The sequence below is a fragment of the Arachis ipaensis genome, chromosome B1, assembly GCF_059453495.1.
Source record: "Arachis ipaensis isolate K30076 ecotype BB chromosome B1, ASM5945349v1, whole genome shotgun sequence".
Classification (NCBI taxonomy): domain Eukaryota; kingdom Viridiplantae; phylum Streptophyta; class Magnoliopsida; order Fabales; family Fabaceae; genus Arachis; species Arachis ipaensis.
In genome coordinates this window covers 17068832-17213010 of record NC_142436.1, presented here as the reverse complement: position 1 = coordinate 17213010, position 144179 = coordinate 17068832, and the positions used below count along the sequence as shown (strand labels likewise).

The following is a 144179-nucleotide window of genomic DNA, read 5'->3' as shown; positions in this document are numbered from 1 at the left end:
TAAACAAGTCAATTAGAATGCCACAACCCACCGAACTGAAAATCCTTCATGCACAGAACCAAAATCAAAAAGGCTACCGAACCGAAAAACCTTCATGTGGTAAATAAATGATGATCAGCTTTCAATCAACAAAAATACTATTATAGTAGTATGGCTTATCATAGTGAAAGAGTTGTCTCTAATTTAAATTGTCCTAAAACAAACTCAATCAATACATCAATAACTACAAGCATGTGTATATTAAACAAGTCAATTAGAATGCCACAACCCACCAAACCGAAAATCTCTCATGCACAGAAACGAAATCAAAAAGGCTACCAAAAACCGAAAAATATTCATGTGGTCAATAAATGATGATCAACTTTCAATCAACAAAAATACTATTACAGTAGTATGGCTTATCAAAGTGAAAGAGTTGTCTTTAATGTAAATTGTCCTAAACAAAACTCATTCAATACATCAACAACCACAAGTATGTGTATGTTAAACAAGTCAATTAGAATGCCACAACCCACCGAACCGAAACTCCCTCATGCACAGAACAAAAAAAAATGGCTACCGAACCGAAAAATGAACATGTGGCTTATAAATAATGATCAGCTTTCAATCAACAAAAATACTATTACAGTAGTATGGCATATCAAAGTCAAAGATTTGTCTCTGATGTAAATTGCCCTAAACAAAACTCATTCAATACATCAACAACTACAAGCATGTGTATATTAAACAAGTCAATTAGAATGCCACAACCCACCGAACCGAAAATTCCTCATGCACAAAAACGAAATCAAAAAGGCTACCGAACCGAAAAATGTTCATGTGGTCAATAAATGATGATCAGCTTTCAATCAACAAAAATACTATTACAGTAGTATGGCTTACCAAAGTCAAAGAGTTGTCTCTAATTTAAATTGTCCTAAATAAAACACATTCAATACATCAACAACCATAAGCATGTGTATGTTAAACAAGTCAATTAGAATGCCACAACCCACCGAACTGAAAATCCTTCATGCACAGAACCAAAATCAAAAAGGCTACCGAACCGAAAAATCTTCATGTGGTAAATAAATGATTATCAGCTTTCAATCAACAAAAATTCTATTATAGTAGTATGGCTTATCAAAGTGAAAGAGTTGTCTCTAATTTAAATTGTCCTAAAACTAACTCATTCAATACATCAATAACTACAAGCATTTGTATGTTAAACAAGTCAATTAGAATGCCACAACCCACCGAACCGAAAATATCTCATGCACAGAAAAGAAATCAAAAAGGATACCAAACCGAAAAATGTTCATGTGGTCAATAAATGATGATCAGCTTTCAATCAACAAAAATACTATTACAGTAGTATGGCTTATCAAAGTGAAAGAGTTGTCTCTAATGTAAATTGTCCTAAACAAAACTCATTCAATACATCAACAACCACAAGTATGTGTATGTTAAACATGTCAATTAGAATAACACAACCCACCAAACCGAAACTCCCTCATGCACAGAACCGAAAAAAAAATGGCTACCGAACCGAAAAATGATCATGTGGCTAATAAATAATCATCAGCTTTCAATCAACAAAAATACTATTACAGTAGTATGGCTTATCAAAGTCAAAGAGTTGCATCTAATGTAAATTGTCCTAAACAAAACTCATTCAATACATCAACAACTCCAAGCATGTGTGTATTAAACAAGTCAATTAGAATGCCACAACCCACCGAACCGAAAATTCCTCATGCACAAAAACGAAATCAAAAAGGCTATCGAACCGAAAAATGTTCACGTGGTCAATAAATGATGATCAGCTTTCAATCAACAAAAATACGAATACAGTAGTATGGCTTACCAAAGTCAAAGAGTTGTCTCTAATTTAAATTGTCCTAAATAAAACACATTAAATACATCAACAACCATAAGCATGTGTATGTTAAACAAGTCAATTAGAATGCCACAACCCGCCGAACCGAAAATCTCTCATACACAGAACCGAAATAAAAAATGCTTCCGAACCGAAAAATGTTCATGTGGTTAATAAATGATGATCAGCTTTCAATAAACAAAAATACTATTACAGTAGTATGGCTTATCAAAGTGAAAGAGTTGTCTATAATGTAATTTGTCCTAAACAAAACTCATTCAATAAATCAACAACCACAAGTATGTGTATGTTAAATAAGTCAATTAGAATGGCACAACCCACCGAACCGAAAATCCTTCATGCACAGAACCTAAATAAAAAAGGCTACCGAACCGAAAAATCTTCATGTAGTAAATAAATGATTATCAGCTTTCAATCAACAAAAATACTATTACAGTAGTATGGCTTATCAAAGTGAAAGAGTTGTTTCTAATGTAACTTGTCCTAAACAAAACTCATTCAATACATCAACAACCACAAGCATGTGTATGTTAAACAAAGTCATATAGAATGCCACAACCCACGGAACCGAAACTCCCTCATGCACAGAACCGAAATAAAAAAGGCTACCGAACCGAAAAATGTTCATGTGGTTAATAAATGATGATCAGCTTTCAATCTACAAAAATACTATTACAGTAGTATGGCTTATCATAGTGAAAGAGTTGTCTCTAATATAAATTATCCTAAACAAAACTCATTCAATACATCAACAACCACAAACATGTGTATGTTAAACAAGTCAATTAGAATGCCACAATCCACCGAACCGAAAATCCTTCATGCACAGAACTAAAATAAAAAAGGCTACCGAACCGAAAAATCTTCATGTGGAAAATAAATGATTATCAGCTTTCAATCAACAAAAATACTATTACAGTAGAATGGTTTATCAAAGTGAAAGAGTTGTTTCTAATGTAACTTGTCCTAAACAAAACCCATTCAATATATCAACAACCACAAGCATGTGTATGTTAAACAAATCAGTTATAATGCCACAACCCACAGAACCGAAGTACAGAACCGAAATCAAAAAGGCTACCGAACCGAAAAATGTTCATGTGGTTAATAAATGACAATCAGCTTTCAATCAATAAAAATACTATTAGAGTAGTATCGCTTATCAAACTGAAAGAGTTGTCTCGAATGTAAATTGTCCGAAACAAAACTCGTTCAATACATCAACAACTAGAAGCATGTGTATGTTAAACAAGTCAATTAGAATGCCACAACCCACCGAACCAAAAATTCTTCATGCACAGAACTAAAATAAAAAAGGCTACCGAACCGAAAAATCTTCATGTGGTAAATAAATGATTATCAGCTTTCAATCAACAAAAATACTATTATAGTAGAATGGCTTATCAAAGTGAAAGAGTTGTTTCTAATGTAACTTGTCCTAAACAAAACATATTCAATACATCAACAACCACAAGCATGTGTATGTTAAACAAATCAGTTAGAATGCCACAACCCACAGAACCGAAGTACAGAACCGAAATCAAAAAGGCTACCTAACCGAAAAATGTTCATGTGGTTAATAAATGACGATCAGCTTTCAATCAATAAAAATACTATTAGAGTAGTATCGCTTATCAAACTGAAAGAGTTGTCTCTAATGTAAATTGTCCTAAACAAAACTCTTTCAATACATCAACAACTACAAGCATGTGTATGTTAAACAAGTCAATTAGAATGTCATAACCCACCAAACCAAAAATTCCTCATGCACAGAACCAAAATAGAAAAGGCTATCGAATCGAAAAATCTTCATGTGGTAAATAAATGATTATCAGCTTTCAATCAACAAAAATACTATTACAGTAGTATGGCTTATCAAAGCGAAAGAGTTGTTTCTAATGTAACTTGTCCTAAACAAAACTCATTCAATACATCAACAACCACAAGCATGTGTATGTTAAAAAAATGAATTAGAATGCCACATCCCACTGAACCGAAACTCCCTCATGCACATAACCGATATAAAAAAGGCTACCGAACCGAAAAATGTTCATGTGGTTAATAAATGATGATCATCTTTCAATCAACAAAAATACTATTACAGTAGTATGGCTTATCAAAGTGAAAGAGTTGTCTCTAATGTAAATTGTCCTAAACAAAACTCATTCAATACATCAACAACTATAAGCATGTGTATGTTAAACAAGTCAATTAGAATGCCACAACCCACCGAACCAAAAATCCCTCATGCATAGAACCGAAATCAAAAAGTCTACCGAACCAAAAAATATTCATGTGGTTAATAAATGATGATCAACTTTCAATCAACAAAAATACTATTACAGTAGTGTAGCTTATCAAAGTGAAAGAGTTGTCTCTAATGTGAATTTTTTTAAACAAAACTCATTCAATACATCAACAACCACAACCAAATGTATGTTAAACAAGTCAATTAGAATGCCACAACCCACCGAACCAAAAATCCCTCATGCACAGAACCAAAATCAAAAAGGCTACCGATCCAAAAAATTTTCATGTGGTAAATAAATGAATATCAGCTTTTAATCAACAAAAATACTATTACAGTAATATGACTTATCAAAGTGAAAGAGTTTTCTCTAATATGAATTTTTTTAAAGAAAACTCATTCAATACACCAACAACCACAACCATGTGTATGTTAAACAAGTCAATTAGAATAACACAACCCACCGAACCGAAAATTCCTCATGCACACAACCAAAATAAAAAAGGCTACCGAACCAAAAAATCTTTATGTGGTAAATAAATGAATATCAGCTTTCAATCAACAAAAATACTATTACAGTAGTATGGCTTATCAAAGTGAAAGAGTTGTCTCTAATGTGAATTTTTTTTAAACAAAACTCATTCAATACATCAACAACCCACCGAACTAAAAATCCTTCATGCACAGAACCAAAATCACAGAGGCCACCGAACCGAAAAACGTTAATGTGGTTAATAAATCATTATCAATTTTCAATCAACAAGAATAGTGTTCTTCAATGGATAATAAGTACTGAAGATAGTAATAGAGCTCTAATTAAATTATCCAAACCAATAAGAACAAGCAACTATATCTTAAAGCCCTAGTTATACTATAACAATCATTCACAATAGTTCAATCCATTAAACGAAGCAAATCAAACCAGTAAAACTGAAATGAAACTAGGCGAAACGCGACATTGTAAGATTTTAAATGAACAGTAGCTTTCTCATACCTTTTGTAATCTTTGTTGCTGTTTTCGTTTGTTTCTGGTTGTTGCTTGCGAAATCTTCTTCCAATTCGTTTGCAGTAGTTGTTTTCGCAAAGAATGTGATTGAAGTTTGAGTGATGTTGAGAGAGATTCGAAGAGAGTGAGTTTTTTGGGGTATTGGTTTCGTGTTGAAGATGTAACGTTCGTTCATAATGAAGCGCAAATGGAAAAACAAGGCGTTTTTTGTGAGGCGTGTGTTACTCACTCTGCATTTAATGCGTTTGAAACAATTTGGGCTTGGACTATATAGTTATATGGTTATATGGATGTGTAGCAGCCCTGTATTAATTACTATCATAAAATAAGGCATAGGATTCGACGGTCCCAGAATGTTTGGACCATTAAATGGTTCGGTAACAAAATATATTTTTTTAAATTTTTTAATAATTAATAAATAGTCTTTATTTAATGTTAACTACAATTTAATCTTTTATATATTATTTAATTATTAAATTTATTCTCTATTTAATAAATTATTATTTTATTATTTCTCTATCATATTTATTAACAATTAGAAATAAAAAATAACAACGAAATAGATTTTTCATTAATAGTGACTTTCATAAATATTTTGACAATACGAATCAACAAGTTTTTTGGTCTTTCATCCGTTACATCTGTTAAATAGAAAATTAATTTAATAAAATAATAATTTATAAAATAGAAGATAAATATAATAATTAAAAAAATATATAAAAAATTAAGTTATAGTTAAAATTAAATAAAGACAATTATTGACTTGAGGTCCACCTGAGATAGGTGGAAGAATAAGTCCTTGCCATAAATCCTAGTAAAGCAAGTAAGTAAATCTAAGTGGCACTTTATGTGATGATGTGAAGTTGTACGTATTGATCACCATATTGAATTCTTCCGTGGCTTACTTTTACTTGACGACATATTTTTAAAATCCCAAAAAATAAATTCAGTGAATATATTTTGAATTGTAGGGTCATATTAGGGGTGGCAATGTGACAGGTAGAGGCAAATTTTTACTCTACTCGACCAATTCCACTTTATGATAATTCGCATAGAATCCATTTCACTCTTATTTACAGGTAGTAAAAGATTGAATCCTAAGATGCCTCTGCGGGCTTCTATAATTATTAAAATTTAACTAATAAAATTAAATTTTAAAATTTATATAACCATTATCACATATATAATATAAATTAAATTAAAATTAAATATGATACTATATTAATTATTTTACAAATTATTTTACATATATTACATATATCTATTGAAGGTTGTGGTAGGCTTAGAGAAGGGGGTTGAATCTATGCCTTTCTTTTAATTTGCTGTTATGACCCTTTTAAACAAACTTTCAATTCTGATTCTGTTTGAACTCAGCAGCAGAAATTTATGAGACAATTTATTTTTGTCTCATGAATATCAGAAAACAGAACAGAGCAGAGAAGAGAAAAGCTAACACCAACATGTATCCTAGTTCGGTTGCCTTGTGCTATGCAACCTACATCCAGTCTCCTCCACAACAGTGGAGGAATTTTCACTATAGTTAACAGTATTACATACACCAATTCCACAGGATTAACACAATCCTTTCACACTCAAGTTCTAACCTAACTTGACATTGGTTATGCTAATACCTAACTATTCACTCTTAGTGCTAACCCAACTAAGAAAGTGATACCTCACAGGTACAAGGTACAAGACACAAGCATACCTAAAGAAATCTGAAAATAACTCTAGGCTTTTCTCTCAAGTGTTTCTCTCAGTCTTTTTTCACTCATGGCTTTTTCTTAAGCTTTCTCACAATGCCTTTTCTCACAAAAAATTACAGAAAGATAAACATTGAAAAGTACATTACAATAAGGAAAACATGAAGGAGATTGATTTCATCAGCAGCCTCTTTGCTATGTGCAAAACCAAATTTGCAAACCTCAGATACAATTTTTCAGTATTGGCCGAATGCTTCTTTGAAAGAAAGCATTATCCAAGTAAAGGAACTTCTTTGCAGAACACTTATTCTCTCTCTCTGGTTTTCTCTCCTTGCTTCTGAATGAGTAGTAAGTCTTCTTTTATCTCCTTGCATGTTGCTGGGTTCTTCTTCCAAGGTCAACACCTTGAGCCTTGAGCTTCACCAACCCACAGATTCACTTTTTCTCAACAAACCTTAGAGTAGAAACTTTGCTTCTGACTTCTTCATCTTGACCGAAAGCCATAAAGCAGCAACCACAAGAGTCTTCTAATGGTCAACCGAATCTGAGCCATTGAGAAGCTACTTGGTCCCCAAGAATAACTCGTGACCGTAGATACACAGCAGAGAAGAACAGAAAACAACTTTCCTTTGTATCCCATTTCAGACTGAGCAGAGAGTTGGGAAGAAGAGAAGAAGATCTGATGCATGCAAGAGGAAATAGGTCACCTTTAACCTAAACTTGATTTGGTTTAAACTTGGTGATTTAACATCTGCCTTTTAAGATTAATCTTTCTCTTTCTTGCTTCTTTGTCAATTTGCTTAGTGAAGAAGCTCTCTTTTTCTCTTTCTCACTTTTCTGAGTTTCTGACCAAGGTTCAGAAGTGAACGTTACTTTTGGTAAGGCAAAAGAGAGGGATTTGCTTGCTGAAATAAAATCGGGCTTGGATCTGGTAGTGATATGCTTGGCCCGTTTTGATTTCTTCAGCTTTGATTCCTTGGGCTTCGTTTATATTATTGACCCATCACTTCTTGTTTTATTCTCCATTCCATTTGGGCTGTTATTCAAATTTTGGCCTGCAACATTTTATAAATAATTAGTAATATGCAATTAAAATTAATCAACACTAATTATTTATTTTGCCCAAAAATAATGTTGTCATCACTAATTAATTTGGTTAATTTCTTAACTCAACAATCTCCCCCTTGATGACAAACATATTTAAACAAAAATTAAAAGAGTTAAAATTTGGTAAAGTTGGAAAACTTCCCTTTGATTGATGTTTCTTGCTTTAGTGTTGCTCCTCCTTTCTTTTTTAAGAGTAGCTCCCCCTTGATTTATGCTTTCCTTTTCGTTCATGTTGTACATTGTACTTAAAGAGAACACAATAAAGAGCTACACAATTATTTTGTCTAAGGGATATAGAACAAACAACACCACAGAATCAGCCCAACACATCATGAAAGCAAGTTCTAATACAACAGCCAAACAAGGTCACAAACCAAAACAATACTAGTGGCTGCAGTAATACCAATGAACTTCATCATTCAAGGCAGTCAAAAATAACATTTCCTAACCTAATAGCTATTACTCCCCCTTTTGTCATTAAGGGCGGAAAATAAGCAAGATCAACAACAACATCATTATAAATCCTGCAAGAAAAGGTTAGATCACAGTTCAAGGTTCTAACTAAACTGACAAAAGTGCAGCAGTATTAAGAGTTATTACAGTTATCCAAGATAAAAATAGTTTAGTAGTAGCAATAGAAACATAATTCATGAGACAAAAAGAGAGCAGCAGCAACAGTTTTCATGAGACGATTTCTAGGCATCAGAACCATTCCCCTCCGAATCAGCTTCCTCTTCAACATCAGTGGCAGGGTCCTCATCCTTTTGAAGGTTATCAATGAAGGTCATGAACACAGCCACTCTATCCCTTGATTTCCTCAGGAAGTTCTCATGCTTGCTAGCTAGCTTCCTTTGCTCTTTGCTCATAGCAATCATGTGATTTGATTGGAAAATAAACTCCTGAACAACATCTTTGACCACATTCAGTAGAGCAGATTTCTTTCCAGTAGAGATGGAAGTACCCTCAGTGGAGAGATAAGGAGATTCCTCAGGAACAAAGTCATCATCTTCATCATCTAAGACCACCTTTTCAGATCGAGTAGGTCCTTTGGGCTGTTTCACTGAACCACCCCCTTTCAGGTATGAATGTCTATTTTGATATTCCTCATTGGTCAAGTCAACACTAAAATACTCAAATATGCAAGTTAGAAACATGCCATAAGGAAGTGCTTTGTCTTTTTCACTCCTAACAGAGTCAAACATATATCTAACCATCAAGTATGCAAATGAAATTTTAGTTTTGGTGAGAAGGGCATATAAAACAAGAGTATCAGTGTAGGAAACCCTTTGATATGAGCCACTTTGAGGAAGAATAATGTGGTTGACCATTCGGTGCAACTGAGCACGCTCATACCTAGGGCTTTGTGAGTAGGTGTAATGCCATCAATTAAAGAAACATGTTCACAAATGTAAGCCAATGCATCATGATAAGAAATTCCAACACCTTCATCCCACTTAACCGAAGTGTAAGCAAAAGGCCCAACATCAGTATACTTCAAAGCATCATTGATAGTTTCATTGTTTAAAACTACGTCTCGGCCCTTTACATATGAGTGAGCAGTGCCTTCATGATAAGTCATGTTTGCATAAAATTCTTTGACCAATAAGGGATAAACAAGCTTTTTGATGTCAAAAAGATGATTCCAGTCCAGAAAAATCAAGTTATCAACAAATGGAAAACCTTTTCTTTTCAAAGATGGAAAATCAGCAAGAAAAGATGGACACAGGGTACGATACTGGATAACTCCCTCATAAAAGTCATTATTCATGGCAGATTTAAATCTATAGGGGTTATAGTTCAAATGAGAGGTCAAAAAATGAGCTTTGTGATCAAAAGGTCCAATGTCTGGTTCTTTAACATTTTTTAGAGGGACTCGAGTGTTACCTCGTTGAGAGCGCACAGGAACCGACCTGGATTTGGGTTGTGTTGGTTTGGGAACAGGTTCCTCAGTCGTCGGACATTTGCCTTTGGAGGAGCTAGGCTTTGCAGAACCAGGTTTTGAGGAGCCTGGCTTGGAAGGTGTGGCCTTCGGTGGTGGCGTCGGTTTGGCAGGGGCAGGGTACCTTGGTGTGGTCTTGGTTCGTGCCATGAGAGTAGTGCGAGGAGGAGAGGTAGGAGGAGAGGGTGAAGGTGTGAAGGTTCGGTCTTGGGAGCGAGTGGAAGGCTTGGAGGGAAGCTTATACACCTTTTCACGAGGAGGCTTGTGCGCTATGGTTTTCTTCCTCATTTGGTGGTTTTTAGTTTAAGAAGAAAAAGAGTAATGAGGATAGTGGTGAAAACCGAAGGGTTTGAGAAGGAGTTATGGAGGGAAGAGAGGGAGTGTTAGTAACCGTACCCAAAAGTAGATTTCCAAAACCATGCAACTGCATCACCTTTTGAAATGACTTGAAAAGACATGACATCATAAAAGAAAGATTTGATTTGATTAAAGAAATTAAAATTTTGTTTTAAATTTTGAAAACAAAAAAAAATCAAATCATACTGAAAATTCTTAAAAAAACATTAAATGAAAATCCATAAAAAATTAAGCACACAGCCCAACAAAAATTTCAACCAAACAAAAATTTGTAACATTCATATTTGGGCCATGGGGTGATTGGATTTAAGGAAACACATAGGACTACCCAGATCTGACTTGAGGTTGGCCCAGATCAATTTTTCACTTGCAACAAGTCCAGACTGCGCTGATTGAAGGGAACATTCATCATCTGCCCAGAATTGTGTCATACCTGTTTATGAGACAAAATGCTCCAGCAAACACATCAACAATTGTTAAACAAAGAATCATAACTCAAAATACCTAGACTAGTCCTAAGCATGCAGAATCTGTCCTCAGCTAGTGGTTTTGTGAAAATATCTGCTAATTGCTCCTCTGATTTGACAAATTGAATGCTAATATCCCCTTTTTGGACATGTTCTCTTATTGAGTGAAATCTTACTTCAATATATTTAGTCCTAGAGTGCAAAACTGGATTTTTAGAAATATTAATGGCACTCATATTATCACACATCAAGGGAATATTTTCAACATTTAATTTATAATCGGCAAGCTGTGTTTTTAACCATAAAAGCTGAGAACAACAAGAAAAAGCAGCAATATACTCAGCCTCTGCAGTGGATAATGCCACTGTTGGTTGCTTTTTACTTGACCAAACATTCAATGACTTTCCAAGGAAGCAACATAGGCCTGAAGTACTCCTTCTATCAACTCTATCACCAGCAAAATCTGCATCACAATAACCAACTGCAGAAAAATCATCAATCTTAGGATACCAAAGACCAAAATTGGATGTGCCATGAACATATCTAATGATCCTTTTAACTGCAGAAAGATGTGACTCTTTAGGTTTGGATTGGAACCTAGAACACAATCCAACACTTTGCACAATATCGGGTCTAGAGGAAGTTAAGTACATAAGAGAACCAATAATTCCTCTATACCTAGTCTCATCAACATCTTTCTCAGTTTCTCCCTTATCTAATTTTGAATTAGGATGCATGGGAGTTCCCATGGGTTTGGCATTTTTCATACCAAATTTCTTAACTAGTTTCTTGGCATACTTCTCTTGGTGAATGAAAAATACCTTTTTCAGTTTGTTTAATTTGCAGCCCAAGGAAAAAATTAAGTTCACCCATCATACTCATGTCAAATTCATTTGTCATGAGTTTTCCAAATTCAGAACAAATGGATTCATTGGCTGATCCAAAAATAATGTCATCAACATATATTTGAACTAGAATGAAGGAATCATTAGAATTCTTGATAAATAGAGTTGTGTCAGTGGTGCCTCTTTGAAAACCATTTTTCAAAAGAAAAGAGCTAAGTCTCTCATACCAAGCTCTAGGAGCTTGTCTTAAACCATAGAGAGCTTTAGATAATTTGAAAACATGATTAGAATGCTCTTTATTTTCAAAACCAGGAGGCTGCTCCACATACACTTCTCTATCTATTACACCATTCAAAAATGCACATTTCACATCCATTTGATATAATTTAAAACCACAAAATACAGCATAAGCTAAGAGAAGTCTTATGGCTTCCATTCGGGCAACAGGGGCAAAGGATTCATCAAAGTCTATTCCTTCTTCTTGGTCATATCCTTATGCCACTAGCCTTGCCTTGTTTCTTGCAATGCTACCATCTTCTCCCAACTTGTTCCGAAATATCCACTTGGTACCGATCACTTTCTTTCCACTTGGCCTTGGAACCAAAGTCCACACTTGATTCTTTTCAAACTCAAGAAGCTCATCCTCCATAGCTTTAACCCAAGAGGGTTTACTAAGGGCTTCCTTGACGTTTTGAGGTTCTATTTGCGAAAGAAGGGCAATGTTTGATCCTTCATTTGCCTTTCTAGTGGAAGACCGTGTTTGCACTCCATGAGAAACATCCCCAATGAAAAATTCCTTAGGATAATTCTTCAAGAATCTCTATCCACGAGGTCTGGTAGATTTGGAGGCAGATTCAGATACCAAGAAATTCTGGGTGCTGCTGGCTTCAGAATTTCCTTCAGATTCATGAGACAAAATGGAATTGTCTCTTGAATTTTTAGCAATTGCAATTTCTGGTACAGCTTGACCAGAATTTTCTTTGTCATGATTCTGAGTAGTTTCATCTTCCTTTTGAGCTGGATTTCCTGCATCACAATCTTCCAAAATGCTTTGTACCAAGTTAGTATCACAAAATGTAACATGTATGGACTCCTCAATAATCCTAGCATCTTGATGATAAACCCTATAGGCTTTACTAGTTGTGGAATATCCTACAAACAAACACTCATACGCCTTTGGATCAAACTTACCCAAATTTTCTTTGTTGTTTAAGACAAAACATTTGCATCCAAAGATGTGTAAGTAATCTAAGTTTGGTGGATAACCTTTCCAAAGTTCATAAGGGGTTTTCTTCAAAAATTTCCTTATGTTCAAAATGTGGCAAGCCGTGTTAACCGCTTCAGCCCAAAGGAATTTTGGAACATTACTTTCACAAAGCATAGCTCTTGTCATCTCTTGTAAGCTTCTATTTCTTCTTTCCACAACACCATTTTGTTGTGGTGTTCTTGGACAAAAGAAGTTGTGAGATATTCCAAATTCCTCACAAAAGGATTCAAATAAATTATTTTCAAATTCAGTTCTATGATCACTTCTTATAGAAGAGATTTTTAAATCCTTTTCATTTTAAATTTTCTTGCAAAAAGGTTCAAAGGCCGAAAAGGCTTCATTTTTGTGTGCAAGAAATAAACCCAACCAAACCTAGTATAGTCATCCACAATTACTAAACCATAATGTTTACCACCTAGGCTTTGAGTTCTTATTGGACCAAATAAATCAATGTGTAGCAACTCAAGTGGTCTTTTAGTAGAGATGTCTTCCTTTGGTTTAAAAGAACTTTTTGTTTGTTTTCCCATTTGGCAAGCATCACAAGTGATGTCTTTGTCAAACTTTATCAAAGGAAAACCTCTTACTAATTCTTTCTTTACAAGTTTGTTTATTTGAAACATACTTGCATGGCCTAATCTCTTGTGCCATAACCACTTTTCAAATTATTTAGAGTGAAGACAAGCTACATTTTGATCCTTTAGTTCATCAAGAGTAAGTCCATACATATTATTAAAATGCTTGGTAACAAACATCACTTCATTTGTCTTTTCATTAACAACACAACATTCAAATCTTTTGAAAGTCACTAAATATCCTAGATCACACAACTGACTTATACTCAAAAGATTGTGCTTCAAACCACATACCAAAAGTACATCATCAATGAAAGTAGATTGCTCATTGCCTACTTTTCCAACAGCAATAATTTTACCTTTACCATCATCTCCAAAGGTCACAAAACCTCCATCATACTTTTTTAGTTTGATGAAGTAAGTTGACCTTCCAGTCATGTACCTTGAACATCCACTATCCATGTACCACATGTCCTTTTTGTTCTTGGATGCTAGGCAAATCTGTATAAAGAGTTTCAAGTAGCTTTAGGTATCCAAATTAATTTGGATCCTTTGAAGTTAATCCGTCTTGGTTGCCCAAGTGCATTGAAGTCACAAACAACATTATAGACTTTGTTTCCTACAACTCTCTTTTCAATGAAGCATTGTGCATATGAGTGACCAAATTTCTTGCAATTAACACAATGATTTTCTGATGTGTGTCGCTGAAATTGAGGTGAGTTATATTGCTTGAAATGATTAAATGGTTAAAATTTTCTGGTCTTTAGAGGAGAAGCATTTCTTTTGAAAAACTGATTTTTATTTAAGTTATTCCTCTTTGCAAAAGTATTTTCACCAGAAATTCTTTGAACATTTGGATTTTTCGAATATGAGGTTTTGTTGTAAAATGATGGTTTCTTGAAAACAACCTCATTTTTTGAAATGTATCCCAAACCTGGCCTGTTTGAACTTGGTTCGGTTCTTGGTGAAGGTTCAGTTTCACTTGTGTACACTTCATCAAATTTTTCTTCAAAAGTTAAAACATATCCAATACCCGATTTGTTTGGTATGGATTTGGTATTTGATGAAGAAGCCACAAATTTTATAGAGAAAGTATTGGAAACTGCATCTTCCTTGGCTATGTAGCCTAAACCAGATTTTTCAAACAATGGTCTTTGACTTGCAAGTAATTTGTCCAAGTTATTGGAACCTTGAGAAAATTTTGCTAAGTCACCATTCAATCTTTTAATCATATCATTTAATCTTTCATTTTCAGCAATTAACTCATGAGAAGGATCCACAATGTGCTTTCCTTTTAATTTTTCAAGTTCAGATTTTAAAATTCTGTTTTCTTCAATGATGTCTAAAGCACATTCAGTTTCCTTCACTTTTTCTTTTAAAATTCAGCTCTTAACACATCTCTTTCAGATCTACATTCATTGTACTTGTCAAGCAGTTTTGAGGTGTTTAAAGTAAGATTATCAATAATAGCATGTAAATCCTCAATGGTCAAATCATAGTAATTTACCTCATCAAGATTGTTGTTTCCAGCCATGAAGCAGTCTTTGTCATCTCCTTCAGATTCTTCTTCTTCATTTGAGTCGTTCTCAAGATCCTCCCAAGCTGCCATGAGTACTCTCTTCCTTTCCTTCTTTCCTTTGTCCTCCTTTTTGAGCTTTGGACAGTTTAGCTTGAAGTGTCCAACCTCCTTGCAGTGATGGCACGTCACCTTGCTCAAGTCGATCTTGTGCTCCTTTGAACTTGAACCTTTGTATTTGCCCTTGTTCTTCATCATCCTTCTAAATCTCCTAGCAAAAAACAAAAGCTCATCATCTGAAATACCATCACTAGACTCACTCTCTTTCGGTTCTATTTGTGACTTAAGGGCTATTTCCTTTTTCTTTGAGTCTGTGTTTGTGTGTGTGGCTTCATAGGCGAGGAGTTTTCCTCTCAGCTCATCATAGGTTATGGGACTTATGTTGTTGCTCTCGGTTAGGACAGTGGCAGTGTTTTTCCATTCTTTTGTGAGGCTTCTAAGGAGTTTTCTCACCAAGGTTTGTTTTGCATAGTTTGTACCTATAGACTCAAGGTTGTTGATTATGATTGAGAATCTCTCAAACGCTTCATCAATGCTTTCTCCATCCTTCATGCTAAACATCTCGTACTCTTTTCGCAGCATATCAATCCTCGTTTCTTTGACTTGTTTAGTGCCTTCGTGTGTAACCTGGAGTTTTTTCTAGATTTCTTTGGCTGTCTTGCATCTAGACACCTTCCGATACTCTTCAAAGCTGATAGTACAGTGAAGAAGGTTGATTGCTTTAGCATTCAGCTCTATCTTCTTCTTATCATCTTCATTCCATTCAGCTTCTTCTTTTGGAGTCACCACTCCATCAGCACTTGTTTTTGTTGGGATCTTGGGACCGCTAACAACAATCTTCCATATGTTGTAGTCAATGGATTGGATGAAGATCCTTATCCTTTCTTTCCAGTAGGAATAGTTCTTCCCGTTGAAGAAAGGTGGCTAGTTGTTTGACTGGCCTTCAGTGAGGGTGTAGGCAACTGTGATTGTGCCTAAGTTGTTCGCCATTGGATCTTTGCTCCAAGCAGTTAAGCCTGATTCTTGAGACCTTAGCTCCTGATACCAATTGAAGGTTGTGGTAGGCTTAGAGAAGAGGGTTGAATCTATGCTTTTCTTTTAATTTGCTGTTATGACCCTTTTAAACAAACTTTCAATTCTGATTCTGTTTGAACTCAGCAGCGGAAATTTATGAGACAATTTATTTTTGTCTCATGAATATCAAAAAACAGAATAGAGCAGAGAAGAGAAAAGCTAACACCAGCATATATCCTGATTCGGTTGCCTTGTGCTATGCAACCTACATCCAGTCTCCTCCACAACAGTGGAGGAATTTCCACTATAGTTAACAGTATTACATACACCAATTCCACAGGATTAACACAATCCTTTCACACTCAAGTTCTAACCTAACTTGACATTGGCTATGCTAATACCTAACTATTCACTCTTAGTGCTAACCCAACTAAGAAAGGGATACCTCACATGTACAAGATACAAGACACAAGCATACCTAAAGAAATCTGAAAATAACTCTAGGTTTTTCTCTCAAGTGTTTCTCTCAGTCTTTTTTCACTCATGGCTTTTTCTTAAGCTTTCTCACAATGCCTTTTCTCACAAAAAATTACAGAAAGATAAACATTGAAAAGTACATTACAATCAGGAAAACATGAAGGAGATTGACTTCATCAGCAGCCTCTTTGCTATGTGCAAAACTAGATTCGCAAACCTCAGATACAGTTCTTCAGTATTGGCCGAATGCTTCTTTGAAAGAAAGCATTATCCAAGTAGAGGAACTTCTTTGCAGAACACTATTCTCTCTCTCTGGTTTTCTCTCCTTGCTTCTGAATGAGCAGTAAGTCTTCTTTTATCTCCTTGCATGTTGCTGGGTTCTTCTTCCAAGGTCAACACCTTGAGCCTTGAGCTTCACCAACCCACAGATTCACTTTTTCTCAACAAACCTTAGAGTATAAACTTTGCTTCTGACTTCTTCATCTTGACCGAAAGCCATAAAGCAGCAACCACAAGAGTCTTCCAATGGTCAACCGAATCTGAGCCATTGAGAAGCTACTTGGTCCCCAAGAATAACTCGTGACCGTAGATACACAGCAGAGAAGAACAGAAAATAACTTTCCTTTGTATCCCATTTCAGACTGAGCAAAGAGTTGGGAAGAAGAGAAGAAGATCTGATGCATGCAAGAGAAAATGGGTTACCTTTAACCTAAGCTTGATTTGGTTTGAACTTGGTGATTTGACATCTGCCTTTCAAGCTTAATCTTTCTCTTTCTTGCTTCTTTGTCAATTTGCTTAGTGAAGAAGCTCTCTTTTTCTCTTTCTCACTTTTCTGAGTTTCTGACCAAGGTTCAGAAGTGAACGTTGCTTTTGGTGAGGCAAAAGAGAGGGATTTGCTTGCTGAAATAAAATCGGGCTTGGATCGGGTAGTGATATACTTGGCCCGTTTTGATTTCTTCAGCTTTGACTCCTTGGGCTTCATTTATATTATTGACCCATCACTTCTTGTTTTATTCTCCATTCCATTTGGGCTGTTATTCAAATTTTGGTCTGCAACATTTTATAAATAATTAGTAATATGCAATTAAAATTAATCAACACTAATTATTTATTTTGCCCAAAAATAATGTTTGTCATCACTAATTAATTTGGTTAATTTTTTAACTCAACATCTATCTATCTATTTTATTATTATAAAGATGGATAGCAATACAGTAACTACTAGTCTACTACCATAAAACAAGGCATAGGATTCGACGGTCCCAAAATGTTTGGACCATTAAATAGTCCAGTAACAAAATATGTTTTTTTTTATTTTTTAATAATTAATAAATAGTCCTTATTTAATTTTAATTATAATTTAATCTTTAATATATTATTTAATTATTAAATTTATTTTCTATTTTATAAATTATTATTTTATTATTCATTTATCATATTTATTAACAATTAGAAATAAAAATAATAACGAAATAAATTTTTTATTAACGGTGACTTTCATAAATATTTTGATAATGCGAATCAACGAATTTTTTTATCCTTATACTGTTACATCTGTAAAATAGAAAATAAATTTAATAAAATAATAATTTATAAAACAAAAGGTAAATGTAATAATTAAATAATATATAAAAAATTAAATTGTAGTTAAAATTAAATAAGGATAATTATTGACTTGAGATCCACCTAAGATAGGTGACAGAATAAGCCCTTGCCAGAAATCCTAGTAAAGCAAGTAGGTAAATCTAAGTGGCACTTTATGTGATAATGTGAAGTTGTATGTATTGATCACCACATTGAATTCTTCTGTGGCTTGCTTTTATTTGATGACATGTTTTCAAAATCCCAAAAAATAAATTCAGTAAATATGTTTTGAATTGTAGGGTCATACTAGGGATGGCAATGTGGTAGGGGCAAATTTTTGTCCTATTCACTCAGTTTCACCTTATGATAATTCGCATAGAATCAATTTCACTCTTATTCATAGGTAGTTAAAAGTTGAACCTTAATATGTTTTTGTGGACTTCTATAATTATTAAAATTTAATTAATAAAATTAAATTTTAAAATTTATATAACAATTATCACATATATAACATAAATTAAATTAAAAATTAAATATGATACAATATTATTAATTATTTTACTAATTATTTTACATATATTACATATATCTATCTATTTATTTATTATTATAAAGATGGATAGCAACACAGTAACTACTAGTCTACAACCATAAAACAAGGCACATGATTCGATGGTCCTAGAATGTTTGGACCATTAAATGGTCCAATAACAAAATATATTTTTTAATTTTTTTAATAATTACTAAATAGTGTTTATTTAATTTTAACTACAATTTAATCTTTTATATATTATTTAATTATTAAATTTATTCTCAATTTTATAAATTATTTTATTATCCATCTATCATATTTATTAACAATTAGAAATAAAAACAACAACGAAATAGATTTTTTATTAACAGTAACAATACGAATGAACGAGTTTTTTGGTCCTTGATTCATTATATTTGTAAAATAGAACGTAAATTTAAAAAAATAATAATTTATAAAATAAAAGGTAAATGTAATAATTAAATAATATATAAAAAAATTAAGTTATAATTAAAATTAAATAAAGACTATTTAATAATTATTAAAAAAACTTAAAAAATATATTTTTTTTGGACTATTTAATAATCCAAACGTTTTCGAATCGTCAAATTTTATGCCTTATTTTATGATAATAGACTAATAATTATTGTATTTCTATTCATCTTTATAATAATAAATAAATAAATATATGTAATATATATAAAATAATTAATAAAATAATTAATAATATCGTATCATATTTAATTATCAAAAACAAATGTGTCTCGGAAATTCTATTATTTAGGAGCTTGGAAACTTTGACGTGTGTTGCGGGAAAATGTCTTTGATAGAAAAAGTATCTTCTAAACTTTGATGAACTATATAAAAATATTCCAAATGAATGGCTGAAAATGAAATCGCATCTGTATTAAACTTTTAGAAATATCAACTTTGACTTAAAATTAAATGTATTTGCAGATCAGTCTCAATATGATTTAGTTTGACCAATTCTATAATGACCAATTTTTTTTAAACAAATTGCTGAATAATTTTTTTTTTAATTTTGTCACATGGGCCACACCTACAATTCACCCAAACAAAAAGTTTAAGTTCAATTAGGTAGCTGTTTGGTAGAGAGACAGAGACTGAAAGACTGAGACTGAGAGACAGAGACTAAGAGACAGAGACTGAAATAAATTTCAGTATTCTGTTTGGTACAAAGTGAGAGACAGAAATTGAAACAAGAATAAAACTCTAATTTAATTTGCACAAAGGATAAAATTGGAATTAATTAATTGAAATGAGGGTATTTTAGGTATAAAATGTTATTAAATTTTCAGTTTCTGTCTCTAAAATTTCAGTCTCCTGTGTCCCTACTTTTTGGAGGTACTGAAATACTGAAATTTTAGGAACAGAGACAGAAATTTTAGTACCAATCTCTGAACCAACAAACATGATACTGTGTCTCAGTCTCTCAGTCTCTGTCTCAGTATCTCAAAACAAACGCTACCTTACTACTCATTATCCAATAACATCACCCATACCCTCTGTAACTTCATCTTCTACCTTCTCATATGCATAAGTTTTGGAAAAACTAAGATAAAAAAAATCTAAAAAAGATATAAGTACATACTATAAAATATTCGTTAATTATTTTTCAATAAATTAATTTAAATGCAAATAAAACATGAATCATGTATCAGACAATAGTTCACAACACAAAAAATAAATAATAATAATAATAATAATAATAATAATAATAATAATAATAATAATAATAATAACAACAACAACAACAGTCGAAGGTAAACAAAATTCTGCCATTGAAATCCTGGGTTGAGTCAAGTTTCCAACCCGAATGGAAATTAGGATCAAAGATTGGTGGATTGCATGGTTTCAATGCTCAAATCGAAGGTAAACCTGCCGGAGAATTCTCCTCCCATGGCCGAGTTGTTGATGAACGAATACGCTAAGTCAATTCAGTTGATGTTTGAAAACTCGCTTTGTTTCATGGTAGGGTTCATGGTAGCCAACTTCGCAATCCTCGAAGCTGCATTTGAGAACAAAACGGAGCTGAAGAGGTCATGCATGGTTGATTTCGATATAGGCCACGGGAAACAGTACGCGAGCCTTCTACTCGCGCTCTCTATGCGTGGGAGAACCCCGTCGGCCATGGTAAGGATCGTGGCGGTGGCGGACACCGACGGCCAAGAAGAGAAATTAAAATATGTGGGCGAAATGCTAGCAAAACAGGCAGAGAGGTTTAGGATCCTATTCGAGCTCAAAATCATTCAGGTCACTTAGCGATTCTCCGAGTTGATCCGCGAATTGCTTGGATGCGACGTAGATGAGTTTCTAGCTGTGAATTTCGCTTTCAATTTGAACCGAATTCTGGATGAGAGCGTGTCTACGGAGAATCCATGCGACGAGCTCTTGAGCAGCGTGAAAGTTACTCTCGCCGCACGTGGTTACAATGATCGAACAGAAAATAAACGCGAACACGGTGCCGTTTCTGGCGCGCCTGAAAAAAATCTCGCGTTATCTTTCATTATTTGTGAACCGAACTCTATATTTTTCATTAATTTCTTTTATTACCTGTTCCATTAAGATTGGAAGATACTTTTTCCACTGAAGAAAGTTCCGTGTTGTAGAAGAGGATTGAATTCTTTGGTTCTTTCAAAAGGGAAAAATGCTTTTATCCACTGGATTATCATAGGAAGAGAGATGCGGCCATTCCAATGTCCTTTTGTTCACAAAGTAAAATTTTGGTTTTTTTTTTTTTTTTTTTTTGTGTTCAATTCAAATCTATTATATCTATTATATTATATAAAAATTGGGTTTTTATATTTAGGGTCTGTTTGGAAAACTCTAGAAATAACTTTTTTTAACTTTTGACTTATGAAAAGTAGTAGTATTAATGTCTGGTGTAATTTTCAAAACCAAATTGCAACTTTCTAAGAAGCTATTTAGGAGCTTATAGAGAAGTTAAAAAAAATAACTTCTCTCATAATACTTCTACTTTTCATCACATTTCTATAAAATAAGCACTTTTAGAGTTAAAAAATCCAAATACAAAATAACTTATTTATAAGTTACTTTTAACATAGTCATTTATTGTTTAAGTTATTTTATCAAAAGGAGCTTAATTAAGTTGGTTACCCAAATTAGGCCTAATGATGGAGTTGACGTGACATGCTTCTGAGAGTATTTTCCGATTTATTTCTTTTAACTCATTAAATACAAGTTACTACGGTGAATTAATTATAGCAACTAATTAATTTGATTATATATTTAAATATCACACAATTTATTATAATTTATATCAAACAATTAATTGTTAAAGTGTTTCTCAATTTATTTCTTTTAATTCATTAAATATAATTTATTATAGTAAATTAATTATATAAACTAATTGATTTGACTAGATATTTAAATATCACACAATTTATTATAATTTATATCAATTAATTAATTATAATTCATTATATCGATTATTTTAATTTATTAATTTATAAGGTGCATATTAAAATAGATAATTTGTTATTTATTCTAATTCAATATAATAAACACAGATTAATTTAGATAAGAAAATCATTGTCTCCTAAGAGAGTATTTCTCTATTTGTCTTTTTAATTCATTAAATTTAGTCAACTATTTCATTATTTATTTTTTGGAATTCAATAAGTTAAACAAATCAATTATACTAATTATTTGTATTAACTAATTAATTTAATTAATTCTTAAAAATATTTTTATTTGATTTATTTTATTTATTTAAATATATTAATTATAACTAATCTATTATTTAATTTTATTAAAAAAATATTAAATTATATTTCTAATATAAAAATACTAAATTTTATTCCTTCTATTTTTATTTTATCATTATAAAAGGTCATATATATTAGAAGAGAATCTCATTTTTTTTATCAATGACTCTTTTATTTGGTAGCTTTTTCCAACAATTTTTTTCTTCCTATGAGAAGTTGTGGCAAGAGGGCAATTATCAACTTATCGTGGATACAAGTCACCAGACCCTCCAACTCCCATTCGGAGCTATATATAATATGTTAACCATGAAGTATTCATGGACCATGGTTGACAAGTTCTCAAGTTGGAGTTTATGAAAAGTCTGTCCCTGACAATTTTAACATGGACTATGAACACTGAAAATGTGTGGGGATAGAAATTCAATGGCCAAATATTCAAAATGTTATGGATATAAGATCAATCTACAGAGGGTAAGAAAAATCACTTTTGAAATGTTAATTCGAATTATATAAATTTATCGTTGTCATTATCTTTATTTTATAATTATTTTTTAGTCTCCAGGATTGTTGCAGCTATAAAAGAATTGAATATTTAGATCATGAATGTGGTTAGTTTCAGTAGATACTCCAGATACACTTCCTATTATATATGAACGAGGTCTTTTTGGCATGTATTACGATTGGTGTAAATCGTTTAACACTTATCCTAGGTCCTACAATTTTCTCCATGTAAATTATTTATTTTCAAGACTCAAAAAAATGTGTGTATAATTATTTTATTTCTCATTCATCAAAACCAATAGTTTGTTAGATCATATCAATAGACAATAATTATCTGTGTCATTTTGCTAATATATTTATTAGTCTGTTAAGTGTAATTTTCAAGTTGTTGTGGCTGAAATTGATCAAATTCTGACACCCAAAAGTACGCTTATTGTTTGAGGTACTGCTGAGGTAATTAATGAGCTTGAGAGCATGGTGAAGTCTATAAATTGGGAGGTTTGCATCACTTACACTAAAGAAAATGAGGGCTTTTTAGGTGTTCGAAAGTCTACGTGGCGGCCTACAGAGATTGTGACATTCGAATATGTTGTTTGATTGACTAAATAGATAGGTGAATTTTGAATTATGACTTAGAAAAATTCTTGTCTAATTGTACTTCCACATTTATCTATGTATCATAGTATATGTATTTGACTTTTTTTTTCTTTTTTTTTTCCATGTGGTTATTAATTTCGATCTCCATTTAGATGTTGGTGTATTTTGCTATAACATGGTGATATAGATAAAGAAATTTTATCACATTTTTAAAAATGTAGAGGTCTTTGCCATAAAAACCAAATGATTAAGATTCTGGACTGTTGTATAATGAAGTAGAAAGTATTTATGTAATTGAATATTTCTAAAAGAACAATATATTGGGAACATAGACTAAAAAAGTTAGAAGAATTAATATTATTAGTATATATAGAAATTGAAAAAAATTATTAAATTATACAGTTTAAAAATAAGGCCATTTAAATTTATAGTTAAATTTTTTCAATTTATATTTATAATCCAAACTTATCAATAGTTTATAATATGATTTCACAAGTTATAAAATGTGATATTAGTCATTGTTATATATACGAAAAATGTGACTCATTTAGCATTTAAACATTTATTAATATTATTATAATAAGATACATATAATTTTATGAGAATGATATAACCTAAACTTTAGATATCTAAGAATTGACTAAGTGGCTGGTATAATTCCACGTCACGAACCGACGAATGCTAGCAATTGGAATAATAAAAAAAAACCAAATAGATATTCGTAGAGATTAATCGCGATTTGGGACTTAATAGAAATATGTTAAAATTTCATAGGTGGGATTGTGAAAACCTATCTACATGAAATGGACAGGAACGAGGACATAGTTACCCCCCTCCTTAAGACCTGTTAAAACAACGCAAATATAAAATTACCAATTTTTTCTCATATATATATTTTTGAATTTAGTGACTTTAATTCTTGCCTCCAATTTGAACACTTTTTTTAGGCATATCCTTAGTCTTGATTTTGTATCTCTTCTCTCTAACTCACATTCTTTGTCTCTTAAATTCGTCCCTACATCGTTCCGTTTCGTTCTAAAAAATTATGTTATGTAATTTATTGGAAGATGTTTTTATATTTTTTTTTGAAATATTATTATGAATTGTGTTGAATTATATTGAATTAATTACTTTATGATTATTATATTATGATTTTTTTTATTTAAAAGAAAATTCAAAAAATATCTGTAGATAACTGTGGGTATCTGCATTCTTTAAGGGGGATAATTAAAGAGGGACTTGCGACGAAAATGGAGAGGGGATGGAGGGTTTTTTTTTTTAATAGGAGCGAAGGACGGGAATGAAAATCTACCGCGTCCACACGAGTATCCATTACCATCTCTAACTAACAACGGAAATTCAATTTGAGCCGATTTGAGATGGGACATGTGGGCTTCATCTGCATTGAGTCCCAAGATAATGAACCTAATTTAGATTTGGAATCCGAACAATAGACCTAAGTTGATCTTACTCACTTGAATTAATGTTTTAAGTCAATGTTACAAAACATACCATACTATTAAATATTATTACATTTAATATATATAAAACTTAGATATACTTACAAGAGATTTTTTAATCAAATTAAAAAATTTTAATTATATTTTTTCTCTTTTAGTCTAAATATTATTTACTAACGTAATAAAACAAATAAACAAACAAATAATAATAATAATAATAATAATAATAATAATAATAATAATAATAATAATAATAATAATAATAATAATAATAATAATCACTCACATAATAATTAAAATGTCATCATAATATATACATGATACTACATATATTAAAGATGATTATATATAAAAAAAATTATTTTTAATAAAGTTAATTTATGTGTAAATTAAATAATTTTTATAAGATATGATTTATTACATAATTTTTTCTCATTTTATATTATTAATATACAAAATAAGCAACTCAAGCCATTATCTAGGACAATAAATATAATATAAATATCTACTTATTTATTAGTATTAAAAAATATATAAATAGTAGAAATATGACTTTTTTGGTGGAAAAATAATAATAAAGGTTATTAATTAAGTTAATTACGTAATAAAAAAATTATGAATAATTTTTTAAATAATAATAAAAGAATAAGATCACTATTTTCACATACTACAATATTTATAAAAAAATTTGGATAATAAATTAATTCTCAATAAATTATACATTAGATATTATTATTTGTGTACTAATATATATATATATATATAATCGATTATTAAGTTATAATTAATTTCTAACCCAATTATCATTAATTGAAATTTAAATTATTAAAATTATTAAATACCAAATATTTTACACTTAACTAATTTTATTTTTGTTATTAAAATTTAAAAAAGGTGAGTTGTTAATCAATTTTGAAGTCAAATTTAAATTTATATAAAAAATTATTTTTAATTTAATTTTATTGACCAAAATTAATTTTAAAATAAAAAATTATTTTATACATCATATTATAAGATAGTGTTGTCATTCATTTTTTTAACGGTAATTATTGTTAAATAAACTGGTATAAAAATGAAAGAAAAATACATTTACCAATCTAAAAATAATAATTTTTTAATAGAATAAATTATATATATATATATATATATATATATATATATTGAATACCAAAGTTATTATGATTTTTTTTTTATACAAATTAATACTCAACGATAGTATTTTACAAGGGCGGAGTTAGGATAAAATTTAGGGAGGGCTAAAACTTAATTTTTTTAATATAGAAGGACTAAAATTAAAATTTGAAGGGGGCTAAACCAAAATTTATATATAACTTATAAGAAAAAGTTAAAATTTAGGGGGGTCATGGTGCGGTATTTTTATAACCACACTTACTAACCGGCAAGTGCACCGGGTCGTACCAAGTAATACCTTACGTGAGTAAGGGTCGATCCTACGAGAATTGATGGATTAAGCAACAATAGCGTTTGATAGGATTAGTTAGACAAGCAGAAAATAGTGTTGAGATGCAGTATAAAAGATATTAAACAATATAAAAAGTATTAAAGATAGGTAGATAAATAAGTTGGGAATAAAATATGGAGAAGATAGTTAAAGTTTCAGAGTTATGTATTTTTCCGGATTAATTTTTCTCACTAACTATTTTAATCATGTAGAATTTAATTTATGGCAAACTATATGTGACTAGACCCTAATTCCTTAGACCTTCCTAGTCTCCTCTAAAATTCATCAACAGCCAATTCCTTCGTCAATTAATTCCAATTAGAGGGTGATAATCAAATTCCAGTTTATATGCCACAAAAACTCTAATTACCCAAAAATAAAAGGATTATATGTCACGTATCCTGTTAAGTCCAAATAATTAAAATTTAGGAGAATATGTTTTCAAGCTGTTGTTCAAGTAAAGAGCTTTTCCAAGTTTTACAAGAACTCAAATAGAAAGAGGGTCATACTTCCGTTCCACCCAAATTCATAAAATAAAGAGCGAAAACAATTCTTAAATATAAATCCATACATAAATTAAAATAGAAAAAGTAATAAAATCAATCCATACAAATAGACAGAACTCCTAACCTTAACAGTGGAGGTTTAGTTGCTCATAGAAAAGAAAGAAAATTAGGATTGTCAGTTATGTTCCCCTGATGGGATGAGGTGGAATCTCCCTCAGGACCTCTCTCCAAAGGAAGGAAAGCTTTCCTCCTTTTATAACTAATCCTAATAAATTTAAAATCTAATATCTAAAACTAAAAATTAAAATAATATCTTTTCCTAGAATTAAAATTTGAATTTAAATTTGAATTAATTTAAATAATCAAATCTTCAATGGATGGATGGGGACCACTTGAATTGTCCATTATGCAGATCGCTCATGTGGCGCGTCCGCGTCGTCCACGCGTTCGCGTCATTTGTGCAGATTCCAGTCCACGCAATCGCGTTAGGCACGCGATCGCGTCATTGCGATTTTCTCCATTCCGCGTGGTCACGTAAGCCATGCGCCCGTGTCGGTATTCGCTGGTAATCTCCTTGGCTTCTTCTCTTTCTCTGCAGAAACTCCATCAAATTCCGTCAAATGCTACCTAAAGTAACAGTATTGTACAAAACTCAAAATAGCATCCATAGTGGCTAAAATATAATTAATTCTTAATTAAATTCAACAATTTAGATGCAAATTCACTAGGAAAAGATAGACAAGATGCTCACGCATCACAACACCAAACTTAAACTGTTGCTTGTCCTCAAGCAACCAAAACTAATATAAGCTTAGGATGTGAATTTGCATGAGAATGAGAGTTCGATTAAGCCCATGTCTCTTCTTATAGTGGGGTTTACAACTGCAATCCTGAATAGTTTTGGCATCTCACTTTATCCTTTGAAGTTCAGAATGATTGGCATCCATAGGAACTCAGAATTCAGATAATGTGATTGACTCTCCTAGTTCAGTATGTTGATTCTTGAACACAGCTACTTTATGAGTCTTGGCTGTGACCCTAAATATTTTGTTTTCCAGTATTACCACCGGATACATAAATGCCACAGACACATAACTGGGTGAACCTTTTCAGATTGTGACTCAGCTTTGCTAGAGTCCCCAGTTAGAGGTGCCCAGAGCTCTTAAGCACACTCTTTTTGCTTTGGATCACGACTTTAACCGCTCAGTCTCAAGCTTTTCACTTGACACCTTCACGCCACAAGCACATGGTTAGGGACAGCTTGATTTAGCCGCTTAGGCCAGGATTTTATTCCCTTGGGCCCTCCTATCCATTAATGCTCAAAGTCTTGGATCATTTTTACCCTTTGCCTTTTAGTTTAAAGGGTTATTGGCTTTTTCTGCTTGCTTTTTCTTTCTCTTTTTTTTTTTTATTTAAGCTTAGTGAGTAATACATGAGACATCTTTTCAGAATTAAAGCAATAAAAAAAACTCAACTAGTCCTAGGATTCTAACTAATAAAGGATCATGCAACAAACAAAGTAAAATAACAGGAAACCGGAACATAACATAGAAAAAGAGGGGAGGAATAAAAAATGAAAGGAACTCAACCACCTTAATTATCCTAGCGGTCGCTTTATTCTTCAAGTTGTGCTCCTTCGCGAAGATGATTCGCCTCCCTTTTGTACTAGAAAACCTATAAGCGCAGCGTCAATACCAAACTTAAAGGTTTGCTTGTCCTCAAGCAAAGAAGAACTGAAAATAGAAAAGACAAATATTAAAATGAAAGAAAAAATAAAAGGATAAGAGAATAAGAGAGAATTAGGATTGGGAGAGAGAGAGAAAGAAAACTGGGCGGCGCAAGCGACGCGTTCGCGTCAATGACGCGATCACGTACATCGCGCATTCTTCATAATGACGCGTTAGCGTCAGGCACGCGTCCGTGTGCCCTAGACTTTGTGCAATTCGCGCGAAGCCAGCCGCGCGCCCGCGTGAATTTCTGTTCGCATGGCTTGGGAGCCAAATTTTCATACAACGCGTTCGCGTCATGCACGCGTTCGCGTGGATGGCCATTTATGCAGATGACGCGGACGCATCGGTCACGCGTTCGCGTGGGCAATTTTGTGCTTTTAGCATACTTCCAGCCCCAAGCCAGCATAACTCTCTGTCCAGACACCTTTTACGTCGATTTTTCGGGTCACGCGTCCGCGTGGGTGACGCGGTCGCGTGATGTGGCAAAAATCATGGATGACGCGCACGCGTGGGGTACGCGTCCGCGTGGACTTGTTTGTGCGAAAGGCTTCATTCTGGTGCCACTCTCGCGCAACTCTCTGTAACTTTTTATTTTTCTTGCACACTCATCTGACGCGTTCGCGTCAGCGACGCTTTCGCGTCGTGTGTCCCTTTTTTTTTTAAGCCTGAGGTGTTCGGTTCCTGTGATAAAAAGCTGCATGATCAGAAAATTAGTAAGAACTTAATAAAAATCAACTAAGTAAAAACTACTACTACGAAAAACAACTAAGAATGAAAAAGAACGATCATACCACGGTGGGTTGTCTCCCACCAAGCACTTTTAGTTAAAGTCCTTAAGTTGGACATGTGGTGAGCTCCTTGTTATGGTGGTTTGTGCTTGTACTGATCCAGGAATCTCCACCAATGTTTGTTAATCCAATGACTACCGGGATCCCAAACGAGGCGCATAACGCCTTTGAGCAAGTTGAAGCAAGTGACAAATTTCCAAGAGTGTTGATTGTGGGAATGAATTCCAGGGTTCCAAACTTTGCTTTTATACCCGTCTTCTTGTGTATCACCATTGTTCCCACCGGGTGGCAAGCAATCTAAATTCTCACAGAGACATCCAAACAACCTTCTAGACCCATTCAAATTAGCTCTATACCAATTCTTGCACTTCAATTCGGAGCATACAACCATATTGGACCTTGCTTGACAACTCTTACCACTAACCATCTTCCTCTTACTCTTAATGCCACAAAGAGCTCTAAGTTGACCATCCGTCTCCAGTAGCCCATATTCAAGTGGGAAAGTAAGGATTAAGGGTAGAAATTTTACCCACTTGAATGTTGTATTAGATGGTGATGACTTTGGAAGAGGTCTTGCAAGCTCTACTCCCTTGTGTTCTACTTTGAATTCTACCACCTCCTTGCAAGCTTCCTCAATTTCAACCTCTTCTTCTTGGTAGCTTTCTTTTAATTCAATCTCTTCTTCATTGCTTACCAAGGGCATGGGAGGTTGTGTATCTTCCTCCTTTGTGGGTGCATCTTCCTCCTTTGTTTTTGCATCTTCCTCTTCTTCCATGTATGAAGGTGGAAAGTTCTCTAATTCACTGGAGTATGAACTCCTTTGATTGATTTCCTCACTTTCTCCTATAGGATCTTGCATTATATCTCTTGAGAAGGAATTTGTTTGCTCCTCTTCTTGTGACTTGATAATCGACTGCACATGCTTCTCTATATTTTTGACACTTGTCTTTATATCATGTAAGAATTCTTTCATGAGAAGCTCAATATCTGATGGTATTTGAAATGAATAAGGAGGAGGTGATGGTTCTTGATAAGTGTAAAAAGAGGATGGCTCTTGGTATGAACATGGAGATGGTGGCTCTTGATATGGATATGGAGATGGTGGTTCTTGGTATGGATATGGAGATGGTGGTTCTTGATATGAATATGGAGATGGTGATTCTTGATAGTTGGAACATGGAGCATTGAAGTTTCTTTGGTTTTGACCTTGCCAACCAAAATTCGGATAGTTTCCCCATTCATAATGATATGAATCACTACTCGGGTGTGAGTAGTAACCCACGTGATCTCTCTCCATTATTTTTCCTTAGCATAAAACACTAAACAGGATTAAACGCACCATGTGGTTGACAAGCAAGCAAAGAAGAAAGAACATAAAGGAGAATTAAACTTAATAAATAAAATAATTAGGAAGAATAAACAACTAAGGGGACACCAAACTTAATTTCAGAAATTAAGAAAAATATTTGTAAATTTTTTTTTATAAATTTTTTTTATTATATATATAAATTTTTTTTATATAATAAAAGGAAAAAAAAGAAAGGAAAACGTAACAGGGGAGGGGAAACGAAAGAAAAAAAAGAAAGGGAAGTGTAACGGAAAAGAAAAAAATATAAACGTAAAATTTTTTTTTTTTGAAAATTTAAAAGCAAAACTTAATTAAAAATTAAAATGCCTAATCTAAGTAATCAAACAACTAATAATTGTTAATCACAATCAATCCTCGGCAACGGCGCTAAAAACTTGGTGCGGTATTTTTATAACCACACTTACTAACCGGCAAGAGCACCGAGTCGTACCAAGTAATACCTTACGTGAGTAAGGGTTGATCCCACGAGGATTGATGGATTAAGCAACAATAGCGTTTGATAAGATTAGTTAGACAAGCAGAAAATAGTATTGAGATGCAGTATAAAAGATATTAAACAATATAAAAAGTATTAAAGATAGGTAGATAAATAAGTTGGGAATAAAATATGGAGAAGATAGTTAAAGTTTCAGAGTTATCTATTTTTCCGGATTAATTTTTCTCACTAACTATTTTAATCATGTAGGATTTAATTTGTGGCAAACTATATGTGACTAGACCCTAATTCCTTAGACATTCCTAGTCTCCTCTAAAATTCATCAACAGCCAATTCCTTGGTCAATTAATTCCAATTAGAGAGTGATAATCAAATTCTAGTTTATATGTCACAAAAACTCTAATTACCCAAAAATAAAAGGATTATATGTCACGTATCCTGTTAAGTCCAAATAATTAAAATTTAGGAGAATATGTTTTCAAGCTGTTGTTCAAGTAAAGAGCTTTTCCAAGTTTTACAAGAACTCAAATAGAAAGAGGGTCATACTTTCGTTCCACCCAAATTCATAAAATAAAGAGCGAAAATAATTCTTAAATATAAATCCATACATAAATTAAAATAGAAAAAGTAATAAAATCAATCCATACAAATAGACAGAGCTCCTAACCTTAACAGTGGAGGTTTAGTTACTCATAGAAAAGAAAGAAAATTAGGATTGTTAGTTATGTTCCCCTGATGGGATGAGGTGGAATCTCCCTCAGGATCTCTCTCCAAAGGAAGGAAAGCTTTCCTCATTTTATAACTAATCCTAATAAATTTAAAATCTAATATCTAAAACTAAAAATTAAAATAATATCTTTTTCTAGAATTAAAATTTGAATTTAAATTTGAATTAATTTAAATAATCAAATCTTCAATGGATGGATGGGGACCACTTGAATTGTCCATTATGCAGATCGCTCATGTGACGCGTCCGCGTCGTCCACGCGTTCGCGTCATTTGTGCAGATTCCAGTCCACGCGATCGCGTTAGGCACGCGATCGCGTCATTGCGATTTTCTCCATTCCGCGCGGTCGCGTAAGCCATGCGCCCGCGTCGGTATTCGCTGGTCATCTCCTTGGCTTCTTCTCTTTCTCTGTAGAAACTCTATCAAATTCCGCCAAATGCTACCTAAAATAAACAGTATTGTACAAAACTCAAAATAGCATCCATAGTGGCTAAAATATAATTAATTCTTAATTAAATTCAACAATTTAGATGCAAATTCACTAGAAAAAGATAGACAAGATGCTCACGCATCAGGTCACTGTCCCCTTTTTGTATGAGTAGCTCCGCCCCTGGTGTTTTAGTAATATTACTAAGGAATATTAATCAATCTAATAGCTTTTGTAAAAAAATAAGTCTATATATATAAGTTTGAAAACTTGAAAATCATGTCATAAAATGTGAAATATTAACCGGTAATAATGTTGATCATATTTTTTTTGACTTCATGAATGAATATGATACCAATAAATAAAGTTGTCACATTTTAATTTCAACAAATACAAATTTCAACAAGTATTGCTATCAATGATAATTGTTCTATTTTGAAGACAAATACTATTTTTTCCACCGTATATTCCAACACGGCAAGCCGAGAACTAATCCACCACGGATTGAAGCTCCATTTATAAGGTCTGTTGCTAGCCAATGAATTGTTATATATATAAACGAGATTCAAAAATACTTCCGCAAGTAGACGAGTGAGATAACTACTCAACCAACTCAAATTAATTAAAATAAATATTAATTATTTTTAATATTTTTAACATTAAAAATCGTTAACCTTATATTTTAATTATAACTTTATAAAATATTTCTAGTAATAATTGTTATATATATTTTTTGTTTAATTTTTTAATAAAAACTTCATATATTTTTATTAATTATTTTTGCACTGCACGAGAACATTGTCAAATAAAATGGTGTAAAAAATTAAAAGAAAATGTATTTAGTAATTTAGTAAATAATAATTTATTTTATAATAGAATAAATTATTTATCGAATAACAAAAATTGTTATTGGTTTCTCTTCCCACAAACTAATATTCAACGATGGTGTTCCAGTAATGTTATTAAGGAATATTACTAACTTAATAGCTTTTGTAATGGCATAAGTTTGAGTTTCAAAACTTGAAAATCATGTTATAAAATGTGAAATTTTAACAGGTAATAATATTGATGATATTCTTTTGACTTCAGGAATGAATATGATACTAACAAATAAAATTATCACATGTAAATTCCAACAAAAATAAATCTCCATAAATATTGTTATCAATGAAAAATTATTCTACTTAAAAAAAGTTTTTTTTTCTATGGTGTTTTTTTAACTGGACAGATCGAGAACTAATCCACTACGTATATGTTTGGCAGTGAGGCGGGTTTTTGCCTTACCCGGCCCTGCCCCCCGTCCTTAAACTTCTCAACTACTCGCTCTACCTATACATGCGGGTACTAAAATATTGTACCCTAACCCTTTTCTGTGGATAGTAAAATGTTGTACCCTAACCCTTTTCTGCGAGTACCCTCCCCATTCTTACCCATCCTATAACAATTAAATAATACTTTAAGATTTATATATTCATACATAAATTAAGATAAAAAAATTTAAAATTTATATATAAATTAAACTACAAACATAAAATTCATATAATGTCAAATAACATAAAATAAAATAAAAAACTAATGTCTGATCACTATAAATTTAACATGAAGTGTATTAGCATTATTCTAAATGTCAATCTCAATATCATTAGGAGCAACACTGTTGTTTTATGTGTCCTCTCTAGTATTATTAGCTATGAAATCATCTTAAGGCACCTATATTGAAAAAATTGAAAAATCTAAACAAACCATATATAAAGTACTTATTTAAAAAACTGAGCAAACCATTACAACATCAGTAATTAGATCCATTGCACATATATAAATCAACCAAAATTACAAAAGCTCTAATTCTCAATCAACATATATGAACTATTGCAACATGCCAACATCAATAATTAGAACCCAAAGCCAATAACGATTTAAAATGAAAAATACAAAATGAACTTTATGTAAACAGAACATTCACACTTCAATAAAGAATCAATCATAAAATATATTTATTTTTATATAAAATAATCTTAGAATCAATCATGAAAAATATTAGTACATAATATTGACAGAAATTATTAAAATGTAGATTAGACCCACTGCACATATATAAACAAAATTGTAACACAAATTCACAACTTCACCAATAAAATTACAATAGAAACTCACAACTTCACCAAGTAGAGATTCAATGAAATACAGATTCAGTCATTCATAATGTGAGAGAGAGAGAGGAGAATTTGTTTGCAGACAGATAAAATAGAGGAGGAAGATAGCGAGACGCTCAAAAGAAAGGGGCTCCGGTGACAGACTCACACAAAGCTACAGTGATGACCAAGTGATGAGTCTATGGAAGAAGAAAAGAACTTAACAGACTCACAATGTGATGAGAGAGAGATAGAGGGAGAGGAGTTTACATAGAGAAAAGGGGCTCAACAGAAGGAAGGCGGCGACGGGCCTAAGGAATTTACCTAGAGGAAAAGGGGCTCAGCAGGAAGGTAGCGACGGGCTCAGCAGCGGCAACGACGAGAGCTGTGAAGGTAGGCAGTGACAGGCTCAGTAGTGAGACGAGGAAGCTGTGACGACAATGAGAGCTATGAGATTTTCTGTAGAGAAGTCAAGAAGAAGAAAACTTTAGGTGAGGATGACTGAGTCTCTCTAGCGTGGCTATGGAGTATGGACTCAGACTAATAATTGAATCTGTAATGTGAGGCAAATTCTAATCCATAAAAGGTGTTTATATATATATATAGATACCCTGGGGCGGGTACACCTTAAACCCGACCCTGTTCTGCCCCGCTCGAACACTCGCCCTGAACGAAACCTGCCTCGCCTTAAATCGAGTTATTATTCGTCTTGATCGGGTAGGGACGGGTCAGGTACTCACAGGTTTCGGTACTCCTGCAAAGTCTAACCACCTATTGATACTCCATTTATTAAGGGTCAATCGCTTGTCAATAAATTGCTACGCACGCAAAGCAAGATTCGAACATCCTAATACTTACTTATACGGATGAGTGAGATGGTCACTCAACAAACTCAAATTAATTAAGACAAATATTAATTATTTTTAATATTAAAAATTCTTAGAGTTTAATTTTAATAACTTTATAAAATATTTATAATAATTATTATATATTTTTATTTAATTTTATTTATAAAAGTCTTTATATAATTTTATATATTATTTCGTGCGGTGGGTGAAGGATTCAAAGGAAGGGAAAGCTGCAAATCCAAAATGGAAATGAAAACACTTTGTTTATTAGTTGCTGATATGTGACTTTAGTCTTTTTTAATTCAAAAGGTATTATTATATGTAATAATAATTAGTTTTCAGGGTGATGAAAGAGATTTTTTTATTATTTTTTATCTAAAAAAATATATAATATCACACTTATTTTTAAAAAATAAACCTTTTAAATATACGGTATAATGTATAATTTAAAAATAATAAAATAAAAAATATCTAAAATTTTATAATAGTATTTAAAATTTTTAATAATGATAATACAAAGAGTCTACATCTATTAAATGAATTTTACATCTCAATTCAATAAGAGTAAAGTATTAAATTGGTCCTCTATGTTTGGGCATAATTATATTTTGGTCCTTAAAATTTAAAGTGTCTTATTTGAATCAAAAACAGTTTTATTTAGGTTCAATGTAGTCCCACCGTGAAGTAAAAGTTAAATAATTAACGGTGGTCGATAATATGGAGAACAAGTACAAGCTCCAAAGGGACAAAATTAAACATGGATGCATTAATACATTTATTTATCATTTTCTTTAATTCTATAAAAAATATTTTATTTAAATTGTAAGAAAAATGATAAATAAATCTATTGATGCATCCACGATTGATTTTGTGCCTCTAGAGCTTGTACATGTTCTCCATATTATCGACCTTATTCTTGTACTGCTGTCATGTAGGACATTCCGTTAATTATTTAACGTTGTCTTCACGGTGGGACTACATTGAAACTAAATGAAATTTTTTTGGATTCAAATAGGATACTTTAAACCTTAAGAACCAAAACAGGATTAGACCCAAACGTAGGGAACCAATTTAATACTTTACCTATTTAATAATTATCCTTTGTACGTCTTATTTAAATTTAAATTTTAAAATTTAATTTGTATATTTTTTTTCTCCTAATATATATTATTTTTGACAAAAAATAAGAAAAAAATATTAGACCAAAAAAATATTCTACCAAAAAATTATTATAAAGAGATTTATAATTTGAGAAGAAAATAATAAAAGCATTAATAATAATAAAGAATAAGAAATGAGATTCATATTAAAGAATGTTAGAAAAAATAATAAAATTTATATTAATAATAATAATACTAAAGAATGATGTTATCTTTAGGCTTTTAGTCTCCAGCTTTGGCCATTGTTTTTTTTTTATTTTTTTATTTTTTAAATTATCAAGTCATCAAAGAATAAAGAATAATTCAAGAAAACAAAAACATCAAGATCAATAGTAACTATATAAATCAAAATACATAAGAAAAAAGACTATTATATGATAAAATTAACATGAGTATATTTTTTTATTAAATAAATAAATTTAAGCAAAACAAAATTACACGTAAAGAGAAAAAGAAACAAAAAAAAAGAGTTAAAATATTCAAAGTGATAAAAAGATGGTTTAATTACTCTGTTGGTCCCTATAGTTTCGCAAAATTTTCAATTAGGTCCCTATACTTTTTTCCTTTTAATTGGGTCCATACACTAATTTTTTTTTTCAATTGAGTCCCTATACTTTTTTTTCCTTTTATTTGAGTCCCTGCACCAATTTTTATTTTTAGTTGAGTCCCTATACAATTAAGCCAATTACTTCTAAGAGGGACCTAATTGAAAAAAAAAATTAGTGCAGGGACCCAATTAAAAGAAAAAAATATAGGGATCTAATTGAAAATTTCACAAAACTATAGAGACCAACAGAGTAATTAAACCTAAAAAGATTATTTTTACAATTTTATTTTATCGTATTTATATATATAAGACTATAAAGTATAAAACAATGAACTTTTAACTAAATTAATTTGTATTTATTATATTCAATTTATTGATATACATAATATTAAATTGTGTGACTTAAATATCTAATCAAATTAATTTATTGACATAATTAATCGATCGTAATGAATTGTATTTAATAAGTTAAAAGAAATAAATTAAGAAAAACTCTCATAAACATGCCATGTTAGCTTTATCATTAAATACAAAAACTTAATTTTTATATAATAGAACAAATTTGGTATAAAGCGAATTTTTTCTATTTCAAATATCTCTTCGAAGTAGGGCTAGAAGTGAGTCGAGTTGAGATGAGTTAGACCAAACTCAAGCTCGGCTCACAAAAATTGAGCTTGGCTCATGATTCGACTCATTAACAATCGAGTCTATTTCTTAAGTTCAAATTCGACTCACTAAAAGCTCACGAGTTGGCTCGAGCTCACGAACTGGCTCAAGTAATAGAAATATAATCTATAATTTTATATTAATAAACTATAATTTATATATTTTAAAAATATCAATTTTATATATTTTTTATCTATCAATCAATTATAAATTTTTTATTTATGTCCTACATCAAAATTATATAAAAAAATAAATATAAAATTTTAAATAATTAAGATCATTATATATATATATATATATATGAGCTCAATTCTAGGCTCAAACTTGGCTTACCAGCTCAAGAATTTAGCTTATCGAACTATTAACTTGTCAAGCTCAAACTTGCCCATGAACTGACTCGATTCACTTTCATTCCTACTTCGAAGAGACACCAAATTAAAATTTGGATATAATTAAATATATAATTGATTTAGAAAATATATTGTTTTAGCATGTTTGAAAAGTTTTTGAGTAGAAAAAGAAATTTATTTCGTTAAAAGCTTTATTTTTATTTAAAACTCAATCCTATAATATATAATAATTATAATATATTAATAGATGTGAATCTAATTTTTTATTTGAAATTACTTTTAAATGAGTGACCTTTTTTACAAATCTATTACTCTAAAAAACAAATTTTATCGAAAATTTATTTATAAAAAAAATTAATATTTCAAATATTAAATATAATTATTGTAAAATTTTTTTGAAAATCAAGTTACTTTTAATCTGATTTATTTACAAATAAAACAAATATAAAATTTAAAATTCTGAAATGAATATTTATTTTTATTTATTCCAAACCTTTAAAAGAGAAGATCATTCTTGAATCTTGAGTGAATTCTTACAAAAAAGACTAGTGCGTACAACAGGATTAAATTCTTATTGTTGCAATTCCAACCACCAACGCTTTCAGTCTCAGAGTCTTCGTATTTGCTGTCGCACCCGCCAACCTTCCCCGGCCTCGCCTCCACCTTGCCATCGTCGCTTCCTCCGACCACTTCGAGGTGCTAAGCTTTTAATGGTAAAAAACTATCCTTTCTAAGTTTTAACTCGATGATGTCAACAAACTCGTGTAGTTATAAGATTTGATTCGATATTTTTGTTTGTTACCTAGATTATTTCTTTATCAATAATAGGCTTACCATTGTAATTATTTTTTTTAGTAAGAGTACATAAAGAGTACATAGTATATAAGGTGTAATAACTCAACAAATATTTTTTAAGGAGATTTTTCATTCTCTTCAACAATAAAAAGAACTTATTTCTCTCCCTCTCTTAATCCCTTCTGGTTCATCAAACTATCAATATCACAGCTTGAACAACTTAGGGCATGAGATTTTCTTCATTGTGTGGTGAGCGTGGAGAGCAAGCAAGCTGTGAATCAAATTAAAAAAAAGGTTGTGAATTGAGATTAATCCAATTTTGCCATTTTCTTTCTATCCCTAATTTTTCTTTTGACATTTCTTTTCCCCATTCTTACCTCTTCCTTTAAACTCATCCAATAGAGTTTGATGAGAGACTATTTCGCAAGATTCTTTCTTAGTGAACATAGCTGTTCCGATCAACGAGTTGGAAGGAAGAAGATCTGAATCCCTATTACTCTGCGATTCATTGATTTCGGTCCAAGATCATGTGACTTTTGACTTAGAAAATTTTGTAAGTTTTCAAAATATTGCTCCAATCAATGTGATATTGCCAAATGGGACCAAAACTGTTAGCACCATCATTGACACAATCACATTCTCTAAAAATTTTTTTCTAAAAAATGTTTTATACATTCCTTCTTTTAATTTTAAACTAATATATGTGTCAAAGTTAACCTTAAACTTACATTATCAACTGTTAATCAATGATAAGTGTTGTAAGATACAAGATAGATCCATATCAAAGATGATTGGTATTGCTGAGTGTATAGAAAGGTAAAAAACTATCCTTTTCAAGTTTTAACCTGATGATGTTGTCAACAAACTCGTGTAGTTATAAGATTTGATCGATAACTTTGTTTGTTACCTAGATTATTTCTTTATCAATAACAGACTTACCATTGTAATTATTTTTTAGTAAGAGTACATAAAGAGTACATAGTATATAAGATGTAATAACTCAACAAATATTTTCTAAGAGAATTTTTCATTCTCTTCAACAATAAGAAGAACTTATTTCTCTCCCTCTCTTAATCCCTTCTAGTTCATCAAACCATCAACATCACAGCTTGAACAGTTTAGACATGAGTTTTTTTTTCCTTGTTCATCAATTTAGGTAATTTGACTTTCAAATTATATTCTTTATTTCAAGAAAAAAAACAATAATAGTAACAGAATTGAATTGAATTGTACGCAGAAAAAAATAAAAAAAAAAAGAAGAATGTCATCAACGCCTACACCACGCGTCGTTTTAGGCCAGCTATGCAGCATAATGGGTCATTGGGTGGTGGTGCTGCTGACTTGCAGCAGGGAGCAAGAGTTGTTGCAGGCCCAAGAACGTGCAGCTGCTGCTGTGTCAATCTGAGAACAGCAGCAAGCTATGATGAGGCTGCGGCGCCCTACGACGTGACGTCAGTGGAAGTGGAGTGTTTGGCCACATGGATGCACCTTCAGGGTCTTCGTATTCGTTGCCGCACCGCCAATCTTTCCCGGCCTCGCCTCCACCTAGCCATCGTGGCCTCCTCCGATGACTTCGAGGTGCTAAGCTTTTAATGGTAAAAAACTATCCTTTTCAAGTTTTAACTCGTGTAGTTATAAGATTTGATTCGATAAAATTTGTTTGTTACTTAGATTATTTCTTTATCAATAACAGGCTTATCATTGTAATTTATTTTAGTAAGAGTACATAAAGAGTACATAGTATATAAGGTGTAATAATTCAACAAATATTTTTTAAGAGAATTTTTCATTGGAGGCCACTCTGATAAACACATCAAAAACGTCTTTTTTTAAAGACAGTACGCGTGTCACATTATTATTGGACGAAATATTAAACCGGTCAATAAAATATTTTGAATAAACCAAAATAAAATCAGTTTATTATAAATATGAGATCCGATTCAATTCGATCGGTTTACATAATCTGAATCAAATCATATTTAAATTTTTTATAAAAATGACAAATATATCCTTAACTTTTATTTAGCAGATATTTAAATTTATAAAAATATAAAATTACAATTAAATCCTTAAGAAAAAACCTAACCCTAGACTCTTGCTAACCCAAGCCCAAGTCAAGGCAAACCCAATCTCAATGGCTCATCAATCTCTCAATCTAACCCCAAAAAAACCCTACCCCTTCACTACCCACCCCACCTAGTAAGAGCTTGAGTCTCGTTCTCCGCTCTTGGTAGCAATCTAATGAAAACTAGAAATCACTTTCATAAGAGCTTCATTCATATAGCGCGTTCTCTTTTCCTTTTTCTCGCGAAGTCAATTGTGTAAGGGCGCAAACCACTTCTCTAGAATCCTCACCGCCGTGGTGCTCCCCCTCCGTCAATTCCAGTAGTCTCGTCATCCCCATTGTTGTATCCATCACTGAGCCACTTCCCCGCCCTTCCTCCATGATTGCGCACACCACTTCATTAGGTTTGCTAATCCCTCTTTCAATTTGGTTGAGTTTTCTTCTTGGTTTCACTTTTCAATTTAGCTCAGATTGATGTATTTCTTCTTGATTCGGTATATATAGTCAAGAATCAGATTTGGGATTTGTTTTCTACCTCGCACAAACAGAAAAGGAGCAGAAACAAGAAACACACCTCCGCGCTAGAATAGTTGCTGACGTTCCCCTCTACCCGTCAGTACCGGCTGCATTGTGCTTCCCTTGCCAGTGGGTCCATGGCCGATTTGCTCCCTCTTTCCTCTGGTTCTATTCTTAGGTCTGCTTAGCTTCTTGGTTCAGATTACTGGTATGTAAAAAATTCCTCCTTCAATTTTGTTGTGTTTTCTTTTTGGTTTCAGAATTGAAATTAGTTCCCACTAATCTTTTTCTTGTTGGTTCGGTTTCGATTTTAGTTAATGTGTTTGGTTTGTCTAAAAATCTCCTTTTCAATTTGGGGAAAATTTCTTTTTTCATTTCAGATTTTAATTTGGTTCGCATCATGATTTTTCTTCTTGATTTGGTTTCAATTTTTGGGGGGTTTGTTTTCGTTCTTGCCAAGAACACAGGACAAAAGGGGGTGAAGCAAAGGAAAGGCCTGCAAGACGCACCGATACCGCTGTGAAGAGTTGTCGCCGCAACGCGCCGCACCTCCATTCTGGGTCTTTCCTATCTGGTAGGTGTATATTATTCGTTGCTGCCGTCTTTACCTATTTCAATTTAGGGTAGAATCAGCTTTTTTCAATTTGGGTTCATACTAAAGATGTTATGCATTGTTGATTAATTTGTGGAAATAGTATTACTATATGTTAATAATAATTTAGATTTACATGTATGCATCTTAATATGTTTTGGATTGGTGTTTTGTATTTTTTCGGGAGGAATTTAGTGGACGTTGAGGGGTAGAGAATGATATGTGTGGTGAGTTGTGAATGTATCTATTGCCTATGTATGACTTTATACTCTTTTGGTGATTGAAATTTTGTTCTTTTATACAATTTAGTATTCTGTTTTTACTGTTTTAATTGTGTGCTAAATATGGGGCTTGTGTGTGGTTAATAAATAATAACTGGTCTTGCAAATGTTTATGCATCCTGCCATATGCTAAATACTTTAGTTGGTTTATGAGAGGTCCTACAGAAAGTTTCTTTTCCACATAATTTAACATGTTGTGGAGTGCTATTTTGGTTCCTTTGCTGTATTTAGATTATTGCAATGGATTTTCCATACTTTTTTTGAGAATGTTTAAATCTTCATTTTAATATGCTAAATCACTGATAACAAATCTCTATTATCCAAGTTTTAATCATATTATGCAAGTAAAATACAATGATATTAGAGTTAAAGATGCTAAATTACCCGACCACCTCCATTTTTGCTAAAGAGTGATCAAATTTAACATACCCTGGGTGGAAATATAAATCATTGTGTAAATTTACCCCGTGTAATGTGAATATGACTATGAGAATTTGAAGCTACTAGAATCTTTGATGTTTATGAATAGGCCCAAATCTCAAAGTTCTTGCAAATTTATGATATAAGTATTTGGACTAGAATACCTCATGTTTAGAATACAACATGCATGCATCTCGAAGAAGAGGGAGGTGACAGGTGTAATTTTGTAATGCTATGTTGCTACTAGGGGTGGAAACAGGCCAGGCCAGGCCAGGCTTTGCTCTTAACAGGCCTGGCCTGTCATACAGTTGATTGGCCTGAGCCTGGCCTGCAGTCTGTTATAGGCTCTTTATAAAGTACTAGGCCTGGCCTGTTATTCAGTCTGGCCTGGCCTGAAGCCTGTTAAAAGGCCTGCTAATTTTTTTTTACAAAAATAAAAATATTATTTAAAAAAATTATTTTTTAATAAAAATAGTTATATGTAATATGTCATATATTTAATATTTGTAAAAAATTTTAAACTTTTAACATATTTAAAATATACAAAAATATTTATAATAAAATATAATAAATTTAAAATATCTCATAATTTTATTAATAATAAATAATTATTTATATATTTAATTATATTTTAACAGGCCCAGACAGGCCTGACAGGCCTATAAGGCTAATTAGTGAGCCTGGGCCTGGCCTATTAATGTATTAAGGCTTTTAAAAGAGCCTGGGCCTGTACCTATTTTATAATAGGCCAGGTCAGGTCAGGCCAAACACAGGCCAGGCTGCAGGCCCCTGGCAGGCCGCCTGGCCTTTTTCCACCCCTAGACTTGCTACATTAGTTATTAGTTCCTGATTTGCATGCTATAGCAACTTCTTTTGGGTAAATTTACTTGAGCTTTTGTAATAAGTTGTCTGTTAATTTTCAGCAGAATACTGCCAAAGCAGGAGAGAAGAAAATAGGAATGCAATCAAGTGGTACTAAAGAAGATAACATATTCTCCCTTACAAAGCAACTTTCTCTAAATTCCTTTGGCAAAAACAAGTCTTCAAATAGCTAGATTATTACGATAACAAAAGCTAGTTTCTTATTTATTTCTTCATTTTTGGTGTCATATCCCCTTGTTCAATGTTCGCGAGTATCTCTGTGATTTTGTCTAATTAAATTGTGTTATACCTATGATCATATTAACATTATTATGTGCATGATAGAAAAATAGAAAAAAATAGGTTTAAAAGAAAGAAATAAATTAAAAATAACCTAAAAATATAATTTTTTACAAAAAAGATTAATATATATAAAAAAATAAAAAATAAAAATGATAATTAAAAATATGAGATTTTATTAATAGTTATAATATTATATTCTTTTAAAAAAAATGTAATAGGTTTGGGGTTGGTTTCTATAATTATGATTTTTACTTGTTAGCATTCTCTACATTATACTTTAATGACATCAATACATGTTCAAAGTATAACTATTCAAGATTTTTATTTCTCTACTGTATGTCTGAAGTTAGAGTTTTTGTCCATTTGTATCACTGGATTAAAAAATTATGTAAGATTCAATTTAAAAAAATACGATAAAAGACTATTAGAGATATTTTATTATCAAAAAAGACCTTTAATATAAAAATTATTAAGTGAGAATAATTTTTATAATATTTATAAAAATTAAATTTTTAAAATTTTGAATGTATATGTAAATTATAGTCTACTTATTATTATTATTATTATTATTATTATTATTATTATTATTATTTAAATTAATGTTGCCAATTTTTTTGTAAGGATTTATACATATTTTTAAGTTGATTTGATTATAGGATTTTACAATGTGAGATAGAATTAGTATGTTATAATTGAATCGAGTTCTTTTCATAATTTTCTAAAAATAATAACTAAAAATATATAATTTAGATGTAAATTTTGAATAAAAAAATACTTTATTCATTAGTATATATTTGTTATATTTATTCATTAGTATTTAACTCTAAATTATAATTAAGAAAATATTAATTGCTATGTTTGATTATCTAAACCGATCAGTCGTAGATATGTATGTATATGCAGATCTGATCTACAAGTCCACATATTCACACACCTAATAAATGAAGAGTAAATTATTTGTACAATTATAATATAATTTATATTTAGTATAATTAGTAATAAATTAAAATATTATCTTTCTCCGAATAATATAAGGTTTATCTATCTTGTACCATATTAAAATTATAAAATTAGAAAGAAAATAAAAAATATCATATCCAATAATTAATTTGTTTAGATATCCAAATATCAAATAATTTAATATAATATTAATTATTTAATATTAATATATGAATTGGTAGTATAATTGATAAATAAGATAAAAATATTTAATTTAATTTATTTAATATTAACTATATAATTTGATTTATTTAAAAATATAAATCTTAAATGTTCTACTATTTTCATTCTATTATTATTATATTTATTTATTAGCATTTAATTTTAAATTATAATAGAGTTGTCTTAATTTAATTTTAAAATAAATGTATAAATAAAAAAAATGTATTAGTTATTCGGAAAATTATGAAACCCTACTACGCTCTGTGTTTTTCTTCTACGCTCTTTCATTTCTTCATTTTTGCTTCCACATTTTCCTCTTTTCCTTCCCCTTCCATCCACTTCTCAGATCTCTGAATCCCCACTCTACTTGACCATCACCACTGCCGTTTTCTCTTCTCCGGTCTCGCATTCCCATTGCCTCCCCACATCGCGACAGTCTTCTATTCTCTTCTCCAGGTCTCGCATCCCCAATGCCTCCCCACGTCCCTTCGTTCCTTCTTTTCACCTCAACAATTACAGCTACTGCCGTTGAGATTACGGAGACAACATGGCCTACGCGTAATAGTCGTTCAGTGTAGATTTGCCTCCAGAATCTGTTAATGCCTTGTTTGATGGATGTTTTATCTAAGTTTGCAAGACATTTCTTTCCTTGCATTATTAATTTGTTTCAGTTATAATTTTGGAAATACAGAACATTTTATAGGTACAAATTTCATGTAGAATTGTTTAATTTATAATCGCTATTCATTCTCTATTGGAAGCAAGCAGCTTGATTCTCTGCTTTGAAGTCCTTCAAAGTCCACAGTAGTTATATATGTGCTGTAGGATACTTATGTGAAGATAATTGAGTGAAGATATTCCAAATTGTTTCGGTATCAGCTTTTCAGGCTGTCTTGAGCTTCCAATTCCAAGCTTTTGAGTTTCATTGTTTTTTCACTCTAAGATGTCTGTTGAATTTAGAAGTTAATTATCATTGACAAACATTGGATTGAACTAAATTATCATTCTGTATTATCTGTGTATTGTGTTTCAGCAAAAAGAAAGTTTTGATGAAAGCAACAATGCACCAATTAGAATGCAGCAAGGAGTCTCCCAATGACGAGGATTGAATACAGCAAGAATGCAACATTACAGCCTTCTATAAGTAGTTGAAGCTCTGAAGAAGAAGTAAAGAACAAGTACAAGTAAAGAAGAAGCTTTGTAAGCCATTAGAAATAAGATTTTGATTTTGATTTTTTTTTTGCGTGTTGAAGCTCTAAAGGAGTGGCTGCATTTTATAGTTCAGACTTTGGTGTAACTATGGCGGTGAGTTAAATGTTTCTCGTGGAATGCAATGGCAGTTGCCAACGACTGTGTGATGCATGGAGCCTCTGTCTTTGGTAGTTGTTATTTGGTTAAAATGGTTAGTGTTATATGGCCTTAACTTGTATTACCTGCTATTTTTGGAAGATATTTACCAATGTCATAGTGGCTACTAAATGTAACATTCACATGGCTGAGGTGTGTGCTGTAAAATATCAAGAAAACTCTGAATCTTGGATTTACCTCCAGGTACAAATCTAGTTGTAAAAATGGTGAAAAAATAGTGTTCAAACAACAACTGGAATTATGTAAATCATGCACATATGCAGAAACAATCTTTTTATAAAAATACCGAGTGAAGAGTACTGTTATTTGAACATCTAAAATTTAGTGAAGCTTTCAATGTACCTAGATGATTAATCCAATATTAAGTTCATATTAATATTCAGTTTTGTGTAAAACAGTGCCATGCAGCATTTCATTTAAAAAAAAAAAAAACACAAGAATAGCATTATGCTGTTGGTGAATTCATTCGTTTAGTGACATAACTTGAGCCTAGTTTTTTACACTTAACTAAATAAAAGAGCATCAAAACCACTGAAAGATTTTCCTCCTTGAATTCCCTGTTTTGACAAAGGTATTACAATGAAATGTTCTCATCAAACCAATAAATATTTAACGTGGGATACTTGAGTTTCCACTCTCGGGCCGCAGAATCCACCAGAACCCTTGCTGCTGATGCTCGAGTTGGTGCCGTGGATACTGTCTCAACCACCTCTTCATTGCTTAACACATCCCAGACCTGCACAAAATACCAAGATGGATATTAAGCATAAGTAGCCTAAAAAGAAACACAGGAACTAGTTAAAATTTTTCAAGTGTTGGATTCAAATTCACCATATCACATGTCTATTCACTTACAAAAGTAAACATACACATAGATGAGAATGACATGCTTTTCTTGCTTACATGGGTAGAACTATTATGCATAGCAAAATTTTCCTACAGCAAGTTATACATAGCTTAAACTAAGTTACTTTGATTTGATGACTTTCACATGGACCAAAACAACAAAACAAGAAAAAATTATGCATCTAGGAAACAGAAAATGCTGCAAATGCTCTATGCTGAGAGACTTTAGCGATAATTGTAACATTACTGTGGCAACTGAGACCACAAGAACAAATAAAAGCAAATATATTTTCGAAAGTATTACTCCATCAGAGGCAAGAACAATGAACTCGTCTTTGTCTGTAAGAAGCGGTGAGAAAATTCTGGTATAGAAATGACACCGTAATCCTTCAAACAAAAATCGCCAAATGCTCTAGCCATTGCTAATCTAGGTGCATCATCAAAAGGTAACCACACCCTTGGAACTTCTGGTTCATCTTGCAAAGCAAATACCCTGCCCTTGCACCTTTTGATTCTTTCAGCTTCCCCTGTAAAAAATTCAGATAAGCTATCTCAAAGCAAAAACATAGACTGAACTGAGAAAGGATGAACAATGATGAGAAAACTAACTTGGCAAATCAGGTTTCAAATCAATTGTCAACTGAATTGTCACCATGGAGTCATTGCTGTCATTGGATCCCATGATTGCTCGGGAATCTCCTATGTTGCTCATGAACAGAATTGATCCCTGGAAAGTGAACAACATAGAAATGTCAGTGAAAAGAAGCAATGAAGTATATGCAGCAATTGAATGCACTGCTCATTGAGTTGTTACCTACTTCACTATGGTTACAGCCGTTCTCCCACTACAGAAACAATCCAGATTCGGATGAGACCTAGCTCTTTGTCCATGGCCTTATATGCCTTCATGAAAGCTTCTTTTCACATGGAATTTACTAACATGTGAAACCAAGTGATAGAATATACTAAAAATATGTAGGATGATTGGTCCCTCCTCAAGAATCACATTGACAACATCAAACTCTGAGGCTCCTGACATTAATTTAATCCATAAACTATGCATTGGAAAACTAAACTTAAGTAGAAAAAGCAGAGAATACAAGAGGTTTCAATTTTCAAAAGGGTTAACAACTAAATTTCTATGCATTTTCTTTCACAGAACAGAACATAAATCTTCATAGAATAGAATATCAAAATAAAGAGCAAGGCAACACTGATAGTGTCCAAGTTTTCTCATTCCATAGCAAGGAGGAAGAATATAAGGAACAAAAACCAATCTTTTTTAGACAAAAGACAAACAATTTTGGCCTAGAATATACACAGACAAGAAAGGACACCAATTTATAAAATGTAGAAATGAGAAACAAAATACAAGAAGAAATAGCCTTAAACAAATTAGCATAAGCATTGATAGAGTACACCACCTATATAAATAAACCACATAATGCTGTTTCATCCAGCAAGTGCTAATCACTATATCCAGATCGAATTATCCATTACGTCTGGCTTTTAATTACAAGCCATGATACGGATTTGGATTGAGAATATTCAAATTTTATTATCAAAACTAATGAGGCCTGATGTAAAACACAAGAAAATATTTGCATATTTAATCTGTTATTGAAATATTCCTAGCCAACTAAGACAATAAACCTGTCATGACAATTGGAAAGTAAAAAAAAAAATAAATCAGTTTAACAATCTGTTACTGCACCTATTTCAGAAGCTATTCATATTCATACTTCATTTATACACTGCTTTTGACAGAAAATTGAAGGATGGCAAAAAAAACATAAGGGTCCTGCAATAGGGATCGATCTTGGAACTTTATTGTTAAAGCTTAAGACAGTAATAAAGCAAGAATTTTATCTTCTATGGAAACGTCAGTTGAAGGAATTGTAACATTAGACTACCTATTCCTTCTTTAGAATATTTGCTTTGCTAAATGCTAATGTATCAACTTGAATTTACTAATGCTAATGCCACATATACTGTTATGAAAAAATGCTATGCATCCTTTTTTATTTGCCCAAAATCAACCCGTTAAGTAGGTGGTCTATAAAAATATAAAATCCTAAATTTTTGTTGCATCTTTCTAGCACTTTAAATTCGGACAGGAACTCTAGCTATGTAACATTGTTTTTCTGGTATTACTTTTCTCAATTGAATTTTACTTCATTTTCTTTTCCGTTCCAATTTTACCTCTGCAATTATATTTTTTTATATTACTCAAGATGGTTTTGGGTTTATTGATCCACTGGTGCTCAAAATAAGAGATATCATGCATTGGAATTGGCGTGTTGACTTTCGTTTGATTATGAGAGATGCAAACACGGTGGTAGATACTATGGCAAAGATGGCGATGAAGTTACAACTTTCGCATGTGGAGCTTCTTTCACCTTGGGAGGAGTTTAAGAGTAGTCTTAAACGGGACTGTCCCTCTATTTAAGCAGTTCTTTGTTTTGTTTTTTTGTTTTTCTTTATTTCAGTCACCAAAAAAAAAATATTACTGTTTCCCTTTCATCACTACTTCTTATTTCAAAATCAATTTCAATTTTAGTTACCAATTTTTTGCATAACCCATTTAATTCTGTTTGATCCCAATTATACAATTATTAATAAAATAGTAAAAAATCCCAATTTTGGCTTCAATCATTCGTACAGTTCATCTTTTTATGAATACCCATGTGCCCATATTGGTGATCTTCACTCAATGTGATTATTTTTGACAAAAAAATCAAACACAGCAACCAAACACAAAATATTACCCTCTTGGGGCCAGTTGCTGCTCCCATCATAGCAGCAAGCACTACCGTTGACCCAACAACAACAAAAACAGCTAGAGCTACAAGTATTTCAACAACAACAGCAACTTCAAGTATTGCAACAATAACAACAACTAGAACTACAACTATTACAACAACAACAACTAGAACTGCAAGTATTACAACAACAACAACCACAGGAGCAGCAGCAACTACAACAACTGTCAGAGAGTGAAGACAGTAAGAGTGTCGGCCCTTCTTGATGATCTTGTCTCATTTTTGCAACTATATATATGATTTTTCTTCCCTTTTTTTTCCGATGATCAAAGAATATTTCGTTCTAAGTATGTTTTTTTTTGTTATTGTTAGTATGTATTTTCGGGTTGATTATAGGGTTATTATATTGATAATCATAATGATGGTAGTTCTGGGTTTAGATTATTATAAACAGCGAGCGTGAAGTTGAGGGAAGCTGCCTACTGGTCATGGATTCTGATAATGCTCTGACAGATTACTTTCTTGGTTGATGGCATATGGTTTTGTAAATAGTAGGGTGGAAATGATAAGATGATAGTTTTCTTTTCTTTTTCCTTTTGGTGATAGACTTAAATTGAAGGATTTTGCCATTGACTTGCTCCTCTGTTTTTGAGCTTGTCCATCTAATGATCTACTTGACATGCATGTGTGCCATGCATGCTACATAAACAAAGAGTTTATTTTTTTCATTCATGTTAGGTATGGCATTAATTTTTCATGACTGCTAGGTAAACAATGACCATCTTAAACAACATGAACAACCACTAATCAAATAAAAATATACTACATCCTAATTTAATACTACTAATTAAATTTAAGATTAATTTACTCTTTTAATCCTATTAATTTATATTGTTCACATATTGTTCAAAAATGTTGTTGGTTACCTGTACTTTTCTAATTTTTCATTTGTGTTAATATATGATGCTGGTTTGTGCTCATATATTGTCACATATTACGTAATTAATGATGGTATGCAAATGTATCTAATTCTTACCTATTTAAGCTAGTTGATCATACGATTTGGTAGCTTTGCTTAATATGACTCCGGCATTAGTTGGATCCATATGTGAATTGTTAAGAATTTATTTCCGTGTGCTTGAATTTCTCATGCTTTTTGTTTTTATATTTTTATTTATAACGAACTCCAAAAATCACATAATCTCAATTTGGGCATCAATTTAAATAATTGAATATATTTCTGTTTTCTCAAAGTAATATGATATGTAGACGCAGTCACCACCTTTTAAATACTTGATTCATGAATTATCCTCCGGCCTTTTTCTGTAAGTACTACGAACTGTAAAATCACATTGTCATTAGTTGGAAAACGTATGAAAAGAAATTATTAAGGCCACTTCAAACACTTTGGACCGATTCTATACTCTTGTATTGTTTGGAGTTTTGAAACTCCTTTACACTATTAACATTATAATGTACGTTGGTGTAATATTTTAAGAAATTCTATTAATAAAACTTTTCATGTATATTGATAAAACCATTTAGTAATTAATGTATTTTTTTTAAATTACAAACACATTAATTATAATTTTTAAAATATATTTTTTTAATAAAATGGCAATTATGATTATTATTGAATTTTTTATTTTGATGACTTACTATTGAAAATTTAATATATCTTATTGGTATATAAGTTATTAAAATTATTAAATTAGTTTATAAATTCTAATTAATTAATAATTTTTATTTTTATTTATTTTAATTATTTATTTGATATTATAATTTATCTCATAATATTTAGAATTTTTTAAATAAATAATTTAATTATTTTAATTACCAAAATAAATAATTTGTAGCGTATTTACGAATTTATATCACGTTTATTTATCTCGTTTACAGTGTAACGAAATATGTGTATTTTTTCAATTTTTATATATCTTGTTTACACATAAAAAATTATCTCGTTTATAGTGTAAACGAGATATATGTATTTATTAATAATTAAATATAATTTTTAAAAATAATAAAAAATATTAATAATTTAAATTAGACTAAACTTTGTAACAAACTTTGTACAACTAACTTAAAGTAGAAAAAAATCTATATTCTATGCCAATAGAGTCGTGATATTCATTAACTGTGTCATCAAATAAATTACATATATTTAAATTATATTTCAAATTATATTTAAACAAAATTTAAAATATATATAATTTAAATTTAAAAATTAATACTCAAAGAGAGTACATAAAAATTTAAAAATTCTGTCCGTTAAAAATTATATCTCAGTTAAAAATTTGAAATATTATTTGAATTGATTTAGTATAAATCCTAGTAAAAAACGATCAACACGTGGAGGTAAATGAGTGGAAGAAGCAATAGTTTTACTAGTTAGAAAAAAAAAATAACCATGTTAATAGTGGGTAGTTTAACTATGTACTCATGTGCTTCCTCAGTAGACGTGTTAACGTGTTCGATCTTTTCTATTATTTAAAATGAACGATTTATCTTCAAATTTTTTATTTTTATAAATTAAATAAATGTAATAATTACCAAAATAAATAATTTAAAAAATATTTACCGAAATAAATACCCCTCTTATCTTGTTCACGATCATTTTGCATGTATCTCGTTTACACGAAGACAGGTAGACGCGACACGTGTATAACTCGTTTACAATGTAAACGAGATATAACGGTAAACAAGATACATATATTTTTTAATAATTTTACTCTTAAAAATTTTTACCCACTATGAAATTTTTATAAAATGACTAGTACATAAACTTGCGAAAAAGAAAAAAAAATGATATATATATACAATAAAGTATAAATTGTACCTTTTCTCTTTCACGTATCGAAATTCTTTAACGTTTAAGAGTAAAAATCTTTAAAAGTAAAATTATAAAAAATTATTTTATTTAGAATGAAAGTAATGTAATTAAGTGTAATTTAGTTAAATGTGATTAAAAATTAATTGAATAACTATGTACAGTAAAAAATTGATATTATTGAAGGATAAAATTAAAATTTATTTCTATTGTCTCCAATGTTTTCGTCCTATTTACATCCTTAATGTTTCAAAATCGTTTCTCATCGTCAATTCTATTAACAGATCCCTAACGGCAGGATAACATTGAGCCAATTTTAAAATCGGGTTAAGTACTGAAATCGTCCCTAAGGTCTGGGGTGAAAATCAAAATCGTCCCCACCCTTTTTTGTTATTAAAATCATCCCCAACGTTACAAAACGTTATAAAATCGTCCTTTTGTCCATAAATAAAATTTTTCGGACAATTTTACCCTTATACAAAAATTAAAAAATTTCTCCCCCTTCACCACTACCCTCTGTATTATCATCAACCCTCTGCATTATCATCATCATCACCATAGCTACACCATAACCACCAACAATCCAGCAACACCAACAGCAACAATCAAAATCAAATCAACAAAAATTTTAAATTAAACAATTCATCAATCATTAACTATAATTTCAGATCCAAAATTAACAACATAAATTAAAAAATTTAAAAAAAGAAGTACAGGATGAACAAGAACCCACCACCACCACCACCACCATTATCATCATGGTCATCGTCATCATCATCATCATCATCATCAGAACAACAAAAAAACCAGAAACCACATGAAACCACAAGAAATAAAAAACCAGAAACCACAAGAAACCAGAAACCAGAAACAAGAAACCGGCGAGGAGCAGCGGTGGCGGCGGCAGCGAAGAGCGGCGGCGTCCGTACGTGAAACCCTTCGCGTTCCCGAAACCCTTCCCCCTCTTCTTCCCGAAACCCTCCCTCCCCCCTCTTCTCCCTTCGCGTTCCCTTCCCCCTTTCCCCGAGGAGCAGAGCGGCAGCGGCAGCGAAGAGCGGCGGCGGTAATGAAGACCAGTGGTGGTGGCGAGAAGAGTTCCCCTTCCCCCTCTTCTTCCCGAAACCCTCCCTCCCCCCTCTTCTCCCTTCGCGTTCCCTTCCCCCTTTCCCCGAGAAGCAGAGCGACGGCGGTAATGAAGACCGGTGGCGGCGGCGAGGAGATGATTATTCATCTGCTTCTCACGTTCCATGAATAGAAGAAGAAGAAGAAGAAGAAAGTGGTGGTGCAGGGCGGCAAGGCGGCGACAAGGCGGTGCGATGGTGCGGCGGTGGTGCGGTGGTGCCCTTCTCTTCCCCCTCCCCCCTGCTCCCTTTTTCTCCCCGCCCCCTCCCCCCTTCTTTCTTTCTCTTTCCACCCCAACCCCCCGTTCTCTGTATCTCTATCCCTTTCTTTACTTTATTTTTTATTTATTTTATTTTATAATTATATTTATTTTATTTTATAATTTTTTTAATAAGGGGTAGTTTGGTAATAAAAAAAATAAAATTGGTAAAAAGGATGATTTTAAAGCGTTTTTAAACGTTGAGGATGATTTTAATAACGAAAAAAGGTCGGGGACGATTTTGATTTTGACCCCAGACCTTAGGGACGATTTCAGTACTTAACCCTTTTAAAATCTTAGGGACTTAAATATGATAATTTAAACGTTAGGAACAACTTTAAGACTCATCTCAAACGTTGAGGACAAAAACAATACTTTACTCTTTAAATAATTAAAGTTGTTTTATTAAATTAAAAATAAAAAATTGAATTTGAATTTTTTTTTTTGGGTAACTAAAACACGGGAATATGAATTTGAATTTAATTAATAGAACCAAATATATTATTTAGTATTAAATTTAAATATTAAGATGTTTTTTTAGGATTAGATTACTAAATGACTTAAGGGCCTTTGGGAAACACCAAAAAGTTACTTTTTTTTTACTTTTGACTTATAGAAAGTTACATTAATGTGTTTGGTACAATTTTTTAGATAAATTTTTAACTTTTCAAAAAGTTATTTAAGAGCTTTTGAAGAAGTTAAAAAATGTGACTTCTCCTATTTTCAAAAGCTATTTTATCACTCTTATTTAATGCACAACTTTAAAACAATGACTTCCATAATAACTTTTCAAACTCAAAATAACTTATTTAAAAGTTAATATTAATAAAAGTCCTTATATTTTAAGCTCCTTTTTCAAAAGAACTTATTTAAGAAGTTTAGCCAAACTGGCCCTTAGAAAGTAAAATTTTAAATTTTAATTTAAAACATTGAAATAGGAACAAAAATAGAAAACCATAACAATTAAAATAGGGACAAAAATTAAAGATAATTTAGAAACATATCCAGAATAGAAGAATAGAAAAATTAAATAGGAGATAAAATTTTAAAGGAAAAGTATATGAAACCAAAATGTGACCAGCCAAAAAGTAAATAAAATCGTTTAATTAAAATCACTTTTTGAATAATATGTTTAAAAACCGCTCCTGAGATCACGGAGCACAAACTAAAACCCGATTTTTCATGGAACCCAAACACATTTTGGCTGATATGCTTTTGGTTCCCTAGTTGTTCTCAATTTTAAAATATCCTAAAAACATTCTATTTGAAACAAAAATTTGAAGAATAGGATTAAGAACATATTCAGAATAAAAGAACAGATCCAATCAAAAGAGTAACCATGGTGAAGAGAAGACAGCTATGACGCGGGTATGGTTGCGGCTTGCAAGGCACTAAGCCAGTGAGGCGAAGTAGTTCCGAGACGGTGACGCGACGATAGTGAACTAGACACCGGTGACGGTAGTGAACGGTGGTGATGAATTTGGTTAGAAGTGAGATTTGAGAAAGAGAACTATGAGGTAAAATAAATATAAAATTTTTTTTAATTTAAAACAGAAGAGATAAAATAAATATAAAGAAAATAATGAAAATTTTAACTGCAAAAACTAATTTAAAAATAAAAATATATAAAGTATTGATTCATTAAATAATTAAAGACTTTATACACAATTGATTCACCAAACTATTAGGGAGTATTGTAAACGTAATCGTATTAAAAATAATGAGTATATTAATTTTTTAATTTATAATTAACGATTTTAAATAGTTTTTTTTTTTAAATCGGATAAATGTAATTAATCATATAAATATAATAATACGAATACATTTATTTTTATTAAATTAAATTAATTTATTAATTAAATTATATTTATTTAAATTTTAATTTAAAAATTTTATAATTTTAAATTTTAAATTATGTGAATAAAATTAGATTAAATAAAAATAAAAATATACCAGTACAATTTAAATTGTACTGTAATGAGTTTATAAAATTCTAAAATAAAATAAATTTTAAAAGATAAAAATAAAATAATTGTTATGGGAAACAATAATTTTTTTATTTTATTTCAGTAAAAAATTAACACTAATAAAATACTAATTTAAAAAAAAGTTGCTTAATAAATAAAGATGGAAGATTGATATTCTATGATTATTTTATGGTTTTTATTTAAAAGTATAATTTTAAGTTAGTGTTAATTTTTTAAATATTAACTTTTTAAAAAAATATAATTTGTTGGTATTAATTGTTTAATGACGTTATCAATATATAATAAAAGCTCTATTAATAGAATACCTGTTAAAATACTGTGCCAACACATTATAATATTGATAAGAGGAGTGCTAGGGGTACAACAACTTTTGTGATTTGTAGCCATCAAATAACTATAATAATATAGTGTTGTAACATCCAATAATATAAAGGAATTTCAAGGCTCAATTTTATGGAAATGGAGGCCATGTGTGTGCTATGCGTCGATATGGAGTTATGGGGGACTGGACAAATATGTGGGACAGTTTTGTTGTCAATGTGATATTGAGGAACTCGGACCGTGCGAGTTCTTTGGATTTAATTTTTGAATAACAAATCGCACGGTCCGATTTGTATTGGAGGGAAAAAATTTTGGGTAACTGAAATCGTACCCTACGATTTCTTTAGTAGCTAAAGAAATCAAAGAACTCGGACCCTACGATTTTGGGTAATTATAATTTTGAGGCACAATGAACTTGGACCCTCCGGTTTGTGGAAGGGCTAGGAGGAACTCGGATGGTCCGAGTTTGTATACCTTTTTTTTTTTTGGTTCAGTTTAACCTAGTCGAAGGATGCGAGTTCGTTAAGCATGCTGATATAAAAGAGTGAAGTGAACTGGTGAGAGCTTAGTTCCGTCTTCTTCCTTGTTGAACGGCTGCTTCCTCTCTTCTTCTATTTGGGTTTTTCAGTTTTGATTTTGAAAGTCTAATTGCTAAGGATAAGTTTATGCTTATTTTTTGTTGAGTGAAAAAAATGAGTGACAAAGTATTGCTAAAAATATACTATTTTGGTCAGATTTTGTTACAAACGAGTGAAGGAGTAAAATTTATTTGTGAAAACCCATTAGATCTTGTTATTCCTTTTATTATCTCATTTGAAGAACTCAAAGGTGTAATCTGTGAAAAGATAAATTCTGAGCGGGCAAGAAAGATATCCTGTATCCTATACAGATATTCCGTACCGGTGTTTGGTGGATTCATCCAGTATCAAACCAAATATGTGACGGACGAAGCGAGCATGCAGGAGATGTTTTCAATGTATATTGAAAATCGGTCTCAGATCTCGTTCATCGAGTTGTATGTTGAGTTTGAATAATCTGAGGCTGACCGGAATATTCTACGGGAAGATTATAATAGTGATAGTGAAGAAGAGTTCGAAAGCAACTACGAATTTATTGGTCCAGATGGAGATGAAGATTAAGGTGACGGAACCATGGCCCCAGATGTGACAGAAGTAGCAAATACACTCGCAAACGAAGTGCCGTTTGAGGAGCCATCATTCATGCGAGTGTTGGACTTGGAAGCTATGCATGTTTCGGAATATCCGGAATATATGACTGCAGGTAAAGTAATCGTGGTATTAGAATTTTTTTAGTTAGACATTGATTGAGTTATGAATAATTTACCTTTTATTTACCATTAATTAGTCATGCGTTAAATGTAGTTGTTGTCAGGATAGAACCGAGTTATTACAATATTTACCACTAATAGAAAATTTACTTTTTTAACTGTTATATGCTACTAGTATTTATTAGAAAATAATATTTAAATTCTCTATAATATGGTTATGACAAAATGTGTGAGTTTGTGGACATTATTATTTGCACAGGTTCGACCCGTTGTACGGTTCAAACTCCGTGAACCGAACCGAATTGGTCCGGTTTGTTTGGTTTGCTGGTTGAACCGGCCGATCCGCTCTATTTTTTACATTTGCTACTTATGTTCTTATTTTGTTTAGAGTGACATAATAACATGTTGCAAAGTCTGGAGTTATAGCATACTGGATGCAGTGAAATTTGATTTACCTTTAGAATCGGTTTTGAAATACGTGTGTATTAATGAAATTTTTTCCAATGGTAGCTGTCGCAGCAGAAGTTCCTATTGTCGCAGATGGTGAGTTTGCCATTGGTATGGAGTTCAGTTCCAGAGAAGCTGTTATTAAGGCGGTAAAAGAGTATACGATACGACGAAGCGTAGACTACCGGGTGTATGAGTCTGAGCCGTTGACATTTTATGCCAAGTGTACACAGTATGGGTCAGGGTATGATTGGGTTATCAGGGTTAGCTTGATCAGCAGGAAGTACTGTTGGGTTATAAGGAGGTATAATGGTAGCCACACCTGTACCAGAGCCACCATTTCACAGGATCATTCGAAACTGGATTCTATCACAATTGCAGAAGCAATAAAGCCACTGGTTGAGGCTGACCCCTCCTTAAAGGTAAAATCGGTTATAGCAGAAGTGCAATCGAAGTTCAACTACACCGTGAGCTACCAGAAAGCATGGTTGGCTAAGCAAAGGGCAGTAGAAAAAATATTTGGAGGTTGGGAAGCCTCTTATGAGGCGTTGCCTATATGGTTTGAGGCTATGTGTCACAAGGAGCCATCTGCTGTTGTCCATTTTGAGACTATGCCTGCATATCAAGGCGATAACTATTTGCTAGTGGAAAGCTGCGGGGTTCTCTAGGAAGCGGTGATAGATATGACAATCGGATCCAAACCCAACCGAGCAGAAGTGTCAGTGGACCATCTATTTCCCTACAGTTATAGCGAGATGCCCTGCATAACGCCCTGTAAAGGTGTGATAGACATGCCGAACCCCAGCTATACTGTCCAATATTGACAAAATCACGAAGCAAGGGTAAAAACTTCCAGTGCACGCCTGCCCCAGACTTATCCCCAAACAAGATCGTCCCAATCAGCAACATAATGTGGCACCTCACATACCTTTGTATACTGATTTCATCGTTCAATTCTAAATTCTCTTTTAGATTCCGCAGTCAGGTGAGTTTTATGCAGCTAGATCTACAGTGCTCCTTACGCGGTGTAACGCCAAATTGAAGCAAACACTCCGCCTCCATAGCTTCAAAACTACTCATTGTCATCCCTTTAACTGGAAGACCATCTGTGGGAAGACCAAGAATTAGAGCCACATCTTCAAGAGTAACGGAACATTCACCAATGGAAAGGTGAAACGTATGTGTGTCAGGGTGCCAACGTTCAATTAGAGCATTTACCAATACTTTCTGACACTGCACTATCCCAATCTGAGATACATGATAGAAACCGGTAATTCGTAAATGCTCCTCCACCCTATCGTTGTACCGATCCGGAGGAACTGGGTGCTTACATGTCAACATTCTTGATTTCTACAAAAAAAAATTAACAAATTACTAGTCACATAAAAAACAATTACTACCTTACTATCATCAATCATTTTACTGAATCCTTATATAACTAATTATTCTAACTTCTAAAATTATTTAATTAATCCTTAAAATTATTCATAACTGCAAATAAAAATCATTACTAATACATATATTCCTAATCAAAATTCTCAACCATATTACAACATCTACAATAATATCTAATATTAATGACTTATTTGTTAAACATTTTTTTCTCAACAATAAAAAAATATTCCTAATCAAGATATGCCATCATTCATATTCTAACAACGATAACAATAAGTAACTTGCTAGTTGCTAATAATAATTATTACAATTAAAAAAATTTAAATATTCTCATAACAAAAAAGCTAACATGCCTACAATAATCCTACTAATCATTCAACAATAACACTATCTCACAATAACAATAACATTAACATCAACTTCATCAATAACAGTTATAGTTAATTTTTTAAAAAAATATTTAAAAATGATTAACATTCCTCACGCATAATTATACTAAAAATTAATTAAAAATTTAAACAAAAGTTACATTCTCTACTAAAACCACTCTGTTTACTTCTCTTTTTCTATTACAGGCGAAAAAACTAACTAACAACAATAATAATAAAGAATTTCTTATAATAATATTTATAATTAAAAATCTGTAAAATCTTTTTTGAAAAATCTAACAAATATTGAAAAATTAGTAATAATCATTCTATTTATTTTCTTTAATTTCATTTTTCACAGCAGCCATAATAATTAAATTTTTAATATTAATTTTCTTATAATAATATTTATAATTAAAAATCTGTAAAAAAAATTTTCAAAAATCTAACAAATATTGAAAATTTAGTAGTAATCATTCTATTTATTTTCTTTGATTGCATTTTTCACAACAGCCATAATAATTAAATTTACAATATTAATAAATATAAACATACTAAATTTATAAAATTTAAAAAAATTTAAAAAAAATTTACATAATCAGGATCATTGAGATAATGAATAATGTACAACTCAGATCGATCAACATCTTTAGCTTTATATTTTTTTGGCATGATTAAAGCCCCTCCACCATGCAAAGCAGCCAGAGAAAGGATGAAGAAGGTGACTGAAGTTGAGAGTGAAATGTGAGAGAGTAAATGGTAATCGGATGGTGAGAGAGGGTGTTGAGGGGTCTTTGTTGGGTTTCAGGGCCACCGTTCGAGGTTAAGTATGAGCGCGACGCGTGTCAACTTGGTGAGGAACTCGGACCGTGCGATGGATGGAGAGGTAATCGGACGGTCCGTGTGCTGCATCGATCTCGGAGGGTCCGAGTTGCAAGCTTCAGTGAACGAAATCCACGCCTCTCGGACCGTGCGTGTTGTGCTTGGAACTCGGAGGGTCCGAGTTGTTCACCCGTGACACTACATTTTTGTGAAGCACTTCCCACCCCGTACCAGAGTTCTACACCATCCATGCACCAATATGTAAATTAAAAAGCGGAATTTCAAATACCCTAAACCATCAATAAAGGAATTTCAAAACCATCAATAATACCCTAAACCATCAATAATATAAAGGAATTTCAAAACTCCAAACATTACGGTAGTGTTGTAACATCCACCATGAATCATAGCCGAGTATATCTGTATATGTGCTTCATTTGGTTTTGTCTGCTGCTTTTAAATGAATGCTAGACAGAGCAGACCCTTGTACTCCACTTAGAAATTGTTGGTTCTATGGTTTCAATCATAGACACATCGGATTTAGTTGGAAGCAGGCTATTTTTATGCTTTAGAGTGATGATACTACTATGTACCTGGAATTTTTATTAGATGCGGCCATTTTAGTTCACTTTCACAAGTTCCTTTTTCTGCCGAGCATTCCTTCTATTGCCAAAAACAATCATCTATTGCTTTAATAATGCCTGGGGTGCTATTAAAGATTAAACTGCATTTATCTGAATTAATAGCTGTGTTTTAGTTGTAAATTCTATAATGTTAACAATCGTTTCTTGGTGGGGCATAGTTGCGTTTAATGCATAGTATCATCAAGAAAACAGTGCAAACTATATGTATATATTATTCTTGAAACAAAAAGATTTTGTTTTTTTCCATATCATCAATCATCGATTCGTTTTAATTTGGTGGGTTTTTAGGCTTTAAATTCTTTAGTGGCTGCATTATAAATTTGGGGTTGGGACTGAGATTAGCAAGTGCATCAGATTTTGGAAAGAGAAAAAGCAAGGGTGACTTGAATTCAAAGATATGAATATGAGGAATGATATTTGGGAAGATTTAAAAAAAATGGAAAAAATTTGTGCATTGATGATTCTCTCATTGGCGGCCCCTAGGTGTTACTCTGTATAGTGGTAATGTTAGTTTGATGGGGCTTCTTTTTTTTATGTTTTAAAGTTTCATTCCTTTTTACTATGTAGTTTCTTTTTCTTTTTTTTTTCTTTTTAAATATTTTCTCTAACATGCTCAATGTACAATAATGTTAGGAACCTTTGAAGGATTAACAATGACAAAGCTTTGATATTCTTTGTTTCTCTCAGTTTTGATGTCAAGTTTGTCCTTTGTAGCGTGTGGTTTGAAGTGTTTGATTTGATGTTATGAAATTTAGGGGTGAATGCGGATCGGATCAGATTGGATATGACCAAAATTTCGATCCGATCGGTACTAAAATTATCGGATCGGACCAGATCCAATATCCGCAGTTTTTTAGCTTGGATCCGATCCGCAATTCGGATATATCGGATATATCCGCAAAACACAAAAATATTTTTAAAAGCTTATTTTTACTAAAAAAAATATCAATAGAATTTATTTTTTTCTATTCTTTTAAATATATTTACTCTTAAAATAATATTAAACATAATTTTCTTAAATAATAAATTAAAATAATACAACATATATGATAATTATTAGTTGAAATAAAATATAAAAAGAATATTTACTTATTTATTTCTTTATTTTTGCGGATACGCAGATATGCGGATATCTATACAAAATTTGCGATCCGATCCTATTAGTGTGCGGATCGGATCCGATAACCTTGCGGATTGGATCTATATCCGCAATTTTCGGATCGAATTCGGATAAACACCGCAGATCGAATCCGATTCATGAACACCCATAAATACTGTAATAATTAGTAATTCTGTTGTAGCTTCAAATTGATGTTTGATAACGTTATGCTCACTCCAAAGCAACCACCTTTTGTTTTGGTTTTGTCACAATCTATTAGGGGTGGCAACGGGGCGGGTAGGGGCGGGTTTTTGCTCTACCCGACCCCCCCGCCCTACAGAAAACCCGCATCAAACCCGCCCCGCCCTACCCGCGGGTTGTAAAATGTTAAACTCTAACCCGCCCCTGCGGGTACCCGCTCCGCCCCTACCCGCCCCTATAATTATTAAATCCAACAAATAAAATTAAATTTTAAAAATTATATAACCACCATTTACATACATAGTATAAATTAAAGTAAAAATTTATATATGATATAATATTATTAATCATTTTACTAATTATTTTATATATGTTACGTATATTATATATTAAAAATATATATATTTACATATATATTATATATACCGGGGCGGGTAGGGGCGGGTTCAACCTAAACCCGACCCCGCCCCGCCCCGCACAAGAACCCGCCCCGTTAAAACCCGCCCCGGTGCGGGAGCGGGTAATTACCCGCCCCGAGCGGGTAGGGGCGGGGTGGATACCCGCGGGTTCGGGTAGTGTTGCCACCCCTACAATCTATAGAGAGGGATATCTTCTCGTAAATAGGAATAGTTCAATCTTAAAGTGTTATTTATGTGTCAAGGTTGTTGGCAAATTTGCACTTTGAATTGAGCTTGTTTGTACTTGTTAAGATTGCTATAAGTATATAGTTATCTATTTTTAGATGGTGTTCTTTTCATGAAAAGTTATGTCACTTATATTGAATATTGATTGATTATGTTCAATTAAAACTCTATTGAATGTTTCAGATGTGTAGTTTAGGAATAGGAGATTAATAACAAAAAATATAAACAAAAAAATATAAAAAGGAAATAGAAGAGGGTCTTTAATGTATATGTAATCCATTAGGCATTAGCACATATATTATATATATTGTGAACATAACATTTTGTACACTCCTGGAATCGGTTTCAAAGTATATGTATATATTGTTTGAATTTGGCTTTGTGCTTGATAGCTTTACTTTGTTGAAGTATTTAATAATTAGAACTACAAGTATTACAACAACAACAGCAGCTATATATATATATGGTTTTTCTTCCCTTTTTTTGTTATCAAAGAATATTTCGTTTTAAGTATGTTTTTTTGTTATTGTTAGTATGTATTTTCGGGTTGATCATAGGATTATTATATTGATAATCGTAATGATGGTACTTGTGGTTTTAGATTATGATAAGCAGCGGAAAGAACGTGAAGTTGAGGAAGCTGCCTACAGGTCATGGATTCTGAATCAACAGTAATAATGCTAATGCTCTGATAGGTTATTTTCTTGGTTGATGGCGTATGGGTTTGTAAATAACAGGTGAAAATGATAAGATATAGTTTTTTTTTTTTTTTTCTTTTGGTGATAGACTTAATAGAAATTATTTTTTTTATGGAAGTTACAGTGGTAATATTGGCCAAATATTGGGAATATAGGTGTATTTCCAAATACTGGGATTCAGTTTTAACACGGTGGGAGCGTGTTTGGCAGTGCCTCAGAGGCGTGTCAGGAAATGAAAACACATATGTGGGCATGGTGAAGTGGGTTAGAGGGACGTGTGGCACAACCCTGCCAACACGCAGGAGGGCGTGTTGCCTCTGAATCTGGCCAGTCCAGTCGAGTCTTCGCTCCTTTACAAGGAGTCTGGAGCAACACGGGGGGTGTTGCAGGTGGTCTGCATGCAGGGGACAGCCCCCCACTCCGGTAATCAGCAACGTTCAAAGTCCCTCTATAAATTGAGCTTCTAAATCATTTCTCATGCATAAATGCTTCATATGTTCATTGTGAGAGGAGAAGTTGAGAGAGTGAAGATAAATGTAAGAGTTAAGTATTTTTGTGTTGTTGTTGAATGCTTCACAATTTGATCGTGATAGAAGAAGTTGAGAGGCTAAAAAAGAATGTTAGAGTTAGGGTTGTTTGAAAAAAAAATTATATAAAAAAAATTATTAATTTGTAGTATTTAAAAATTGTATGTAATTATTCAACACTTAAAGAACATATCATCAATTATTTGGATCATCCAATTTATATAAGTTCATAAAATTTATTATTTTATGTATTTAAATTAATTTTTTAATTTATATTGTTGTTAGTAATAATATATGAAAATATAATATTATTATTTTAGTGCCATTTTTTTAGTACTGTTTACGAATAATATTTTTAGTTGTCTAATATTATAATTATACATGTTTTGTTTCATATAAATGTAAATATTATTTAAATTTTTTTTCGAATATAAATGTTATGGAAAGAAAATAATTTATGGTTATATATGTTCGGCTATTTTTTAATATAAATATTATTATTATATTAGTTTTTCATGTATTTTCAAAAATAAATATTATTTGTACTAATTATATTTATGTATAATATTTAAATAAGTAATGTTTTTTTAAAAGTCTCTCTCAGTTGCTAAATTTTTTTTGGAAAGGCGATAAAAAATGAAACTGAAAATAATAATTTTAAAAGATACTCACTAATTTTTTAAACAACGCACTCAGTGCTCTTAATGGATGAATAGAAATAACAATATTTTATATTTATGTAAATTATAATTATAAATATTTTTTTAATATTTTTAATTATTTAAACTAATATTTAGTGAATAAATATGTTTTTGTTGAACCAGCCAAACAGGAATTTGATGGTTCGTAAATTGGATCTGCCAATGACGTGAAATTCGATGGTTGAAAATTACTTACGCTTAACGGGATTCTATCACGTTTCTAGAATTGGGTTGATAAGAGGATTTTACCCCTTATTAGCTGCTTTGGTGGAAAAGTGGAGGCCAGAAACTCATTTGTTTGTATTGCCGGTGGGTGAGGATACTGTGACACTTGAAGATGTCACTCATATATTTAGCTTACCCATTGATGGAGAGCCTGTGAGCGAATGGACAGATAGTAGTAGCGACTTTGTACAGAGTCAGAGCATCGCGATATTCTGTCACCAACCGGCTCTCAGTAGTTCTTCGAAATCTTATATTAGGTTGGGTTGGGTTCGGACTATTAGAGACGCAGAGCCATTGGATACCGAGGAGTCTATTAAAAGATATGTCAGATGCCAGATATTTTGTTTGTTGGGTTCAACCCTATTCACAGATAAGTCGACCGCATATGCCCATACGAAGTATCTACCCTTCCTTCGTGATTTCGAGCGGATCCATACTTATAGTTGGGGGTCAGCATGTCTTGCGCATCTTTACAGAGCACTATGTCATGCATCACGGTATGATACTAAGGAGATGGATGGCCCTCTTAATTTGTTGTTTGTTTGGGCATGGGAGCGACTGCCGTGTATTGCGCTCGTACCCAGACAGTCCCTTCCACCAGCTGAGATACCAGTTGCCATGAGGTAACAATTCCTATTTTAGTCCTGCATTATATGGCCCCATCGATGACCCTCATCAAATGCCAATACCCAGTGTCTAAGTCCAATGGCATCGCACCACCGGGCATATGCCATGCCTCGCCTCGCTCTTCCAACCTCTTGTAATTGATGTTGTACTCCTCCACTGTCCTTGAATACCCTATGTTGACAACAAGTTTTTGCAAGTGCTGTACTTTGAATGCCCTTAAGAAGTTGCTACCGATGTGCCTTATACAAAATATCCACCATGCTCTCGGAGGTTGCCAATCACCACCGAAAAAATTTACTGCTGCCCGGATTGACTCATGTCGATCTGAGATCATACCAATACCGTCTTTTCTAACAACATGCCTTTGTAGATTCCTTAGAAAGAAGTGCCACGCATCAGCTGTCTCGCCCTCCACCAGGGCAAAGGCGATATGCACAATGTTCTGGTTCCCATCTTGTGCAATAGCAACTAGAAGTGTACCTTTCTATTTTCCATACAGATGTGTGCCATCAACTTGAACTAGAGGCTTGCAATGCTTGAACGCCCTAATGCATGGATTGAAACTCCAAAATACGTGGTGAAGTATTTTGACACCATCCGCCTCCTCAGTCCCGTTGTACAGTGGTCGTGTTTCTATTTGGACTATTGAGCCAGGCATCTTCTGAGTCATGACCGAGAGCCACCATAGCAAAGCTTGATAAGAATCCTCCCAACCACCGAAAACTTTGGCTATGGACTTCTGCTTTGCCAACCAAGCCTTTTGGTAACTGATGGTGTAGTTAAACCTTGACTGGACTTCTGCAATTATAGATTTGACTTTGATGGACGGGTCACTCTCAACCAATGGCATTATAGCCTCCACAACCGTGTCCGAGTCTAACTTGGAATGATCCTATGAAATCGTTCCCATGGTGCATGTGTGCCTGCCGTTGTATCTCCGTATCTCCCAACAACCTTTTTTTCTTATCATACTGGCTCGGATAAGCCAGTCGCACCCACGCCCATACGTCTTGTATTTTGCATAGAACGTCAATGGTTCGGACTCGTAAACATTGTAGCCGACTCCTCTAGAGATAGTGTAACTTCTGATTGCTGTGACGACAGACTTTCTAGAACTATACTCCATTCCTATCCTGAACTCTCCGTCCTCAAGATCAGCAACACCTATAAAAAGCAAAAATCATCATTCATTGATCCATCCGAAATATAAATTTACAAAAACATATTATTCACTCATCACGTACCTATATTTGCATATTCTGGAAATTCCGGTGCATTCATCGCGTCAAGATCCAAATTACGCATAAAAGGTGGGACGTTCATCGGTTGACTGACTGCGGGGTGAACCACCACATTCTCCACTTCTGCTTCGACTCCCACATCACCATCCTCGTCTTCATCGCCAGCTTCATAAGTGGCTTCGAAGTCCTCTTCGCTGTTACTGTTCATTCCTTCGTACACTGCAGCTCTATCATCCTCTATATCTAAATCATTTTGAATCTCATCTGCCTCTACGTCTTCAAACTCAACATACAGTTCAATCTGTGGCTGTCGCATTTGAGTTTGCCGATGAATCTGGAACATATTTTGCATACTCTCCTCATCAGTGATCGGCATGATATCAAACTGTATTAGACCACCAAAAACTATAACCGAATTTCGATACAATATACTGCTCACTCTTCTCAATATACTGTTCTCCATGCTTTGACATAGACCGTTTTGAAGCTCCATAAACGACATGGTGCATGGAACCACAAACAAAAACGAATTCTGACACAGAAACCTCACTCCCTCATGAGTATTTCGTATAATCTCACCATTGCAATACACTATCACGTTTGCGGTACCCTCCATTACACTAGCAACACACTCAAAGAACACTCTTTCTCGCAATGAAAATGGTACCGGACTTCGCCTTATATACATGAAGTACTCAGCACGCCCACCCCCGTGTAGCGATCACCAACCAACCAGCCTTCGACACGTGTAACACGCCCCCCGCCCCCCCTCCATGCTGACTCAGCATGCCCCCATGTGTTGCAGTCTCGTGCAATCAAACTTTGCCACGTGGCATTCACGCACACCCATGTGATGACTCAGCACGCCCCCCATGTGTTACAGTTTCGTGCAACCAAACTTCGCCAAGTGGCAATCACGTCCACCCATGTGCTGACTCAGCACGCCCCCCATATGTTGCAGTAACACGTACCCCTGCATGTTGAAAGTATCTTCTGACACCACCAATATGCAAATACACACACTGCACCCATTCTAAGGTCAAACACCAATTTTAATCCAATAACCAAATTATTTTGGCTAGACTTAAATTGAAGGATTTTGTCATTGACTTGCTCCTCTGTTTTTGAGCTTGTCAATTTAATGATGTACTTGACATGCATGTGTGCCATGCATGCTACATAAACAAAGATTTTATTTTTTTTCATTCATGTTAGCTATGGCGTTAATTTTTCATTTGTGTTAATATATGGTGCTGGATTGTGCTCATATATTGTCACATATTACCTAATCAATGATGGTATGCAAATGTATCTAATTCTTTGCTGGGTAAGGTTTATTTAGGTTAGTTGATCATTCGATTTGGTAGCTGTTCATACCCTGACCCAATAATAAAGGCCCAGAACCAAGCGAAAGGCCTAATCCAAAGGGTTGGGCCTCACCCAGTACCAATCTTCATCTTAGGAAGTCGGTACTCGCCACGACTTGCTCTAAAGAAGTCGGGAACGAGGGTTAGCTGGCAGATAAGCACTCATTTGAATGAATAACTGCCCCTAGAATCTCTCTAACCACTTCCAACAAGCCATATCTTAACTTCCCTAAGATAAAGGGACGGTTAACACCCTAAAAAAGTGGCACTACTCCAACGGTGGTTATTGGTTCACCACTATAAATACACTGACACTTCTCAGGTATCTCTAAGCCCCAATACTCTCTAGACCTGCTCACACCCTTGCTGACTTAAGCATTGGAGTGTCTTTGCAGGTACCACCCCCATTCTTTCGCACGCACAGGTCGGATGGAGGGCACCGAGTTGCAGATCCACTTGAAATCCTTCTCCTTCATACGTTTGGGCCAACCAACGCTGTCCAGCCCACTAATCTCCGGTTACCCATCGTAACATTGGCGCCGTTGTCGGGGACCCGAGAGATCAACCAGTGATGGCGGAGAGATCCCCTAAAGAGGGTCATGTGGAGTCAGGTTCTGAACAAAAGAATCTGGACACCGGAAACAATGATGCAGACTTGACCCTTCACCAGGAAGCCAATGACCAACACAGGGAAGGTACCTCCGGAATAAAAAATCCGAAGGTGAATTCTTCAGAAGGGCGCGAATTAGAGAAAGAGGGACCCTCCCATGCAACTGAGCTCATGGGATTAGTCCACAGTCGCCTCGAACAGTTAGAACAGGAACGGGAGCGATAAAAGGAAACTGAAAAGAACCTAAAAGAGGAGATGGAGCGACGAAAAGAGTTAGAAAGAAAACTCTTAAAATTAGAATCCTCCCTCAAAGGTCGGAACTCCCGGGACGAACGAGAAGAACCACTAGGAGGGGAGGATCCTTTCAGCGAGGAGATAATGAGGGCAAAAGTTTCAAGGAACTTCAAAAGCCCCGATATGGACCTCTATGACGGAACCACAGATCCGAAGCATCACTTAAGCAATTTCAAAAGTCGGATGTACCTAGCTGATGCTTCCGACGCTACGCGATGCAAAGCTTTCCCGACCACCCTATCGAAAGCAGCGATGAAGTGGTTCGACAGCCTCCCTCCAAGGTCGGTCACCAGTTTCGAAGACCTCTCAAGGAAGTTCTTGATGAGGTTCTCCATCCAGAAAGATAAAGTGAAACATGCACCAAGCCTCCTGGGAATAAAACAGGAGGTCGGAGAATCCTTACGAGCCTATATGGAAAGGTTCAATAAAGCATGTTTAGAGATTCAAGACCTGCCCACCGAGGCAGTCATAATGGGATTAGTCAATGGACTCATGGAAGGTCCCTTCTCACAGTCCATATCAAAAAGACACCCCATCTCCTTAAGTGATGTACAAGAAAGAGCTGAAAAGTACATCAACATGGAGGAAAATGCCAAGTTGAGAGACCTAAGTTGGCGACCTGGGCACCTTCCCTCAGCAAAAGAGAGGGAGAGGGAAACCAAGAAAAAGGAAGAACTCGGTCTCGATAGACCAAGAAAATATCACTCTTATACTCCTCTGAAAGTTTCTATAGTGGATGTATACAGAAAGATTTGTAACACTGAAAGGTTACCACCCCCCAGACCCATTAAAAATAAAAAAGGGGGAGCCGCAGCGACTACTGTGAGTACCATAAAATATATGGCCACTCCACAAACGACTGCTACGACCTTAAAAATGTGATAGAAAAGCTGGCTAGAGAAGGTCGGCTTGACAGATATCTCATAGAAAGGTCGGACAGTCACGGCAAGAGAAAGCAAGACGATATGGATAGAAGAGACCCACCACCGCAGACTCCGGAGAGACATGTCCATATGATCTCAGGGGGATTCGCGGGAGGGGGACTCACCAAATCTTCTCGCAAAAGGCATCTCAAGAGAGTATACCAGGTCGGAGGAGAGTCATCTGACCTCCCTACTATTTCATTCACAAAAGAAGATGGGCAAGGAATAATCCCTGGACACGATGATCTAGTAGTAATAACTATGATCCTAGCAAATGCCCATCTCCACAGAACCCTAGTAGACCAAGGAAGCTCAGCGGACATCCTTTTTAAGCCCGCTTTTGATATACTAGGGTTGGATGAGAAAGAATTGAGAGCTTACCCCGACACCTTATACGGACTAGGCGACACGCCAATAAAGCCACTGGGATTTTCGCCCCTCCACACCACTTTTGGAAAAGGGGAAAAATCAAAAATTCTTAGCATAGACTTCATAGTCATCGATGTAGGGTCAGCATATAATGCTTTAATCGGCAGAACTACCCTTAATCGACTCGGAGCGGTGGTGTCCACTCCCCACCTTTGTATGAAATTCCCGACCTCAGCGGGAATAGCAACGGTAAGGGGAGACCAGAAATTGGCAAGGAAATGCTATAATGAAAGCCTAAACCTGAGAGGAAAAGGCAGGAAAGTTCATACAATAGAGCTCGGTGGAGCGAGGGCCAAAGAGGAGCTGCGTCCACAGCCGGGAGGAAAAACCGAGGAGATACAGGTCGGCGAAGAGAAAGGAAAAAATACTCACATAGGAGCCAACCTAGGAAAAATCCTAAAACAAAGGTTGACTAAGCTCCTAAGAGATAACTCCGATCTCTTCGCCTGGAAGGCCTCCGACATGCCCGGGATAGACCCCGAGCTCATGTCCCATAAGCTCTCAGTCTACCCGGGTTCCCGACCTATACAACAGAGAAGACGCAAGCTCGGCCCCGAACGAGCCCTAGTAGTAGAAGAGCAAGTACAGGCGCTCCTAGAAGCTGGCTTCATCAGAGAAGTCAAGTACCCAACATGGCTAGCCAATGTAGTGCTAGTCAAAAAACAAAATGGCAAATGGAGAATGTGTGTCGACTATACCGACCTAAATAAGGCATGTCCCAAGGATCCCTATCTGTTGCCAAGCTTTGATACCCTAGTAGACTCCAGCTCGGGGTATCGATACTTATCATTCATGGACGCCTACTCGGGGTATAACCAAATCCCGATGTATGAGCCGGACCAGGAGAAGACATCATTCATCACACCCAGAGCTAATTTCTACTACGTGGTCATGCCATTTGGACTGAAAAATGCAGGGGCCACATATCAGAGGTTGATGAATAAGGTGTTTGCCTCTCACCTAGGGAGCCTAATGGAAGTATACGTCGACAACATGCTGGTAAAGACCAAGAAAGAAGTCGACCTCTTACCTGACCTCTCACAAGTCTTTGACACCATAAGGTTGCACGGGATGAGACTAACTCCCTCAAAGTGCGCCTTCGCGGTAGAGGCAGGAAAATTCCTAGGGTTTATGCTAACACAAAGAGGGATTGAAGCTAATCCCGATAAGTGTAGAGCTATCCTGGAGATGAAAAGCCCGACTTGTTTGAGAGAGGTCCAGCAACTGAATGGCCGACTTGCAGCCCTCTCCAGATTTTTGGCAGGATCAGCACTAAAATCCCTTCCGCTGTTCTCCTTATTGAGAAAGGGATGTCAGTTCGAATGGACTCCTGAATGCGAGGAGGCATTCCAAGAGTTCAAGAGATTCTTGAGCCAACCTCCTATTCTAACTCGACCTGTAGCTGGAGAAGACCTCGTCCTATACCTATCTGTAGCAGACAAGGCCATCTCATCGGCCCTGATAAGAGAAGACGAGGCCGGTCAGCACCTAGTATATTTCATCAGTAAAGTTCTACAAGGCCCTGAGCTAAGGTACCACAAACTAGAGAAGTTTGCCTACTCCTTAGTAGTAGCCTCGCGAAGGCTACGGCCTTACTTTCAGGCTCACACAATAAGAGTCCGCACGAACCAACCCATGAAGCAAATCCTCCAAAAGACGGATGTTGCAGGGAGAATGGTTCAATGGGCAATAGAGCTCTCCGAGTTCGACTTGAGATATGAAGCTCGGACGGCGATCAAAGCCCAGTGCCTCACCGACTTCATTGCAGAATACGCGGGAGATCAAGAGGAAAAACCGACTACATGGGAACTCTATGTAGATGGATCCTCAAACAAAACAGGAAGCGGCGCAGGCATAATATTGGTGGATGAAAGAGGAACCCAGATAGAGGTTTCCCTCAAATTTGAATTCCCAGCTTCAAATAATCAGGCAGAATACGAAGCCTTAATTGCTGGATTAAAGCTGGCAGAAGAAGTCGGTGCTACAAAGGTGATGATATACAGTGAGTGACCTCCCAGATAAGTGGAGAGTATCAGGCAAAGGACCCAAATATGAAGTGGTACTTAGAAAAAACTCTGGAACACCTTGGGCGCTTTGCAGAAACCGAGGTCAAACACATAACTCGGGATCTAAATAGCAGAGCAGACGCCCTATCCAAGTTAGCAAGTACCAAGCCAGGAGGGAATAACAGAAGCCTGATCCAAGAAACTCTCCAGGAACCCTCCGTGGTAAAAGTAGATGACAAACAAGAGGTCCTTGAGGTTGTCGGACTAAACCCCGGATGGATGAACCCCTTGGTCGAATACATGAAGTTCGACATCCTTCCCAAGGAGGAGAAAGAGGCTAAAAAAATCCGTAGGGAAGCACAATACTACACCTTGGTGAGAAATATTCTCTACATAAGGGGGATATCAACACCATTATTAAAGTGCGTGCCGACCTCAAGAACTACCGAGGTGTTAGAGGAGATACATAGTGGGATCTGCGGAAACCATCTCGGGGCGAGGTCATTAGCCAGGAAAGTGATCCGAGCTGGATTCTACTGGCTAACCTTGCAGAAAGATGCCACAGAATTTGTGAAAAAGTGCCAACCATGTCAGATGCATGCAAGTTTCCACGTGGCTCCCCCGGAGGAACTCATCAGTATCACTTCTCCATGGCCTTTTGCAAAATGGGGAATGGATTTGTTAGGTCCTTTTCCCCAGGCGCCAGGACAGGTCAGATACCTGATCGTGGGAATAGATTATTTCACAAAGTGGATAGAAGCAGAACCATTGGCCACCATCACCGCACAAAGAAGTCGGAGGTTCCTCTACAAAAATATCATCACAAGGTATGGAATACCTCATTCCATTACTACAGATAATGGAACCCAGTTCACCGACTCTACCTTTAGAAGCCTAGTAGCCAGTATGAAAATCAAACACCAGTTCACCTCGGTGGAGCACCCGCAAGCCAATGGGCAAGCCGAGGCAGCCAACAAAGTCATACTGGCAGGGCTAAAGAAGAGATTACAAGATGCAAAAGGAGCCTGGGCTGAAGAGCTCCCACAAGTGCTATGGGCTTACAGGACGACCCCCCCAATCCGCCACTGGAGAAACACCATTCCGACTAGTTTATGGCGTAGAAGCCATGATCCCAATAGAAGTCAACGAGCAGAGCCCAAGAGTGATTCTCCATGACGAGATCGGAAATATACAGGGGCACAAAGAGGAGCTCGACTTGCTCCCCGAAATCCGAGAGGAAGCCCGGATAAGAGAAGCAGCGTTGAAACAAAGGATGACTACAAGGTACAACAAAAAAGTCATTCGAAGAGCATTCGCCGCGAACGACTTGGTCTTGATCAGAAACGACATTGGAGTCAACAAATCAGGGGAAGGAAAACTCCCTGCAAATTGGAAGGGACCTTACAAAATCAATGAGGTCTTAGGAAAAGGTTATTATAAGGTGACCGACTTAAACGGCATCGAGTTACCAAGGTCGTGGCATGCTTGTAACATGAAAAGGTACTACAGTCGAAAGCGAACTCTACTCTCTGATGTACTCTTTTCCCAACTTCATGATTTTTTCCCAAAATCAAAGGGTTTTTTCTGGAGAAGGGTTTTTAACGAGGCATCATAGTAGGGGCTAAGGGAAATAAACTGTCAAAAACCCTTAGTAGCAATAAAGTACCTCCCCAATTAATAAAGATCTTTTTTCATCTTACAAATATCTCTTATAAATTCCTTCTTTGTTTTCTCTTTCGACGAAACGCACCGACTTAAGCTTGACAAAACGTGAAAATCCCATGAACCGACCTAGATGGTCGTCAGGATAAAACGACGAGGTACAAGTCGGTGTAAAGAGGTTATAAAAGTTGATCGTAATAAACTCGGAAATTATCTGACTTACAAGTCGGAAAAGCCGAGAAATAAAGGAACGCATCGCAAAAATAACCTAAGTCATAAAAACTCAATAAAACAAAATTGAGTACGAGGAATAAATAAAAGAGATCGAAAAACCCAGGAAAAGATCAGAAAGCTGTCCTTAAAATCCTTAAAACAAAAAGGTGCAGAAAGACAGACAAGCCAAAGAAAAGATCTTTTTTAGAAAAGATCAAGGAGAGTTCGAAAAATCACTATAAAAAAAAAAAAGGCATGCACACATAAGGTAACTTAAACCCTTATCCAAAAAAAAAGGGTACTTATTTTAACTTAAACCCTTATCAAAAAGGGTATTTTTTGTTTACGGCCTTAAAAGGCCAGAAGAAATTGTTCAACAAACAAACATAAAGAGTTTAAAAAACGGGGGACCCACAGGCCGGGCCCCCATATAGCCAACAAAATTATTTTTTCGAAAGAGGAATAGACGGATCACCACCACCAGAGTCAGGAGGAGCGCCACCAGGACCGGGAAGAGAGGCATCCATAGGAGGTGAAGAGGAAGTCGGAGGAACAGTAGAAGAGCTCGGAGCGTCCTCAGGACGAGGAGGGGACTCTATGATCCTCTGCCCCGAGTCTTCAATTCTGACTCGGAAACAATCACAGGGACAGGAGGGTCCACAATGGCACCATCAATGACGACTTTGTCGGGATCTAAAGGAGAAAGGTCCAAGTCAGGAGCAATGACTCCGACCTGCTCCTTAAAGACCCTCCAAGCCTCCTCGGCGCCATCAGCAATAGAGTCCTCCAACTCGGCATAGGCCTTCCGAGAATTTAGCAGATCATTCTTCACAGCCACAAGATCTTCAAATAACTTTTGATAGCTGCCCTGGGCTGTTTTCCTCAAGTCCACCTCCATGTTGCATTGGGCTTGCAACTTCCTCTCCTTCTCCCGGAGGTTATCTCTCTCCTCCTTCAGCTTGGCGACTTCCTCCTTCAACTCCCTCTCATGCTCTTGATATATACGAAGCCTTCCTTCCAGCTCCTCGACCCTCGAGGTCATTCCTAAAGAGCTGAGAGGAGCCTTCTCAAAAATATCCAAGAGTTTGCCACAAACCCCCGCCGCCTTGAGACTCTCTTCAACCAGAGTGGTAAGGTGGTGACGAACAGACACATCATCCATGCTTATACGAGCATGGGGTAGATGTTCTTTCGGACGAATGCAAGAGCATCCGCCTTCACCTCACCAGAAGAGCCAGACTCTAAGGTCTTGCGCTTCTTCTTCTCTGGCTCAGGAGAAGGTCAGGCAGAGGGGGGCGGCTGAGAGGAAGCAGAAGAAGAAATCACAATAGGCTGGGAGGGAGTCCCAACGTTCCGAGGAGGAGGAGGAGGAGAGATAACCGCCTTAGCGCCACCAGTCCTGGCGCGAGACCTCGCTTTGGCCTCCTGGACCCTCTGATAAGACTCCTGAGCATTCTTCTTCGCCATCTCTACAAAAAATAACAAAAAGTCAGACAAGTCGGTACAAGAAAACGCAAGTCGGAAGTAAAAAACAAAAGCTACCTAGTTGCGCCTGGATAAAAGTCGGAGACCCCTGGAGGAATTTCTTAGTGTCCAGATATGGGGCCCTCCCCCACACTTCTCGGAGGAACCCCACAACGGCCGCCTCCACTTTGTTTAGATCATCCAGACAATACTTCTCACAGGGGGAGGCCTCCAACCAGTACAAGGGAAAGCGGGGGGAAGAACTCTCGTCCAGAAAAAAGGGGTGATGACCCTCTACAGCTTGAACTTTGAAAAAATAATTTTTAAAATCATGGAAGGATTCGTCAAAAAGGGTGAAAACTCTCCGACCCTGTATGGCTCGGAAAGATACCCACTGTTGCTTATTGTTTAGCCCACTAAAGGGTTTAGTCATATGAAAAAGATAGAAGAAAATCTTCAAAGAGGTCGGGAACTCCAAAGCTTGGTTGATAAATTGATAAATTTTCAAAAAAAACCCCAAGAATTGGGGTGAAGCTGGGTAGGGACAACTCGACAGTAATGCAAAACAGACATCTCAAAGTCTGAAAAAGGAAGAAAAACACCCAAACGGGTGATCATACACTCGTACATAAAGAAAAAATGAGGGGCCGCCTCATTGACCCTCCCGAAGCAAACCCGGTCTTCTGGACCCGGGACTACCAATTCATACTTCGGCTCATCTTCCTCAGAAGCGCAAATTCTGTGGCGAGTGCGAAGATGGGTAATAAACTCAGTATCGACCGAGGGTTCCTCCCCTAGGACCGTGACATCAACCCACTGAGAAAGAACATCTACGGAGGCCATTTCTTTTTCTTAAAAGGGTGACAAAAACCTACAAGGAAAAAAGAAAAGGAAAATAAAAAACACGGTCTCTAAAGGGAGGGAATACGGAACCAAAGTCTACAAACCCATCTACCTACAAAATAAAGGTATAAAAATAGAAAGGCATGTTACAGAAAGAACTAACCTTTATCCGAAAATGAGGGTTGGAGGAAGCAAAAGCCTTCGAAAACGCAAAGGTGCAGCACGAACGAATGAAGAGAAAATTTGAAAAATCGCAGAAACGAAACAATGAAAGAGAGGGAAAGTATTTATAAGTACGTTAGGGGCACAATGGTAAAAACGGGGCAGTCATTAAAGACGCACCGTTACCAAGGCCATTAATCCCTACGCACATCCCTAAAGGACACGACGCTTGATTAGACGTAACTGTCAGAACCAAAAGGTCACGAAAAGTCACGTCAGCTTCAGACCATCACGTCGGTCCTCCAACAAGTCGGCTACAACCCCGAGTAGAATACTCGAACCCAAATCTTAAAGAGAAATTGGGCTCGAGTAGGGGCACTGTTCATACCCTGGCCCAATAATAAAGGCCCAGAACCAAGCGAAAAGCCTAATCCAAAGGGTTGGGCCTCACCCAGTACCAATCTTCATCTTAGGAAGTCGGTACTCGCCACGACTTGCTCTAAAGAAGTCGGGAACGAGGGTTAGCTGGCAGATAAGCACTCATTTGAATGAATAACTGCCCCTAGAATCTCTCTAACCACTTCCAACAAGCCATATCTTAACTTCCCTAAGATAAAGGGACGGTTAACACCCTAAAAAAGTGGCACTACTCCAACGGTGGTTATTGGTTCACCACTATAAATACACTGACACTTCTCAGGTATCTCTAAGCCCCAATACTCTCTAGACCTGCTCACACTCTTGCTGACTTAAGCATTGGAGTGTCTTTGCAGGTACCACCCCCCATTCTTTCGCACGCACAGGTCGGACGGAGGGCACCGAGTTGCAGATCCACTTGAAATCCTTCTCCTTCATACGTTTGGGCCAACCAACGCCGTCCAGCCCACTAATCTCCGGTTACCCATCGTAACAGTAGCTTTGCTTAATATGACTCCGGCATTAGTTGGATCCATATGTGAATTGTTAAGAATTTATTTCCATGTGCTTGAATTTCTCATGCTTTTTGTTTTTATATTTTTATTTAAAATGAACTCCAAAAATCACATAATCTCAATTTGGGCATCAATTTAAATAATTGAATATATTTCTATTTTCTCAAAGTAACATGATGTGTAGACGGAGTCACCACCTTTTAAATACTTGATTCATGAATTATCCTCCGGCCTTTTTCTGTAAGTACTACGAACCGTAAAAAATTCATTATCATTAGTTGGGAAACATATGACATAAAATTACTACAAGAAATTTACCTTTATTGCCACGTTTTTAAAGCGTGCCGAAAAACTGAAAAAAGCGCGACAATAGCCTTTCGTCACATTTTTTGAGCTACCGCCACGCTTTTGAAAGGATCACATCTGCAAACGTGGCGGTTGCTCTATCACCACGCTTCTTTTTCCACGTTTTATATAGATTGCCACGCTAAAAAACGTGGCCATATACGGCCACGCTTTTGAAGCATCGCAATAGAGAGATACGGCCACGCTTTATAGCGAGCGATACGATAGCCTTGTCAAATTATAAAAAAAAAAAAATCTTTTTCTGACTTTACCTTCGTCGCTACACTATAAATTCAGTCCTTTTTTTTTACCAACCTATAAATATAGTATACAATTTTTATTACAAGACAAATCAAATAATAATTAGTGACTTATATAATTTTTACTATAATTGTTTTATACATTAAAAAACTAATACTCAAAATACAAAATAAATCTCGAATTCAAAACTCTATTTTAGAGAGGTGCCCTAAGTGCAAGCTGATCAAATGTCAAGCATTCACCACCAGCCTTCTCTATTCTAGCACAGTCTCTGTAATCTGGACCTGGCTCTCTTCTTCAGATCAAGAATCTACCATGCAAAGTTTTGAAAATATTTTGCAATTAAAGAATATCTTCCAATTTAAGTCTTGCAAATGGAGAAATAAATTGGTAAAAAAGTGAAATTAGGTTGTCCACCTGTGCTTCAAGTTCTTTCAGTTTTTGGGCATGGATATCCTCTAGTTTCTGTGTTTGTCCATCAGAATTAGCAGCAAAGTTTTCAACTTCAGCCAGAATCCTGCAAAACCATTCAATTATACAGCATAAATATAAGCTCAGTCTCATTAATTACGGGTAAATTTTCCAACACAAGCTCCTGAGCTAATGAGCATTCACTTAAACAAGGAGAGAACAGAGATATAGTTCTTTGTTCATCTCTTAATACATGCATATATACATTCATTTTCTACTTGAAACCAATTCTGGAACAGGAAAGATGATCATTCCCATTCAATAAAGTGAATTTACTTGCCAAGCATACTACAGAGCAATTTGGCCAGTCTTTAATTTGATTCTTAAAATTACTATGGTGTTTATTTCAAAAGCACTTTATTCAATCACATCATGACTCAAACAACATGCTAACCCAGAATCTCAAAGCAACATCTTACAGGAAATACAAACAGAAGAAAAAATTAACCTGGAGGGATACACAAGAAGAAAGCTCAACAGGCAACTCCTGGATGGGGTTTTTGGAAAGATCATGTTTCATGACTTCCCCTGATTCCCATACTTCTGGTGGAACTGAATTCAACCCCAGTCCTTCCATTGAAAGTTCCTGACACAATTTTAAAACATAACTGCAATTGTAAACAACATTTCTTTCTAGAAAAATAAATTTTACTAAAACTAAAAACACAATATATAACAGAAGTGTCTGCAGTAATTTTAAGAATATCAATCTCAGGCAAGTATCAACATGATAACTTCAAAATGAACCGGTTGTTATAGTCACTTAGTAATCAACTTAGATGTTATATAATGGATGTATAACATAATCAATTGTGTTAATTTTGTCCTAAACAAAATCTTAAATTGATACACCAGTCAAATCAAATTTTACTCGAATTGTTTTGCTTTTGTGCAATTAATCATATATGGCTACTGAGTGCTGACAATGGTAATTGTATGCTGTTTATATATATATATATATTCCTTTACAAAAGATGCAACACCTTTGAAGTGATAGACAGCCGGGTAGCCATTGCAATTACTTCATCTTTTGCTGTGATTACTGCTCCAGAATCTACACAATAATTTCAAAGTATTACAAGGATGATAAGTTTCAGGTTCAAGCATAATTTATATGCATTTAACAGTTTAACATACCTTCAGCTTCAGAAAGTCTACCTCGGAGATATTTGAGTAATGCTTGTGTAGGTCCAGTGTCGAATGAGCTGTGAGAAAAAGAAATAGTTGAAAACAATTTAAAATACATATACTGACTATATAAAGCACCAATCCTTTTTCTGTACCTTCGGAGAGTCCGCAAAGGATTTCCAGTAAGCAAAAGTTTCCTCAAGGTGGTCATCTTACCTAAACAGAAAAGACCAAGGCATTTATTTCATGTTAGATTATTTCTGTTACTCTCTAACACTTCAACATAGAAATAGCCAAACAGCATCATGCTGAAAGGAGGTTATTAAAATACCAAAACTTGCTAACCTTACCAATTTCAGCGGGTAACCCACTCAGTGAATTGTTTGAAAGATCCAACACAAGAAGATTCAATTTGCATGCCTCTACTGGATACTCCTTCAGCTGCAGTTGCGAAAAATAGTAGGTTTTTAAGTTAGCAATCTAAAGCAAAAGGGAGAAGAAAATGAAAAAAAAAATTATAGCATGTGCTAGTTATTGCTATTTTTTCAAGAAAATTATATGAACCTAGGAGGCCTCATCTAACATAATAAATTATAATGTAACTACAAATTACCCTTTCAATCTTAGCTACCTGGTTAGAGTGAAGATCTAAAGTCCCTAGATGAGAAAGTGCCCCAATCTCCATAGGTACTGTAGAAAGGTTGTTATTCCTAAATAAAGTTTGGAAAAGGAAAGCACAATATGTATCAGACATGCAGAAGTTTTGAGCAGAAGAAAACCAAGTTCTCAGCATGCTTTTAATCATATGAAGACTTGCATATTAATAGGTTAGAATTTTGACCCAAAATAAATCTCGGCAAGTGAATGACAACCCATGATTGATGAAGGGATTGATGAGATTCCTGCACAACGCAGACACGCTAGATTTAAGACAAGATGAAGAAAGGAAAAACAGAAAACCATTGACCCCTTGTTCAAAGAGCTCACTGTTCTGGTGGAGATCAAGATGAATTAGACGTGAAAGGCCTCCAATGCTGTCTGGTATGCCATTCAACAAGTTTTTTGCTGCAGTAGTGATAAGAATAGAAAAAATTGGTGAGTTGACATGTAGGAATAGAAATAATAAATTGATAGCAAAGCAGCATATGTGTGTATTTAGAGGAGAAAATCCCTACATGCATTGAATTCAGTAAGCATGGTCCATGATGAAAAGAGATTTTCAGATATCTCGGTTAACTTGTTTCCCTGGAGACAAAAAAGAGGTTATAATGAACGCACTGGTTAATAAAACCTTAACCTCTCAAAATTTTTGTTGTCATTTAATACACCAAATTTTTTATACTAGTGCTTACCTCCATATCTAGCTTGGACAATTTGGAACAATTTGCTAAATCTTCTGGCAAGCTTGCAATAAGATTGTTTGATCCCTGGAAAGAAGAGTATCATAAACTCCATGTCATCAAAGATGTGGATGCCAAAATTCCACTAACTTTGGTAGATTAATGCACTGCTGCTGCTGTTGTTACTACATTAAAAGTTCCATCTTCAATCATACACCCCAAAATATCATACTGTTCTTAACCCTTTAACTTACAGCATGTACACAAATCTCATGGTTTTTTCATTGTTAACAGTCAGTGTATGCTTTTAAAATTCAATACACAGAAACAAAGTCTGATTATAAACATCAAGAAAGATAAAGCGCCCCAAATCAAAACATATCAGAACCAAACAAAGAGAACAAATCAACAATAATCAGAAGTTCAGAACAACAAATCAACCTTATAAATTATAATAACAAGTTCTGAACAAATCTAGCATTATAAATCATAATAACAAAGCTTAGACCTTAATCCTAGTTTAGAAAAAAAAAAGTTTAGAAGCATTACCAGAACCAGTCCACCAACTCTTGCTCTGACAGAGATATCAACTCCCCCATCACAATTTTATTGATCCCTTCCACCACAGCATCTGTTGAGAATGCCCAACAACTCCCTTCACAACAAAACCAAAAACATCAAAACAAATTCTTTTAGGGGAATTAATATTATAGAGCATCAAAATTAAACCCTAAATATAATGTGCTAACCGCATTGGCCTTGATCCTTAACGGGGGAGACAGCGCCCTTCTCCCTCCAATCAACAGAAGCAAGCAACTCGTCGCTGGCACGGAATGCGTAACGGTCACTCTTCCTGTTGCCAGAGAGCAATCGCTGTTGCTGGGAGGAGCTGCGGGGTTTGGTGCCGAGGCCCGAGGTACCTGGCTCTGTACTCTTCATTGGTGAAATCGGCGAACTTGTTCAAGCCAAGGGATTCTGGTAGGCAGAGGCGACGCCGGGAGCCATTGCAGCCGCAGAGCTAACACCAGGAGGTGGAATCGACGGATTCTTGTAGGCAAGGCTCGGCGGAGCGGCGCCTCCGGATGGATTTGGAAGCGGCCGGAAGGAGGGGTGGCGGGAGGCGTGAAGGGAAGTCCAGCGGAGACCTGAGGCGGATTGGGATTAGGGCTTGCGGGAGCTGGAGATTGAGATAGGGATGTGGAAGGTGGAGCTGGATCGGGTTGTGATTCAGTTGCTGGGCTTGGGTTCTAGGGTTACGGCGAGAGAGGAGGCAGGATCCGCCATGGAAAAGAGGAGAAGAACAAAGGGTTATTGGGTTTGGGGTTGTGAGTGACGGAGAGTGAGAGTGGCAATTCATACCCTACTAGCGGATACCAATAGGATCGAATCAGTTCGACTAGGGTAGACTAAGTGAGAGTTGAACCCACAATCTCCTTTATGTAATGACTTATAATAAATGAATAACTACTAAAACTAGTTAGTTGATTTAGTAATTTAAAGTATTAATTTTTTATTTTTTATATTATTAACATGTATAAAATTCGAAATGATTGAATTTTATATTTATTTTGAAAAAATTTGATATTTCTGTGGGTAGAGTAGGGCAGGGTAGGGTTTAGAATTTTAGAGTGCGGGTAGGGTTAGGGTTAAGAGATTCTCAACCCGCGGATAGGATAGGATAGAGTTTTAATAAAATTTTCAACCCGCGGATAGAGTTAGAGTAGAGTCTAAACCCTACCCTACCCTACCCTACCCATTGCCAGCCCTAAGTGAGAGTGTCTAGAAGCTTTGGGTTTGGGGTTAGTAGGAATAGGGGTTATTAGGTTTGGGGTTATTAGTTTTTTTTTTTTTTTTAATATTTTAGCAAATATTTTGGCCACGCTTTTAAAGCGTGTCAAAAGAATACCAAGATATGGTCACGCTTTTTAAAGGTTACTGTAATGAAATTCTGTTGCCACGCTTTCAAAGCGTCCCTGTTTCTCTCTATGGCCACGTTTTTAAAGCACGGCAGAAAAAAATGTGGTTGTATCTCTAATCAATTGCCACCTTCACAAAAGCGTGGCTATTGACCTTTTTCGCCACGCTTCAAAAGCGTGGCGAGAAAAAACATGGCCGAATCTCTATTTAATCGCCACCCTCACAAAAGTGTGACCATTGACCATTTTTGGCCATGCTTTTAAAATGTGGCAAGAAAAAAGCGTGGTCATAAACCTTTTTTCTTATAGTTCAAACATTTCAAAAGGTAAAAATTGTATACATAAACTTAATTAATGATTAAGGCTGTCATATGATATGAGAAAATTTTCACTCATAACTATTTTATTAACCTGGTTCTCCTAAATCCTAATAAATGAACATGAGAGTTGCAAACTAAGACGAAAAGATGCATATGTAGACATCTAATTTTTCAGAGTGTTTTCTTCAATGCCTACTTCTCGAGGTATTTGGTAGGTGGCAGCCACGGTTATTTTCGTTTTTTGTGATAAATTTGTCAGCGTTTTGAATATTTTTTTATAGAAATGATAGTTTATCTATATCACTAATAAAAGTAATTCAAAAAAATATGAAAATAAATAAGATTTTAAAATATTAGAAAATATAATAAAAATTGTTTCGAGGATTACCTAAAACGGGGTTGCTTTTGAGTCTAAATATGAAGTTCAACTCTTTTTAGGCAGCATCCGACTTTTGCTGATATCGAGGTGTCGCCGTCCGAATTCCTTGTGAGGAGGTGGAGATGGTACCTGTAAGGGACTCCGATACTTAAGTTAGCATGGGGTTTAAAGCAGGTTTTTAGTAGATTAGGTCCTGAATATACCTAAGGGTGTCAGTATATTTATAGTAGAGTAGATAACCACTTTTTTACAGTAGTTCCACCTTTAATGGTGGATAACTGTTCTCTTTTTCTAAGGAAGTTGTTGATATATCTTTTCTAAATAAGTGAGAGATATCTTAGGAGTTAGTTATTTATTTGAATAAGTAGAGCTGAACTGCCGTCGTCGCGTCTAACCTCTATAAGGTCGGGTAGCTGTAGTAGTTGGATCTCTTGAGTGGGCTTTTATTCATTTTAAGTATGGCAATATTTTGGATCAGGGTCTGAACATTGCCCCTACTTGAGTCCGAGCTTTTTGAGGTCAGACTCAAGCATTTGTAGATTAGATTAGTCTCTAGCGGATTAAAACATGGGCAAATTATCTTTCTTGGGGCTAGGTCGGACACTCGACGTGTTTTAAAATTCGAGATGTTACGTCTTTTTGTAGTTTTGTATACGTTACTCTATGGTTACTTTGGTAACCGTGCACCATAAATGAGGGGTCAAAATTACTCTTTTGCCCCTGGTGTCTTATAAATACCCAAACTCATTTCTCTTTCTTCTTTTTCGCTTCTTTTCTAAGACATTTGAACTTAATTTTTTTTCCTCTTTCAATATTTTCAACTTTCTTTCTTACAACCACTCTTGCATTCAAGATGTCTTTATCTTTAGGCTTAGAAGGCTTTGCTTGCGCTTTTGAGAGGAACGTTCGCATTTTGCTACTTATGTGTGCTTTGTTTAATAGTTTAGTTTTGCCCCCTATAGAGCCTTACTAACAAAATAGATTGGTTGTTGTCCGTTTTCATCTTCCCAAACTAAGGCTGAGGCTATGGCTCTACTTGTAACCACTAGGTAGAACACGAGCTCTTTTTCTAGAACAGGTCCGGTGGGGATTGGTAGTTGACTCAGAAAATTTTTGAAGTCTTGAAAGGCTTGTTCACATTCCTGAGTCCATTCAAATTGGGTCTCTTTCTTGAGTATTGAGAACAGGGGTAGAGACTTCAGAGCTAATCTTGCCAAGAATTTGGATAAGGCTGCCAACTTTCCATTTATTTGTTGGACCTCTTTGAGACAAGTTGGGCTTTTCATCTCCATTATTGCCTTGCATTTGCCTGGGTTGGCTTCAATACCCCTTATAGTGAGCATAAAGCCTAAGAACTTTTCGACTTCCACTGCAAAGGTACATTTTGAGGAATTTAGTCTCATCCCGTACTTTCTGATTATGTTAAATACTTCAGTTAAGTCCGACAGGAGGTTGATGTCTTCTTTGTTCTTGACAAGCATGTCGTCCACATACACTTCTATTAATTTTCCAAGGTGAGGTGAGAATACCTTGTTCATTAATCGTTGATATGTGGCTGCAGCATTCTTCAATCCAAAAGGCATTACTACATAATAATAGTTAGCTTTTGGAGTGATGAAAGAGATCTTCTCTTGGTCTGGCTTGTATATTGGAATTTGGTTATAACTCGAGTATGCATCCATAAAGGACAGGTACTTATATCCTGAAGCTGAATCTATCGAGGCATCAATACTGGGAAGAGGATATGGATCTTTGGGACAAGCTTTATTAAGGTCGATATAATCAATACACATTCTCCATTTTCTGTTCTATTTCTTCACCAAGACTACATTAGCGAGCCACAAAGGATATTTTGTTTCTTTTATGAACCCGACTTCTAATAAGGCTTGTATTTGTTCTTCTATGACTTATGCTCTTTCAGGCCCGAGCTTTCGTCGCTTCTGTTGAACAAGTCGTGAACCCGAGTAGACAGTAAGCTTATGACACATGAGGTCAGGGTTTATCCCGGGCATATTGAAGGCTTTCTAGGCGAAAAGATCGGAGTTTTGTTGTAAGAGCTTAATGAGGTATGATTTTAACTCTTTTCCGATGTTGGCTCCGATACTCATTATTTTCTCTGCCTGGTCTCTGATTTGTACCTCTTCAATTTTTCTGCCATGTTGTGGTCGTAGCTCTTCTCGTGTTCGGATACCATCGAGTTCAATAGTATTGACTTCTTTACCGTTCATGCTTTCCTTCAGATTCAGGCTCTCATTATAGCATTTTCGTGCCAACCTCTGTTCTCCTCTTATGGTGGCAATTCCCTCTGAAGTTGTGAATTTCATGCAGAGATAAGGAGTGGAAACAACTGCAACTAGTCGGTTCAAAGTTGTCTGACCTATCAGTGCATTGTAGGTTGATACTACGTCGACCACAATGTAGTCTATGCTCAAAGTTTTGGATTTCAACCACTTATCATAAGTGGTATGTAAGAAGATGAAGTCGAGGGATTGGATGGGCGTGTCTCCTGTAACACCCTACCACACAGAGCTTTACGCTTAAGCCATAAAGCAGAGGTGGTGTGGTATTACGGCCTCTAAAGTAAAAGATATACATATAATAGCATAAAGAATATAATAAACTAAGAGCCTTGAAAAACAGGTGAAACAAAATTTGCAAAATAAAAAGCACAACGCTCAGGAAACGAGATTACTTACGTGCGAAGAAAACTAATGATCATAGGTATAAATAGACAAAAAGAGAATAGAGAGCCAATGATACAGAATAATTAGCTCCTAACACAGCCTGCGAAGCCAAGGCTGGCCGGAGAATATTTACATACATATATACATAACACAAAATCCAAAATACATAGATCAGACCCTAACTCACCTTAAATCTCTAAGAGGAATAAAATAAACAAGTTTTTTGGAGAGAAAGTTAAGTACATATATATAAAACTGTACATCAAGATAAAACCCAGAGACTACTCCGCTTCAGAAGTTCAGACGCCTAGCGAGGAGTCTCTCGACCTGCATCTGAAAACAACAACACAGTATGGGGTGAGAACCGGAGGTTCTCAGCATGGTAAAGGTGCCACCCACATAGTATATAAGGTCCTGGGAATGCCAGAGGCAATCCTAGAACACCGACACTCAGATTATAAAGCTTAAAAGTATTAAACAGAAACCATAAAAGGTGGTCCTCTAAGGATACCTAAGTCTAATTTAACTTAACCTTAACTCTAAACCTTTCCACCCTTCCTCCGTACCTCCATCTCCAATGACATTTCACAAACAGTCAAGCAGATAAGGACAAACACAATTATAGTACAAGTTATGTAGATAACAATTATACATTTAACATAGCAAGTGCATTTAGGCACACCCAGGTAAAGCACAAACAAGTAATTCAAGCAATATGCATATGATGCATGCCTGTCTTATGGCTGATAAGTCTCATCTGTCGGTTATCAAGCCAATCCGACAAGTCTGGCTACTAAACCAATGGACTGTCCCCCGATGCGCATCCTCATGAGTCTTTGCATAGCTTTTTCCTCATATATATAAAATTGCTCAATGGGGGTCAACCTTCCTGGGGATTTAGAGATCCCGATCACATCTTACGTATCGAGTTTCGACCTGGAACACGTGGTAGCAAACCACGGTACTTTACCTAGGGAAACTCGTATCTCAGATCAATTAAGTGTATAATGCCAAATAAGTATTTATAGACATCATATTCATTGCATACACATCTGTCATCACCATAGCATCATATATCCTTCATGCATACACTTTTCTCTCATATAATTCATCACTTTTAGCCTTTACTTCATCTCCAAGATACCTCTATTTCCTAGCTCCAACTTATTACTAAACTTATCATTATGTTCTAGGGCTAAAAGGGTAAAAATAGAGGTTTGGAGGTTTAAAATGAAGCTTTAAAACATAAAACTTCTTTGCTGAAAACAGGGGAGTCACGCGTATGCGTGGATCACGCGTACGCGTAGGCGTGTAAATGGACCATCACGCGTACGCATATACACCTTACAGAAGCGTATGGTTGAGCATGGGAGTTTCACATACTCAAGCACCCCATGTCACGCGTACGCGTGGACATGCGTCCTGGCCGACTACGCGTACGCATAGGCTTTTTCGCATACGCACAGGGATGAGGCAGTGGCGACAATCCGCAAATGGGGTGTATGCGTGCGCAAAATTTTCATTCCACACGTACGCGTGGGCGTACGTTTTTCCAAAATTTTTACTGAGTTTAAAAAGCTGCAGAATTCCAATTTTTACCCCAAACTTCCGACATGCATAACTTTTTCGTTTTAAATCATTTTTCTTCCGTTCTTTGAACGATGTAAACTTCGTGAACCCAGTTTTTATATGAAATAAGTTCAAAATCTTTTGGGGGTCCGGAAGCCAAGTTATGGCTCGCCAAAATTTGACAAAAAAACCAAATTTCTCAAAAAGTCCAAACCTAACTTTCATTAAAATCAAGTTCAATATCCACTCCCTATACATATACATTCAGCACAACACATATCATAACATCTCCATACAACTCTACTATCCACTTACCAAATCACAACCTAAGTTTCTTACCTCCATTAACATAATCATCAACATTTTACCATACATACATATACAACCAATTTCATCAATTTGCCAACAATATCCACACACCAATGAATTATGATTTTCAACACATACATAACTTATATCATCAATCAACATCATAAATTCTAAGCATCCAACTTACATAATCATTCCAGCTTATCCTATGATTCTCTAGCCTAAGTTTTCACACGACATTATATATTAAATATGCGAAACCTAAACCATACCTTGGCCGATTTTCACGTATAGCCCGAGACACCATCAAGGCACCCAAAGCAACCCTCAAGGTTCAAAATCTTCAAGACAAGGCCTCCCAAACTCCCCCAAGCCTCCAATGTACTCAATCAACTTCAATATACACATATACAAGCCTAATTCACATAGTTCACACCCAAATTCAATACCCAAACCCACATAAACTAGAACTTGTAGAATATTGAGAGTTCTCACCTTATATATGTCTTGATTAAACAAGGACCCACAAGCTCCTCAAGCTAGTTTGAGCCTAAATATCAAGAAACCGAATTTTAATAACCAAAACCTCAATTTTTGAAAATCCAAGAGAATAAGAGACTGAGACAGAAACTGAGGTTTCTTACCAAAATTGGATACCGGGCTTCGTAGAGCTCGATGCGCTGGACGCGTGGCCACAAACGGTGCGGCGATCGTAGCTCAGATGAAGAAGTTATGGTGGATTGATGTGGAGGTTAGGGTTTGGAAGCTCTCCTCTTCCCTTGGCTGTGTTCATCGTTCTTCTTGCTGAATGGGGAAGGAGACGAGCTTCAACTCATTTAATTGATGGGCTGATTGGGCCCACAGGCCAGTTTGGGCTCGGTTCGGCCCGTTCGACCCAGTCTCGGGTCAAATTCTTTGAAATTAATGTCAAATTCTTGTTTGAGTAAAATATCATTTTTGTCCTCAACGTTTGGGGTAAGTTCTATTTGTGTCCCTAACGTTTAAATCGTCCTATTTGTATCCTTAACATTTATAAAAGTGATTCAATGTTATCCTACTATGAATTATACTAACAAATCAGATTATATTTTTCAATTATTCTCACTTGGATGTATTCATTCTCAATTAGGTCTCACTTGGATGTGTTCGATTTTAATATTATACCCACTATTTGTGTTTAGATTCAATTACGTCCCTAGAAAAGTGAATTATGTAAATATTGTAGGAATTAGTTTCAACATTTTGATGAGCTATTTTTCGAAGTAAATCATCGATTCTATCCAGACATTTGTATTCTAACTTCAAGAAGAGATTTTTAAAACTCAAATTAAAGCGCTCATGATGTGTAATTGCGGTAGGATAACATTGAATCACTTTTACAAATGTTAGGAATACAAATAGGACGATTTAAACGTTAGGGACACAAATAGAATTTACCCCAAATGTTGAGGACAAAAATGATACTTTACTCTTCTTGTTTTAATGAGCTCTATCCTAATTTAATATAATATTCACATTTTTATTTTCTTTATTAAAATTTAATTTATTGACTAATTATTTACTAATTTAGCGGGGTTTACATCTCCTAACCCGAAAAGATTAATGGGATAGGCTCTTAGTTCTTTCTCTTCTAGTCCAAGCTTGTCAAAAGAAGGCTTGAATAAGATGTCGGCTGAGCTCTCCTGATCTACTAGAGTTCTGTGGAGATTTACATTCACGAGTATCATTGTAATCATAATAGGATCGTCATGTCCTGGGGTTATTCCTTGAGCATCTTCTTTGGTTAATGAGAGTGTGGATAAGTCGGAAACTTCACTTTCTTCACCAACTTGGTAGCCTTCTTTTATATGTCTTTTGCTAGAAGACTTGGTTACCCTTCCTCCTGCAAATTCTTCAGCTATCATGTTGATGTGCCTATCAGGAGTCTGTGGTAGCCAATCTCGCCGTCCCCTATCTTCATCACTTCTCTTTCTTTTTACCGGATCGTCCGATCTTTCAGTAAGATATCTTTCTAACCGACCTTCTCTGGCTAGTTTTTCTATCACATTTTTCATATCATGGCAATCATTGGCAGAGTTCCCATATAGTTTATGATACTCGTAATATTTTGTCCGACTTTCGGCTTTCTTGTGCTTAATAGGATGAGGAGGTGGAAGTTTTTCAGTGTGAGAGATTTTTCTATAGATGTCGACAAGAGAAACTTGGAGCGGGGTGTAGTTATGATATCTTCAAGGCCTCTTTGAGCTTATTCCTCTTTTTTCTTCGCTTCCTTATCATTGTCCCAAACTTGGTAGGGAGGGTTTGCCCTTGGAACTGGTTCTCTAAGTCAGAAATTCTTCCTCATGTTAATGTATTTTTCCACCCATTCTTGTACTTCATACAAAGAGGTTGGATGTCGCTTGGATATAGATTGAGAAAATGACCCTTCTCTAAGGCCGTTAACCAACCCCATTATTACTGCTTCTGTGGATAAATTTTGGATCTCCAAACAGGCTTTGTTGAATCACTCCATGTAAACCCGGATAGTTTCTCCGACTTCTTGTTTGACCCCCAGTAGGATAGGAGCATGTTTGACTTTATCTTTCTCGATCGAAAAGCGAGTGAGAAACTTTCTTGCTATGTTGTCGAAACAAGTTACCGACCCAGGTGGTAGACTATCAAGCCACTTCATTGCTGCTTTGGTTAACATCGTCGGGAAAGCTTTGTAGCGAGTTGCATTGGATGCATCAGTCAGGTACATCTGACTTTTAAAATTGTTAAGGTGGTATTTTGGATTGGTCATTTCATCATAGAGATTCATGTCGGAGATTTTGAAGTTTCTAGGAACCCTAACTCGCATGATCTCTTCAATGAATGGATCCTTTTCTCCAAGAGGGCTTTCTTCCTGATCTGCCTGATTACTTCGACTTTGAAGATCGGCCTCTAGTTTCGACAGATTTTCTTCCAGCTCTCTTCGTTGTCACACCTCTTTTTGCAAATCTCTTTTCGCCTCTCTTTGTTGCTCAATCTCCTGCTCAAGTTGCTCTAATCGGCCATGGTCTTGTGTACAAGTCTCATGATCTCTGTGGGATCAGGGGGCTCCTCATCCTCGGGTGGATGAACTTCCGAATTGATTCGCCGCGATAGAGGATTTTCTAATGTACCCTCTCCGTTTGGACCACTCGTTCTTTCATGTCATGGAGGTATCACGAGTGCTCGATCATTGTTATGAGGTTCTGGTTCTGACTCAGATGTCATGTGATCGTCCTCGAACTAATTGTCTGCCATGATTAGGTATAAACTTCCAGATTCCCAGCAACGTGCCAATGTTCCGAGAGTTACCTAAAACAGGGTTGCTTTTAGGCCTGAACGTGAGGTCCAGACTCATTTTAGGGTAGCGTCCAACTTCTGTTGATGCCGAGGTGCCGTCGGCCGAGTTCCTCGTGAGGAGGTGGGAGATGGTACCTGCAAGGGACTCCGATGCTTAAGTTAGTGAGGGTTTAAAGCAAGTTTTTAGTAGATTGGGTCCTGAACATACCTGAGGGTGTCAGTGTATTTATAGTAGAGCAGATAACCACTTTTTTAGAGTAGTTCCACCTTTAATGGTGGATAACTGTTCCTTTTTCTAAGGAAGTTGTTGAGATCCCTCTTCTAGATAAGTGGGAGATATCTTAGGAGTTATTTACTTATTTGAATAAGTAGAGCTGAGTTGTTGTCGTTGCGCTTGACCTCTATGAGGTCGGGTAGCTGTAGTAGTTGGATCTTTTGAACGGGCTTTTATTCATTTTGGGCTTGATTATATTTTTGGATCAGGGTATGAACAAAAATAATAAAAAGTTTATCTTTTTTTATAAAAACTTTTTCTTATTATCAAATTACAAAATTTTAAAGATGAAAAATTATTTATTTTTTTAATTATCTTTAATAAAATCACCTTATTTTTTTAAATAAAGTCCTTGAAAATTATTTTTGTTAGGTAAATCGGTTATTCTATTATTTTTAATTAAAATTTTAATATATTTATTAAACAAATAAGATTTTCACAAATTTTATTATAGGATAATTAAAAGGATTTTGCTAGGAACCAACTTGGGGTATAGTCATTTATAGTCAATTATTTGAAAAAATGTTAGTTACATAAAAAATAATAAAACAACTCTCCATTACCTCTATTTTCTGGAATTTCAAAATTAAAAATAAAGAAGAGTTAACTGAATTGACTTATGCTATAATTGATTCTTTAGAATTTCTCTAATTAAATTAAAGATTAAACTGCCACATCTACCCATAAAAGAAAAATATTATCAGTTGTACTCATAAAATATGGGTTCCATATAACAAAAATTATTCGAACACTAAAAAATAACCTAAAAATCTCAAATTACCCTTTTTTTCACCACTACTACCCTCCGTCCCTCCGTCCCTCCCTCCCCTCCCCCTCTCTCTCTCTCCGCATTTCTTTTTTTATTTTTTTCATTCTCCATTTTTCTTATTCCCACCCCTTTTCACAATAGACTTCTGCTGCCAGCCGCATCCACCGTTACCGCAGGCCAAGAGACCCAAATCACCACCACTACACCTTTCCCTCCACCTTCCAAGGCCTCCGACGCCTTCTCATTCTCGATCTGCTTCGCCAAGAAGCAAACCCTATCTTTGCCTCCAAAAATCTTGAACTTGTTGAAGTCCTTGAAACATTGTCGCGCGACTTCCATCAGCCACAGCGACTTCAATTCACCAACCATCAGTACTGTCACACGACTTTCATTAGCCACGACGAGCCGATGTTGCAGAGCGCGAGGATGCGGTCTCCGACGAGGAATGAACTCTGTGGCTTCGCAAAAAGATAAGGGGAGAAGTTCATCCACTGGTGGTTGTTGTCGCCGGAGAACCAAAGGGCTGGGAGTTTGTTGAGGACCATCACAGATGACTTTAACACCTAATTCTGTAATGGTACCCTTTACACCCTTCATCTTTCTCTCATTTTCTGTTACTCCTTCATCATTGTTGCTGGTGCTGTTGTTGTTGTTGGATAGTGAGAAAATGAGCAAAGACAAAATGGTGAACTTGCACTTTGCGGATTGAATTTATGTTCTTGGATCTATTTTTCTGCGATGATGTAGTTGTGCCAGTTCAATTGGTTTCTAATTCTTCTTCATTTGATGTGTTCTACTATTGTTGTTGGTGTCTCTATTGTAACAACACACATGTTTCAAAGAGAGAAAGAGAAAGCAATATAATGATTTTTAGTATTTGGATAATTTCATTGTGCAGAATCCATGTTTCATGTGTATAAATAGTAATTTTCTTCTTAAATAAATAAATGTGTCCGTATTTTTAACTATTATGGATAAAAATATTAGTTAGTTAAAAAATATCACAAACAAATTATTCCATTTGAAAATAATAAAGAGATCAATCTTGTAGATAGAATTAATTTTTAAGAATTCATAAAGAATAAAACTTTACTAAAAACAAAACTTCAAATCCAAAATTTTTTAGAATTAATTAGGATGTTTATTCATTTGTTTTGTCTTTTCTAAAGGGGTTTTTTATTTTAATAAATAAATTAAATATAATAATTACTTAAAAATAATTTAAAAATTATTTATCAAAATAAATACTTTTCTCTTATCTCGTTTACACTGTAAACGAGATAATTTTGTATGTACAAGATATATGTTTACACTGTAAACAAACAAGATACATGTATTTAAAAAAAATTTTTGAAAATAATAAAAAATATTAATAATATCAATAATCCAAATTTTTAGCATGCAATTAGTACATAAAAAAGGTTGGTAAAAGAGATTAAAATGGATATGTTTGATCAATTAATACTAAAAAAGAGTACATAAAAAATTTTAGATTAAATTATGATCAATTGGATTGATTTAAATTTGAACAAGTTTCATGATGAGAATAAATATTTTGAGTATTAATTGATCAAACAATTTAATCTAAAATTTTTTAATCAAATTTAAATCAATCCAATTGGATCATAATTTAATCTAAATTTTTTTATGAACTCTTTTTAAGTATTAATTGATCAAACATATCCATTTTAATCTCTCCTACCAACTTTTTTATGTACTAATTGCATGCTAAAAGTTGAATTATTAATATTTTTTATTATTTTTAATTTTTTTAAAAATACATGTATCTCGTTTACAGTGTTACGGTATAAACATATAAACGAGATATAAATATATCTCGTTTATACTATAACGAGTCGTTTACACTGTAAATGAGATATACACGTGTAGATACATGTAAAATGACTGTAACCGAGATAAGAAAAAAGGAAGAGTGTAGGGTACCAAACTACCAATATACTATCTGTCAACTTATTGTCAACAATAATTAATTATTATATTTTAAACATATGTATAAGGAGACACATCCAGAAAATACATATATAAAGACACTTCCATTAGACATAACCATAAAAAAGACATTTTTATTAGACACATTTACAAAGATACTTCCATTAAATACAGTCATAAACATGACGGGAGTTGACAGAAGTCGGCAAAAATGCTGTTACTAACGAAGCAAAATTGAAGAGAAAAATATTTATTTTTTAATTATTATAATTAATTTATTTATTAAAATAAAAAATCCTTTCTAAAGGTTATCTCTGTGTTCTTTCGCCTAACTCAATAAACAGCGGGGAGCAAGGTGAGAGCAAAAACCGACAACATTGCTTACGAGGCAACAGAGCACAACCTGCGTCATCATCTTTCGGATACACACACTACTCTTAACAAAAAGAGAGTGCACTGAGCAAAAACGACATCGTTTTCAAGTCTCATTCTACTCTCCAACCCCATCTGCACTTTGCTTCCTTTCCAACCCAATCCACACTTATCTATTCCCTTCCCCCCTTTTCCCCAATAATCAGCATCCCATTTTCCACATCCCAAAACCACTAACCATCCTTCCACCCCCCCAACTCCAAAACGACGCCGTATTAATTATTGAGCCCCCTCCCTTTCTCTCTCTAATGTAACACCGTTTTGCCGCTTCAAGAAAAATATAGAAAGAGGAAAATAAGGTTCTGTTGCGTCGTTTTGATCTAAACGACGATGGATCGGGCGGCGGTTACCGTCGGACCCGGCATGGACATGCCGATCATGCACGACAGCGACCGTTACGATCTGGTCCGTAACATCGGGTCAGGAAACTTCGGCATCGCAAGATTGATGCAGGATAAGCAGACCAAGGAGCTCGTTGCTGTTAAGTACATCGAACGCGGCGACAAGGTTCGTTATAGTTTTTAATTAACCTCCTTATTATCATCTTTTTGCTTTTTTTTTTCTCTCCCTAGATTTTTTCACTTTTATTTCTACTTATTTTGGAAATTTTCTTTTCTTTTTCAACGTTTTCGGTAACGAAAGGGGGAAGAAAAAGGAAGACTTTATCACATGATTTTTTCGGTGCCGGATGAGTTTGTCTTTTAGTTGCTGACGTATGATGTATATGAATATGTATATTTGTATATATACTATTTATGCTGTGTTTATGGTTTCTATTTTTGTTTAAGTGCTTTGGCTAGTTGGTGTGTGCTTTTATTTTCTGTTTTTGGTTTATCCTCCGGTTTTTCTTTATTTTCTCGTTTTCAATTTTAACGAGCTTATTAAATTATTCATAGATTTTGCAAGGTGACCAAGGAAATGGGAGAAAAAATAGTGGGTGGTCTAACTAATCCATGTTTTGTTATTCACGGCTTTCGGATTTGATGGATTTATCTATATATTTAATTTTATAGTGCACAACGCGGTTTAAGATCTCAATCCTTGTATGAGATGATGCTCAATTGTGGACATGTCTGATCGGTAGGCGTGGATGTGCGCAATAAGCTAAGATTAAAAATTTGTGGCTTGTTATTTTGATGATGGAAAATGGTGTCACTCAGTTTATTTGAGTTAATAAGCAGCAGCACTGATCGATTTTTCTGCGTTTACCAGTTATATTTGGCTGCTCTGATAATGGAAGGGGTTTTAGGGTAGGGTCAGGTGGAAGTTGGTCCATGTTGGATTGGTTTATTTTGCATCAAACGCCAAACTTCAAACCTTGAACTGAGTAAAAGGGACTGGTTTAGATGATTTATGGTTCACTTCATTTATGGGTTTACATATTCTCACTTTCTCGATTATTCATGGACTTTGAGACGAACCATTGTGATTCAATAGTTGCCAGATTTTTTTAATCACCATTTTCTTTGGGATCTATTACTTAGTGCAGGACTCATCTCCCCTTTTTTTTATTGTGTGGCGCAGATTGATGAAAATGTCAAGAGAGAAATCATTAATCACAGGTCTTTGAGACACCCTAACATTGTTAGGTTTAAGGAGGTTGGTGTACTTTACACATTGACATTGTATCTGTATTGAAGTGGGTGAACGATACGTGACCTTATATGTAATTTCACTCAGGTTATTTTAACACCTACGCATCTGGCCATTGTAATGGAATATGCATCTGGAGGAGAACTGTTTGAGCGAATCTGCAATGCTGGGCGCTTCTCGGAGGATGAGGTTCTTACACTATTTATATACTGTTTCTACACTGGCCAGTTTTTCAATCATATTTGTTCCATATCTAACTTGCCAACCCATTTTCATATGCTGCAGGCTCGTTTCTTCTTTCAACAACTCATATCTGGGGTCAGCTACTGCCATGCAATGGTAACTAAATGTTCCTCTTTTTCCACTGGCTGATTTAAATTGTATTCTATCTACACCAGTTTTGGACTGTAGTTTAGGACTTTAGGTTAAGTATTAGTCTTCTCAACATCAAATCTGATCTATCAGTCTCTTGTTAAATTATTTATTCTTGAAGCAAGTTTGTCACCGGGACCTGAAGCTGGAGAACACTTTGCTGGATGGAAGCCCAGCACCACGTTTGAAGATATGCGATTTTGGCTACTCCAAGGTCAGGGTCTCTATGTTTTCCTGGTGTAATTGGTTAGGCAATCTTTTGTTTACCTTTAAACGATTCTCTGTCACAAATTTTAATGCATATTTCTGCTACCATTTAGTATACAGTCCTGAACTAGTATGCTTCTGACTTATGTTTTTTTCTCTTTTAAAAGGAAAACTATAGAGTTACTTTGCTTTTCATATTTAGATCACCATATGGAATTGGATAGCTTGTTAGCTATGTAATGTAATTAAAGTAATTTGGGATATTGGGATGAAGTAATACTGCATGAAATTTCTAGGTAAATTTTGGTAGTCTGAATTCTTTGATGAACTATTGTTTCATCATGCATTCACATGTACTATAGTTGACTTGTCTAATGTAAGACTATATCTACAACTTTGATTAGAAAAGGTCAAAAGGATACTTCATCAACTATCTAGCAGTGGAAGTGGTGATAATCTGCTTGGGAATTAGAGGGGGTCAAATTTGAATTTCAGGTGAAAACTGGAAAAATTGGTCCCTGAATCTGTTCTGGTGTGTGAATTTGCTTCTGTAGTTATCTCTGTTTTGCATATAGGTGCATCAAGAAAATTTCTAATAAAGACAATCTTTGGAGGTACATGGCTTAGACGTAACTCGCATTAAGATAGAATTATATGGAGTGTAAGTACAACATGGTAATGGGGAACTCTTACATAGAAGTGAAAGTGGGAAAGCCATTATACCATCTTGATTGTATTATTCAAGACAATGGGGAAATAGAGAATGATGTAAACGCAGGATTCAAGCTAGTTGGTCAAAGTGGAGGAGGGCTTCATATGTGACATAAAAATACCTTAACACTTTAGGGTAAGTTTTATCATATTGCCACTAGACCAACTATGTTGTATGAAATAGTGTTAGGCGGTAAAGGGTAACATGAACATAAGCTTAGTGTGGTCGAAATGAGGATATTTAGACAAATGAGTGGTTATACGTGAATGGACGAAATAAGGAACAGGGACAAAAGAGAAGTTTGGAGTGTTACCTATTGTTAAAATGACGATGGAATCTTGTTCTACGTGGTTTGAATGTATTGTATGGGGAGAAGACCAGCAGAGCATCTGATCAGGAGGGTAGCAAATGGAAGATAGACAAGTGGTTAAGGGTAAAGGGAGACCTAAGAAGACTTTGGATAAGGTAGTAAAGAGAGATCTAAGCATAAATGGGCTTATTATATATATATATGGCAAGTCGAAATAACATGGTTTGATCCATGTAGTCAACCCCACCTACCCCTTTCTTATGTTGTTAAGTCAATTATACTTGTAGCTGTGTTTTCACCTTGAGGTGCTTCAAGTTTGTTGTAATCCTGTGGGTTAATTGACTTTGTTCTTAGTTCCCTTCTGGCGTGCAAGAATGCTATCATTAGTCCCTTAATCTATAGAGGGTTTTAGAGCTTTTCTATATCTTACAGATTTGATTTATCTTGTTATTTGCAGTCTTCGGTGCTTCATTCACAACCAAAGTCAACAGTTGGTACTCCAGCTTATATAGCTCCAGAAGTATTGCTGAAGCAAGAGTACGATGGCAAGGTAGTATTTAGTTTCACAGTTTTGTTCCTTTTCTGTATAAATGTTTACTCTCACATTTGTTTTGGAATGAACTTTTTGTTTTGTAAACTTGTCACAATTAAGAGGGCTGCTATCATGCTATAAGGATCTAAAAAGCAATGTTATTTTGATGTGGACCAATTCAGGTTGCAGCAATATTTGAAAAATCTTAGTTACTATTCTATAGCTCTTACATCTTTATCTTAGATTTCTTTCTTGTGTTGGGTAGAAACCAGGGTATCCACCCCCAATAGTGGTGACTAATTAATTAAGTGGATTAATTTACATGATGCATCCTTTTCCTTATAACTTAATAGATCCTTCATTTATTATTATTATCGTCGTCGTCGTCATCATCATCATGATTATTATTATTATTATTATTATTATTATTATTATTATTATTATTATGGCAGATAAATAAATATATGATGTTCTCAATTGTTTTTAAATTATTTATTTATAAAAATAGATCTGCACCTAGTTTTCAGGTTGGTTTGACATATATTTAATATTCAATTCAATATCTGAATCTTAACAATTCTCTAGTTCAGCACTTGCAGACAACTGTTATTGATAATTAGTTAATTACCCTTTCCTTCACAATTGGTTACAAATTTGTTGCATCTGCTCTGCTGAGTTCGTCTTTAATGCAATTTTCAATACCGGTAGATAAGCCCAGGTGCGAAAATTGGATTGAATATTGTAAAAAATGCTCCACATCGCTAATGGGTTTCTGTTTCTGTGTTTCTATGCATTTAATACCAGATTGCAGATGTCTGGTCATGTGGAGTAACTTTATATGTGATGCTAGTGGGAGCATATCCTTTTGAAGATCCTAGTGAACCAAAGGATTTTAGGAAGACAATTCAGGTAGATCAGTTCTCAAGTTGTTTGCTCATTTTCTTCAGATTATTTTTTGAATTCTGATTGCTTTAACAAACTGTGTGTGGTTGCTTTCTTGCAGAGAATTCTCAGTGTCCAGTATTCCATTCCAGACTTTGTTCAGATATCTCCTGAATGTCGCCACCTTATCTCAAGGATCTTTGTTTTTGACCCTGCAGAGGTAATTTCTGTTTCAAATAATTGAGCAACTACTGCATATAAGCCACTATCCCTGAATTTTTTTATTTATTATATATATTTGGGGTATATTTCCACTTGAATGTCTTGTTAAAAGTTACCTTACTCATATGGGAGATGAAGCAAAACTTTTTGCATCCTTGATATGGATTTTATACTTTTTTTCACGAGTGCTGTATGGTGGTATACCTATAAGTCCAAAGTAAGTGTCCAAAAAATTAATTATGCACAGGAATTAAGGAAATGGTTCGAAACATCTTGGTTTTTTTAGATAATTAAATTGAATGTACTAAATTGCCTACATTACCTGAATGTTTTCATATATTTACTCTATCTTTTAACTTCTCTCCATTTCATTTGATAAGGTTACAAGTTGAGAAATTTAATTAAATGTTATCTAGCTTTTCAAATAAGCACATGCGTGGGATCAAATCAAATTTAAAAATTGACACTTGTTTTGTACCGGAGATAGTATATTGTAGCCTTGTAGGCATAGCAGCATTCCGTTATTATATTTGTTTGAATCTTAATGCCTTCTGACATGAATGTGACAGAGAATCACGATGTCTGAGATCTGGAACCATGAATGGTTTTTGAAGAATCTCCCGGCAGATCTGATGGATGAGAAGATAATGGGCAACCAATTTGAAGAGCCAGACCAACCAATGCAGAGCATTGATACAATCATGCAGATAATCTCAGAAGCTACCATACCAGCAGCGGGGGCCTATTCCTTAGACCAGTTTATGGCAGATAACATTGACATGGATGACGACATAGATGAATTAGAATCCGAATCCGAGCTTGATATAGATAGCAGTGGGGAGATAGTGTATGCCATATAAGTTAATTATCATAGTTTGCCCTTGAAGGACAGCATCTTCATGTTGTTGGGCTTTAATAGACTTTCCAGCATCATGGATTCATGGAAAGATAAAATGTGGTGCCTGCATTCCTTGTAGATTAGGGTGGATAGAGTTTTGTTGTGTTGTACCTATTATGTATGGGGACATTGTTCTAACTTTCATCTCACCATTGGATCCGGATCCAACGGTTGATGATGTGAGTTGACACTGTCTCGTACATAATATATACACACAATTTTTGTGTGGATAAATAGAGAGAACTTTATGTTGACTTGCATACTAGTGCATGCTTCTTGAAGTAGGCAATATCCACAATCAGTTGCTGAGGGGAAGTATATTTATATTGAAATTTAAGTTAGGCTCATTAGGAGAATGGTTTGCATGCCCCTGCTTGTTATATACATAGATGCTCCGTATAAACAGTCAAATTTATTAGACCTATTTGTGACGTTTGGTATCTAAGTATTTCTTCCTTAGAACATCGGTTTGGTTCAATTCTTTTTGAAGGGGTAAAAAAAAAATCACCATTACTTCTAGTCTGCATGTGGCCGCCTAGTTGTTCCATGTTTTATCACTAAAATGGGAAGTTATGAATACAACATTATTTGCACTGTTGTTGAAGGGGACGATGAAGTGAATGAAAAACCTTGAAACTTGTGAATAAAGCATAGCCCCGTCGGAATTTGTTACACAAGCAACTATTATTTAGACAGCAGCAAACTTGGTTGCAGAATATTTTTGTGGATTAGCTCGTTCCAAATGAGCACCTTCTGCACCAAATGCAGCGCCATTTATTTCATTAGTTTTATCGCTTTTTTGTCTTTTCTGTTTTCTTAGTTCATCTCTGTATCAAAAAACATATATATACATTCTTTCGAACTTTATACATTGCATTTTCCTGATAGCAGTACCCTGCGTCTGCCTAATACATATTTTCACATTGGCTTTTTACAATGACAACAACATACAGAAGTTGAGTGATAATTACAATGGAGTTTCAAATTCTTTAAATAGACTTCAAGAAATTGGACTCGTCAATGAAACCCAGGAAGCCAACGTAGGTTGATATCTGCTCTAACCTTCACTATCATCAGATTGGGAAGGCTGGTGAACTCTTTGAAATGTTCCCATAAAGCAGCCACCTCATCGTCGCAGATCACATGAATCACATGCTTCAAATTTTCGAAGGATGTGACAGAATGCGGCAATTCGTTCAATCCTGAGCAACCCCACATATAGAGCTTCTGTAGACCATGCAACTCGCCGATGTCTGCGGGTAACTGGGTTAGGCTTATACACTCTGATATGTCGAGACACCAAATCTGTTGAAGCCTTCCAACAGATTCTGGCATCTCTTTCAAATCAGAGCAGGAACTAAGTCTCAAAACTTCCAGATTCTTCAGCATAACGATTTCTGGTGGTAGTTTAGAAAGCTTATGACAGTTAGTGATACTAAGCTTCTTCATGGTCATAATGTTACAGAAATCAGAAGGCAATTCCACCATATCCATGCAATAGTCAATGTTCAACTCCACTAAATTTGGCAGTGCATCTGAAATTTTGATGTCACTACTTCCAAAAGCCTGCTTTGTAGTACACATATAAAGCGACAGATTTCGCAGCTTCCTCAATTTGCAGAGGCTAGGAACCGAAACCTTTTCCAGGCTAATCCTTTTCAAGCATGGTAATGAACCAAGTACCTCAAAGTTGTTCAATTCACAAGGATGGAAACCCTGATTTGTGACTATGAGAACTTTGAGTTTTCTCATTTTCTGAATGAAATCCGGAAATGTATACTTGTTTGAATGGATATTTAAAATCAGAACTTCAGTTTCATCAGGGTTCATGTTGTACCAGTCAGGAGTGAATGTTTCATCTGCAGAGAAGCCAACAAAATATATAGCATCAATACCAGAAGACCATGGATGTGACACAAGACAAAACCATTCTTATCATGATTGGGACAGAGAGGGAGAAACATACCAGTTGAAACAAACATTATGCGAGCAGTGACTTGTTCCTGCTTCTGTTGTTGTTGTGTCCCCCTTACAGATAAGAATGACAGCATGCGAGAAAATATACCCGGCTGATTCTGTTCTACCAACCAGTTGGGACAATTTTTCCCATTCTGAGTCAAGTCGATCGCCAGCCTTTTCCTATGCTCGATCGGTTCTTGGTTGCTTTGATGGTTTGCTAACTCTCTAAGGAGATCATGCTGCATAAGGAAGTGGTTATTGTAGTACATTTCCACGTCCGTTGCAACTTTCCTGTTCAATAAAGAAGATAACAAGTTATCCATAGAATCAAAATCTTCCAAAAGTTCGATGACAATAGTCTATTTGACAACATTAATATTATTGTTATTCTTGCTTGCACATACACACAATCTGATAGATACTTATGCTATTGAAGCATGCATGTTTGATTTTGGATAAAGTTGTTGACTGAAAAAGTTTATACAAATTATGCAATGCGGTAGCATTATTTCATAGATTTAACTTTAATTGAATTCAATGAAGGTGTTTTTGATCACATCTTTCCTATAAGTTACTCCTAATATGCAAGGACCATCTTAACAACATTATGGGTTTTTGTAAAATCAACAATAAACTAATTTTACACTACTATCCAATCAGATGTTCCCATTTATACGACTTTTGAGGTCGTGATTTGTTAAGTAATATACTAAAGCTCTCTTCTACCACGCCTAATTTTTCAACTGCCTGATACAAATATAAAAGATTGGTCCACCTTTTCACCTCTCACCTTTTAGGCAAATTAGGCACAGATTTTTTAGGCAGATAGAGTTTTCCTATAAAAGTCATTTTTAGCATAATAACTAAAATGTTTTGGCTGTCTGTAACCTTTATAAAGCACTAAATATCAACCAAGATAACATAAAAGATCCTGTGTACCTTGTAACAATGAGATTAGCCAAATTCTTGGAGTTTAAACTATGTATAATATTCATTGCTTTTACTCCATCCTCATCAAGTTCATGCAGTTCTGTCCACATGTCATTCAGCAAAGGAACGCGGATCCTTTGATCTTCAGGGAACAGACCTAGGTCCATGAAACACTCCTTCTCCTTGTCGTCTTCCACTATGTCTAGACAATTCTGAAGGTGAGAATCCAAGTCTTTGTTGGATTTAAGCCGTTCCTTCATTGTTTGCCAGAACTCATAAGGATGATGACACAGGGATCCACCAATAACTTTTAGAGCCAGAGGTGAACCATTACAACCTCTCACTATCTGTGTTTCATGAAAACCAAAGAAGAGCCAATAAATATTTTCCAAATTGTAAATATGCCAATGCAGCATGAAACAAATCAACAATTCTTGGTTACAATGTTCCGGTAACACATTGTATGCTTACACAAAAAATATTAGAAGGTCAAAAAATTATATTTCACAATATGACTTTTTATTAGAGGTAATGCTTAGATTGATCCCTGAAATTTTTAGCGCTCATCAAAATAGTCCCTGACTTTTGGAAATAACTAAATTGATCCTGAATTTATAAATTGTGAATCTCTTTTGTCCTAAATTTAATTGTTGTTAACACAATGCTGAGCGTTAAAGTGTCTGTGTGGCATTCCCAATAGTAAGGTGACATGGCTATCATTTCAATATGATCAAATTGGTACCAAAGTTGGTTAATTGGACTTATTTTGATTAATTCTTTTATATTGCAGAGAAACTAAAATGAATCCAATTAACTAATTTGAGACATGTATTTGATCATGTTGAAGTCTTATGTCACCATTGTTGAGAATGTCACGCCAACACCTTAACATTCTATATAAACACGGTGTTAATGACAATTGAATAAGGGACGAAGGAGATTCACCATTTATAAATTCAGGAATTAATTTGACTATTTTTAAAAGTCAAAAACTGTTTTGATAAGTTCTAAAAATTTCATTGAACAAATTGAGCATTATTTTACTACAATTTTGATCTAAAATGCCAATTTATTATTGGGTTGAGCACAATCCAGTGCTCACTACAGTTTCTATTATTATTATTATTATTATTATTATTATTATTATTATTATTATTATTATCAATGTGTAACTACAGCTTTCTATTATCTCAAGACTCAAGGTAAGAAAGTGCACCTCATGGACAAGATTTTCATCAGGCTTATAAGAGTTAGTGTCTTTGGCTTGTGTAAAGTGATGGAAGAGGGATACGGCATCATCATCACCAAGTGGTTTCAAGTGGAACTGAGTATGGAATCTGCGAAATGCAAATCTTGAAGTAACTACAATCTTGTAATCTGGAATGGTGGAGAATTTGAACTTTTCAACAATTGAATCTGTGCCAGACCATACATCATCCAGGACCAATAATATTGGTCTACCGTTATCCCCAACATGCCTCAGCAAGTTCCCCAACCGGTTAATTGCCTCTTCATCGGTTTGAAACTTGGGTACCCGGTGTCCACAGTGTTCAAATAGTGTCTGTACAATGGTCTTCAAGTTGGGTGATTTCGACACTGTCTGGAAGAAGATATTGTCTGCAAACATGCCTAGCCAAAACCAAACACACGAGGGTAATATGGATCAGATTCTAGACAATTTAGTTATTCAGGCTTCACATTAGGCAATGCAGGATTTCTTCTGAAAACTTCACAGAAAAATATTATCTCGGCACTAAAATCAGCTCTAATACATTTGTGTATAAATACATAATTAATTTTTATTATGTATTTTATATCAATCATACTTATATATTAAAAGTCAGCTACTAAATTAATTATGAATTATAAATATAAAATAAATATAAAATATATATTAAAATACAAATGTGTTACAACTATCAAAAAGCAGCCTAATGAATAAATAGTAAGATGTTGCTTGCTTTGGTTCTATGGAAGGATAAAAACACAAGTTTCCATTCCAAAAAATAAGACGTTGCTTGCTTTGTTAAAGTGTTGTGTTTGCGTGTTGGACACATTTTAGATATGATATCTATCGATATTTGTCTGACACGTGTGCTTTATGTTTTTAACTATGTCTGAATAAAAAATAATTTTTTTTTCAAATACGTTTGGACTTTGGACACACTTAAATACCATCACATATTATATCCAGTCTTATTTTTAACATTTATTTTCAAATGAGTTTAGAAATAGTATATATTATTATTATTTATTAAAATAAAAATATTTTAAATACTTTATATAATTAAAAAAAACATTAAAAGTAGTTAAAAAATTAATTTATATTTTAATATCAATAAAATATCAAAATATAAGTACAATTCATCTAAATTTGGATCCTCTAAATTTTGGATTTTTATTTTAGAGGATAAAGTGTAATCTATAACCATTGAATGTTTTTTCTCTCATGTTTTCTCTTAGTCCCACCTATAAAATAAATGGTGAGAAATTACATTTTATGCTCTAAAGTAAAATTCAAAATTTAGAGAATTCACATCCTATATTTTGAATCCATGTCAATATCTGTGCATCATACGTAACAAGATTCTGATTAGAAAAAAAATTATAATTATTTAGGTATTTCATCCTTTAATTTAATTTGTATCTAATGACTATTAATTGGTGCAAATATACTTGCACGGATATAAAACTAGTACTCATACACACACACATAATTTTTTGTTAAAAATTAGATAGATTCTAACCCTTTCATTGATTTACCATGTTTTTTTTTTTTTTTTGCCTAAACTCGGGCAACTAGGTGATTAGTTTTAGTTAATCCAATTGAACATGTAGAATTTTTTTTTGGTGACTAATTGAACATGTAGATTGAGTCTGAGTTTTTGGAACCATGAGAAATAAATAACAAACATATTTGGAAGATAATAGAATCATTTTTGGCTAATCCGATTGGACATGTCCATTCAGCTAGATTTTTCAAAACCATGTGAAATAACAACGATGTTTAGGAGATAATAGAAAAATTAGGCTAAAACAATCTAAAATTCTTTATTTTGTATTTTTTAATTACTATTAGAACAATTAAATAATTTTAGATGTAGTAATTATGAATATTACATTTATAAAAATTATAAATATTAAATTAAATAAGGTAATTTTAGATCATTATTATTTCTCTATTATTAAAGAAACAATAACTCAAAATTATTTTATTTATCTTAATATTTATAGTTTATATATATTAACATTTATAATTACACATTTATTATATGGAATATTACTCAATTATTCTAACAAATAACAAATAAAAAATACAAAATAAAATAATTTCAGAGTGCTTTGGACTTGGTTTTTATTAGGGAACTACTCAAATGAAGATGCAAAAAACATCTTTTTATGAAAATGCTTTGTATAAGAGTGTGATTTATTGATTTGGCCACACTTCAAATAAAAACAACACTTTTATAACATATCAAAATCTAATCCTACACTCTATCATCTAAGGGTCAAAAAGAAAAATCATCACATGAAGACAATTATAATATCTTCATGGGAGTACCCACCTTTTATTATCTCTCATACATGATTATTATTATTCTAAAAATGGTAAAAGAAAAGACTCCCACCGTTTTTCAAGTGAAAAAAGAAATTATGAAATCCAAAAAAAAAAAAAAGATTCAAAAGAAATTAAGAAGCAAGTGAAGCACATGGGTGATCCCTAATTCTGAACCAACGAGGAATATAGAATGAATATGGAAGAGAATATTCATTATGCATACCTTTGACTTGATCATCCCAACAGAGCGTCTTAGCGAGTGTGCTTTTTCCAGATCCTCCCAACCCGGTAACCAAAAGAACACGGTCACCATCCTTCTTCAGCACCTCAACCTTCAACTTCTTCAAAGGCTCCTCCAACCCCACTGTGAACTCAGGCTTCTCAGGAACTCCACTCACACCCCGCAAAACTTTCTCTTCTCCTAACCGCCCTCCCATCCCACCATAATCATCACGAATAATATCAAGAATATTCCTCACGTTATACAGCACCTCCATCACATCCCTCCCGATCAGTGGCGGAACTTGAAACAAAATTTTGGGGGGGCCAAATAAAAAATAATTGTCAAAATATTTTTTTATATAGACCTCATTTAAGATAAGTTCGTCTAATCTCATCTCTTTGATTTGGGTGATACTGCCAAATTTAAAGTCCTTTTTCAAGATCTCGTTCCAAAAAGTTAAAGTTAAAGTCATCAGATATAACTTTTTGAACTTTTGAAGGTTATATCTCACTTTCTTCGTGATTCATTAAAGTAGAACTATCTACATGTGTTGATATTGTAAAAGTTATATGTTCTCCTTCTTAAATATTAGCCTTCCTCTTAAAAAATGTATCAATTCTTTGATTTTTCATTATTATTTTATATAAAAATTTGAATATATATCCTGTAAAATATATAAAGAAGAAGTTAGAAGGACAAATATTAAAATTTATAATATTTATTGAATTTTTTTTATCAATTTATACAAATACAATAATATTAATACTTATTGAATATTCTATTATTTTTTATCATATAAAAAATTAAATTAAATAAATAGTAAAATATAAAATAATATTAAATTAAATAAATAAAAGATATCTAATTTTTTATATTTGAACCTAAAGATAGAGAGAGTGTTGTTTATTGAACTTATTAGATACTTTAAATTATAGTAAAGTATTTAAGTCAAGTGAACTATTTTTTATCTTTTGAAAAAGTACTACTAAGTTTTTTATAAAAAGTTTGGGGGGGCCATGGCCACCCCTTGTCTGAACTAAGCTCCACCACTGCTCCCGATCTGCGTTTGCACGTTCACAGACAGAATCCTTCCGAGCTTCTTATTTCTTTCTTCAATCCTGTCATGGTACAGAGGGAAAGAGGGAAACCGCCACCACCTAAACTTGGAGCACTTCTCCACTATCTCTTTCCCTTTGTTTATCTCCTTCTCCAAACTTGCTACTGTATCAGTAGCGCCATCCAACTCTCTCGCGTATTGTTTCATTTCTTCTACCAGAGGAGTCAACGCATCTAAGGTCTCCTTCTTCGTCTTCAACACCGATTTGAAATTCTTACCTTTCTCCACCATTTCTATGGCCAGTCTTAGCACTTCCTGCATTCCAGCACCAACTGCGCCACCACTAAACAGACTTCCATCCACCATAGCTAATTGAAAAATGAAGCAACAAGATGCAAAAATTTCTATTCTTCTACTATATTTTGGAATTACTGCATTAGGTTAAGAGATTTTTTTGGTGGAACTCGACTAGAACTATTTAGGAAATTTTATGATGTGGTTAGAGAAACAAGAGAAACCATATATAACTCTGTAAAAGATAGGCCTAAGGTCCCACAGATAATTTAAAATTGAAAAATATTTAGAGAGGAATTTGTGAGAAACGGGAAGTGCATTGCCAAAGAAGTTTCCGCTGATATTAACAATTGTACGGACGAAGCAAATGACGCGTCCCATAAAAACGTAAAAGCTATCGAATGAGGACTCAATTTCGCAGTGTCATGACCGAGAAGTACCGGAGTAATTTCTTACACCGTGTGGGACTGGATTTTTTTTTACATGAGGAAAGAAACATGTATATTATTATTTAGGTACGGGTCAACGCTCAGGGCGGTGCTCATATATAATTTGATAAATTTGATTAAATTTTTAATTAAGATTTTTTTATAATTAATTTTATATAAAGATAATTGCATATGAATTTTATATTTCTCTTCATGGTAATCAATCTTCAATTTCACTATATAACAATGGATGATTGTAGCTGTCTAGCTGAAGTGATATAAATCAAAGCGAATTGGTTCTGTTCTGTCAAACAACTCAGATGCAAGAGCTTTGATCTTTGTCTAATTAGTTAATTCTGATTTATTAGTGTGTTAGTTTAGTTTATTAGTTAGTTTTGATCTCTAATTTGTGTTATCGCAATTTGTTTCTTATGAGTTTAACAATTTATTTTTGTTAGAAATTTCTGTTTGAGTTCTATAAATTCCTGTGTTCAGTGTTTGTTATTTTTGTGTTTGCTAGAAGTTATTTATTATCTATTTATGGTTGGTTATTTTCGTGTTTGGGCGTTAATTATTTCAGTTTGCTAGTCAATGTTAAAAAAATTTCTGTGTTTAAACTTTAAAGGTAAAACCGTAAAAGTACAAATTTTTAAAGAAAAATATAAAAAAAAAATTATGATAAACATAGAAAAATTTTAAAGAAAAAATTCAAATAGAGCTGGGAATGGGTATGGTAGGGTAGGGGTTTGGACCTTACCCTAACCTTACCTGAGAGTTAAAAATTTTATTAAAACTCTATCTTATTGTATTTTTGGGTTGAGAATCTTTCAACCTTAACCTTATCCGTACCTTAAAGTTTTAAACCCTACTTTATCCTATTTTACCCGCAAAAATATCAATTTTTCAAAGCAAATATAAAATTTAATCATTCTAAATTTTATACATATTAATAAAATAAAAAATAAAAAACTAAATTCAAATTAAAATTAAAAATAATAAAATCTTAAAGAAATCCAACATAAAATTACAAATATATATTATTATAAATATATAAATACTCTAAATTACTAAATTAACTAATTAGTTTAGTAGTTGCTTACTTATTGCAAGTTATTACATGAGAGAGGTTGTGAGTTCAACTCTCATCTCCTCATTATGATAAGGTAAGGTAGGATATACCTTAAATCCATACCCTACCATACCCGTAGACATACCCAAACCGATCTCTATCTTATCCGCAGCAGGTCAGGTAGCCTACCTTATCCGAACAAATTAGTCCGAATTAAGTACGCACAGATAGAGTATGAATTGCCAACCCTACATACAAACATTTTGGGAGAAATTTAGAAATGAAATACACAAACATTTTAAGAGAAACACCCAACCTTTTTTGGTAACATCAAAGAATTAGTAAAAAAATATTTTAAAAATTATTTTTCTTTTGACAAAAAATCACAAGAAAACAATAATAAAATATAACCAAGACATATGTGAATTTATCATTAAACACAATTTATAATAAGTTATGTGGAATAAATTATATGTAATAACAACATGAACTTTCATTTTTCTTCAAAGAAACTGTTGAAATGTTTACAAATACCTATTATATATGAATTAAATAGATATTTCTAACATCTGTTTTTAAAAAATAACATATAGTTTTCCAAATTACAATTCATTTTTTTCCTATTTTGATGAAAGCATCTCTGGGCAGATATGAAGTATAAAGTCTCTACTTTCTTGTCTTCGATGTCCCTAATAAAAAGTTTACTCGGGTTTCAAATTGTCAGAAATTAATTTATTTATGGAAGTGAAAAACGTGATGTGCAGCAATAAACGCATGTTACGTTTTGACCGAGATGATTTAAAAAAAACTGCATGCTCTGCAAAATGCAGTTTGCGTTTGGCATGGGAGGAGAACCCAATTTCAAAACGTGTCTCTGTGCTCTTTGCATGCCAACACCTCGAACCTCCAAAACGTAAGATGCGTTTGGCAGGTGCACAGCAAAACGCAACCTGTGTTTGGCAGTCTCCTCATCTGCATGTGTGATACATGTGAAGGAGAGTGGTGGTGGAGCCTACCTATAAAAATCAAAACGCAGGCCGCTTTCCTTTTGTGTTACATGCTTCCCTTTCATGTTACATGCTTCCCTTTCATATTACATGCTGTAAGTGAGTTTTGAGAGTAAAAGGGTGGGGTTAAGGGTGAAAGGGAGTGAGTTTGTGAAGAGGAAGAATTAGTGAAGGTTTGGGATTTTATTTAGTAAAAAAAGAAAAATGGTTCGTAATTTTACTTTACCAGAAGAACACATTATTGAATATTTGAATCATCCTCAATTGGTGAGTAATTTTTTATTTAAGTTTATGATAAATAAATATTTTTATTTTTATATTCTGTAGTGATATATTTAACTTATTATTATTATTATTATTATTATTATTATTATTATTATTATTATTATGTCTATGATATGAATAGTAGTTGTGTTTTATCATACCGGCATTATTATTATTATCATGTCTATTATATTAAAAATAGTTGTGTTTTATCATACGGTAGTCATGAAATAGTTATTATTATTATTATTATTATTATTATTATTATTATTATTATTATTATGTTGTTACTGTTATTATAATAATTATTTTTTAAGATAATAATAGTAGTAACAATACTATTTAATTACCGTATTATTATTATTATTATTATTATTATTATTATTATTATTATTATTATTATGATGATGATGATGAATGTTACCCATAATAGAATATTGTATAATAATTATTATTATTTTCTAATAGTAAATAAATATTTATTATTTTTTTAATAATTTATTATCATTTTTTAATAATTTATGATTATTATTTAGAATTTAATAATTATTATTTTATTTATCGCAGGCTATCAGGAATTTGTTGCCCAAAAAACTCGATCTGCCAGATACTTTTAACGAGGTAGCGGCAGAGGCACTAGCATTAACTGGGTTTCAACATGTTTCGCGAGTAGGCGAAATGAGAGGTCATGCTGCACTACTGAGTGCCTTGGTGGAACGCTGGAGGCCGGAGACTCACACGTTTCATCTTCCGGTCGGTGAAGTGACAGTGACGTTGGAAGATGTGAGCTATATTCTTGGTCTCCCGATTAATGGGGAGGCTGTTACCGGTAGATCAGATAGCAGTCACCAGTTTTTGGTGGAGAACTGCATTGCCTGTTTTGGTCGGGAGCCCGGTCCAGAAAATCACGTGTTAGGGAAGGTTAATCTCGCATGGGTCCGAAGGTGCAGAGACACTGATCCTTGTGACACTCAGGAGTTTGTTGAGCGGTACGTCCGGGCGCACATTTTCTGCGTGCTCGGAACAGTAGTGTTTCCGGATAAGTCGACCACTTCATTGAATTCGAAGTTTCTACCGCTACTTCGAGATTTCCACCGGATTTCAGAATACAGTTGGAGGCAGTCAGTCTGGCGCACTTATACAGATCGTTGTGTCGTGCTTCACGATACAACTGTAAAGAGATGGACGGCCCACTGATACTGCTTTTTGTTTGGGCGTGGGAGCGTATGCCGCTCCTGGCACCTATACCCCGCGATCAGCTCGGCGACGTCGGTATTCCACTTGCGCGAAGGTATTGTTTTTTATTGTTATTGTTGTTGTTGTTATTATTATTGTTATTATTATTATTATTAATTTGTTATTCTTATTAATATTGTTATTGTTTTTTTATGTTAGGTGGAGCCATTGGCGCCGACATACACGATATATCCGGAGGCCTACTGCGCATTTTAGGCGAGGACTCGACGACATGGGAGTTGACGATGTAAGTTGTAACCATTAATGTCCAATGTTTTTATTCAGTTAATTTTTCTAATAGGCCTCTTGGTAACTAATGTGCAGTTTATATGGCGGCCGTATATGGGAGTGTGGGTTCCGGATGTCCTCGCTGCTCAGTTGGTTATGTGCTCCACGCAGTCGCCGCTAGTGTCCTTCGAGTGCATAGAATGGCACCCGACAGACCGAGTTAGGCGACAGTTCGAGATGCAACAGCTTCCACCAGGCCCGGCGTTCGACCTTGGTCGTGATCATTGCAAGCGGTTGACAGGAGCACAGAACCATGACTGGAGAGAGATTTACAGTCAATGGGTTAACAGGTGGAGATCTGACCGCTATAACACATTGCAATTAGGCGAGGAGATTATTGACTTTCATCCTCTCCCAGTGTACTATGAGTGGTACACACAGCAGTATAGGATTCACCTGCGACTGTCAGATAGAGTTGCAGGTGAAGAGGCTGGCGCCGATGAACCACAGCAGCAACAGGAAGACGCAGCTGGTCCTCAGCAGCAAGTCCCGCCTCATGAGCAATAGTTGAACTTGCCTTGAACTTCTGCAATAACAGACTTCACCTTTATCGAGGGGTCTGCTTCGACCAATGGCCTAATGGCATCTGCAATTGTGTCTGAGTCCAACTTGGCATGATCTTGTGAAATCGTGCCCATGGTGCACGTGTGCTTGTCATTGTATCTCCTGATCTCCCAACAAGCTTTTTTTCGAATCAAGCTAGCTCGGATAAGCTAGTCACACCCTGCACCATACCCCTTGCATTTCGCATAGAATGTCTGCGGCTCAGACTCATACACAGTGTAATCAACTCCTCTAGAGATGGTGTAGCTTTTGATTGCAGATATCACCGACTCTCTCGAACCAAATTCCATTCCGACACTAAACTCGCCATCTTCCGCCGCAACATTGCCTTCACCTACGACATGCGCACCGCCATCAGTCAGACAAGGCAAATAAAATAAGCACTATAGAAAACTTCAGTTAATAATTATGACATACCTGTATTTGCATACTCAGAAAATTCCGGAGCATGCATGGCTTCGAGATCTAGAGTCTGCATAAAAGATGGAACACCAAACGGGTGCTGGCTTACAATCGCATTTGCTTCATCTTGCACCGCCGGATTGCCTGCCAAGTCTCCGTCAGCGTTTTTGTCATCGACTTCATAGTTAGCTCGAATTCGTCTTCACTGTCATTATTATCTTCTTCCCAATCTATATCCCCGAGCTCATCAACATTGATCTCGTCGTCGACCATACTCATCCCCGGCTGCTGTTCAAACTCAACGTATAGCTCTATCATCGGCACGTGAGATCGGGTTTGTTGATAAATATACAACATCTGCTGCATACTGGCATCGTCAGTGATGGGCATTATTTGAAACTGTATTAAGCCACCAAATACTTGCACAGGACTTCTGTATAAAAGATTGCTCACCCTTTTCAAAATGTGGCTTTGAATGTTATTACAAAGACCATTTTGCAACTCGACAAAATCCATGGTACATGGAATGGCAAATGACAATGGATATTCACAAACAAAAGTGACTCCTTCATGTGTGTTTGTTACAACCTCACCGTTATAATATACTCGCAAGTTTGCAACACCTTCCATAACTTCAGCCTTAACTAACTCTATTTTTTTGACACAGTTATCTGCCAAAAAAACACCTCTCTAAGGACTTTATGCAAGAAAAAACAAGAGGAGAAGTGAAGATGAAGATGAACATCACCGGACTTCATATTTATAGGCAAACTTGTGGATTTAAATATTATTTTGTGTACAAAATGCAACTTGCGTTTTGGGGCTTCCAATAAAAAATTTCTGACCCTAACAAAACGCAACCTGCGTTTTGTGGGCTTCAAAAATTTTTTTCTTTTTCTAACATAGTAAAACGCAACTTGCGTTTAGTATTGAAAAAAAAAAAAAAAGAAAACCCAAAACGTAAGCTACGTTTAGTATATTTTAAAATTCAAAAAAAATAAATAAACACAAAACGTAAGTTACGTTTTGCCACTGAACCATAGCAGTGCAATATTTTGCTATGCCTCCATTTCATGGTGTTACTCCATGAACTTCTTCATTTGCCAAAAAATGAGCCTCAAATTGTTTTTGGGAATTTTTTTTGTTTTTCCTGTCTAAAAACATGTAGCATTTAAAAAATAGATAAAACACTAAAAAATTCTAATAATGTTCAATAAATATATCCAACATTTTACGATTATCTATTTAATAGACTAATAAACATATAATATCAAAATTTTTTGAATTAACCTTTTATATACGTGTTACTTTCACTATGTGCACTAGATATTAAAAATTACTAATAATACTCAAAAATAATATTATGTCTATCTAATATCATTTTAGTTTTACAAACACTAAACAATTTAATATTAGATATAATAACTTTTTAAACAGAACTAGCCCAGGTGCTTAATTTTCTTTTTTCTAATTGTGTACGTTCTCAAAATTTGTAATTTAAATATTCCAAAACAGAGGGTTTTAGACTTTAGTTGTTCAATCTCTTTTCCCCTTTTATTTGTGAATTTGGATTTAAAATTTCGAACATTTGATTTTGAATATAAAGATTTTTTAAAATGTTCCAAACATAGTTTAAGATGTTTGAAGTACAAAATTTAAATCTCACCTCCCCTGCTCTGTCACAAATCTATTCTCTTTTTTTTTGTCTTTTATCGTTTTGGTAATTTTGGTTTTGGTAGCGTTATCATCCCTGCAGACTGCAGTGGCCGACGAGGGACTGCTATCAAAGGGTGACGCAGCGGTTCCGGTAATAAGGGTGTGGTGCTATGGTTCTAGACTTCTAGTAGAAAAGGAAGAGAAGAGATAAGTGAAATCAAAGTGTGTGAACTTGGAAATGAAAACAAAATTTCAAAAATTAGCTAATTATTATCAGCTAAATGTTAGTTTCGTAATTAGAATCATAATTGATATGCTACGGGTATATATCTTAATATATAAAACACACTCATGAACAACCCAGTATATGAATTATTCCATCTACCTGTGTAGTGCACCTAACCTGGAGTTTTAGAATTTCTATTTTTCCAAATCCGAAACAAGGATCAAACTCTCGATTCTTAGTTAAAAGTCGATGAGTCTACACTGCTCAACCACCCTATCAGAGTTAGTTAAATGCATCCATTTAATAGTTCATACCCCCGCAAGCAAGGGTAATAATTAACTGGGTTTCTATGAATAAAAATCTGATTGTGTTTTTATGCCTCTTCTGTGTGTATCTCTTCAATCTCATACATCTTTCATTCTTCTGTCATTCAATGCACAGTTGGAGTGCGAATAAAGAGAAACTGCCATAATGGGAAAAAATAAAGCCATGTTAACAAATATTAAAACAAAATAGCAAATACTATGGCAACTACTTTCGTGAATACCTCAAATGATTTCCCTGATCGTTCATATTCTAGCATGCTTAGTGCAACTTGACAGCTTTCAGAGACAAGAGGCTCCGGATCCGCTGCAAACTCCTCAAGAAGGGCTACACTTTGGTCATCTAAAGGGTACAGCAAAAGAACTTTGTTAGGAACATAAAATGTAAATGAGGGCATTTAAATGCTTAGCAATAAACTAACTAATATATGTCCAATGGGTTAGCTTAAAAAAAACCCATCTTATTAAAGATAATGAGATTAAATTAAGCTTCTCGAATTAAGCCCAAAGTCATCCTGAAATTGACTGCTTGTACTAAAATAGTCTTTGAGATCTCAATTGCATCAATTATGTATCTGAAATTGGCAAATATGCCACCTTAGTCCCTAACGGCGTGATAAGTCACTTGCTGGAAACATGATGCACTTTTGCCAATCTGAGGGACATAATTGATACAATTAGAATCTTAGGAACTATTTTAGTGCACGCGGCCAATTTGATGGACCACTTTGAGACTTAACTCTAAGCTTCTCACAAAGACCATAAATTAGACTTGAGCTTAGCTTATACATAATATAGACTAGGGAACAGCCATAAATTAGCAGCAAAACTGTCAGAGAAAAAGTATATACTATTCATCTGTTTATTGTAGAATTTAATTAAGAGACTAGTGGCTAGAAAATCAACTGCTAACAGGAAAATATCCCATCAATATTCCAAGAAGATAATAAAGGTTTTGACTTTTGGCTAGAAAATGCTTTACATTTCAAAGTGATTTCATGTAGTAACAGTAAGATGCTTCTCCAAAGTGAAGGAGATTATCTATATCTTTTCCAACTCGAACAAGTAACTTGTATGATATTTTAGTTTGCATAAATGTCTCAAAAACTTGCAAATCACTTTGACTATAACTAGCAAGTATTGCCAGTTGAATGGTACAAGAAGCATTATACAACAGTCACGTTTTTCCTTAATCTATTCTATGACCTGAATGAGAACGAGGTTACTTTTCACCAGTCACAACATGGATGGACAGAAGCATTAAAAAACTAGAATTTGCAATCTAAATTCACTTGCACTGCGACTACTTTCTCCTTGCTTCTATATCAACATATGAATTTCATACCGTATATGATATTATTGCACTTCTACAGACATACATGGCATCACAAAGATCACACTCCTTTAACACATTGATCACCATAGTGCGTAAAAGATATCACAACATTTAGTTTAATAATATTTGGTTTCAATACCTGCAATTGACCCAAGAGCTTCAGCAGCTTCATGTCTAACCATTGGGTGCTCATTCACATCTTTAAGTATGTTGGATAGCGCAGCTGAAGCAGCTTTGTCTTGCAACTGACCCAGAACATATGCAACCTAAAAATTGCCGAAAATATAGGCATTGACATTCAAAGTATAAAAAAATATTTGGGCATACCCGAACAAAACAAAATTTACAGAAAAAGAAAAACAAAGAAAAGAAAGTGTACTTATCAAACCTCATGACGTAAAAGAGCGCTTTTTGAACCCAATGAATCGATAATAGCAGCAACAGCTTCCTCTCCACCATCATTTCTAAGTGCAAAAAGAGCTGCATATCTCTCATACATCCCTTTTTCTTCATCCAGAAGTATTTCCCTGATTTGATTAAGAAGAGTTAGCAAACCAACTATCTAACGTTTAGTTACACAGGTTCAATCCATTAGCATGAACCCGACAAACCTCAATTGTTGTACCGAGGTACATGAGCATGCCGGTGCAGCTGGATCGACTGACTTAAAAGGTGAAATATCATTTGTAGACAAATCATCACTATTTCCAGCATCTTTTAAATGCCGAATACGTTCAAGAGCCAACTCACAAGTTTCGCGGACCTCCTGAGCCGGATCTAAATCCAAACAACTCTTCAACAGGGGAATGTTACCATATGAACCAATAGCACCAAGTGCTTCAGCTGCCTATGCAGTTACAACAAACACAATGCTGTTAAAAGTGGAACAATTTGCAAAAACAAGAACAAGAACAAAGAGCAGGGCTTCGTGGAAACTACCTCATGGCGAACAATTGGATGCAAAGAAAGGTCATTTAGAACTGCTGCCAAAGCAGGAATGGCTTCGGTTTCCTGCATTTGGCCCAGCGCAAATGCGGCTTCATGTGCCAACAAATTCGATGAATCTCTCGTGGCTGCAAAGTAAAACTAGCTCTAATCAAAACATTCAAAACAGCATGGAAGTTCATACGCTTCATTTTCTTTTAGGGCACCAATTTTCCCAAATTTAGAATACGACAAGTATTTCTAAAAAGACAAAAACAAAGCAGATTATTGTAATTCCACAACAAAACAGAAATTACTTAAATAAATAAGCACAAACCGAGAATGAGGGCGTGGCGAGGGGCTTGTCCTTTGAGGTTGCGAAGGGAGAAGAGAGCTCTGAAGCGGTCAGAGATGGGTTGCGTGGAATCCAGCAACAAGTTGCAGAGGAACTTCTCGGTGTCCATTGACGAAGTGAAAACGGCGTCGTCGGAGGAAGCCATCATGGATACAAAGGGAGCTTGATGCTTCTCTTCCAAAGAGCAACGTCGAATCGGATTCTCGCAGTAGCAGAAGACGCTATACGGCTATAGGAAGCTTTTCACCTGTTCCAGTGTATTTTTTAGAATATGACTATTCCATTGTTTGTAATCAACCAGATTTAATATAAAAAATACAAATAGTCTATATTTAAGAAAACAAATTTTGTGGACATTCACAAAGAAAGTGTATTGTGGGCATACAACCGTTACATCTTTTGAGAAGTTTATTTGATTTGAAATTGAAAATGTCTTTTTCATCCAAGCTAGTTTGAATAGATATATATTAAAACTGTATTATTGGGTGAGTTAAGTTGATAATTTTGTTGTAAAATTTTTGTTCTTTTATAAAAAATGAGCTTACATATTTATTTAATAAAAGAAAATTGCTTAATAGAAAATGATACTCTACTAGTATGGTAAGTGTTATTAATTTGTTTCATTGGAAAAAAATAAAAAAATAAATATGATATATTGACTGAAATTGCCACTAAATATATTTTTAATTTAATTAATTAAATATAAAATGAGTTAAAAAAAATATATTTTCTTTAAATGAATCGAACAATAAATAGGACAATTTTAATATTAATATAACCTTTTTTTTTTGGTGACTAGTATAACCTAAATTTAATTGCTCAAGTAAACACCACTGTAATAATATTAATAAAAATTTGTGCAATATTATTTATATTTTAATTTTATCGACTAAAGTCATTTCAAAGTATAAGTATGAAATTTAATGTGCTAAATTTTTAAGGATAATATAGAATTTCATAATAAATTAATTTTATCTGATATTCATTAATTAAAGAAATAAATTTATTAAAAATTTTTTAATTAATTAATTAATTAATGATAAGCCTTGGGAAAAAAAAAACTAATCTCATCATTTTTTTTAACTAAATTATGATATAAGATAGTTGTATGGATAGTTTCATGAGCAGACTTGTCAAAAAATAACTTAAAAATTGACAATAAATAAGTAATAAAAGGTTGATAGAAAAAATAAATAATAAATTTTGTGTATCGTTAATATTATTAGTGAAAAATATTTATTAAAAAAATAAAATATTAAGTCATTAATTAATATCTTCAAGTGAAAGATATATGTAGTCAAATTAAAAAAAAAAACTATAATTATAGACTTGCGAATTTTATAAAGCTATAATAAATTAATTTTTTGTATATAAGAAACCATTTAATAAAAAAAAATTAAATTAATATTAAATCTATTTTCATTAAGTTATATTAACTAATTGCTTACACTTATAAGTTAAAAATAACTACTTATGCTACTTATAATTGATTAAATGAAAAATTTTAGAATTATAATTGTGCTAAATTAATATTCTTTTGTTTGAGTTTTTTCTCCTATTTTGTTTTATGATAAAATTTAGTTTAACATTTTAACAAATAATGATAATTCTTATCAAATAAATAAATGAGCACATATGAACTTTTTTGTTGTGATTTTTAAGAATATACGTAGAATAATCATCTTTTAATTTAAATTTTAATAAGTATTATTATTATTATTATTTTTATACCCTATGAAGGCTATGATAATTAAGAAAAGTAAACAAAACGAAAAGATCTTAATATTAGTAAATTAAAAATAAACAAAGAAAATATTAAATAAAAAAAAATATGTCAACTTTACTATTAAGATGAATGTGTAATATTTTTTACTTATATTATTATATGTTAGTTTTCGAAGATAACAATATTTAATTTCTCACCGTTAATATATTATAAATAAGTAGATACACAAAAGCAAAGAAACAGAAAATTTAAAAAGAATGAGAAAAAATAAAAGAAAAAAAAATCATTTTTAATTATAGAGATATAGCTAACATTTATCACCGTTTCTTTTTTTTATTTTTTTTTGTTTTTCTTATTTAAAATAATATAATAAAAGACAAATCTCAATAATATATTATAAAAATATTTTAAAACGATTATACTATATTTAAATACTATTATATAAGAAAAAAGTCATTATATATAAAATAAGTATAATTATCTTTTTAGTTCATCCATATTTATTAAAAAAAATAATATTAACATTAAATACATTGAATAACCTAAAGAAAAAAATATAATAATGTTATATATCTAAGTTTTTTTGTTAACTAAGTATAACCAAATTAGTTTAACATAATAAAAATCAATTATAGCTAATATCATCCAGTCTTATTATTTAACTTAGTTGGACTTGATTCATAATAAAAAAGACTTAAATGTATATTATTACTCAAAAAAGTATTTATTTGAATTAGAATTTTTTTGTGAAAAAACACTTTTTAAAATAATAAAATATTTTTTTTAAATTTTAAACATATTTAGATACATTTAAAAGAAAATTTTTTTCTAAAAAAATAAATTATTTAATTTTTCTAAAAACTAATAATACTTTAATTTTAAAAAATAGAAGTAAAATGAGTTTTAATTATTTTCTTTATCAGACATATCATTTATCATAATTAATAATTACAGTTTATATCTTTAAAAATAAAAAATAAATTACTCAAATTGAATAATTTTATTTGAGCAGTGAAGAAGTAAATTGTAGCAACATAATGTTATCATATTTGCAAATATTCAATTTAAGTCTTTATAAATTTAATAATGTGTCATTTATCATGTATGAGATAAGATTAAAGTTTATAATTTTAATTTTTTTTCAATTAAAATCAATGTGTCAATTATATAAATCATAACTTCTCAAATTAAGAAATAATATATAAAATAGATACATAATTATTTAATAAATATAAAATAACATGATATATAATTTTTAGAATATAAAAAAATATTGTTTCTTTTAATAAATTTGTTATTTTTATACGTTTACCTCAAACTACTACAAGTAATTTTACTTTTTAAGCATCTTCTAAACAAAATCCTCTTTTTTTTATGAGACTTCACAAACAATATAACTTATAGTAAATAACTAACTAAAGAAATAAAATTTCTGCACATGATTTTACTGTGCAGCAGTGCAAGTTTCTTCAAGTTACATATGTTACCTTTTTGTCTTTTTTCTTTAAGGTCGCTCTAGTGTATAGATGCATCTTCGTACAGATTTACATATTTTCGTCTTTGTTGTATCTCTTATGGACACGTGGTGTCTCCCTTTTACTGGATGGAGTTGGCTGTCAGGAAGCTGTTGGGGTTCATGGGAGGGTCGAGTGAGTCGACTTGGTAGCGTGATTCGAAACGGAGTTTCATTGTACCGGGTTCCGTTGATGCTAGGGTCGCGACTTGGGCCTTTTTGTTCGTTCCCAAAAACAAACGTTGAAACCCAGGGAAGTTGGACCTTTAGTTCAGTCTTCTCCTCTCATCAAAGCAAACCCACTCTTCGTTCACCAAGACTGCCGCTACTGATCTCATAACTATCGTTGTCTCTGGCGCTGGAGAGCTACGTCTGTTCGTCGTGGTCCCTTGCGGTGAAGGTCTTCTGCTCGGTTGCCAATTGCCAGCTTATGCGTCATAGCCGTGGAGCGGTGGTGCTCAGAGCCATCATCCTGGTCAGTAGCGGTTTAGGCCCGCCGTCAGTCGGTGTGCTCGTCCTCCGCCGTGCTTGTGACTCGAAGGTAGGAGCTGGTCTGCCCAATGAATGATTAGCTTTGAGTGTTGGCTTTCAAACGTGTTCAAGTTAGGTCGAGTATGAGTATTGCATTTACTACATGGATTGTGAAGTTCTAGTTATTGGCATTGGCTTCAAGTTGGAAATGTCAAATGCTGCTGATGTTGTGGATAAAGGATTAAGAAACCATGGTTTTAGTCCGCTTGGAGTTTGGGTAGCTGGGTAAAGACTAAGTCACATTAGCTCCATCTTCTTGTTCCACAAACTCCTATACGAACAAATTATTAGATTATTTATACATATGTTTTAGTTCAAAACTATTAAGTGCCATATATTGTGGGTTTGGGAAATTGTTATTGCTATGGGTACTACTAGCAAGCTAGGCATGAAGATGAATACATAGTTGTTGAGAAGGCACATCCTATTACTGGCCACCTAGGTATTTGTCATCTTTTAGTAAGAACTTTGATGGTTTAGATGTTCTCCATGGAGATTGAGTTAACCTGCTATTTTCATGTAGTCTATTGTAAACTAGTTGGTTTATTCAAAATGGAATGTTCTTTGCTTGATTGCCTGTAAATGTTGGAGTTGTTGTACAGTTGAAGACTTGTAACATTCTACTAAGCATGGGCATTTTCATAGACACTAGACACATAGACATAGTAATTTCAATTTTTTGTTTCATAGCAGACATGCCACAAATATATCATATAAAGAAGGTTGTAAATGATTTATAATCATATCTTCATATGTTTTTGATATTATAATACATATTGTAATTTTTTATTTTTTAATTCTTGCCATTAAAATCTGGAAAAGGCTTTTACCTTTTTGTCCACAATTGTGCTGGGCACCTTGTTGAACTTATGGTGGTGTGTAGGTTGTTAATTTTTTATTTTTAACTTAATGAAGATACGTTACAGTTGGTGAGCTTTGTTAAGGAAAGCAATACATTGTTCAACCTAATTTTTCATTCAACGATGAAATAGATCAATTAAATTAAGTCAGTTAAGTAGAAGACAAGATGAGTGAATATTTGTTGCTGGTTTGGTTAAGTCCAAAATTTTTCTTTTTGTTTTTGGTGAATGTCTTGATGAATTTAGTGGTTATGCCTTATTTATGGACTAAGATATACCCTCGTTTGGGAGAGTTGTGGTTGATGTTTTGATTGTATCTAAGGCGCGATCATGAGTTACATTTCTCTATTTTGTATGTAATCAGGCTAGAAGATTGCACAGTTTTTGCCGATGGATTTCAAGCATATATTCAATATTGAGGGTGAAGACTCGGATGGAGTAGTTCCGATGATAGCTGCAGATATTATTGTGCGAGTGACGACGATAAAGGGCTTTGAGTGCCGTGGGGGGCCCGAGGGTCGGAAAAAACGTGTAGGGGATGTCGTTGATGGTAACGAGTCTTGTGGTGCAAATGATGCAGTAGACGGTGGTCTTAGCTGGCCAGTTGTCGCGTAGGACTTCTTGGGCAGAGAGTTTGCAACGGAGGAGGATGCTTATGCTACCTACAAGGAGTTTGCTAAATTAAAGGGTTTTAGAGTTCGGAAGGGAGACGTAGCTCGTGTGAATGGGGTTTTGATTAGGAGAGACTTTTTATGCCATCGACAAGGTACAGGACATCTGAAGCACTATGACCGTCTTGAGCGAGTAAGGTAGGAGAGGTTGGAGAGTCGAACCGATTATAAGGCAAAGTTGAATATTTACTATGATATGCAACACATCATATGGAAAGTTAGGACCATCGTGGACGAACACAATCACGAGCTTGCCCTAGCCATGTTCACATATTTTCTTCCTAGTCATCGGCAGATGAGTGACGGCAACAAGGCACAGGTGGATAGTTTGAAAGCAGTTTGGGATCGCAACTTCGAAAATACATGGCCGGGCAATCTGGTGGGTATGGCATGCTTCGATTTACAAAACAGGATCTGTATAATTATGTGCACGGGAAAAGGGTTGCGCGAATATGTGATGGTAATGCAGCAACAACTTTCAGTTACTTGGAGGGTAAGGCAAATGCTAACATGAGGACAACGACACGATATACACGGGCCTCGGATAATCATTTGAGTAGCCTATTTTGGGCCGACGGTGAGATGATGTCGGATTATTAGCTATTTGGTGGCGTGTTGGCATTTGATTCAATGTACCGATCTAACAAGTACAAGAAACCACTGGTGGTTTTCTCCAGGTCAAATCACCACAAATAGAGGTTGGAGGATGAAGAGTTTCACACTTACAAGTGGGTGTAGCTAAACCTGCTCGATGTTATAGGGAAAAAGAAGCCGTGTGTAGTGGTCACCAACGGGGACAAGTCAATGCGCGTTGCAATTGCAAAGGTGATGCCGACAACGACACATAGACTGTACGGTTGGCACTTGGAGAAGAATTGCGTCCAACGGGTGAAAGAAACAGAATTTTGCAAGGTTTTCAGGAAAGCAATTTATGCAAAATTTGAAATCAACGACTTTGAGGAGTATTGGAAGGCATCGGTTGAGTGCTTAGCCTTGGGTTCAGTCCACGCATGAAACTAGAGAAAGTTGGGCAATGGCGTATCTTAGGGGCACCTTTTGTGCGGTATATCGGACAACTTCAAGATGTGAAGGGATCAATGCTTTCAGGTTTCCTTAAATCAATTAAGGATTTTTTTTTTTATGAATACATAACATGAAATGAATCATTGAAAAGATTAAATGCATTGTTAAATAAATTTTGGATAAGATTTAGATATGTCAACTATAAGAGTATAAATATGTGATATATACAATTTTGAGTTGTCTTACCTTGAGCAGTGATGTTGGTTATAAGAGAAAAGAATTTAAATTATTCGATATGGTGTTTTCTTAGTGTTGTTGCTTTACGTTCTACAAGTACTGTGTTATCTCTTATTGAAATTACTCTACTCTACATAAGTCATAACCCAGGTCTTTTAGCAACACATTATTTGAGGCGTTTTGATTTGGAAATTTTGCATTCTTGCAGCTAAAAATAGCCACTGTATTAACACCATCTTTGTATTTGTATGTAAAAATGCTTAGAGATTAAACTACCTTGATGTGCATTTCATAGTAGGCACAACATTCAGTACAAGTTAGATAGGAGATTTTTTTATGCATACATAACATGAAATGATGTATTGAAAAGTGATTAGGTATGTGAATATGCTATACTTGATTGGCAGGGCATTCAATCGAAGAATGGCAACTCTGGTGACACTGTTTTAACGCATGCATATGGGAATACACCGTCGATCACTCATGGGTGTAGTAATCCATTTTGCCGCAACCCCATGGGTGTCTGGGGGTGGGGACTAATTTCTTCCTCCACGGGCAACACATCGAGAAATTTTATGCCTCTACCTTTCAGAGTTGCTCAGGGCACATAGGTGAGCCTTTCTGCACATGCTAGTTGTCGTAATCCCACTAGGTGGACAAATGAAGATTTGTTCGAGTAATGACTAACACAGGTACCATTGGGAGAAGCTAGTTTGACTTATGTTGGTTATGTCCTTTTATTCTCTTGGCCTGCCATAATAATTGTTTGACATTCTCATTTTTGTCGCCTTACACAGAATGTCGTTGGTAGGTCTTCCTGCACCAGAAAACATGAAAGTGTCCCCAAGCAATGATGTAGGAGAGTGCTGAGAGTCAAGCACCCGGTTGTGTGTCGTTCTCTACTGGTGTGTTGTTGCCACCGTATCTAACGAGTACGCATGATGTAGAAGGGGCTCCGTTAGAATCCCTAATAACACTTTGTATTTTGTGCTTTCTATATTATGATGCGGGAGCAATTTCAGCTGTTGGAATGTGTATGGTGACCATGTGAACTTTATGTTTTTGGGTTATCTATAGTCTGGATCAAATTTGGCTTGGTTGGGGAGTTGACCCACATTTTCTGCTGACTAAAGAAATACATCGGAGTCTTTGTGTATGTGACATGGAAGCAGTTTTTACAATTCAAACATGTTCTATGTATGATGCATCATCCTGCGGGCATGATCATCATTAGTTTGGTCACATTTTGCGTTAGTAGTGGCAGGGAAAGAATTTGTTCTTATACTTTTAGTTTCAGTTTTCCAGGTGATTTAGTAGTTGTTGTTGCGTGCGTTGGTACCATAGGCCCATTTTCTCCGGGCCAACTTTTAGTAAGGTTCACCAAAAAATTTCAAAATGCACCTAAACATGTGACATGGTCATGACCAAAGAAGACAAATTCATCTGACAGGGAAGGAAGATGGGGATAGGTGTGAATGAAATAGGATTTTAATGTGTAGGGGTCTTTATACTTTTAATTTTTTAGGGTATGTAGTTGTTGATGTTTCTTTCTTCAGGTTCATTTTCTCCGGCCCAGGGAAAAAATCTGTTAGAATGATAATTAATGATGCAGCTAAACATGTGAAAGGCTCATGACCAGAAAAAAAAAACTGCATTTAACATTATTATAAGGCAGTAATGTAGACTCGGGCATTGTTTTTGACTAAGGCGTACAATACACTAGTGCATACAATACAATAATGCTAAAACATGACTTCGAGTGGCAACAAGTTTGCCCACTCTTATTACAGATCAAAAAGCTTCGTGCATACACCGAAGTGGCAACAAGTTCAAGATATATACATCATAGTAATAGCTATGTAGTGATCTTTCACCCTATACAATCAAAAAGAAACTCGAGTATTCATCTCAAGTTTGTTCTGAACCATTTAGAGGTCAAGCAAAAAAATTAACTGCCCTAATGGTTTCGATACAAAATGTTAACTACTGGTCGAGTTCTACAAAAAACTAAACATGTCTACAATGCCTTCCTTTGCCAGTGTGCAAAGGCCTTGAAGACTACTTCCTGTGCCATTTCACTGTGTGACTTCAGCACTAAATCCACAGTTAAGCGCATCCATATCGCACTATTCACATGCTGAAACAAACGACAAGTGACCAGCAAGAATAACAATGACAAACAATCTTTCACAAACATACATACATTTAACTCTAAATAAGGTTTCATTAATTACATGACGCAGTATACCTGTACTCCATAGTCTTTTCATAGGTGCTCTCGAATCATTCATTGGGCGACCCAGACGCCACAGTCCATGCTGTATAGGCACACAATTATGGTTTTGGTTTTTTGTGTTAATTTAATCAACTTTATAATACATGACAGGAATCAAATACAGTATATCATTGTTGCTGCAACACGATAAAAAAATCCCTTTCAATTTGAGTTTCATATTCGTTCGCGGTAATCTAAATTCTTAAGAGTCCTCATCTTGTGGTCGTCAAATTCGTACGTTCTCTTCAATCTGCCATATAAATTTTGCCAGATCATGCTCATTAAATTTTTATTAGTTTTTCTCCTAAACATACATCATGCTAGCTAGTTACCTATAAGCTATACCTAATAAAATATGACTTTAGCAGTGGTTAAAGTTTTTGAATTTTAATAAACATGTAATAAATATATTAAAAAATAAAATGTTTTAAATTTTATCAGTTAATTATTTTAAAGGGTGAGAGATCCTACACTGGACACCATCCAATTTTTTTTCACTGGAAAAGATCTAATCCCTTTTTTAGACACTTGTTAATTAAACTCATAAATATATATTTAAGAGTATATTTAAGAGAAAATTCTACTCCCCTCTCCTACAAGATGTTAAAATGACACTGTAACACCCTAACTACCAAAGCTCACGCTTCCGGCTGCGCGACTCTGATAGGTCGGACATTACGACGACACTTATCTTATTTAATACTAAAATATGAGCCTGTTTGAAACTTTAAACCGCAATACCGCTCCCAAAAAAAACTTTCATCCGATAACATACGTCCATAAATACCATACAACTTACAAAACTCATAAAGAGTACATCCATATATATATACACATATATATATAAATAATATTACAAGCATAATCCAATACAATTCCTATCCCTCTTACAGATTATATCAGGATAAAGGCGAGGGTACAATAAACCATAGCTAAAACAATACAGAGCATCACAACAACAATTAAATAAGCTCTTCGTAACTTCTGCGCCCATATCCTGAAAGGGGAAAAATGTAGGGGGGTGAGAACATCATCCTCGAAAGGGTTCTCAGTAGAGGGTTTTTGGGAATTACTGTAATAGGATACATGAAGATAAACCGTACCAGTGATTAATAACTGACTTATGCCTCTTTTCAAAAACAATTGTTTACAATACAAGTAAAGTCGGAAATCTGTTCTAAAAGAGGAACCGTTCAATTCTCAAAACATCAAAGCCTTTCAAAATGGTTTATCTATACTGAACCAAAGTAGCCTTTCATATTTTATTCCCAACTAGAAACACGAAACCAAAATCAACCATTGGTTCATCTCATTCCAACCACGGCCCTAGGCCCAAACAATCCAACCAACAACCAATCACCACAATCCAACAGAGTCCCAGATGCAAACACAGATAGGAAGTTCAAGCACAAACAAACAGTTATTACAAGTAGAACAGTTAGCAATTAATAACATAGGCAAACCAAGTATAATATGCACACCCAACCAATGTCACACAAATGCATATGATGCATGCCTGTCCCTAGTGGCTGATGATATCATCTGTCGGTTATAGAGCCAACCCGACAAGTCCTGGTAGCTAACCATTGGACTGTCCCTCTGTCGTGCATCCCCAACTCGAGTTATACTCATCATAAACTTGATCATAATCATGATCCATATCCATCACCCTCACTGGTGAATATTTACGGGGGCGAGCTCATCCGAGCCTTTCACAGTGCCCGGCCACACTTACGACATAGGGTCAACAGAGTATCAAGTCTCGACCCGGAGCACGTGGTGGCTAGCCACTGCTACTACCCAGGGAAACTTGTATCTCAGATAGTGGAAGTGCAACATTCACATTTATCAATGATTCAGCATAAACATGCATTCAATCTCATCCATGGATCAACATCCATCTCAGCCATCCGGCTCATGGTTCAGTCCAGAACCAGCCAATATGTATAATCATACACAGCCATTCCGGCTCACAACAAAACAGCACTTCCACCATTCAACATCATTAAATTCATAAAGTCGGCATTTAAGCCATAAATCATTTTCTCAATTCATTTCACTTTGAAATCGAGTTTCAACTCTTTTCAGCCATGGCTTTAGAAATCTCATTTCTCAAATCATCTCAGGCTCATAAGCCGAATTTACTCAAAGTGAGTTCCCTTTTTAAAACAAAGCCACTCTTGGCATTCTCTTTCCAAAACTTCCAAAACCATGGCAAGTTAAGGATTTGTTTCACAGTATTCAAAATCATCCATCCAACGATGGGATTTTATAACAACAGTTTTTCGGCAGAGTCCCAAGTCTTTAGGGGAGAATAACATATCTCATTTCGCCAAAATCATTTAAAATCATTAAAACATTGGCTTTCTGATTTGAGTAAGAAAATAGGATCTAAGCCAAACCGAGTCACGTAACCTTTACTTCTTTCAAAACCATTTCCTTTACTTAAACAAAACCGGCTTCAATTCCATAATTAAATCTGAAGCGTTTCAAACTGATAAGAGAATCATTTTTGTTGTGTTAAACTAGAGTTCAAAAGATACTTTGAATCTTATTTAAAACGTCAAAATAATGAGGCTCATCAATCGAAATCCAATTCCTTTTAAAATCACGAAAACTCTCCCAAGGGACAATCTTTGTGTTTAATAGAGAAAAACATAAACCCGTTTTACCTTTTAAAACAGCCTCAAAGCAAAATTCTCTTTCAAATGACTTGTACCCAAAGACATACTGTTCTTCTTGGAAAATAAGGATAAATCATGATTCTCTTTTCAATAATTCTTTCAAAGCATAACTTCATTGCTTTCTTAATTGTTCTAAGTAAAGGTAATAAAGAAGCCATAATTTCACAATCCTCAAAATAGATAGGAAAGGCATTAAACTCAAAATTCCTCAATTAACATTTCAAATAAGGACTCGGGTTCTATAGAAATTTCGGCAGCACCTCCCCTAAAACTTGGACTTTTGCCACCCGGTTCGGGTCCCAACTAAACTGTTTCTCATTCCTTTTCAACAGCTCAAAACCAGAAATCAATTCAAAAGCAAGTTAAATCCAACAATCGCCTCAGTGGCATATCTCAAGGAAGCCATTTCAAAAATCAACTCAATATCAACCGATTTAACTCATTTCCAAAGCTTTAAAGAATCGGTTCAGCAATAAATCATTTATCAAAACCAAATCAATTAAAGCCACACAGGCTGAATTTCAAGAGTATTCTATCTTCCACATCATCAAAATAATTGACTCAATTCAAACCAATCCTCAACGGATTAAACTCATTTCAAATCTTTAAAGAATCAACTTCAAACATTACATTTCACAAGCCACACAACAATTCGGCCAAACCAACATCCATAGTCATTCGAGTCAATCAAATAATACATAAGGCAGATACAATCACCAAATACACAATATCTCACATCAGTACCCATATGTAATAATTCCAATAATAAACTATAGTTTTCGGAAAGCGCCCCTACCTCACAACATTGGAACCACAACCCAACTCGTTAACCAACTCCTTTTATCTCGACCCGAAATCACCGGCAAATCAAAATCTCGGCTCTGCCCGCTCTCTCAAAAGCAGAAACAGCCCCAAACGGCACAAGCAAACCGGATTCTAGCTCCTAAAACCATTAACATTACGATTACTTTATTACACAGAACAGAACACTAACGCAGAGCTCTCGAAACCGGAATACTTACTGAAACTAAGAAAGAACGGCTGAACCGAACAGCAACGGACTCTGAACCGATTGGGCGGTAGCCCCGGTAGCCGCCTTCAGCGGCTGCGGCGACCCAACTCCGGCGACGGTGACTGAAACCAACATGCCGCGACAATAAGACTCCCATAATCTCACAAGAAATGAAAACCAAGTTTGAAACCCTTACCGGCATACTTTTCCGGCGACGGCAGCAAGGTTTTCCGGCGGCCAGAACAATGATAACGCCACTAACCAAAACAGAGCAGGATCTAAATAAGCGGCAAAACCTTGGAACAGTTCCGGCTAGCTCCATTAGCGGCGGCCTGGACCCTTTTCTGACGGCGACAATTCCAACCGAGGCGGCGCCGGCGACGCAAGCACGGCTGGGCATGGTGGTTGAACCCCCAGCTCAGCCTCAGATCTCTCTGTCTCTCCTGTTCGGTGTGACTGGACGGCCTTCTCCTCAACGGCACGACGGCAGAGCAAACCAGACTGGCGACGGCAGAGGTCACGGCGCGTTCGGCGGTGACGCGGGATGGAGGTGCCGGCGACAGCGGCGACTTCACCTTCTCCGCGCTCGCTCCTCCTTCTCCATCGGTGGTTATGGCTCGCGCTCTCTTCAGGTCGCGGTTCTGCCTCTGATGCTGCGCAAGGATGATCGGCGACGGCACGAGCTCCTCGCGCGACGAATCGGCACAGTGACGGGCTCGGCGGCTGCGTTGGCCTCCTCCCCTCTCGGATCTCTCTCTTACTCGGACTAGATCGGCGGCTTCATGGTGGCGACGGCAAGGAGGCTCGCGACGGTGACAAGGACGCGTGGACAGCCGCGGCGGCGCGACGCGGTGAGGGCGACGGCGGCACTGTGAGCTCCCTTCCCTCTCCACGCCGGCGAACCTTCCTTCTTCCTTCCCTCTCAATTCGTTCCCTACTCCTGTTTCTTTCTTTCTTTCAAGCAGCTTGCAGCTGCTGCTGCTGCATTAGGTACTCTAGGTGTACCGGGTCAGGGGAACCGGGTAGGTTTTTTAGGGTTAGGGTTTCTCTTTCAAAATTAGGGTTAGGGGCATTTTGGTAATTTCAAATAAAAATAGGGATATTATAGTGATTAGAAATAAATTCTAATCCATTAATAATAATGTATAAAAATACTATTTGCTCATCAATTTCATAAATTATTTTCAATAAAATGTCGCAACCAAATAATTAGAAATAGTATACTCAATTTCTTCATTTTCCAAAATAGCAGTAATAATATTTAAATATTACTTATCTAATCCAAATCTTATAAAATCCTTATTATTTCATAACTATCAACCTTATACTTTAAATATAGAAAATAATCCAATAATTATAAAATTGGATAATAATCATAACTTATCTCAAATCCAATAAATCAAAACTTGCCTTAATTATCTTTAATAAAATAATCTCTGAAATTAAGGCTATAAATAATTGTAGGATTTGAGACTTGATTATAATAAGACTTTTCAAAGATTCTGGGCCTTACATTCTACCCACCTTATAAAAATTTTCGCCCTCGAAAATTGATACAAAGTGGAAGAAATTCCATAACAGTTCACCCTTGAACACATTTAAAGAAGAAGCAAAAATATCTCAAAATATAATCATATATACGATTTTCAAATACTTTGATTATCATAAGCATAAGGATGCAAAGGTAGGAGTGTAACTGCCAGGCAAACGTTACAAGATAGGCTCAATGCAAAAGATAACATGGGTCAATCATGTGATAGTAGGGCAAGGCATCAAAGGCTAGAAAACAGGATGGAGTTAAAACGATGTGCTCAATATCCGCACACTAATCTTATATCAACCTCAAGGTTTCAACTTTCCAATTCCATCAAGCACCTTACAAACCCCAAATTTGATCACAAGCCTGACAATCACAAACCCGTTCGCAAGGAACAAAATGCCCACAACTCATACGTTGCACACCTACCGCTTCAACTTCCGTATACACATCACATCTTAAAGAACTAACGTATCGCGTTACTACGTCTACAAGTCGCACGTGATACCAAAACAATTCTCGAGTCTACTCAGAAGAATATGAGATCTTAGAAAGGAGAGACGGATGTCAAAGACAATAGTCATAGATTTGAAAGAATATATCCAATCCCAGATAAACATGGATGTTCAAGCAATAAAGTTTGCTAGACATAATTCAATTGACAACTTCAAAGATAACCCTTAGATCAAAGAAGTTCAACAGGATCAACAAGAAGATAACCAGCGCATCAGCTTGAAACAAACTCAAACTGAGTCGATGAAGTATGAGGTTTACAAAAGAGAATATCTCAAACCCAAGGCAAAGCTCACAAAACTCAAGGGCATGATTAAAAATACTTCTGAATACATTGTTCTTAAAAGAATCGAAAACTTGCAGGAAAATCACCTCGCAGTCTAAAAGAAAAGTTAAGCAACAATTGTCCTTCAAGAGAGTAACAAAAGCATAAATGTGGCTTTACTTCAATACAATTCCATGTTGAAGTAGATTTTGTAGAGTTCCAAAAACAAATGCACACAACTTTGGCTAAGAGTTAAAATATTTCCTCAAATATTTTAGAAAGATAATTAAATGCACAACTTAACCAAAAGCAGTTCATAAAAACTCGGAAATAATCAGATGCTTGTTCAAAATTCTCAAAATTTCATATTCAAACAAGCATGTATAACATTTATAGCAAGTACGAAAGAGGAAGTTAAACTCTTTTTAGAAAAGAAACTCCGAGATAAAAATTTGCTTACAATCTGGTAAGGAAATAAGTGGTGCGTTACAAACAAACCGATTTCCACTAAACAAGGAAACTTTCCAAAACCTCATTTAAAATAGCGCATGCCGATTTTTAAATTAACTTCATCAATATTGAACAATGGTTTCAATCTAAATCAAGAAACAGAAAATAAATTCCGTTTAAAACTTCTTACAAGAGAATTCAAAACTTCTTTAAAAGGTTCAAAACAAGACTCCAAAAGTGTTCTTAAAATCACCATCTCAGGAGAACATTCAAGAAGTTTAAGATGTACTAAAAAGGAGTCAAGCCTTGCAAGGAAGGATCTTAAACCAAGGTAGCCCAAACAAGATTCATTAGGCATGAGTCATCAAACAAGTTTTAAATTGATCCAAAAGAATACAAAAGTCATAGAAAAGACAACTCAATCATTTGTAATTTTTCAATGATAAATCTTTAACTAAAAACTCTTGTAGAGATAATGGGAGAATAAACAATGTACTATCCTGAAACGAATCAAACTGACCCACATAAGGATGAGATTCACAAGAGGGGACAAACCAAGATCAATGGTAATGTTCACAAGATGTAAAAGATTAGTTAAAAACAGAATCACGTATGACATTCATAGAGGTGAAAAGCTTAAGAAGGAACCAGTCCGTTCATAAGAAGAAAACTATGAATCCAACATTTTCAAAAGAACAACAATGGTATAAACTATGTAGTATGCTAAACCAAACTCAATTCAAAATAAGTTAAGTAAAGCTTATCAAACGAAACTCAACCGGAATGAAAGCGAAAAATTCTTTCTTTCCAGTATTTCAGAAAATATCCAAATACACAATCAAATAAAGATGTCCATTGGAACTATAGTAAAATTACTAGAAGGTCAAAATTTACTTTTAAAATAAGTACAATTGCGTAAACCAGTAAAAGTACAGGCAAAGTATTAGAAAGAAATAGTTGTTAAACTGTATAAATAATTTCAAAGTCTCATATATAGAAAAGCATATATCTAATCAACAGCAATTTATAAAATCTCAAAATTGGCTGTGATCACTGTCAAGTAAGAGAAAAACTGAATCAACAATTTCTCAAAGAATGGACTCAGAATCCGGAGTTAAAAGTCACAGCACATTAAGACAGGTTCAAGGCTATATCAAAGAATACTTGAATCAAGAAGAACTCAAACAGAGGAAGACAGATGCATCAAGGATTCTAAACAAGCATATGCACTTAAGATCATTCAAGAATGCATATGAATAGAGGAATAGAGTGGAAACATCAAATTACTTTTCAAGAGGAGTACCAAACAAGAACTTCAAGTTAGGATATAAAAGAACAGGTCGACTCGAACAGAATTCAAGACACACAACTGAATAGCCTCGAGAAAAAGTTTCTAACGTTCCCCAAAGCCCGCGATTCGCTTTACTCGAAACTTGTATATCATCTATGATAACCCATCATTGCTTTTATATACATAATTCACTAGTATTAAGCCGGCCAAACTTAATATCAGGAATTATGCAATGCAAGACTAACAGCATTAATCAATAGATCGTCATGTGCATAAAGCTCTAATTCTCGTCATTCGACAAGACCTAATACATGACAAACGCTCAGAGTATGCAACTGAAGCATAGTCAGTCCATTCCTCAGGCTCTACAGGAAGAACTGTTCTGATACCATAATGTAACACCCTAACTACCAAAGCTCACGCTTCCGGCTGCGCGACTCTGATAGGTCGGACATTACGACGACACTTATCTTATTTAATACTAAAATATGAGCCTGTTTGAAACTTTAAACCGCAATACCGCTCCCAAAAAAAAACTTTCATCCGATAACATACGTCCATAAATACCATACAACTTACAAAACTCATAAAGAGTACATCCATATATATATATACACATATATATATAAATAATATTACAAGCATAATCCAATACAATTCCTATCCCTCTTACAGATTATATCAGGATAAAGGCGAGGGTACAATAAACCATAGCTAAAACAATACAGAGCATCACAACAACAATTAAATAAGCTCTTCGTAACTTCTGCGCCCATATCCTGAAAGGGGAAAAATGTAGGGGGGTGAGAACATCATCCTCGAAAGGGTTCTCAGTAGAGGATTTTTGGGAATTACTGTAATAGGATACATGAAGATAAACCGTACCAGTGATTAATAACTGACTTATGCCTCTTTTCAAAAACAATTGTTTACAATACAAGTAAAGTCGGAAATCTGTTCTAAAAGAGGAACCGTTCAATTCTCAAAACATCAAAGCCTTTCAAAATGGTTTATCTATACTGAACCAAAGTAGCCTTTCATATTTTATTCCCAACTAGAAACACGAAACCAAAATCAACCATTGGTTCATCTCATTCCAACCACGGCCCTAGGCCCAAACAATCCAACCAACAACCAATCACCACAATCCAACAGAGTCCCAGATGCAAACACAGATAGGAAGTTCAAGCACAAACAAACAGTTATTACAAGTAGAACAGTTAGCAATTAATAACATAGGCAAACCAAGTATAATATGCACACCCAACCAATGTCACACAAATGCATATGATGCATGCCTGTCCCTAGTGGCTGATGATATCATCTGTCGGTTATAGAGCCAACCCGACAAGTCCTGGTAGCTAACCATTGGACTGTCCCTCTGTCGTGCATCCCCAACTCGAGTTATACTCATCATAAACTTGATCATAATCATGATCCATATCCATCACCCTCACTGGTGAATATTTACGGGGGCGAGCTCATCCGGGCCTTTCACAGTGCCCGGCCACACTTACGACATAGGGTCAACAGAGTATCAAGTCTCGACCCGGAGCACGTGGTGGCTAGCCACTGCTACTACCCAGGGAAACTCGTATCTCAGATAGTGGAAGTGCAACATTCACATTTATCAATGATTCAGCATAAACATGCATTCAATCTCATCCATGGATCAACATCCATCTCAGCCATCCGGCTCATGGTTCAGTCCAGAACCAGCCAATATGTATAATCATACACAGCCATTCCGGCTCACAACAAAACAGCACTTCCACCATTCAACATCATTAAATTCATAAAGTCGGCATTTAAGCCATAAATCATTTTCTCAATTCATTTCACTTTGAAATCGAGTTTCAACTCTTTTCAGCCATGGCTTTAGAAATCTCATTTCTCAAATCATCTCAGGCTCATAAGCCGAATTTACTCAAAGTGAGTTCCCTTTTTAAAACAAAGCCACTCTTGGCATTCTCTTTCCAAAACTTCCAAAACCATGGCAAGTTAAGGATTTGTTTCACAGTATTCAAAATCATCCATCCAACGATGGGATTTTATAACAACAGTTTTTCGGCAGAGTCCCAAGTCTTTAGGGGAGAATAACATATCTCATTTCGCCAAAATCATTTAAAATCATTAAAACATTGGCTTTCTGATTTGAGTAAGAAAATAGGATCTAAGCCAAACCGAGTCACGTAACCTTTACTTCTTTCAAAACCATTTCCTTTACTTAAACAAAACCGGCTTCAATTCCATAATTAAATCTGAAGCGTTTCAAACTGATAAGAGAATCATTTTTGTTGTGTTAAACTAGAGTTCAAAAGATACTTTGAATCTTATTTAAAACGTCAAAATAATGAGGCTCATCAATCGAAATCCAATTCCTTTTAAAATCACGAAAACTCTCCCAAGGGACAATCTTTGTGTTTAATAGAGAAAAACATAAACCCGTTTTACCTTTTAAAACAGCCTCAAAGCAAAATTCTCTTTCAAATGACTTGTACCCAAAGACATACTGTTCTTCTTGGAAAATAAGGATAAATCATGATTCTCTTTTCAATAATTCTTTCAAAGCATAACTTCATTGCTTTCTTAATTGTTCTAAGTAAAGGTAATAAAGAAGCCATAATTTCACAATCCTCAAAATAGATAGGAAAGGCATTAAACTCAAAATTCCTCAATTAACATTTCAAATAAGGACTCGGGTTCTATAGAAATTTCGGCAGCACCTCCCCTAAAACTTGGACTTTTGCCACCCGGTTCGGGTCCCAACTAAACTGTTTCTCATTCCTTTTCAACAGCTCAAAACCAGAAATCAATTCAAAAGCAAGTTAAATCCAACAATCGCCTCAGTGGCATATCTCAAGGAAGCCATTTCAAAAATCAACTCAATATCAACCGATTTAACTCATTTCCAAAGCTTTAAAGAATCGGTTCAGCAATAAATCATTTATCAAAACCAAATCAATTAAAGCCACACAGGCTGAATTTCAAGAGTATTCTATCTTCCACATCATCAAAATAATTGACTCAATTCAAACCAATCCTCAACGGATTAAACTCATTTCAAATCTTTAAAGAATCAACTTCAAACATTACATTTCACAAGCCACACAACAATTCGGCCAAACCAACATCCATAGTCATTCGAGTCAATCAAATAATACATAAGGCAGATACAATCACCAAATACACAATATCTCACATCAGTACCCATATGTAATAATTCCAATAATAAACTATAGTTTTCGGAAAGCGCCCCTACCTCACAACATTGGAACCACAACCCAACTCGTTAACCAACTCCTTTTATCTCGACCCGAAATCACCGGCAAATCAAAATCTCGGCTCTGCCCGCTCTCTCAAAAGCAGAAACAGCCCCAAACGGCACAAGCAAACCGGATTCTAGCTCCTAAAACCATTAACATTACGATTACTTTATTACACAGAACAGAACACTAACGCAGAGCTCTCGAAACCGGAATACTTACTGAAACTAAGAAAGAACGGCTGAACCGAACAGCAACGGACTCTGAACCGATTGGGCGGTAGCCCCGGTAGCCGCCTTCAGCGGCTGCGGCGACCCAACTCCGGCGACGGTGACTGAAACCAACATGCCGCGACAATAAGACTCCCATAATCTCACAAGAAATGAAAACCAAGTTTGAAACCCTTACCGGCATACTTTTCCGGCGACGGCAGCAAGGTTTTCCGGCGGCCAGAACAATGATAACGCCACTAACCAAAACAGAGCAGGATCTAAATAAGCGGCAAAACCTTGGAACAGTTCCGGCTAGCTCCATTAGCGGCGGCCTGGACCCTTTTCTGACGGCGACAATTCCAACCGAGGCGGCGCCGGCGACGCAAGCACGGCTGGGCATGGTGGTTGAACCCCCAGCTCAGCCTCAGATCTCTCTGTCTCTCCTGTTCGGTGTGACTGGACGGCCTTCTCCTCAACGGCACGACGGCAGAGCAAACCAGACTGGCGACGGCAGAGGTCACGGCGCGTTCGGCGGTGACGCGGGATGGAGGTGCCGGCGACAGCGGCGACTTCACCTTCTCCGCGCTCGCTCCTCCTTCTCCATCGGTGGTTATGGCTCGCGCTCTCTTCAGGTCGCGGTTCTGCCTCTGATGCTGCGCAAGGATGATCGGCGACGGCACGAGCTCCTCGCGCGACGAATCGGCACAGTGACGGGCTCGGCGGCTGCGTTGGCCTCCTCCCCTCTCGGATCTCTCTCTTACTCGGACTAGATCGGCGGCTTCATGGTGGCGACGGCAAGGAGGCTCGCGACGGTGACAAGGACGCGTGGACAGCCGCGGCGGCGCGACGCGGTGAGGGCGACGGCGGCACTGTGAGCTCCCTTCCCTCTCCACGCCGGCGAACCTTCCTTCTTCCTTCCCTCTCAATTCGTTCCCTACTCCTGTTTCTTTCTTTCTTTCAAGCAGCTTGCAGCTGCTGCTGCTGCATTAGGTACTCTAGGTGTACCGGGTCAGGGGAACCGGGTAGGGTTTTTAGGGTTAGGGTTTCTCTTTCAAAATTAGGGTTAGAGGCATTTTGGTAATTTCAAATAAAAATAGGGATATTATAGTGATTAGAAATAAATTCTAATCCATTAATAATAATGTATAAAAATACTATTTGCTCATCAATTTCATAAATTATTTTCAATAAAATGTCCCAACCAAATAATTAGAAATAGTATACTCAATTTCTTCATTTTCCAAAATAGCAGTAATAATATTTAAATATTACTTATCTAATCCAAATCTTATAAAATCCTTATTATTTCATAACTATCAACCTTATACTTTAAATATAGAAAATAATCCAATAATTATAAAATTGGATAATAATCATAACTTATCTCAAATCCAATAAATCAAAACTTGCCTTAATTATCTTTAATAAAATAATCTCTGAAATTAAGGCTATAAATAATTGTAGGATTTGAGACTTGATTATAATAAGACTTTTCAAAGATTCTGGGCCTTACAGACACTCCCCTCCCTTCTATTTTATAAATGTACATTCTCCTCCCTTCTAACTTTTAAAAAATCTCATCTTTAATCCATTTTAAATTTTTTGTGTTAACTAATATTAATTTTATCTATTTTAAAAAAAATAAATTATTTTTTGAAAAAATACCCATTAGCAAAAATTTTATTTTTTATCATTAAATTTTGCTTACCAAAATACCCTTTTAATAAATTATTTTTTTATTAATTAAATTGTATTTGTATTAAAATATTTTAAAAAAATTAATAATTAAATTAATTTTTCTAAGATACCTACCCTTCAATAATTTTTAATTATTAAATTATGATTTTACCAAAATTTTTGTTAACAATTATTTTTATATTTTACTATTAATTTTTTGATATCAATATATATTATTTTAACATTAAATAAAATAATTTTACCACTGTTAATATATATAACAATTAATATATATTGATATTGAAAAATAATCTTACTAAAATTTTTTATTTAATAATAAAATAATATATATAGATATCGAAAAATTAATAGTAAAATATAAAAAAAATTGTTAACGAAAATTTTGGTAAAATTATAATTTAATAATTAAAAATTATTGAAGTTAAAAAAATACAATTTAATCAATAAAAGAATAATTTATTAAAGGATATTTTGGTAAGCAAAATTTAATGATAAAAAATAAAAATTTTACTAATGGGTATTTTTAAAAAAAATAATTTATTTTTTCTTAAAAAATGGATAAAGTTAACATTAGTTAATACAAAAAATTTAAAATGGATTAAAGAGGAAGTTTTTTAAAAGTTAGAAAGGAGGAGAATGTACATTTACAAAATAGAGGGAAAATGAGTGTTATTTTAGCATCTCGTAGGGGAGGGGTGTAATTTTCTCTATATTTAATAGTTGCTAGTGGCTTAAAATTCTGGAGAAAATAAAAGCAAAACACGGAAGAGTTTATCACTCGAAAATTGAAAGTTTAAGTATAAATATGATTATTTTTTATTTTTTCTTTCCTTCAAAATTTTGTCACAAGTGAACAGTTTCTAAAATTTTATTTTATGTGTTTTATCGGTAAATGTTCTAGAAATAATTTTCAATAATATAAATGTTTTTGTTTATATCGAAAGAGAAATGTTTTATTTTTAAACAATATCCAGACTTGAAAAAAAACGTCAAACTTTTCTATTCTTAAAAACGTGTAGTGGACATTATTTATTATGAAATCATTTATATGTCTATTTGAATTCTTGTTTGATTATTGTCATATTGTCATTTACTATGAAAACTAAAAAGGCTAGCAACCATAAAATATATGTTCCTCTTGTCACTGACGACCAAGCTCAAGGGTAAACAAAGGACAAATCACTATATTAAGATAAGGAGAGAAAAAAATTATAGAAATATGTCAAACTAAAAATTGGTACATGAATTAATCAAGAGACATTTATATATAGTTTGAATCAGCCTAATTCGAACTATTCATACACACCCACTAATTCGAATCAACCTGATTCGAATTACACTCACATATGCTGTACATAGTAATTTGAATTGGTCATATTCGAATTATTCATGATTTAATTTCGCCCATTCTTTTATTAAAAAATTAATAATTGATTAAAAAATTAATAATTTAAAAATTAAAAAAATATATATTATATTTCATGCATTAAAAAAAAGCTAACAAAATATTTAATTACGATGCTTCTTTAAAATATTAATGAGTTATTAATTCGAATTTCATACAATACTCTTTTGCCCATTTTTAATAGCTCATGAATATTTTTTTTATAAATTTTTTAATAAATTTATTTAAATTATACCACAAAAAATATTTTATTCTATACAAAATAATTTTAAAAAATGGTTTAAAAGATGTTAGGAGTACTATAAAAATTTGTAATGTCCTAATGACTTAGGACATTAAAAAAATACTTTACATAGTCAATAATAATTTAGAAATAAAAATAATAATGTTATAACCAGTATTTAACTAAATTACTAGAATATTACAATCTTTTATAGTACTCCTAAGTCCTAACATTTTTTAAGCCTTTTTTTTTAAAAATTATTTTGCATAGAATAAAGGGCATTTTAAGCCATTTTAATCCATTTTCTATGCAAAACAATTTAAAAAAAATAGCTTAAAAAATGTTAAGAGTACTATAAAAGTTTGTAATATTCTAGTAATTTAGGTAAATACTGGTTATAACTATATTTTTTTAATTTCTAAATTATTATTGACTATGTAGAGTATTTCTTTAATGTCCTAAGTCATTAGGACATTACAAATTTTTATAGTACTCCTAAATCATGAGTAATTCGAATCTGGCCAATTCGAATTACTATATACAGCATGTGTGAGTGTAATTCGAATCACCCTGATTCAAATTACTGTGGGTGTAATTCGAATCAAGTTGATTCGAATTAGTGGGTGTGTGTGCATGAGTAGCTCGAATCAGTGTGATTCGAATTACATGTACTTAGAGTTCGAATTAAGCTTATTCGAACTATATATAAATGGCTCTTGGTTGATTTATGAACCAATTTTTGGTTAGGCGGATTTCTGTAATTTTTTCTCTCCTTGGCTTAATATAGTGATTTGCCCCAAAAATGATGCAAACCTGATAACATTCTTTTAATGTCTTAACTCTTAAGTCTTGTTTGGTATAGAATGGGAACTTTATATGAAATGCCACTACAAGAAAAATATGTTTTAGCGATAAACTTTTAGTGGCAATAACATAATAGCCACTAATTTTTTAATTTAAGTTATCTTTTTGCGGTAATTATATATTTGCCATTATTACTATATATTATAATGGCAATTATTTTTATTGCCGCTAAAAATACATTAAAAAGGTTTTAAAAACAAATTTTAGTGCCAATTATATATTTAACACTATTATTATATATTATAATGGCAATTATTATTATTGCCACTAAATTATTATTTATTTTTAA

The 144179-nt window shown here is 34.5% G+C and overlaps 10 protein-coding genes, 1 long non-coding RNA gene and 3 pseudogenes across 14 annotated transcripts; 6 read left to right on the top strand and 8 right to left on the bottom strand.

Annotated features, from left to right (window-relative positions):
- The first annotated feature begins 20361 nt into the window (after positions 1 to 20361).
- LOC107616857 (scarecrow-like protein 8 pseudogene) lies at positions 20362 to 21277 on the top strand (annotated as a pseudogene).
- Positions 21278 to 41052: 19775 nt separating this feature from the next.
- LOC107626433 (uncharacterized) lies at positions 41053 to 43918 on the top strand. Its single transcript, XR_015902744.1, has 4 exons — positions 41053 to 41292; positions 41393 to 41582; positions 41865 to 41978; positions 43621 to 43918. It is a non-coding gene; the product is annotated as an uncharacterized LOC107626433 (long non-coding RNA).
- Positions 43919 to 46964: 3046 nt separating this feature from the next.
- On the bottom strand, positions 46965 to 50278 carry LOC107647297 (putative protein phosphatase 2C 52; annotated as a pseudogene).
- A 15251-nt stretch (positions 50279 to 65529) lies between these two features.
- LOC148575840 (serine/threonine-protein phosphatase 7 long form homolog) lies at positions 65530 to 66204 on the top strand. The gene has a single exon (XM_088502578.1). It carries the CDS (start codon positions 65530 to 65532, stop codon positions 66202 to 66204), a length of 675 nt encoding a protein of 224 aa, XP_088358704.1.
- An 892-nt stretch (positions 66205 to 67096) lies between these two features.
- Positions 67097 to 68061, bottom strand: LOC107647288 (uncharacterized). Its single transcript, XM_016351383.2, has 2 exons — positions 67449 to 68061; positions 67097 to 67368 (listed from the first exon to the last, which is right to left on the bottom strand). Exons 1-2 carry the CDS (start codon positions 68059 to 68061, stop codon positions 67097 to 67099), a joined length of 885 nt encoding a protein of 294 aa, XP_016206869.2.
- A 7331-nt stretch (positions 68062 to 75392) lies between these two features.
- On the bottom strand, positions 75393 to 76416 carry LOC148575839 (uncharacterized; annotated as a pseudogene).
- Positions 76417 to 78976: 2560 nt separating this feature from the next.
- On the bottom strand, positions 78977 to 83242 carry LOC107624616 (plant intracellular Ras-group-related LRR protein 6-like). Of its 2 annotated transcripts, XM_088501153.1 has the most exons (14): positions 82645 to 83242; positions 82445 to 82550; positions 81908 to 81982; positions 81731 to 81800; positions 81543 to 81620; positions 81397 to 81457; positions 81187 to 81265; positions 80906 to 80996; positions 80711 to 80771; positions 80565 to 80632; positions 80411 to 80481; positions 79876 to 80013; positions 79374 to 79473; positions 78977 to 79266 (listed from the first exon to the last, which is right to left on the bottom strand). In XM_088501153.1, exons 3-13 carry the CDS (start codon positions 81911 to 81913, stop codon positions 79462 to 79464), a joined length of 735 nt encoding a protein of 244 aa, XP_088357279.1. In that variant the 5' UTR covers positions 81914 to 81982; positions 82445 to 82550; positions 82645 to 83242; the 3' UTR covers positions 78977 to 79266; positions 79374 to 79461. The 2 variants fall into 2 exon arrangements, with proteins under 2 accessions (XP_088357279.1, XP_088357280.1); XM_088501154.1 differs by lacking the exons at positions 82445 to 82550; positions 82645 to 83242 and having other exon boundaries at positions 81908 to 82039.
- A 12462-nt stretch (positions 83243 to 95704) lies between these two features.
- Positions 95705 to 101996, top strand: LOC107626401 (serine/threonine-protein kinase SRK2I). Of its 2 annotated transcripts, XM_016329278.3 has the most exons (9): positions 95705 to 96313; positions 97331 to 97405; positions 97487 to 97588; positions 97685 to 97738; positions 97893 to 97985; positions 99458 to 99550; positions 100337 to 100441; positions 100536 to 100634; positions 101206 to 101996. In XM_016329278.3, exons 1-9 carry the CDS (start codon positions 96137 to 96139, stop codon positions 101494 to 101496), a joined length of 1089 nt encoding a protein of 362 aa, XP_016184764.1. In that variant the 5' UTR covers positions 95705 to 96136; the 3' UTR covers positions 101497 to 101996. The 2 variants fall into 2 exon arrangements, with proteins under 2 accessions (XP_016184764.1, XP_088357278.1); XM_088501152.1 differs by having other exon boundaries at positions 95822 to 96313; positions 97487 to 97738.
- Positions 101997 to 102366: 370 nt separating this feature from the next.
- On the bottom strand, positions 102367 to 109963 carry LOC107626390 (putative disease resistance protein At5g66900). Of its 2 annotated transcripts, none has more exons than XM_088501150.1 (6): positions 109256 to 109963; positions 108206 to 108486; positions 105640 to 106052; positions 104433 to 104770; positions 103501 to 103784; positions 102367 to 103393 (listed from the first exon to the last, which is right to left on the bottom strand). In XM_088501150.1, exons 2-6 carry the CDS (start codon positions 108477 to 108479, stop codon positions 102552 to 102554), a joined length of 2151 nt encoding a protein of 716 aa, XP_088357276.1. In that variant the 5' UTR covers positions 108480 to 108486; positions 109256 to 109963; the 3' UTR covers positions 102367 to 102551. The 2 variants fall into 2 exon arrangements, with proteins under 2 accessions (XP_088357276.1, XP_088357277.1); XM_088501151.1 differs by having other exon boundaries at positions 108206 to 108505; positions 109256 to 109773.
- Positions 109964 to 112264: 2301 nt separating this feature from the next.
- Positions 112265 to 114355, top strand: LOC110269962 (serine/threonine-protein phosphatase 7 long form homolog). The gene is made up of 5 exons (XM_088502577.1): positions 112265 to 112327; positions 112892 to 113313; positions 113430 to 113615; positions 113720 to 113807; positions 113885 to 114355. The coding sequence occupies exons 1-5, from the start codon at positions 112265 to 112267 to the stop codon at positions 114353 to 114355; spliced, it is 1230 nt and encodes a 409-aa protein (XP_088358703.1).
- A 2365-nt stretch (positions 114356 to 116720) lies between these two features.
- On the bottom strand, positions 116721 to 120044 carry LOC107626410 (deoxyhypusine hydroxylase). Its single transcript, XM_016329289.3, has 7 exons — positions 119617 to 120044; positions 119295 to 119428; positions 118967 to 119202; positions 118744 to 118882; positions 118495 to 118621; positions 117244 to 117362; positions 116721 to 117159 (listed from the first exon to the last, which is right to left on the bottom strand). Exons 1-7 carry the CDS (start codon positions 119780 to 119782, stop codon positions 117127 to 117129), a joined length of 954 nt encoding a protein of 317 aa, XP_016184775.1. The 5' UTR covers positions 119783 to 120044; the 3' UTR covers positions 116721 to 117126.
- A 5254-nt stretch (positions 120045 to 125298) lies between these two features.
- On the top strand, positions 125299 to 125949 carry LOC148575838 (uncharacterized). The gene is made up of 2 exons (XM_088502575.1): positions 125299 to 125512; positions 125696 to 125949. The coding sequence occupies exons 1-2, from the start codon at positions 125299 to 125301 to the stop codon at positions 125947 to 125949; spliced, it is 468 nt and encodes a 155-aa protein (XP_088358701.1).
- Positions 125950 to 132444: 6495 nt separating this feature from the next.
- On the bottom strand, positions 132445 to 139902 carry LOC148575837 (uncharacterized). The gene is made up of 3 exons (XM_088502573.1): positions 139711 to 139902; positions 139549 to 139631; positions 132445 to 133147 (listed from the first exon to the last, which is right to left on the bottom strand). The coding sequence occupies exons 1-3, from the start codon at positions 139900 to 139902 to the stop codon at positions 132445 to 132447; spliced, it is 978 nt and encodes a 325-aa protein (XP_088358699.1).
- Positions 139903 to 139978: 76 nt separating this feature from the next.
- Positions 139979 to 142774, bottom strand: LOC148575836 (uncharacterized). The gene is made up of 2 exons (XM_088502572.1): positions 142743 to 142774; positions 139979 to 140681 (listed from the first exon to the last, which is right to left on the bottom strand). The coding sequence occupies exons 1-2, from the start codon at positions 142772 to 142774 to the stop codon at positions 139979 to 139981; spliced, it is 735 nt and encodes a 244-aa protein (XP_088358698.1).
- Positions 142775 to 144179: the final 1405 nt, after the last annotated feature.

Bases quoted from the DNA above. Each gene is read 5' to 3' on its own strand.
- LOC148575836 (XM_088502572.1), bottom strand. From the start codon at position 142,774: ATGACCAATTCAAATTACTATGTACAGCATAT. The intron at 140,682-142,742 runs GTGAGTGTAATT...TACCTAATGCAG, and splicing joins AATTACTATGTACAGCATAT to CAGCAGCAGCTGCAAGCTGC.
- LOC107626401 (XM_088501152.1), top strand. From the start codon at position 96,137: ATGGATCGGGCGGCGGTTACCGTCGGACCCGGCATGGACATGCCGATC. The intron at 99,551-100,336 runs GTAGTATTTAGT...ATTTAATACCAG, and splicing joins AGCAAGAGTACGATGGCAAG to ATTGCAGATGTCTGGTCATG. The intron at 100,635-101,205 runs GTAATTTCTGTT...TGAATGTGACAG, and splicing joins TTGTTTTTGACCCTGCAGAG to AGAATCACGATGTCTGAGAT.
- LOC107647288 (XM_016351383.2), bottom strand. From the start codon at position 68,061: ATGGAGGGTACCGCAAACGTGATAGTGTATTGCAATGGTGAGATTATA. The intron at 67,369-67,448 runs GTACGTGATGAG...TGCTTTTTATAG, and splicing joins TCCAGAATATGCAAATATAG to GTGTTGCTGATCTTGAGGAC.
- LOC110269962 (XM_088502577.1), top strand. From the start codon at position 112,265: ATGGTTCGTAATTTTACTTTACCAGAAGAACACATTATTGAATATTTG. The intron at 113,616-113,719 runs GTATTGTTTTTT...TTTTTATGTTAG, and splicing joins GGTATTCCACTTGCGCGAAG to GTGGAGCCATTGGCGCCGAC. The intron at 113,808-113,884 runs GTAAGTTGTAAC...ACTAATGTGCAG, and splicing joins ACGACATGGGAGTTGACGAT to TTTATATGGCGGCCGTATAT.
- LOC148575837 (XM_088502573.1), bottom strand. From the start codon at position 139,902: ATGCCGGTAAGGGTTTCAAACTTGGTTTTCATTTCTTGTGAGATTATG. The intron at 139,632-139,710 runs GTAAGTATTCCG...TAATGGTTTTAG, and splicing joins GCCGTTCTTTCTTAGTTTCA to GAGCTAGAATCCGGTTTGCT. The intron at 133,148-139,548 runs GTGATTTCGGGT...TACCTAATGCAG, and splicing joins GCCGAGATTTTGATTTGCCG to CAGCAGCAGCTGCAAGCTGC.
- LOC107626390 (XM_088501151.1), bottom strand. From the start codon at position 109,628: ATGGTGGATGGAAGTCTGTTTAGTGGTGGCGCAGTTGGTGCTGGAATG. The intron at 104,771-105,639 runs GTGCACTTTCTT...CATGAAACACAG, and splicing joins ATGAAAATCTTGTCCATGAG to ATAGTGAGAGGTTGTAATGG. The intron at 103,785-104,432 runs GTACACAGGATC...TTTATTGAACAG, and splicing joins GCTAATCTCATTGTTACAAG to GAAAGTTGCAACGGACGTGG.
- LOC148575840 (XM_088502578.1), top strand. From the start codon at position 65,530: ATGGTTGAAAATTACTTACGCTTAACGGGATTCTATCACGTTTCTAGA.
- LOC107624616 (XM_088501153.1), bottom strand. The intron at 81,266-81,396 runs GTCAAAATTCTA...AACTTTATTTAG, and splicing joins CTTGCCGAGATTTATTTTGG to GAATAACAACCTTTCTACAG. The intron at 80,482-80,564 runs GTATGTTAAACT...ATTATTGTGTAG, and splicing joins TAGACTTTCTGAAGCTGAAG to ATTCTGGAGCAGTAATCACA.
- LOC148575838 (XM_088502575.1), top strand. From the start codon at position 125,299: ATGGCCGGGCAATCTGGTGGGTATGGCATGCTTCGATTTACAAAACAG. The intron at 125,513-125,695 runs GTGAGATGATGT...TCGATGTTATAG, and splicing joins TAGCCTATTTTGGGCCGACG to GGAAAAAGAAGCCGTGTGTA.
- LOC107626410 (XM_016329289.3), bottom strand. From the start codon at position 119,782: ATGATGGCTTCCTCCGACGACGCCGTTTTCACTTCGTCAATGGACACC. The intron at 119,429-119,616 runs GTTTGTGCTTAT...TTTACTTTGCAG, and splicing joins TCGCCACGCCCTCATTCTCG to CCACGAGAGATTCATCGAAT. The intron at 118,883-118,966 runs GTTTGTCGGGTT...TAATCAAATCAG, and splicing joins ACCTCGGTACAACAATTGAG to GGAAATACTTCTGGATGAAG.